This window comes from Andrena cerasifolii, chromosome 10 (assembly GCF_050908995.1).
Source record: "Andrena cerasifolii isolate SP2316 chromosome 10, iyAndCera1_principal, whole genome shotgun sequence".
Classification (NCBI taxonomy): domain Eukaryota; kingdom Metazoa; phylum Arthropoda; class Insecta; order Hymenoptera; family Andrenidae; genus Andrena; species Andrena cerasifolii.
In genome coordinates this window covers 8,069,514-8,171,652 of record NC_135127.1, presented here as the reverse complement: position 1 = coordinate 8,171,652, position 102,139 = coordinate 8,069,514, and the positions used below count along the sequence as shown (strand labels likewise).

At 48.4% G+C, this 102,139-nt stretch overlaps 6 protein-coding genes across 8 annotated transcripts; 1 reads left to right on the top strand and 5 right to left on the bottom strand.

Annotated features, from left to right (window-relative positions):
• Positions 1-6,044: 6,044 nt before the first annotated feature.
• Positions 6,045-8,982, bottom strand: LOC143373882 (uncharacterized). The gene is made up of 2 exons (XM_076821502.1): positions 8,625-8,982; positions 6,045-7,765 (listed from the first exon to the last, which is right to left on the bottom strand). Exons 1-2 carry the CDS (start codon positions 8,634-8,636, stop codon positions 6,416-6,418), a joined length of 1,362 nt encoding a protein of 453 aa, XP_076677617.1. The 5' UTR covers positions 8,637-8,982; the 3' UTR covers positions 6,045-6,415.
• A 2,127-nt stretch (positions 8,983-11,109) lies between these two features.
• Htra2 (HTRA2-related serine protease) lies at positions 11,110-13,084 on the bottom strand. The gene is made up of 7 exons (XM_076821270.1): positions 12,670-13,084; positions 12,454-12,577; positions 12,270-12,356; positions 11,999-12,193; positions 11,779-11,929; positions 11,543-11,711; positions 11,110-11,458 (listed from the first exon to the last, which is right to left on the bottom strand). The coding sequence occupies exons 1-7, from the start codon at positions 13,059-13,061 to the stop codon at positions 11,296-11,298; spliced, it is 1,281 nt and encodes a 426-aa protein (XP_076677385.1). The 5' UTR covers positions 13,062-13,084; the 3' UTR covers positions 11,110-11,295.
• Positions 13,085-13,472: 388 nt separating this feature from the next.
• LOC143373747 (rRNA N(6)-adenosine-methyltransferase ZCCHC4) lies at positions 13,473-15,618 on the bottom strand. Its single transcript, XM_076821267.1, has 4 exons — positions 15,396-15,618; positions 14,753-15,306; positions 13,969-14,668; positions 13,473-13,902 (listed from the first exon to the last, which is right to left on the bottom strand). The coding sequence occupies exons 1-4, from the start codon at positions 15,442-15,444 to the stop codon at positions 13,547-13,549; spliced, it is 1,659 nt and encodes a 552-aa protein (XP_076677382.1). The 5' UTR covers positions 15,445-15,618; the 3' UTR covers positions 13,473-13,546.
• Positions 15,619-16,219: 601 nt separating this feature from the next.
• Positions 16,220-23,814, bottom strand: Sp3 (phosphatidylinositide phosphatase spermathreecae). Of its 3 annotated transcripts, none has more exons than XM_076821024.1 (13): positions 23,552-23,814; positions 22,755-22,939; positions 22,437-22,694; positions 22,213-22,367; positions 21,970-22,142; positions 21,717-21,909; positions 21,313-21,640; positions 21,121-21,191; positions 20,617-20,841; positions 20,058-20,279; positions 19,672-19,985; positions 19,393-19,602; positions 16,220-19,314 (listed from the first exon to the last, which is right to left on the bottom strand). In XM_076821024.1, the coding sequence occupies exons 1-13, from the start codon at positions 23,646-23,648 to the stop codon at positions 18,329-18,331; spliced, it is 3,417 nt and encodes a 1,138-aa protein (XP_076677139.1). In that variant the 5' UTR covers positions 23,649-23,814; the 3' UTR covers positions 16,220-18,328. The 3 variants fall into 3 exon arrangements, with proteins under 3 accessions (XP_076677139.1, XP_076677138.1, XP_076677140.1); XM_076821023.1 differs by having other exon boundaries at positions 22,755-23,131; positions 23,552-23,804; XM_076821025.1 differs by lacking the exon at positions 20,617-20,841 and having other exon boundaries at positions 22,755-23,131; positions 23,552-23,791.
• A 240-nt stretch (positions 23,815-24,054) lies between these two features.
• On the bottom strand, positions 24,055-25,664 carry Ublcp1 (Ubiquitin-like domain-containing C-terminal domain phosphatase 1). The gene is made up of 2 exons (XM_076821299.1): positions 25,416-25,664; positions 24,055-25,263 (listed from the first exon to the last, which is right to left on the bottom strand). Exons 1-2 carry the CDS (start codon positions 25,573-25,575, stop codon positions 24,434-24,436), a joined length of 990 nt encoding a protein of 329 aa, XP_076677414.1. The 5' UTR covers positions 25,576-25,664; the 3' UTR covers positions 24,055-24,433.
• Positions 25,665-31,183: 5,519 nt separating this feature from the next.
• LOC143373675 (uncharacterized) lies at positions 31,184-96,464 on the top strand. The gene is made up of 4 exons (XM_076821134.1): positions 31,184-31,944; positions 67,411-67,541; positions 89,833-89,890; positions 92,181-96,464. Exons 1-4 carry the CDS (start codon positions 31,884-31,886, stop codon positions 92,315-92,317), a joined length of 387 nt encoding a protein of 128 aa, XP_076677249.1. The 5' UTR covers positions 31,184-31,883; the 3' UTR covers positions 92,318-96,464.
• Positions 96,465-102,139: the final 5,675 nt, after the last annotated feature.

The following is a 102,139-nucleotide window of genomic DNA, read 5'->3' as shown; positions in this document are numbered from 1 at the left end:
CTGAAATTTACGAGCGCCGCGGCGACGCAAGACGCGGACCGGTAACGAGTTCATCAATTCCATCGGCGTTACTCACGCCGCGCAACAAGTCGCCGACGAGGATTCTTCCCCCGCGGTCTAAACGGCCACGTGGGCGGCTCGCGTTCCCTTTTGACATTGCCACTAAACGCACGCGCTCGTTCGCGTTAAATGACCGTCGTTCAGTCGCGGATCTAAAGGTGGGATTTCCTAGCCGCGATTGGCTGCAGCGGACAATCGGTTCATTCCTCCGGAAGGGATCTAGCCGCCAACGTGCTGAATCTCAAGAAATAAGAATTTTCTTTATATATTTCTTGTAAACTAATAATGTGACTTCATAAAAAAGGGAACATATGATGGCGGCTATTTCCAAACTGTGTGTCAACGCGTGTCGAAGTTAGTATGTTTTTTGTGTGTAAAATTTTAAATCGGGTTTATTAAATTCCTGTGATATCAAAGGAACATTTTTTGGGGAATCGAAATGAGTAGTATCGTTTCTGGTAAGCAATAGCAAATAATTTGTAACGCACAGTTTTTTCCATAAGCAACCCATTGAAAAAATATCTGCAGTTATCGGCTTTTTAGTCTTAAGACTCCCAGTCGAAAAGCATCGCTGTGGTGATTATTTGGTATCTAAGCAATCCTACCGAAAAGAAACCATCGATTTTAGTCGTTCAATAGTTCCGTACCTACTTCAGAACAGGTAGAATCAGAGCCCGCTGTTCCGACTTCCTTCCCCGCGGAGCTTTAAAGAAACTCAGCTCGGGATCGACCCCATCCCTCCCTTTCTCCTTCGTCGAGACTTCGTTTCAGGAGCGGCGATCTCAATTAACCCAACTTTCCAAAGTAATTGTCCTCCCAGCTATCCTAAGCGGCTTTTGAAATGACGAGCTTGCAAAGGTCGTCCCCGATGTCTTTACTACCCCGCCGTCGCGTAAAACATCCCTCCAGAAATGATCCTCTGGCTGCGTGCCTGTTAGCGATACTTTTTCCTCCTCCCCTATCCTCTCGCTTCCTCGTTTTCTTCTCGATGCCCGCGTTACTGCAGCTGAACACGCGTGCGGGTGTTGCGTCTACATTGCCGCGCAAGAGTCTCGGGACCTTATCCCAAATCGCGTATGTCCCTTCAGCAACACAAGGTTCTTCTATCCGTCCTCCTTTCCATAATTCCGGAGAACCTCATCGAAAAAGGAGAAAGCGATGCACCCGTTGAAAGATCGAGTAAACTCTCCTTCCCAAAATAAGTGTCTCGAGACTTTTGTCCGCGGCGGTACGGCGTAAAGATGCGGTTGCATCGGTGCGCGCTCTGTCCACGAAATAATCGGTTGCTCGTGGCAGTGTCGTAAAGAAAGTTCGCGTTGCGCGAATTGCGGGCAGGCCTCGTAAAGCCCGACGTAAATAACAGGTCGTGACGTAAGGCCGAGTGCGTGGTTAGGTATCTCGAAGAGAAGGAAAGGAAAAAGGAACCGAGGGAATTGCGCCCGCCGGGACGGGAATAGCTGGCGCGTGTCTTTAATGTAATTGGATGGCGTTATTTTCGATCTCGCGACGATGGGGACCGCGGTTTTATCGTGGTTACCAAGGTCGGCTCTTAGACTCGGCATCGATACAGCGTGGGCCGTGATTGGAGAAGAAACGGGGGGTCCAACTCGAGGGATTGCTCTTTGGAAGTGATTTTAATTTTATTCTTCAAAACTCGAGTTACGACTGAGAAGGATTTAGCGAAGTTTCAGCTGAAAATAGATCGCGTCTATCGCTCGCCCTTCTGCCCACTTATCCGCGATCCTCTGCCCTTTTGTGAATCACGGATCGATGGTCCCCGCCCATGGACGCACTAACTGTACACCGGTCGTAAATAATTCCTATGACACATTATCCGAGAAAGGTTCGTTGGTCAGAAGGCTTCGCTACGCGACGTTCGTGTCAAGCTTCCCGCCTCCGGACCCTCCTCCGTTACGCCGGTGCATAGGTAGATGGCAAAATCCCAAGAAAGTACACTGAAAAGATAAATGGAGATGTAGGCAGCACAAATTTCACAGGTAAAGAGACTTGCGTGGACCGCAGCATCTCTGGCGCTGTAATTAACTGCGGATGAAGACTCATTGCACTTGGCATTCAGGTCTATAGTATAAATCCTAGAGTTCGTAGGATTCCGAGATTCTAATTTATCTCGCCCATAGTTCGTCGCCTTTCATCGACTTGGAAGCATACGTATGATCATCTACGATCACTCGTCGATACTTCCATGTCCCCCCCGAGTTGGCTTTAAAAGCGACCGTCCGATTCTGCGAGATCAGCGAACGCGAATGTTCGTCGGAAGGGTCCAAGGAGCAGTGCTCCTTTTACGGAGCCACGAATTTTTCTTGCCGCTTCCCTTGTCCTGTGCCGTCGCAACTTCGATTTCAATTCGAGGGACCGGCTATTGAATACAAATCGATCAGAAGTTGGATCCTTGGGTCCGCGACGAGAAACCGTCTGATTTACGGGCGAGACTCGCGTCGAATAAATAGCTTTCCCCGATTTGGCCCCTCTGTTTCGAATACTACGTCATAAATTTCGCGTGTGCTCAACGATGCCAGAGGCATCCTCTGGTTTATTCGCAATTGGCTCTGCAACGAATCGATCATCGATCGTTGCTTTTAAAAGTCCGCGAGCAAAGTTTCGTGGAAGATGTTCGACTCAGGTTTTCCACTCTTTATCCACGTTTAAATACCCAATCGAACTTTGTAAATGGAAAGGAGGAGAAGCTCGAGGAGTTTCGAAAAGCCGTTTCACCGTACACCCGGTCGATCGGATCGTTCTTCGATTTTAAAGCCCTCGATCGCTTCTCGAAAATCGAGCCCGATCGTCCTCGAATGCCTCCCGTATATCGCGCTGGGCAATTATAAAGGGGCGATAAATGATATACGCTAATTAACCGCGGGGAGGGAAGAGCGAGGCGTGTAGCCTCGATAAACAGCGTGAATCCACGGCTGTGCGGGTCGAGCGCGATCGTGAATCACGATTGTTCCCCGAGCTGTGTAGTACAACGGGAGAACTAACCTCCGATCGAAGATTACAGGGCTAACTAACGATTCCATTTGCTGATTGGCCGTTGCACCAGCTACTCTGGGGTACTTTTATCGACTCCTCGCCTCCCACGAGAGGCCTAACCACGAACACTTGCCGATAAACCGCAAGGTTGCCGGTCCTTCTCGCGCCAATCAATTAAGATCAATCGCCAGGATCGTGGATCGGTCTTTTTCTCTTTGACGCGCTGCTAGGGGCTGGTTCCTGTCTCGAGATCCCTTTGAAAGCTTCTTCCTTCTTTTTTCCCTTGCCTCGTCTCGAGGATCCGCGATGAAGAGCTTCTCCGGCGATGAGGAAGATCGAAGGGAGTCAGGGAAACACTTTGTGGTAGATCTTTCGTCTCACCCCGAGGGAAACTTGGGAAAGGTTGCCGCCATTGGTTAAGGCTTTCAAGCTTTAATTATCTACAATTAAATTATCTATGATTTTTAGCTACTTCGTTGACGTGTCATTGGAGAATTTTATGGCGACAGAGATTACCAATTTAGAAAGGGACAAGCTGGAAACGGTCGCTTAACAGGTGTAGACACCTATCGAGGTCGACTTCTTCTCCTTTAATAGAGCGTTCAGGCGAATCAGTGATTCAAGACGCAAGGTCAGGTTCAGGATTACAAATGCGTAACGAATCCATATCGAAAACACTCGCAGATGTAGAACTTGGGTCCTTGAACGGCCTTGAGTCTGGGGCCGTTAAACTCGATTTAAAAGAACCTACCAGCATTCTGGGACAAAGAGTACATACATGATACTTTCTCGCCTGCCATCCATTAAGAGCGCCAAGGATCGTTGCAAAACTCTCGGCAGATCTGGCACGCCCGCGGGGACCGTAAAAATAAGAAGCGCGCGACTCGCCAAAGTGCAGACCCGAGTCGCGGATTTTTCCCGAGATAGTGAAAGTCTGGCAGCGTCACCGAAATCGTTATTACGCTTCCCGTTATCGAGCATGAGCTATCGGCCCCCGTCACTCGCGGCCGTGTAACGTACGCCACCCCTTTATCAGAAGAGCGCTGGAACGTTTCGATTATCGCGCGCGCGGATCGCGTCGTTCCTCCTCGCCTTCGTCTTTCTCGCCGTATCACTCGCAGCCCCGTAAAGTAACAGTAACCAGTCGCGGCAGAACAGCCAGCCAACGAGGAGGATATAGCGACCTTCCCAATGTCACTCTCAAAACACGATCCTGAATCGTCGATTAGCCAGTCGTAACCCAATTATACAGATTTTTAATCGATTCCGCGCTACAAAGGGACTTAAGACGCACGAAACGACACCGGTGTAAAAACCAGTCACGCGCCAATTAGCTTGCACACCACGGCGAGTCGTCGAATCTGAAGGCAATCTTACGCGGATGGCTACAAGGAGGACGGTGAAAAAAGCAGCCCCGTTTACAAGGCGGAATCCACGGGCAAAAAGCGCTATCGGCCTGTCGAGCGATCGCCCGGCCCGCGACAAAGCCAGTCACGCGAGGGCTTTCCAGTTTTATCGATCGACACGGTTCCGGTTTCTTTGCGGGCCGAATGGAAAAACGGGCCGAGCCGGCGCGATAATGAAGGAACCGCGGGAGACTTTCTGTGACGCGGCCGACCGTTTCAGCGGCCCTTCCACGGGTCGTTTGTTACGTACACCCACGCGGACCAGCGTAGAAGGAAGACCGTGGAACGGGTTTGAAGGGAATGGGCGTGCTTTACGCGCTTCCAGCCGCGGCCGCGAGTTTCGACGGGTATTAAGAGATACCGCGATATTTCTCGACTTCTAATCTCGCGAGTCATGGAGGATCGGGTTCCTTGACCCTGCTCGGGACGCCGTGCACTTGACGGTGGAAGGTGATCCGGATTCTTCGCTCCTTTTTCTCGCTCCACGCCTCGCCTTGGGGCCTGTCGCTTTCAGGAAATTCCCTCCGAGTGGGCTCCAGCATGGCCTCGTTCTTTGGGAAACAGCTCGAGATACAGATATTCCGATAGGATCTAAGTTCCCAGGTGTACTCGTTGCATTTAGACGTCCATGAGTTTCTAACTCCCTATCCCTATTAATATCGCCTTGTCTAGTCAGCTTAGGTATCCCTCAGCTCCCCGTTGCAATCCTCGCCCAATGCGCGCCAGCCACTCTGCCTCATCCTCGGGATACGTCGAACACGTCCGTCAGAGCAAAGGCCCACTCCAGGGAAGGATCCCTAAAGTGTGTAATCCCCAGCATCGCTGAGTGCGCTGAGTGGGGAGGCTTGGACGCGAGTTCAAAAGTAATCCGCAGAGTTCATCGCGGATCAGCTAAAATGGCGAAGATGTTCCCGGGCTTTGGGTAAAGCCGAGGCTAATCTGGCGTCTCATTGGACACGCGATCCCCGCGCGGTACTTTAATGCCGTAATATATTCCGGATAATAGCGAACCGGATGGCGTTCAAGGTCAAGGGTTCCGGCGCATTTCCCACGAGTGCAGCCGTGACAAACGCTCCGCGGACCGTTCGATTCCTCGATGGGAGATTCTTCCTGCTTTGATACGACCTCCCATGGGAATAAGTAAGACATGATACTGCCAGGTGGATACGATAAGCCCGCCAGTTCTGGTCGAGGCGCGTTGCAGTTTCCTAATTTTTCCGACTACGCCGCTGCTTTTCATCAGGCCGTTGAAAGGAAATTCTCATCTTCCACCTTGATGGACGAGCTGGCTCCCATGATAATTTCGATTAACGTCTAATTAGTGGCTCGATTGGGAGAATCAAAGGAACCCGAGGTAGTTAGGGGACTGTTAATAGCTTGGATCGTGGAAACGACTGAGGATAGTTTGGAAAGGAAATTAAAGGTTCCCTTGTTTAAAGAAGAGGACTTTCTTCAACCGGGAAATCACTGGCCATTTCATCAAAGACATTCCTTACCTTCCGCGCTCACCGTCGTTTAATTGCACTGGAGTCAGTCCAGGTTGATCAGGAAAGGACAAGGGGCAAAGAACAAAGAGCTTTCGCACACGCAAGTGGTTTTTTTATTCTCGAGTGAACCATGAAGAATAATTTAAACGCAAGCACGATCGTGAAGCGATTACCGATGCCGAAATGAAGGAGGGATGAAGTGTAAGAAATGACGCGCGTGAAGAGGAGGCGAGCTATCGCGCGAACGAATCTATCCTCGATCAATCATCCGCCGACACTCTCGCCAGCCGTCCGCGAATGCAGGCGACCGATCGTCCCATCGATTACTCCGCGAAGAAGAGCGCGCTCCTGCTCCTGGATCAGTCAGAGGTACGTGGAACCGATCTTGGCTGCTCGTGAGCCTTCTCGTTTCCCAAATAACGTGTCCGTGCCGATTGCCTTTTCGTCCACACCGAGCTAAAGGACCTCAGTTTAACCAAGTGTATAGGTCGGTTCATGGAGGACCGTGGGCAGCTGCGTCAGCGGCGGAATGTAGTCCAGATACGTTCGCACAGCGTTCACCGTTGAGTCCCCATGGATCTGACTAACCCCGTGGCTACTGACGGACGTAGTAGCTGCGCCGAGGCTCGCGGATTCCGGGGTGATCGGTAGCAGCGGAACAGCCCCCTTGGCCAGTAAAGGCGTCAAAACTGGAACGGTCTTCTCGATGGCGGTTGGCAGGCTCTCCTTGGCGATGAGGCTGGGAACGGCGACAGCTTCCTTGAGGATCTTCGAGGGGTGGATTTGGCTGATACCGTGGCTGGAAATCGAAGTGGTCACCGCAGCGGTACTAAGCGGTGCAACTGGGACGACTGGAAGAGCGTCCTTAGCGATGATAGTGGGAGCTACTGGAAGGGACAGGGCGGGTTGGACGATGGTGAGGGGTTTGGGGTCGATCTTGACCGCGTCTTTCAGCTTTGCACCCTCTATGCCGAGCTGCTTGTGCAGCTCGATGCGATTCTCGTGGTAGGAAGGCACGAGGTTGCTCAGTAAGGTAGGAACAGGGTAGACCGAAGGCAGAGTGACGAGGGGCTTAACCTTGGCGAGGTCCAGGTCGATGCGCGCGTTACCGTGAACTTGAACTTGGCTCTGGTGCGAGGTCGCCAGAGGGATCTGGCCTGGGAGGATCAAGAGAGGCTGCGCGATATTCAGCAGGGTTTTGGCTGGCTCCAGATGAACGCTCTTGTGAATTTGCACCTGGCTCTGGTGGGACGTGGAGATCGGTGCCAGTTTCTCAAGTAGAACCGCGTCGAGTGCCACGCTCTTCTCCTTCTGCTCGGTCTGGGCGGGACCCTCGCTGGACAGCGGGACGCTGCGTTTTCTGCGGCTAGATTTCCCTGCCTCCTCTGTTTTCGCTAGCTCGGCGGTTTTTGCTAGCTCGTCCGTTTTCGCCAGCTCCTCGGTTTTCGCCGGCTCCTCCGTTCCCGCTGGCTCGTCCGCTTTCGCGTTCCTGGCGACGAGGATGTGAGCGGTCTCTAAGTTGAGGTTGTCGTCGGAGGGCAGATCCGTGGCGGCCACGCGGAAGCCGTGCTCGTCCGCCACGTAGTAGACGGATTGGAGGATCCCGTTGGCGTCCACGTAGCTGTAAGAGCCCCGTGTGACCCCATCGGCATCCCTGATCTCTTCCTTGGCCGACGTGCCACCGGCGTAACTGTACGCGTGCACCCCTGTCTTCGTGTCCTGGAACTGATGGTAGACCGGAAACGGGCTCGACAGGTACGCGTACGGCAATAGCTGCAGCGGCGTGCCGGAGACCACGCTCAGAGTTGCGATTAACGGAATCTGCAAAGGCAATATTAAGTTTCTCTGCGGCCAATGGGGCCTCCGCGTAAAGAAGCATTAGACGGGCAGGCATCTCTAGGCATGGCAAGTCGGAAGGATTTATGTCCCGCAATATAATAGTGAGATAGAATACTGTAATTCAAATATCGAAGTCCCAGTCTGTACGAACTTTAATTCCCATCTCGAATGTGTGCCCCGATAAAACGCCAGCCTCGAAGTGAATCGGTAGAGGAGACTGCTCGCAACGATCGTTCCCAGAAGGATCGTCGACGAAACGACGGGAAAGCACGCGCTCGTGACTTTAGAATCCTCTCAAGGCACGGTTCAGTCCTCGACAAGGCCACGTAGCCGATGAATCGTTGGAGTTTTACGCCCGCTGTCGACGCCACCGGCTATTCTCCTTTCGTCTTCTCGCCACGTGAGAGAGGGTTGGTTTATACTTGCATGAGCCCGAGGATTCAGCTCTCTTTTACGGTCCAATAAGAGGCGAACGAGTGGCCAGTGAAAATACACAGGGGGCCATCGGAAACGAAAAACGCGACTCCCGAGCTCCCCTTTGTTCTGCCGTGTCGTTTTCGACCGCGTAACCTGTCGCTGGTCATTTGAATTTCAACAACGCCGCGGGCCCCGCTTCAAATCTCTTCACTGAGAGCCTGACTTTCGGAACGTCTCCGCGTCCTTAGGAAAACTCGCACGAACAAGTCGACTCGCGAATCGCGAAAGGTAATAAGGGTTCGCGTACCCTGAGACTAGCTTCTACGAACAATTTGACGTATAATTTTGCCAGAGATGGACTACCGATCGACATCCTGATAGAGATGCCTCTCGGTTCCTTGCCTATGAGAGTAAAGGAACTTACCAGCGCCTGCATCGTGCGGTACGTGTTGTGTTCCTAGTGAACCTCCTTGCTCGACGAAGGACTGTTCTGCCAGTGCACCTTGCTTCCGATCTGGTTTTGACTTATATACAAGTCGGAGGGGACGAGCGAGATGGCGACGGTGTCTTCGAACCAGGAACCAGAGGAACCGCCGAAGGACAGGCGGATCCGTTCACCGAATACTCGGGGGAGACGGGATCCCTCGATCCGGGATCGAACCGTCGTCCTTGCCACGCCCTCCGCGGCGTCTGCTTCTTCTTCTTCTTCTCCGACCACCACTTCGTTCGCCCGGTTCGCTTTTTCCTCAACGCTGCGTGATCCCCGGCGCAGGACTAGATCCGCGTAATGAGACGCGCCACGAACCGGGAAAAGTAGCTGGGCGGCTTAGCCGGCGGATGACCAGGCGTTTAGAGTGGTTCGTAAAGAACGCAGTGCTATTTTCAGTTTCTGATAGGAACACAGCGATTCAGATGCATTTATACCGGGTAGACTGAACTGGAAAACTTGTACTCTCCTGGCTACTGAGATCTCTGGTGGATTATTCATTCGTCCTCGGCTCCTCCCAGCTGAAAGTCTTTACTGCGTACTGTAGTCCCTACTCTCCTGCTTATTACACTCTTCGTGCGAGCATCTAGATACCGTAGACGTACTCGGTCGCACAGCAAGAAGCTTTTCTTGTTGCGGGCTCATAACTACCGTGATCCTGGGGCGCGGTAATTGCTGTCGTGAAATTATTAACGTCATTAACGGCGGCAGCGCGGCTCCTTTATTCCCCTTAAATCGCTGTCAGGCGATCAATGGGAGGGCGGCGGGGCGTCGCGGCAGCCCCTTTCTTTCCGCGGAGGATCGATAGATCCCCGATACAATGGGGAGCCGTGATTGCGTTTCGCGCTACCTGCACGCCTCGTCCTTGATCGAAGCCGCGAACGCATCGGCGGCGTCTTGTACGAGTGAAATTGTTCGCCTGCCGGGGCTTTTTTCCCTCCTTTTTTTTTCCCCGCGGACCGCAGACATCCAGGAATCCACCCTTGCCGCCAATAAAATCATCCGGACTCCCCGTCCTTGGCGGCGCCGGTCGCGATGACCCGGACGTAGCCCGCGCATGCGAGGAGCCGGGCGATACCCGCGCAAAAATGATTAAACAAAAGTGATTGTGCTGCGTGTCGCGTGCGAGCCGACTGGCTTTAATCGCGCTGCCTTCCAGGAGGAATTATTTGTCATTGTCCGTCCCGACACGAAGGGACGGGCGTGATTATGGTAGAACCGAGTAACTCGGAGTTTTCTTAAAAATTCCGCGGACGGCAACACCTGAGCCCCGACCTTTATACACTTCGTGGCTAATGTTAGTCTTCCACGATTAAATTCAGATCCATCAAAGTCCTGACCCTCCGGCGTTCTCCACTGGGATTCGTGGCCAGTCCCTTTCTAGCGGATCTATTAAAAGACAGACCACGTTCTCTTCCACCGACCGATCTAGTCCCTTAAGGAGATTCCGGGCCGCTGGTCATCGGCCGGTGGACAGCGAGCGTGCAAGTATACGTGTAGGCGACCGAGCGATCCTGGGCTATCTCCTCTGTTCGTAGATATACCGTGTCCCGATCACCTTGATGCCCATTTCTTCTCCAGCTACCGAGGAAGCACTCGTGGGAAGCACCGGAGCTCGCCCGTGGGCGCGAATGCGCGCCAAAAGCGTGGATAATCGGAGAACGGGCCCCCAGTTCCTGCCTGGGACCGAGGATAGAGGGAACAAGGGGCCTGCGGTAGGCGGAAAAACGTGGAACAATGTGCAGGCGGTAATCGCGGGGCCGTGTACCGCGGAGGAGTATAGAGGGGGACCAAGGTTACCACTGCGTGTGTCATCTTCGCGATCTATCCTCGGTGCCAGCTTCTATGCGACGCCCATCCATTACCCTCTTATCACATGAGCCCTCCGAAAGTTAATTACGATTTATCGTCGCCACGTGCAAACACGCTCTGTTCCAAGCCCGAGGGGACCGTCGGGTTTGCCTCGTATCACGGATCCTCGGGGTGAAACGACGCGCAGCACATTACGTCCCGCCTGGACGGCCTTATAGAATTCCAACAAGAAGCGCGCGTCTGCCGACAGTAAAATGGTTTTCGTAAAAACGCCCGCAGCCCCGCGCGGACCACACCCACGACTCCTGAGATCCGGCCACGTATTTGCGGAGGTCGCCTTACGTCGTAAACAACATAAATATTATGCAGCCGAGCCGGTGGACCACACCCGGCGTGCACACGCACGCTCCCGTCCTCCTGTACCCTCCGCCGTAACGAGAGTCTCCTGATATCCGAACGACAACGCGAGAAAAGAAGTTAAAGGAACATAAAGCCAGAGGATAAATCCCACGATCGAAATAAATACCGCCAGGTATCGTTGATTTATTATTCCAAAATCATTGCCACCGTATCGGAGCCCGTCGTTGTCCGGGAATAATGTAAACATACGTTACGATATCGAGGTACTTTATTCTAGAGTGAAAAATACTGGTGGTTCTATGTAACAAAGAATATTTCTACTAGCGAGCGATGGTTTATAGAAATAACGCCTGAGGAGATTCTGTTGGAAAATGGTATATTTGAAGGGAACAAGAGCTGGGTGTTCGACCTTGGCCTCGATGTATGTACTATGGATTTAGAGGTCCTCCGGCTCGACCCTCAAGTGCAGCACGCCCATTTTTCTTATGACGGTCAACCGTAATGCTTTGGACGACTCCACTGCCTTGTAAATATTACTGGCGCTCATCACTGGCTCGTCGTTGACGTGCGTTATAATGTCACCGGTCTGTATACCGCCGCTGCAATGTTTCGAAGGCAACGTTAGTTTTGTTCGCTTGTCAATTAATCGGAAACGGTAGGACGGTACGGTTTTCGGGACGTACATGTCGGCCGGCGACCCAGCGATTACTTTGCAGATGAGGACACCGTTCCTGATGTTCTGCGGGATCCCTTCGAGCCTCTGTTGAAGTTCGAAGAGCAGAGTCGGCGTGAGGGTGAGCATGGTAACTCCCATGTATCGATGCGTAGGAGTTTGCACCGCGTTTTGAGCGCCTAATACAAAATCCTTTTATTCCGGGGCTCTTAATCTCGTGTACCACCGCTAATCGCGATACGTTACCTTTACCGTTTCTCCGCAGTTCCGCTTTCTTCAAGAAGTCTTTAGCATAATCTATGGGTATCGCGAAAGAAATGCCAGCGGTCACTTTCATTGCGTTTATACCAATCGCCTCTCCGTTCAAATTAACTAACGGGCCACCCGAGTTTCCGAACTGAGGAATGATAGTACTTAATAGGGTTGAGTTTCATTGAAATCGTTACACAAAATTAATAACACTAACGGTAATCGCAGCGTCCGTTTGAATGTAACCCATTTGCTTATTAAACAGACCAAGCTCTTCGCTTTGCCTATTGACACTGCTTATAACTCCACACGTTATCGTGTTGCTTAAAGCTAACGGAGACCCGATAGCCACCACGAACTCCCCTGGCCGAAGGTTCGATGAACTGCCGAGCTTCATTACAGGCAAATTGGTCTAAGTAAAACGTTTACGTTAGTGTAGCTCTGAAGCTCTAAAAATTCACGTATTACCATGTTCGGCGTATATAAACCTTGCTAATTCGCACAGTGGCCAGATCACTGTGTAGATCCACATCTTCCACGATCCCAGTATATGTATTTCCATCGTGAAGACGTACCTGTGAAATAGACTGTATGAAAACTTCTGAAAGAACATTCCCAGCATTATTTTACATACTACGAACAGACACAAGCGCATAGTAACATAGCAGTCACCTTGACGGTTGTATTTGGCTTGTTAATTACAACATGGGCGTTCGTTAATATGAGGCCATCCGACTGAACAATGAAACCAGACCCGTTGCTAGCTGTCATAGGTTTACCTGTATAATAATCGAATCTATTTCATGATTAATAGTTGCTTGAAACGATAATTCTATTAGCAATCACGCCGTCGTAATTACATTCCTCGCGTATACCATTTCCACTTACCTTTTATTGTCCTTAATCTCAATGTACACAACGGAGGGAGCAGATATCTCCACTACGTCAGCTATGAAATTATATTTATCTCTGTTGTGATTAACATCTAGGGGAGGCAATGATCTCGCATGCACGGTGGGCATAAAATTGGTCAAACTGCGTAATCGATTCTGGAAATCATCTTTCCATTTATACAAAATGTAACCCACCCCAGAGAAGAGGATGGTGTAGGTTAGGACATCTCTGATAGCTTGATTAAAAGTTTTAGGCTTTTGTTGTTGCGAAGAAGAGTATTTGAATTGCGAGAACCGATCCGCGCAGTTGAAAAGTAGCAATTGTTTATACTGGAATTGATTTCTTTTTAAAATGCACCAGGGCAGACGGGTCAAGGGAGCCGCCATTTTCTTTAGCTCACCTTAGAGGTCAGTTCAGTAGCAAGCTGGAATTCGTATTACGCGCGCGAACGTTGTGCTCGTTCACTTAAAGTTCGTAAAAGTTGGGAAAAAGTGTGTTTTAAAGTGAAAATTGTGTTAGAAATAGTGACTAAGGCCTCCCTGCTCCTCCTGAAGCACAAGCTCAGATTTTTTCGAAGGGTGACGTGTATTTAGAAGCGAAATTGGGTGAGTCTCATATTCAGCTCTCAAAGGGAGACGGTTCGAATGGCCGTTACAAAAAGTATGCAAACGAGAAAAGTGTTGAAACCGAAAGAACTTAATAAATACTTTATTATTCATTACTTATATAGTCATTATCATTAATCAGGCTGCATCAAACTCAAAGACTTCAACTTTCTTTATTAAAATACACATTCGTAACGTCGATAAAAATTTTTATTTACACCGCTTGGAAATTTGATTTACAACGTCGTTTTTCTCGAACATACAAGTTACGTACTTTGTTTCTTCACTTTTTTCTTCGAATTCGCGACTCCTTTTGACCGAGCATGTAACTTTGTATGTTTATGCACTTTCGAAAGTTTTGTTTTCTTCAAAGTCTTTACTTTCACTTCGGACAGCGGCTTTGACTTCTTCCCTTTCTTCCCCAACTTCTTTACCGGTTTCTTTGCATTTGGAGTTACTGGTACCTTCTTTTCTTCTTTGTCTGCATTATGCAAATCATTCAGTTTCCTTTTTTTAATGCCCTGCGTTGTTTCCTTTCCGTTAAGAATTTTACGTTTCGTAACTTTTTTCGATGTATTTACGTGATTCCTCTGATTAGCATCGCATTCCTTCTCAACGTGTCCTATAAGAAACGAAACTTGTTACGCACATTAGTCAATTATAATTGCCTTAAATTTAAACTACGTACCAAATTCGTTGCACTTGAAGCATTTCCCACTAATTTTCGGCTTCTGCCCACACACATGCTTTTCTGCAACGCATCTTTTACAAGTTTCGCAGTGCTTCCAATAAGGTTTTACGCACCGTTCGCAAACCTTACAGTGCCTGTACCTCAGACCATTTATAGACGCGCAGGTGTGGCATTTCTTGCAATGTCTATTCTCTTTGGACACCCACTTTTTACATCTCTTGCAGTACTTGTAACCATCGGATTCAGGAAGTTGCAATAAATGCAATGGCACGTTCGTAAAAATCCTAATAGGTGATGGCAGCTTATTAGCCGCTGGTTCTGTTACAAATAACGAATGGTTATCGTAAGATACTTTGTAATCGCTCATGCTCAAGTCCTTCAAGCCCCCAGATATACCCGGTGGATTGCTCTTTTGTTTCATTATGGATCCCATGAAGTGTGGAAATATGAACATAATTTTCAAGCGATCCTTTTCGTCGTCTATACTATTCCACTTCTTATGGAGGTCTGAAATCCTTTTTATGGTCCAAGACATTGGTTCCACCCGACTACCGAAAGGTGGATCACATATCAAGTATGTGTCTTTTCCTTTGTTTTGCGTAAGGAAGTCTTTGAACACGTGCGTACCACCTTCGTTGAAGAAGTGGTTGTTTAATAGATTATACCAACAATAACTTAGCGGTCCGAAAAAGTTATGCTGTAACATAGTAATGGATGAAATAAAATTGCATTAGTATTAAATCATAGAAGGATTGTATCTTCTGTCTTTGAAGGGACTTACAAATCTTCCATCAAAGTCTAATAAAAGGGAAGATATCTTGTCCTCGTATTGGTCCAAAAGATGTTCGTGTATTTTCGGTGTACCGATGCAAAGAACTTGCTTTGCACCAAGTTCTACAAGCATATTTGTTATATCTTCCGTTGATTTCTTCGTAAAGAAGTATTGAGCCTCCTGCTTGGTGTTTTCTAAGGCTTTCAGAATTTCTGTTGGATGCTTCATCTCGTAGTCAGTCAGACCTTCCTTTATATCATGATCCTTGTGTTTGTTTGCCATATTTTCTTCAGTATTCTGTATCAGCTTTTCACAAGTGTGGCAGTAACACCTATTCTTCGGTGGTAAGGCCATTATCTCGGTAAACCGCACGTACAACGGTATATGATGATAACGAGAGGCGAACTTCTTCCTTTCTTGCTCCCATTTAGCTGCTTGTTGCTTCGTTAATTTGTCCCCCTCTTTCAAGTGAAACTTGCACAGCTTTCTTTCACGGCAAGCCGAGCATACATAAAACTTCTGCGACTTGCCATTTTCGTGCGTCCCGAATAATAAAGATGGACCTACGTAAAGATAACATTATCGCAGCCATTCAATTTTACATCTTCACAATTCAATATAAAAAATTTGCATCCGATGAATTTTAAATTACCATGTGGGCATTGTGGGTGTTTGGATGGATCAGACCAGAAGCATTCCATCTGTGTTACCTTATAAAAAAATCTAACGATTTATAGATTAATTACATCTGTATTTAATACAAATAAGGGATAAGGAGTTTTTATTAATATTTTTTATTTCTTTGCATTCGTAAAACTTGTCATGTGGGTATACGTTCGTCCATATCAAAACAAAACCACGTGATCAATCGATAGGTGCACGGTCGGTCGATAGTGAATGCGATTCGAGAATCGCAAGCAACAATCGAAACTATTTTGAACACGCTTCCGCGTCCAGCAGTTGAACGAACCATTTGGTACAGTGTCCGTAGTCGGAGTGTTAAGTGCTGGTTTTTAGTGAATTAATTGCAACAATTGGATCAATTACGTGCTGGAATGGGCTGAATAGGGAGAAGACATGTCTCTGCTTCGGTGTATGTATAAGACTTTTAAGAAAAATCTCTTTTTACATGGAATATTACTTCTGACAAAATAAGCACGAACACCTTCGCCGGTTCAATTTTCGAATCGCAATAAATATTGGATTTTAAGGGGAAAATCGTATTACCTTGCACGATAGTGACACAATTTACGGTTATTAACGCTTTGTCGTTGAAATTATAATATATACGGGACTAAATTGAAAATTATCAAATAAATTTTTTTACTTCTGTAGATTGCAAGTAATAATTTTGAGCAGCTTAAAAACCACTTCTTTTTCCAAATTTGTAGAACAGAAATATCTCCGCGAGTCAGTATTTGGTATATTAGTCTTCTTAATTATGAAATTTCATTTTGGGGGAGAGAAATAAATGAATTATCGGAGTTCATTGCATTTTATTGTAATTCTTTTTCTACAAGTGCTATGTTGCTTGCTGTATCACATGTACATATTCATATATATATATGTTTCCGAAAATGTAATTGCTAATATACATATGTAAATGAATATATATATACATATACATATATATAAGGCAAGTTAAGCCTCTACAGGCTATAAACATTTTCGTGCGTTGTTTGTCAAGATTGTTTGTAATGTTCTATCGTAAAAATACAGAGATAATAAATGTTACAATGCCTCGACTGCTGAATTTTAATTGGACCATACATTGCCTTGATACGAAAAAGGGAACAAAAATATAGATTCCATTTCTTTCTATGTTTCATAATACTGCATCAATAAATAATTACTTCACGAGTCGCTAAACTTATATTAAAAGTACTCTGATCTATGTGGAATGGATGATAAAAGAAGAAAGACGGTCACAAAATCTAGGTAACGAATTCTGCTAAATAAAATGAGTCACATGAAAAACAGTCCTGTGTCTTTGTGTCCTCGCTTTAAAGCATTCCTAAATGTTCTACAGAATAGACACTTTCCTTGCCATTCTAGGCTGTGTTCATTCCGCTAGATTATATCACAGACTATCATTTGCAATTGGAAAAACATTCACTAGAAAATTCTTAACTTGCAATACCTCTACTACGTGTTAGTGCAACTATGAAATGTATACAGAATATCACGATTAAATTAAAATATTCATATACGTATATATACAGGAGGTCAGCCATCTAAAGTCATAACTCAGATTGTTTGGTTTACATTGTCATGAATAGAGTATTAAACAACAAGATGTACTGTTTCATGATCTAGATATACAGATTGCATATGTAAATTTTTCCTAGATTCGGTTGACTTGAATGTACATAATACTGCGGCTATGCAAGTATGTATAAATACTGTGATTGTATTTTTGATCCTCTCAATCTTTTGTATGGTTCAATTGAAACGCTATACGGAAAACAATGCGGCATGTTACGAACAAAGCATTTGCTTTCCTTGTATATCCAAAATAAGTCTCAAACTTGTTTCTGTCTATCGTAATTTTTTATTCCTAAACACTCAGCTACTAGTATTTTGCTCTCCGATCTCTAGACTCGCTTTAATTCGATTATCGACACTAGCTTGCATATCGTGCAGACCTTTGGAGAGAATATCTACTTTTCACGTCCCGTTTTGCCACCGTACCTTCGGTTTCGCCAGCGATTTTAACGTTATTTGCTAGACTACAGTTAAATAACATTTTTTTTGTATTTACATAATTGACTACAAAGCTTCACTGAACTTGCTGCACAAATAAATTTTCGATGTACGGACATTTGTGTGTGTGTACAAGTGTTGAAATGTACATATGAGTCTACGAACTTACGAACGGAAAGTACAACCTATAGAATAAATAAATAAAGCACAGAACGCTAGGAAAATTTAATTATGCAGCAAAGCGTTGTAAATGGCTTCAGTTGAAGCTGGGATTAATTTTCATCGTATAAGCACACCGTTCCGGTGGATACACAATTCAAGTTTCTAACATCCAAATGCAATGCAAGGATTCGCTTCATAAAATCGTTACAAACGCTATCACGTTGAAAATTTTGTATAAATATGCCAAAAGCATTCTGCGGGCAGATAGTCGTTCGGTGTAGGAGCCAAGAGCGCACCGGCTCTCTGTTAATGTAGAGTAATAGAAAATTTGCAAGACAGACGCGACAACGGACTCGTAGATTAAATATTGACCACATTGTACTTTGGGAAGATAACGTTCAGGTGAAAGTGTAGAAAGTGTCTTATCGATTAGCGATCCACTCTCGTTCAAATCTTCAGCAAGATCGCAGTAATACGAATAAAAAAAGAACATCGGATGCATTAAACGTGTGCACTGTGATTACAAATCGACACGATCCCCATCTTATAACGCCATATTTCTAGAAAATACCAATGGTAACAAGAAAACTCCATTTATCAATTCCTATGCGGAAAGTGTCTCCCAGTTGCTCGCCTACTAACGCGTACGCTTCTAAATTGTGAATTACAATCACGCCACTAGACACTCATATTCTTATCTACTGTGTATCATCGAAAGACTTACAAAGCGATCAGTTTCGATCGGCAAGAGCCCCACCTCTCTTGCAGTTTCTGGCGCTGTTCCATGTGGTGGTCCGATAGGTTCCTCAGCATTCCCACTTGTCCCGGCTTCAGCTTCCTGGGATCCAAGTTCGCCCCCAGGGTCTGAACCCCTTTGGCGAATTTCGAGAAAGGCGACAATATGTCCTTAGCCGTGGACGCGACCGGGCTAGCAACGTTAGCGATGTTAGCCTGTATTGATTTCAAAGCGGACTCGCTCTGGGAAGATGTGATGTTCAACGTTAAGTCTTGCTCGGACGTGCACCTCTTCTTATCCTGCAACCTGTTGTCCGTTAGCAGGCTGTTGGTATTCATGTCGTCGAGTATCAGCCTGTTGTCCACTTCTCCAGCTGAGTGGCTGATATTCTTGGAGAGATTCAACGACGAGGGTGGAAGCATTCTTTCCTTGTCGTCGGCCGTACCCTCTGTCGCGCTCTGTATCGTTATTTCGGGGTTGGTCGCTGTGGTCATTTGGGGGGAAGCACTCAGGGTGCTTGTGCCAGATCCAGCGTCTGGAACAAGCAGACCTTCTGCATTGGAATTCGGCTCGAGCAGATTGTTAGGTCGCATCGATAAATTCTGATTCTCGTTGTTCTCGTCGTTATCAACTACGTCAACGTTTTTTACGCCCATTATGATGCCGATGGATGGAGTGTAAGCTTCCATCAGGTTCTTATCGTGACTATAATTCACTGGTTTCTCTAACGGGACAGGCGGGGTCTGGGCATTCTCGTTCTCACTACTGCTACTGCTGCTACTGCTACGACGTGTTCCTTGTACATTGCCAGAAATATCTCTACCTCCAACAGTAAAAGTAGGTTTCGCGGGCGCCTCAGATTTTCTGCCTATACTCTTAGCCAAGTCGATTGGTTTTCTCGCGCTAAAGCTATGGCTCAACTTGTTCAGCTTGCTGAACTGCTCTGACATGTTGTTTAAAGCTTTCGTTCCTGGAATCAGAGGTAGTTTCGCAAGTTACCCTCCCTCTGAAACTGTAGACATATCACAGTGCATCTAGGGATATGTACCTGCACTTTTAAGGGCTAGCAACTGTGTCTCTGAGAGATTTCTAGTGAGCTCGGGGAAAGAGGAGATGTCTAGCAGGCCCGTAGATCCTTTAACGTTAACTAACTTACTCTTTCGTCTATCTAATGTCACATTCATCGCTATAGGGATCTTTGGCTGATCCGCGATTTCCATTGCTACGGAAATAGCCTCGCAGATCGCTCTTAAAGACTCTGCAATATAGATTAGCACATTACTTAAATTAGAAAACAGAAGATTCGAGCGCGAGCCAATCAGCTTACCTATACTTTCTTCCTCAGTTTTTATAACAACAGCCATGTTATTGAAGAAACGCAAGTTTGTGCTACGAAACATGTGGAAGTAGCCGTATTCGTTGGCCACTTTGTAATTTATTCTAATACAGTAGAAATGCTTATTTTTAAAAAAAGAGACTGCACTTTCTGGCTGCCCGAACTCGATCAGTACAATATCGTCCAGGGGTACTCTTTGGTAATTTGTAACTTTGTCGATCTGGTCATCATAGTCAGCTACGTAATAACTGTCGCGCGTTAATATAAAAACAGTGTCCATCTCGGTCTCCGTAGGGTCTCCAGTTCTGTTGAAAGAGAATCAGGTATATCATACTCTAAAATATGATAGACAAAGGATACAAACGTATGTAACATACACGGGATCGGCATCTATAAGGCCCCAACTGCCTAAAATAACTTCTGGGTCAGGTATAAGTAGCTTCTTGCAATCTTCTATCAGCAGCTTCACGTGAATCGCTGTCGCAGCATTGTCCTCCTCTTCTGTACGCTCTTGAAACACTTCCTCATTCACTGAATTCCCTAACATCATATCAATCGTAGCCTGTCTATAGACATCCTTGAAGCGATTTAAATAATATCTGAAAAAATACGGACCTTCCCAAATACTTGCATGAAAGGAACAAGAAATTAAAACGATGTCAAGGTGTTTATATCGCAGAAGACAAAAGGTCGCTTCCTTTCTCTGGGATTAGGAGCGAACTTAGAGTGAAGCGTTTGTCGTGCATTAGAATCTCTGTCGTGCAGCACAAACAATCAGTCGAATTTATTACAACATCGTGGTGGGAGGGGTTACACTTCGATTCTATTTTATACCGTTATCTCGCTCGGCGAACCGTTAACATTTGGGTGTCAGAGCGACAGTTTTATTCGTGCGTCAAATAGTTGAAAAGCTTGAGCGCAAATCCAAGAACGAACCTTGCTAAATCATACATAACACTGGCATAAAGAAACTCGGGGTGCGTAGCGAGTTGAAGCTCTACGTATGACGGTTTCGCGGGTATTAGCTCGTGACAGCAATTGTCAAGGATGTCTAAATAGTGCGACCAATCGATATTCAGTTGATTAACGTCGATGGGGTTCCCTAGCAAGATATCTATCGCCGCCTGACGTTTGTCGTCCATAAAGTGTTGCTGATAATATCTATAGGAAAATGAAAGGATAGTGTCAAGGACCTATGCACCAGTATTCCAACGATGATCGTAGATTGTAATCGTGATCGATGCTAATGATGGTAAGAGCAGCGTGTAACGGTTTATTCGTTCGTCAAACTTTACAACTACTAAAAAGGATATATATACTCGCGGGGTTGGTTCGACCAATGAGCAATAATGAAGCGACGTGTGGTATATGGAGCGTGTGAATGAAAGTGACGTTCTAGCGCAATGCGGGGCATGTATCGTAATTGCTGTCCAATTGTACCTGTTCGCAGAATTCATGCCATCTTTCATTAAACCAGTAAACTTTCTTTCCCCCGTTCTCGTATAATCACCCTACAAGCAATAAGAAACCACGTGTCATAGGGGTTCATGGGGTAGCAGCGGAGTCCCGCGTACGATTGGGGTCTCCGGTTGCAGCGAAGCCGCGAATGAAATTCGCCACCAAGTTACGAACCTTCAGAGCGTTCGTGCCAGCGTACTGTTTGCTGATAATGTCGCCGTTATTCGCCCAAAGCAACTGAAACGTTTGCTTGATATTGGTCGGCAGCGCTCCCTCTGGCGGTATTAGTCCTAGCTTTGAGAACTGCATCTCCATCACGGTCTTACCCACAGCGGTTTGCACCACGTTCGTTCTATCTAAACAATCTATGCAATTCACCCGGAACACTCCCTTCTGCATGCAAATTGTGCCCTGCTTGTCGCGCCAGCAATAGCCCATGTCCGTCAGTACCGTAGCTAATGCATTCACCAGGATAGACACATTCTCAAAATGCATTCCTCGACTGTGTTAGGCATAAAGATAGAGTTAGCCGGCAATTGGAAACGGTTGCTTAGCTCCGTTCCTGGGTAGATGCTTACCAGTACTCGTGGAAATCAAACGCCGTGTACGTTATGTCCGGGTTATTGTAATTGATCAAGTGATTACTATAGGCTTCCCAAATAATCCTCTCCTTCCCGGTCTGTTCGACGAGATTCACTATACAAACTGGACCATAATGTCCGAGCTCCTCTGTAAAATGTTTCTCGAACGCAACCTGCGTTTCAGCCTCATCTGAAGTGACAATTGGTTTTATAATCAAGTCATATGAAACAATCATTTTTAGCTGATTACCTTTGTCAATACGCGGCGGGGGTTTGTATTTGTAGCCTGGTTGGGACCAGTAGACAGGCACGCTACCTCGTACTTGTACAAAAGATACCTGGTGGTCGTGGTACCAAACTAATTGTTCCGTTTCTACATAGTTTGCGCATTTCCCATCGTCGTCCACTCCGCGTCGCTTATACCTTTGGCAAAGAATACATTTTTGCAACGAAAGAATACGTGAGAGAGTATAGGTAAAGAAGGCATCGTTACCGCGTTCCTGCGCGAAATCTACTCCTTCTCGATATAATAGCTAAGTTAAAGGTTTCGTGTCTGGGCTGATCGTCGAAGCCCACTTCTACCTTGCATTTTTCTATTTGCACATATCCCTGGATAACTGGTAGTATCCAACAATTCGCCTTATCAGTCTGAAGAAATGAAACATTTTCATAAACGCGCTCGTCTCGTGAGCACATTAAATTTATAAAGACTCTAACTTTCAAATTCATTATATCCTGCAGCATGTGCTTATTCCAAAAGAATCTGTCGTCCACTCTTTGCCAAAGGGGTCTGCCCTGTTCATTGTGCTGCGACTCTGTGACACAGAGCCGTTGTAGACTATTGGTAATGTCCCCAGTTTGACAGAAATAGAAGGAGTCTGTTTCCGTAAAGATTTTGATCAATTCCTCCAGGATCCTCTTTTCAAATCTTTCTTTGTCTTTGACGATGCTTCGTTTAGACACTGTAGACTTCACCTGCAAATAATTTACCATCGTTATGGCATTTCATCGCTACGTCGAACCTATGTAATTCACCTGGGACGTGGCGAGCGCAGCTGCTTGTTGCGTGGTATTTTTTATGGTATTTGTAGCACTCTTGATGGTTCCCCATGTTTTGGCAAAGGCTGCTTTTTGTGGCACTTCGAACAAGCTTGCCTGGCTTTTTTTCTTTGGCAAATTTTGATGCTTCTTGCATGGCAGAAGTCCAATATCACTATTTTCTGTGCCAAGGTGCAAAAATGCGATGGATTTAATCTTGTATATGACATGACCTCCGTGCAATTCTCCAGCGGATGAAACTTCCTTGATTAACATTAAGCGAGGCTCTAACACGGCCGGCTGGTCTATCTTTCCAACTATCCCATAAAATATTCCCAGACATTCTAAATCGTTCGCAGAGGCCCACTCCCAATCTACAAAGCAATGCATGGTTAACAAATGCGCCACAAAAACATTGGCAAGTCAGATGAAAGCTTAAACCCTACAGTCTCCTCCTTAACTATCGCTATTAGTTAACGTATACCTTCCACGCATTTACATAATTCATGAACTATAGGTATTGCAAAACAATACGTATGCTACTGCCTTTTAAGGCATTCCCTCGGTTGCACGTTTTCAGTAAGAATAATTAAATTATCAACCGATACAAAATGAATCTCCTTGCTGTCAGGTATTCCCATAAAACTTGGACCATAGAGCAAGGGAGCGTGAAAAGTATCTTGGCAATGTTCTTGCGAGAATAAAAAGAGATTGTAAGTGAAAACGTCGAACAGCGAATTGCAACGTGTTAATGCACGTATATGCACTCCTGTCAGATGCGAGCGCCTACCCACCCGATTTCGCAGAAAATTCGCCCGTGTACTTGTCGCACCAAAGGCTGTACCCCTCTTTCACGAAAATAAAGTGCGTGTCAGTGCGGAACAGTTCCATTCTTCTGACTTTTTCGCGGCACGATGATTTCCAGGCAGCATGTGTAACGTCAGCTCTCCCAACGAAAGTCCGCCTACGACGGACACTTCGCCATCTTGCTACTATATTAAAGTAACAATAAGCCCATTGCACCAACTATACACATTTTCGATCAGAGCATCAAAAAGTAGATGGCGATCAAATAGGGAACGACATATTTCGGCGCCTTATCATTTGCCATTTGAATCGATAAGAGTACAGAGAATCTTCGTAACTCTTTAGACTTCGTTACGCTCCTGAAATTTCTAGTTGGAACGCTGGTTTCTCGGATTATTCGAGCACGCCCTACTTGCTCCGACCTATTTCTTTGAACGTTGTACACGGTATAGTACGACTAGGGGGAGGAATAGAAGTGGTACACGTTCGATTCTTTTAAATACAAAGGCTTTATTCAGATAATCCTCGATTACATGTTTTGTACATGATTCGCATAACGCATAAGTACATAATAAATACAAAGAGGCGTGTGAAAATATGCAGATTTACGAGGCATAGCTTGAAATTTTTAAGCACTGTTAATAACGATTAGTATCATCATGTACCGAAATCCATGGAAGAATATCTAAAGGATGTTCTCTTTTTACATGCTCTTCTTTATACAGGATTTAGACGTGGATAAGTTATACAAATACGTGTAGAACGTTTTTTTATCTCGTAACACCGTAATGGTGCGTTCTAAGTTCCTTGTCTCTCGAATAGTGGGAAAGTCGATAAAATTTAACAATTATTTAACATTCCGAGAAGCTTTATTCGTCGTTGTTCGCCTCGCCCCTTCTCTCCTGTTTAGACTTCTTAGCTTTGTATTCCTCCCACTTCCTGTGATTAAGGGTCTGAAAATCATCAACTTTGGCTATTAATCTTAAATACTCGGATAACTTTAACAGCTCCCTGTCCTTACTCCTGGTGATGTGCGCATGCCTGAAAGGTTTTATTCTCAATCCTGACTGCGGGTTCATGATGAAATTCCTCCTGATATCATCGAACATTATCGTGTTCTTCGCAGAGAACTGTTTATACTTCCCCCAAATGATACCAAGTGGCTTTACACCGACCAAGCCATACTTTGGTGTATGAACAGAGATCATAGCTAGGGAATCAAGATGAAATGCTATCTTGTAATGTGGGTGGGTGGAAACACCGAGCAGTTTCATCTTCTCGTTGATCCACCTCATACTGGTTGCTGACCAAATAACTATGTCATACTCTTTGTAAGCCTGCATCAGAAACTCGTGCAAATAGGGCCGCATTAATTCCACCCCGGTCTCCGCTGTCGATCTATGATCAAACAGGGTGTAATCTATATCCAGAACCAGAAGCTTCTTCCCCTCTCTAAGTGGGTTCAATTCCACGATGATGTAATGATCGATTCTCTTCTGGATCTTAGAGAGATACACCTCCGCGTTCTCAATCTCCACCTCCTCCTCCTCGATATCCAAGTCGTTTACCACGTCGGGCATGTCCTTGGGCGCGTGACTTACTTCGGCGATGTCCTCCTCGCGAGAGCCCATCAGCATCAGCTTGAACCCTGGTCTCAGGCCCAGCTTTCCTATCAGGTCCTCATTTTGAGCTGCTTTGCCTGGTGAAGAGAGAGACTCTATAGACACTTGATCGAACATTTAATGAACGCAATGGCTCAGGAGTGGGAAGGGAGGCGTTCGAGCGTGTTGCTTGGAGATTGATCTTGAAATTGATGAGAGAGAAAGACAGAGAACCAATTCAAAACATAACCTTTGAATTTGAGATTCAACAGCTTCTGACGTTCCGGTAGAACACCGGTTTCCTTGTGTATGCGCTCTTTCAGGGACAGGACCGTGTCCTCCTGCTGTATGTCCGGGATCTCGTACTCCTTTCCGCTCCATTTTACGATAATCTTCACTTCACCCTCCATTCTACCGAAAATAACGACGCGAAAACTAACGATGCGTACGAAATCATTGACCGTACACACATATAACGTACGTGTCGGAATACTACGCCATTGTACTCGAATGCTAGTGCCACACATACGCCAGCGAAGGTCTTCCGTCGATACTGCAGTACGATGTCGGGCTTTCATTCAGGTGGCGTTGTAAGGTCTAAAATCGTCTGTATGATAACCAGGAAGGTGCTGCCCTCGATACCCCGCTAGAGATCATTCAATATCAACCCCTTCTTTAATTACATCGTCATCAAAAACGAGTATCACACTTGAATTATTTCCTACTTACTTTCAAGGATGATCCTCGAGTATATACTCAAACTTCTTGGCTTCTTTCTGGGCAGGATATTTATGAATTTTTGTTGAAAAAACTGTTGGTCATTTTGGATTAAGCTCTTTATGGATATAATGAGGAATCTTTAAACTTGCAGAAAATATTTTTTTTATGTCGAAAATATTTTTTATGCAGAAAATATTTTTTTTATTAATTACTGTGGAATCTTGTCCCCCTCTTCGACGATGTAACTCTTGTTGGCGGGATGTGTAGCATCTATCACAGTCATCGTCGAAGAAGTTAACACGATTCCACAATAATTAAGAAATAATAAAAAAGATCAACATAAAAAAAATATTTTAAAGAAAAGTTTAAAGATGCCTCATATCCCAAAAGAGTTTAATGCAATATTAACAATAGTTTTTTAAAAAAAAAATCATAAATTTCGAGGGCTGTTACACGAGAAGCCCCCCTTAAGATTTCTTCTCAAGTAAGAAGAAAAAGATAATACTGGAACGTGTTGAAACCTAATTGTTGTTTCGCTGTTGTAGCGTTTCAAATATCACTGATATAGCTAATGTCCGGTAGCTAATTAGGTGCCGTCCGGCGTTAATGGAACTCCTCCTATTCTTTGGTTCTATTTCATGAAAACTCCTCCCCCGATTTTCTCCAAAATCTTCACACTAGACACGCTTCGAAAAAATGTGCCGCGTGGGGACTCGATTAAACAAGCGCGCTGAAACGGGCGTCATAAACTTCTTCAAGTCCCTCACCAAGGTTTCGTAGCTTCGTTTTTACAGCTCCTGAGAAATAAAACCTAGATAGCCGCGCAACCACCGTTCGTTAAAACAATTTCGCTCCCCTCAGGAGGAAAGAAACTCTTATTTTCCACAGCCGAGCTCCTCTCGGTTCCCATTCCCAGCGTCTTTCGACAGAAAAAAACCCGGCTATCCTGCGGAGAAGCGAGAACGCACGAGCGTTAGGAGCCTCTTTTTTAAAAGACAGCGAGGAAACAAATTCGCGAGGGGGGTTTCCACGTCTGCGGGCATAAAAATGCAAATGTCGGGCGCGGAGCGCCTCTTGAAGCCTGCCGGAATACCGTGGGAACGGGGCGCAGATCGCGCGGGGCAATTTCTCTTTTTCCAAAAACGTGGGGGCGAGGGGAAAAAAGAGACAGCGATGGTACCGGTAACGACCGGGGAGGGCACGGTGGAAATTTTGGCAAGGCTCGTTGCTTTCGCGCGAAAAGGGTGGCAGGAGCTGGCTGGGGGGTGAGAGAAAAAAACGCAAGCCCCGTGCGCTCGATCGCGCCTGTTCCGTTTACGAGCCGCGCGGGTCATCAGTCTTGCCGAATGAAAAACGCGGCCCGCGAGTCCTCGAGCTTTTGGCAGCGCGAGACCGACGCGTAACGATACCCGCCCCGTTTAAGGACGGTCGGGACGCACAAGCGGAAGCTTGCGCCCGTAAATGAGCGTGCACGCTGCAGTTGCGGCATCGTAATTAAATTCTTGCACCACCTCTTTCATCCTTTTTCCACTCCGCAACCCCTTCGTTCCCGCGGTTAGCGCCCACAGCTGCAAACCGTTCAGCAGCGCACGTGGGGGTTGCGCGTGACCATTAATCCCTCCGTGGATCAACGATCAGTTTTCGCGCGTTTGGTAATTTGTCTCCTAAACGCCTCGAAGTTCGCCGAAGCTCCTCCGGAATTGAATCCTCTCGAAAGATTCCGCAGCTTTTCGGCGGTAAGGTTAGCCGGTTCCTGAAGTTCCACCTCGGGGATCTTCCGCTCGGGCAATCAACGATTTGTTGATCTTCTGCCTCGCGTGTGACACAGTTTCGCCGATACGCTGGTTCGTAGCCGTTTAACAGTGTGTTCACTCGCGGACGCGGGAGTTTAAGTGTCACTGAATAAGGGGGTTAATATCAATTATTAAAGCTAAGACCAGAGGGGCTGCCTTTATTACCGCGGCGCTGTTACGAGCCACCGGAGCAGCCACGACGATGAATTACCGCCCGTGCAGCTCGCAAACCGGCCACTTCGATAAAGTGGACTCGACTTTAATATCCGAACGTCTCCACCCCCGTCGTTATTAAGCGGATATACGTATCCATTGCGAGGGATTGTATTTTTTCTCCTCCCGCGGCCATCGGAGCCGCGATTTATCGCCGGCAATAGAAAAAAAAAAACAAAGGGAAAATGGGAACGTGACGGGGCGTTACGTTCCTCGGGATGATCGTCTCCTTTTTCTCGTTTGAGAAATTGTCGCGGATGGTAAATAAATGGGATAATCGCCCGGGGGGTGATTTCATTCCGAGCAGTTAACGGTACACGCGACTGGGGAAGTGAATTTTTTCGCGATAACGGACCGTCGGGTTCCGGATCCCAGGCAGCAGGGAGATTTATTATATTATACGTCCACGGAATCAAGTAGAATCTCGCGAGTACAAATTGCAGCGTTACGCTTCTGATTACCCAATTCGATGCTGCATATTCAGCATAAATTTTCGTCGCGCGGAATTCCTCTCTGACGGGAAGTGTATATACATATAATACCTGTCTCTTCCACGGGACACTCGACTACCCTCTTTAACGCCACGATCGTCACCCCCTCGCGTAGACGCTTAGCCCTCGCCCGTTTCACTAAACAAGTCCACCGAAGTAACGCAAAAAGTATCTAAATCTAACTACCCCGGGAACTTGTCTCTGTAAGAAGTCCAGCTTAAAATCTAATTCCTCCTTAAGCCTAGGTCCTGCCTTAAGCCAACGAGAAACTTTAAAATGTTTATGTATTATGGATATCCGAGTGAGCTCGCGGCAACACAACAAAACCTTAATGTCTGCACGCAAAACCCGCGGGGAAGTTAGTCGTCGAGGGGTTAATCAGGAGGGCGGAGTTGCTCGCAACCCCGAGCCATCTGAAAGAACCTCTCACCCTCCCCTTCTCCGCCACCCCACGGACTTTTCTCCCGTCTCGAAGGGAAGGGGTCAGCGCGGCCTTCCTCTCGGCCTTTTTTTCCCCTCCCCACGCGATCCAATTCCGCCCTTTTAATTGGAAGCAGATACAAGCCCTGGCGTCAGGTCCATGTGGGTCAGAACGGCGAGGGAAATAAAGGGGAGAATAGAGTTGGCGATAAGTTCACTGGCAGAAAGGGACACCAGGGCTGTTGCCGTTTGTTGCAGCGCTCCGAGGCATTCCTTCGCGGAATTCTATACAGATGGGGGCACAAAGTGGCATCGAACGTCCCATTCGCAATTTTCCTCGATGTTTCCCCGTATCTGTTCCGCGCAGCTTTTCGGACAGGTAACGAGCGAAGTCACGGTCCGCAGCGAGGCAACCGTGACGGAGAGCGCGTACCCTCCTCGCGAGAACCCAGGTGGAGTGGAGTTGCGCGGGGCCCGTCGAAATCAGCGTACCACTGGCTGTTTCGCGTTGCGAGTGTAACGACCCAGGCTGACGCGTCGAACGTTGCAATCTTTGGCCGTGTTCACCTGCAGGATATCTCGTGAATCTCGTGATTGATGCACGGACGTCGGACAATGTGGCCCGCATATAATGCATAGGCGCGGGCACTGTATGTATGTATGTCGGCCCGATAACTGCCGCGTGAATGCATACTGCAATAACGTTGATGCGACTGGATATGTAAACGCCGGGGTATCTACGGGAACGCGCGGCAGGGAAATTAAACGCGTTCCTGGCTTCGGCCAGGAAACATGGGCCAGTCCATATGATTTACCCCTTCGATTGTCGGCGAATACCATTCGTTCCCGTGCTGCGTACGCACATCGTTGACCTCCGTTATCGAAACCATTTCGGATCGCAATCTGGGCAATCGTGTACATAGTTAGATTGGGAAACTGTTTTCGAAACGAAGGATCTGATTTTCTGAAACGACACAGACTGCTGTGTACGTTGAATTATGTAGGAGAGTTGTGGTTGTGAAATTTTTCGGCGGTAATCTTTTATTTATTTAGAACGTTTGATTTTGAGGGTGTAGGGATTGCAGGGGGCTTTGGAATTGTTATGAATGTTAGATGTTGGTGAGAAAGGGTTTCCGATTGTAATTGTGGAGTCTACTGTTTCGTACAACTGTTTTAACGTTGATCTAAAAACTCGACGCTTTATCGATTCCCGCAATCATAGTCATTTAATCAAAGTTTACACACCGGCAGGTGAATACCGTGGCGCTTTCGTTCCACATGGAATAAAACGATAACCAGGGAACTCCGACCGGGGAGCCGATAAAATGATAATTAAGCAACTTTGTCGGATAAAATATTGCAGACCCAACGCTGAATATTGCACGATTACCTGGCCCGTGCGCTGTATTGTCAAAGGTTAGCATAAAACCGCGCGATAATTACCCTCGGGCTTGTATCGAGAGAAGTTTACACGCTTTATATAATTTCCTCGGAACGAACAGCGATTTGAACCAGGGACCCGGAACGGAACAGAAACGAAAACGATAAACGAAAAGAACGAAATATTTTTCCGGAACAGAAACAGAAACGAAACGAAATTCTTAACCCTGTTGCAGGAGTGAAAACGATATAACCGAAATAAAAATTCCGACTAATAACGTTCTGTACACTTCAGGTTAAAAAATTTAAATTCAGCGCGCTCCTTATTTTCACCATGTTCGGTGTCGGTAAAAAAGTCGCCGGTGAAAAAAGGGGTCTGAACCCTGATAGGGCTGGCTGCGGTGCTGGAAGAAGCGTCGAGAGTCTTGCCCTCGTGGGCACGGCTTGCAACCGAAAGCATCAAAACTCTAAATTTGTTTCATAAGACATAATATATATATTATTCTATAATACATAACTATAACGTATAATATTTTATAATATAAATACTAAAGGCAATAAAATTGTTAAAATAAGTTTACACGAGTTTTTTTTATAAATGAAATAACCGGTTCGGAACAAAATTTGTTTTTCGTTCTGATGGAAACGAAATATTTTTCAGCAGGAACGATAATAATCGAAACGAAATTATTATTATCGAAGCTGAACCGAAACGAAGCGTAAAAACATTTCGTTTCAGATCCCTGGTTTCAACTGTACAATACTATAATATACACTTCATTATTTATAATCCACAGCTTCGACTGAACAATCCATCAACCCCTATTTAGGGGGGTTCGCCTAAAATCTCCACTACAATTTCTATCTTACCATTACAATCGTAATATTAGAAACTGTATCACCGCCCTTCCACTATTCATCAGAACTCTTGAAGCACCCTTTTTAAGTGCCTCCACCACCCAGACCAAGACACTACCCTCTGGATTTGCTTGTTTTTCAGGCGGAAACCGGAAGCAACGGGGTAGCGGGAGAGGGTCCACGGCCGAAGGGAATTCGGAGATTCTGAGCTTATGCAGGCGCACACACGGCCGTAAATCGGGGGGGTCCGCGCACAGGTGCGGGAGCTGGGGGGCGCGCGCGACGACTTGGAGGGGCGCGTCGCCACTGCTGCAGCGTAACGTGGAAACTCAGTCCGATCGCGGCGCCGCACCAGACGTACGCGTTAGAACGCGCCTTTACGTGGGCCTGCAATCAAACGTCCCCGCGACCGATTTCGTTCAATCGCCCGCCCCCCGGAGCAGTGCCATCGAAGTCTCTGAAACGGTCTCGTCGTACCACCAGACCATCCGGCAACCGTGCACGAGGAAAACAATCGGGCGGAAGGAACGAGACGGAATTCGACAAGGGAAAGGCAAAAAGATCGGAAGAGTTGCCGGTGATCTCGCGATCGTTGGTGACCTTGGACGGGCAGAGGAGAGGATCCTGCTCGAAGCGTAGAGCCGATCGAGGATTAGGGGTTGAAAGAAGGAGAGAGGACCAGTGGACCGAAGCAAGTGCCTTTTCCTTTTCTGTATTCCGTTTCGCGGGGCTTGGCTGGTCCCGCCCCTCTGGGCGGCTCCTGCCCGGAAGGACCCTCGCTCCAAGGACCCCGAATTGACGGTGTTCCCATCGCAATACCAGCTCGGTGCTACCGGCGCCAGGATGTTTTCGTCCCCGAGAGCTTTCCCGCCGATTCTCTTCGTGGCGCTCCTCGTCTGCATCGGTGAGTGAACGAACCGCTTTCTTGGGGAAACCGGGGAGTCCGCGGCGCGGGGAACCAGCGTGTTTACTTAGCTTTTCTTCGAGGAGTACTGCACTATTTCTACCGCGGTGTGGGCTGTTGTAGGCAACGGTATAAATAGACGCTGTTTATGGAATGTTGAGGTCACGCGTAACTTTGGAAATGAGAAATATCCGAGGTAGAAAGCCTACGATATAGCTGTTCCTGTTCTTCCTCGACTTCTCGAACCTTCCAGATTTCGCGGCTCTCACTCCATTCATTTAATTAACTCCCAATTCAATCTCATTGAAATACGCGTGCTTACTTATCCCGCGGCTTCGGCTCCCTCGAAAGATTCTATGCACGTCTGAATGATCTATCAAGCCGCCCAGAGGCTGCAGGGATTCCCACAGATTCGACTTTCAGACGTCGAGTAGTCCTTAATCGAGTACCTCCAAGCGCCCAATTAGCGCGATTCATTGTCCGCGGGACGTCGTTTCGCGCGACGCCGCGAATTTCCATGGAAAAGTAACGTTCGATAGCCAGCAGCCTCTGGAGATTGGTTTACGGGCCATTCGGAGTCACTGCGTCTCGTATGAAACTGTAGGAGATTCTTCGAAACCCTGAATCTCTACGAAACTACAATAGATAAGCCTGAAACCTTTCGTTCAACTCGATTTTTTCAATATAGAATGGGAATAGGAAGAATTAGTCGCGAGAAAATGAAACAAGACCAAGTTAGTCGTTAAGTCAAAGCATCCTCGACGCGACAATCGAAGCAATCCTTCCTCGCATTATAGTCGAACAACCCCCGCGAAAAGGGGGGTGGAAACGTCGCAAAACGCGTCGACGAGTCAGAGCGTCGCTTGTTGATAAATAGCATTACTTCCGCGCTGAAGTTTACAATCTAATTGAATTAGTCTCGAAGCTCGGAGGCGGGGGAGGCTGTAACCGAATTTTCGGCTGTCCCACATAGCGAAAGAGGGATCGAAACGGGACGGGGGGAGTATAGGGAACGAAAGGATTTACACGGACGACCGAGCTTTCTGTCAGGGAAACACCGACGTCCCCGTGGATTATGAGAAACGTTCCAGAGGGGCGGAAAAAAAAAGGAGAAGGTCGAACAATCGCTTTACGAGCCGGGGGACGCAACGCGATCTCATAAAATGAAATTTAACGATCCCTTCGCCCCGTGTTAGGCGTGTCGCGAAAGTATTTACGATTTTCATTTCGACTTTAGTGCGGGGGAATGGTATTAAACGAGCGCCCTTGCTTGTCGAGTTCCCAGCTATGGAAACGAGGGTATCTTTTTACCGCTGGTGAACGCGATAGGGCGCGCGATTAGGGATATTGCCTGGCAGACGCTGGCGTTTAGAGGAACTCGGAATCATTGGACTTCGCGAACCTCCCTCCGTGTATAAGAAAGTGAAATTCTATGCAATGAAGTCCCCGAGGGCTGAAGCTACTGAATTCGAAATGGGAGCCTAGAAGAATGCGCGGTGGATGCTGCTACTTGGTTCTAAATAATTCAATCGCGTTTCTTAATATTAAGGGACGCAAAAACGAAATGACCTCAGAGGATACTTTTCGTTCTGGCTTATTGGCTTCTCGAAGGCATTTAGTGCCTTCGTCAATACGTTCCTCTCTTGCCCATCAATCCAAGATATCCAGGTGACCTGTTTCTATCACACTCCTTCCCTCCGTCCACGCTCTTGATTTTACAAAGATCAATCAGTCTGCTACCCAGCTTGTTGTGGGCCGAGGAAACATTAATTACAGGATCCATCAGATGGACTCAACGCTCGCAAAGTGAATAGTAGAATTTCATCGATTCATCGTTATTGAGGATTGAAATTCCTCCCCTCGTTTCGTGGGTTCTGTAAAGTAGCCAGCGAACAATGGATCGAGCGATTCATCGCTGTCTGCTTTGTTGTATCGTCTTAAATGGCCCGTCTTGCGTCAGCTAGTTCTGGTACCGATGATGGTGGAACGCTTCGTGTAGCCAGGATTGCGGCTCCAAGGGGTTGCGGTGCAGTTTAAGGGCGCGATTTTCAGGACTAAGCTGTAAGCGTCGTAATTTGCAAAGCGGGATTAGAGGGGACTCGATCGTTTAAGACTTACAGGGACGTTCGGCAACCTGGAAATTCAGAAAATGAAGACACTTGGTGCGAAGGAAAGTGATTTATCCGTAACGCAACCCTACTTTTTGTTGACGCCATAATGCAATTTTTGGCGGTGAAATCACCGCTTGAAATAAATTCAGAATTTTGTTTTCCGTGGAATATCTCCTGAATGGCGAGAGATATCGAAAAGAAGTTTAAAGAGAAAATACACCGTTTTCTTATATCTACAAACCGCGTAAAACTAATTTTCGAAAAATTCATATTTTTCAAAGTACCCCCACCACCAACCCTTAAAATGAAGTTTTTGTATTTTGTAAATATATGCTGAAATACCTCTGGATATCCTCTTTTCATACATATAAATAATTTATGCGTTGTATTTTCTTTGCATACAAATAAAACCTCTATTACCGAATTTGTAGTCCATTTTAGCAGTTTCCATTAATAAAATGGTTTCTGAAAGCCATATTTAAATTATTAGTTATGTAAAGTTTAGACAGCTTTGGTAGGGTTGCGTACTTTCATAATTTTCTGAATTTCCGGGTTGCCGAATGTCCCTTGTTACCAATAAAACACTGGTCAGTGCGAGCTCGAATCGCGACAGAGGACACGAAGCACCTTAACGATTCTTTTCATCCCGTTACCAGTGTTAATCGCGATCCCACCTTCTGTAGCGTTCAACGAATATCGCTGGGATCAAGAGTACCTTTAATTTCCGCGAAATATTCTCCGGTAGTAAAGGTTTAATCGCGCCAGATTCTATAATCGAGCTTTCTTTTCGATCGTCCCACATCATCTCGCACGAAATAAACAAAGAATTGCGGACAAGGTATCTGGAAGGTAGTAGAGAATGCAAAAGAAGCGCACGTATCGTGTCTTTCCTTGGAGCTTGAACAGCCACTTTACCAAATGGGCGATTTCCTGTATCTTCCTCTCTCTCCCCCCATCACACTCTCCACCCCGTTGCTTCGCTCCCCGCGATTCACCCAGCGCCGTAGCAACCCTGAAACCCCGGAAGATCTTTGTTCCGAAGTTTCAGTCGACGTCCTCAAGCTTCCTGGGCACTTGTATGCACACGGGTCACGGGTGGAAACTCTTGCTATGCATCCCTCGAGCTCATTCACGCTGAAACACATTTCTGGAAGCAGTGCTCTCTTCAACGCACCTGCGATTCCTCGAGCCCTTCACCGAAATCGCCTGCCCGATCCCCTTTCGCGACCTTTCAACTGCCCTTCGCGTTCACGTTCGACTCAAAGGGGTTTCGGGCGCAGACCACACACGCCCGCGCCGTAACCGATTCTCGATTGCTATTCTCAGCGGATCGGCGGAAAAGCCACTCGATTTTCTGCAAAGAAATACACCGAGAGACGTTGAAAGAGGCGCACGTGTGCATGGCGCGCTCGAGATTCGATAGCTCGGGAGGGGAACATTTCTGGTCGCGAATATCGATACTTCGGTTAGAGGTTCCGATGATTTCCTTTTCTCCGGTGCGTTTCTACCGTGGCTCCGCAGTGACTCTGTGTTATTGTTTCTGAAGTGCGAAAGGTTTTTAAGAGTCACGTGGACGTAGAAGCCATTGCAAGAATTTTAACCAGCCCACATTCTGCGGGAAGCTTCATCCCACCATTGTGGGGGATGCGTTAGGAATTCATAGGAGTGAAAGTGTTCTTTATATCTAAGATCCTCGTGGACTGACCCTCCTCCATTTGCAACCAGACAATCACGTAATGCAGGCTTTAGAACAGCCTCCCTCTTCCCCTAACTGTTTCCTTTCATATCGAAACGCATCTAAATTCTAACCTCCATGACGCGCGTCTACACTTTGAGATGCCTCCATAGGGGTTGCTAAAGTGATACGACGTGATAAATAAAAAAAACTGCGAGCCTCCCACCCCTTATCACTTTATTACCGCGATCGTCTGCGACATTGGTAGGCAAAGCCTCGACTCTGGAAATCTGCTTGCCAGCCACCGACACACCGGCATAATACGTGTGCTTATCGAGTGCCCCAACCCTCCGTCCACCCCATCTTCGAGGTATCGACGACGCAGATATCCTTTGTGAGACGACTGTCCCGTGGAACGGGGTGGCTCCTTTGAATCGCTGCTAGGAAACGCGCCTCTGGTTTCTTTTATTGTTCGAGCGTTCTTTAAGTTCGAGCTCGGATACGTTTCGATTAAAAGGGGCTCGTTGGCTGAGAGAACCCTTTGTCTCAAGGTACGAGACGCCCAAGTTTCAAGGATTATTAATACGCGTAACGTAACCGCGCTCGAATTAAACGTCTCCTCGATCTCGCGCTCCGCCTTCGAGGAGGGTTACAGCACGCAGGATATATAATATTTTCAAGCCCGCGTCGCGGCGTCAATACGGCCAGGGGGTAGGAAAAATATACACACGGTCGGCCCCAGGCGGCTCGATATCATCCCTTTCCTGGCGCGCGTTCGACGCGGTTAATTTCGATGAAAGGTCGAGCCAGGGTGCCAGGAAGGGTCTGAAAAAAGCTTCGTCGGGGATCGTTTTTCAGACTCCCGCTGGTCATAATAAAATCATCGTCTCTCGGCGCTGACCCCGATCCCCTCATTGTAAATTTAGATGGACGGTAGCGTGGCTGCCGATCCTCTAAATAAGCAGCGCGTTGTGTAACCGATTCTGCGATTCTTGAAGATTCCCAAGTCATTTATCACTTTCCACGAGCTCTATCCAGCATTCCTGCTGTGGTCGCATAATCCTAGAGCAGGATTCAATTAATGGATTCGTTAAGTAATATCCTCCCTTGCCAGTCAGCCAAGAAGTTTTCTTCCAAGCTTTCCACCGATGCTACCCCGAAATGCCAACGAAATAATGGCCACATTCGGTGGATTATCGACGTGCCGCGGGGTCGTGCTATTAGTTCACGAGCAACTAGAGTCGAACAATGCGACGACGAGCCGAGGGGAAACCACGAAACGCAGGAAACACACCAGCCGAACGTTCGGACAGTATCCGAGCGCGTGCATACGCGGCCAATTCGACGTCCAGTTAGATTATGCAGCCGTTTGCTCGCCCTATCGACGGTACACGATACACAGAGCAGGCCGACGGGTAGATAGGGACCGGCCATAAATTATAATTTCGCGAACTCGATGATTAAGGGCTGCCGTTCGACGATCGAACCCCGTCGAGTCTACGGAACGATTGCGCGCAAAGATTGGGCGAATCTGGTTTCCGCTACGTCATAAAAGGGCAATGTCGAGCCACCTACTACATAAACTTTCGATACTCGAATATACTTGGAATAGTATCAGTAATTCTTCTCGCCAGGGATCGGAGAATCCTTTGAGACACGCAAATAGCCCCAGAAATTGTTGCACCGAGTGCATCGCATACTGCAGAAAGTTGCCGTCAGATAAGGCTGCCGAAAGGCTGGAATTTGGCACGGCGGAGTTGGGTAGCTCCGCGGTTATCCAGCTTCCTTCACGCAACAAACTCCCCGGAAGTTTTACGCGTTTGTATCGCTGCGGTCTCCAGCCCTTGCCCTTCCCGCGGAATTCTTTCCGCAACAGAGGATCCCGTCGACGCTGAAAACTTGCCCGAGGAACCCGACGGTTCCATTATTTAGCAGAATCGAGGGCGATCGTAAGGATTCGTCGATCCTTTTGTCCTCCGGCCATGTTCCTGGCTAGTTCGACTTTTAAAGCGGCTTCTGAGGCGTCGTTTACTCGTCTGTTTCGAAGAATAAACCAGTTGACCCGTTCGTCGATCGAATCGCGTCGTTGTCTCGACGTTACGACTACTAGATCCTGACTTTTAGGGCGTGTTAGTATTCCAGGACGGGCTGGTGGCGGAGTTTGATTCTAACGCCGGGTCTCATCGCGACCATTCGCATTTTACGAGCCACTTGGGGTCTCCTAAGTTTGAATCGCTTGCTTGCACCGTGGAGGCTGTTGAATTTCAAAGACTAGAGGCATCGTGTTTCGGTGGTATCGTTGATGCGTTTCTCGATGGGTCGTAGGGAAAGATAGGCGCTGGGGGTAATGGGGTGTCGAGTATCTTCTTGGAGAGTAAAATAGAAGGGTTGAAGGTGCAGGTGCTTAGTTATTCTATTTGAGAGATTATTAACAGTATATAGCGATTCTATATCAGAAGATTCTAGATCGGTAAGTAGAACGTGCCAGTGCATGGTCAAACGCGATCAGTCGAGCGACGCAGCATCTGGTCAGATCTAATCAGTAGAAAGTGAGGGCACTCGGTCAGGCGCGACCAGTAGAGGTGGTCGATGCTTGGTCAGACGTAGTCACTGGAACGCCCGGCTAATACTTAACGAAACATTTTCCTGCAAACCACCGAGGAATACACCTTTCCTCTATCAATTAACGAATATTCAGAGCCTTCCTTAAAATCATCCTTCCATCATAGAAAGTTTGCCTCGAAATTCTCCAATTAAACTTCGCTTAAAACGCAGACCTGGTGCTCCTCCGATGGTTAAACAATCCATCAGGTCTGTCTACCTCTCGCAGCGTCTCCAAAAAACGAAGAACCTTTTCCTCGAAAGAACAGTCGTTTCCCAAGTACTCCAGAAAGAGAGGAAAAGGAGACGTCGATCACCTTTTGTAGAAGCGTGCTCCCCCTAAAATTGCAGTAATTTTTTCCCGCATTTCGAGGCGGCTTTTGTGCGCCGTTCAGCCCGAAGGGAACATTCGTATGCAAAATCGGCTCGCCGCCGCGCCAGGGTCCTTTCTCATGGAGCGCAAAGAGTCGCGGGAAATTGAGCTGGTTACAAATACTCTCTGTCGCCCTCGCGCGAATACCGCCCACGGAAAAGTACACTCGGATCGACGATCCCCGCCAGAGTGATTGAAAATATTGTCCGCTGGCAACACAGACTGCCTCGACACGCAACGAGCATCTGCCGGCAGACGGATCTCGGCGCTTCCGTGACGGCGTACAGGGATACATGGAAATATAGCTGCCTCTAGGCAACCCTCGAGAAGATCCTCTGATCTCGTTCGCCGAGCTCGAGGAAACAGGGTAAATTTCCCGTAATTGGACAGCGTCGTGCATCAACGAATCGGCTGCGCGAGGATATCCCCGCAGACTGGGCTCCGCTCCGACGAAAATTGCCAGAACTTCTCAGACCGCTCCACGGAGGAACATCCAGCACGCGGGATGATCTTAGGCTGGCACGGGAGCTTTGGAGAAGTCAAGGGTGCCCACTCGAAAGCAACGGTCTGTAAACTTTTCGGCGGTGTGCACCATCGACGTGCACGTGTGCGTTAGGTACACCTTTACCATTCAGTCGCTTAGAAATAGGCGGCAGCTATGGTCCCGAAGCTATTCCGAGGATAATTGGATAAATTAATACGTGGATCGTGTAAAGGTGGCGCGAGTAGACGTATTCAACGGGTCGTTGGCGAATTAAGCAGATTCGGAGGACGGACTGGGCGAGCTCCCCTTTAGCTTTCAGCTAGGCCGAAAACGGTGGTCCCGGGGTTGGCGGCTATTTTCGACCTGTTTGTTACGCAAACGGGGTGAATGCCGTCCCATAAATGTAACGTTCACGTGTGCTTGATAAGCGAACCATTCAGCGACGTCACGGGTGCTCCCCTTTTCGGCCGGTCGAGGGGCGGAGCGGCTTTTCCGTGGTGCACAGCATTATTTGTCGGGTTTAGGGAGGGCACCGCTTATTCAGGAGGGAAGAATGTTTGCTCGCGCTGTTTCTCCACGGGCCTCGCGCTTGTCGCGGTTAGGTTCTTTCATAGGGGGCAACGTAGCGGCAACCAGCTAACGCTCGAGAACGTATCGACAGCCGCGGCTTAAAAACTTTGGCCTGGCGTCCTGGAAAGGGCGCCATCCCCCACGGACGAAAAAGTTCGATCACGCTTGGGAACGCCTGCGACCCAGTTCCAAGGGCGACGCCAGATTCGTCCTGTGCGTTCCGCCGTGCCGTCGGCCGATATCTCCACGCAAATGGGGGCAATACGTTTCACTTCGACTTCGATTCGTCAGGCTTTATGCGTATAGAATCGGGCCGGCGGCAGCTTCTGGTGCTGCGCTCGCCTGCTAAAGTGGAATTGTAATTGGAATTGTTTTGGGGACCCGTCCGTTGCAGCGTATAAATTCGGTGTAGGCAGTCTTGGTGGATTTAGGGGTTACGGATGCAGATTCTCTGGATCTAGTACCTGTGTCGAGGCATTTCTTAGGTTTGGTGATCGTAGATCGAGATCTTGTAGGTCTACCCTCTCTCAACGGAGATTACAGACAGCTCTTCGCTTGGTCACGCTCTGTTCCCTTAGTCTTTTACTGAGGTCCTTAAGATTTATTGAGGCATTCAGAGCAAATCCGGACTAACCCACATTGACAAAAAATTCATTTTTCCTATTTCATATTATTAGTACAACCTATATTGGAATACATTATGGCTACTAACTCAATTTCGCAAAAAAAAGTTGGGTTGGTCCGTTTTTGCTCTCAATGCCTAAATTAAACAAGCAGTTAGTAATATATCTAACCGAATCCTGCTCCGTTTGACCGATTAATCATCATCACACTGTATCAGGGCTTCTACAGCGTCACTTACAGTGAAGTGCTTTATTACACGGTAGTAGCGAATAATCCCGCGCAAAGTGGGGTACTCGCAAGTAGCTGTACATCAGGTTCACCTCCGCTAAATGAGTAAAGGCTTTTAATCCCTTGTGCAGGGGACCGCGAGGGGGTGAGGTTGGTGTAAGGACTCTGATACCACTAAAGACGTAGAACGTAGATGGTGTGCTTCACGGAACGCCTACATCCTTTCCAATGCTCGATTTCGTGAATCCATACGAACTTTTGTGACGGAGACCGTCCGATGATAAATTTGTTTGCGATCCACCGACGCGCCCCCCGCGACAAATTATTCCGTGACCGTGGCTCGAGAGCAGAATCCCGTCGGTCTACGTTTCTTGGACCGTTGACTAAGATTTTTATCAAATTGATTCGAACCGACTGCAGCCAACTTGCCAAATAAATAAATCCAGACGTATCCAGTAGACACAGAAGCATCGAACCACCCGCGAATCATCTTTCCTCCCTGGCACGGATGCAAAACTCGCCCTCCGAGCAACTTTGATTATCAATCAGTCGTCAGGGCGATTCCGACGTCTTCCTACTCGAATTAATTTACCCGCCGTTCACCCTTATCGTCTATCAGGAATGGCGCGAAGACGGAGACAGAGGAAGTGTGACAGGGATGGAGGAAAATGGAAAATCAGGGGCGCGGACTGATCCCTACGTCACGGCCGCTCGGCGCTGACCCATTAGCTTAAAGTAATTTCCGTTTAATTTTCGAGCTTACGAGTGTGGAGAGCCCACCCTCGGCCCGCCTCTTTCCCTTTCGTCCGAGGGCGTTTAACGAGCCTTTAACGCCGAGCAGGCTGGCTGATAATGTCCGTGTAATGAGCCATATTTCGCGACAGTCTTCGTATCGCGACGCGCAATTAAACGGCGGGGTGAATTACAGCTGGCTATCGATCGTTTCATATGTTACAGCGTATTCGATAATTGGTTGTCGGCCGGCTTTCCATGCGTTTCGCCGGACAATGGAGCGTCGAGAATTATTTGTTGGGGGACAGCGGTGTGACGCGCTCCGATAACGAGTCGAGGAAGTTTTCGGTTTGCCTCGCTGGCCGGCCAGAGTGGTTTAAATGATGCATCCCCGCGGGACGCCGTAATTTAATGTTGCTGGGTAATTAATGGATCTTTGATGTACAGTTGCGAGCCACCGTCGTGACGTTAATTCGACGTTAGATTATTCGTTGGATCTAGTGGGACGGGATGATGCACAAGCGATGCTTTCTCTCGAGCTACTTTTTCACCATATTAATATACAGTAGGAGTCGCGTGAGTGTTTCAACCCTGAAAGGGATGCACGCGGCGGCGAGTCACAAGTAGAATAGCACCGCGCTTAGTCAGACTCCCCAAGCCGAACGCCTTGCGACTTGGTGTCGTGTCGTTAGTAAAGTGTAATGGGTCAAACGTCATTAGTAGAACCGTGCGGGTGTTTGAACAGACGCAATAAGTAGAACGTGCCGGTACTTGGCCAGTCTCACTCGGTATAAGTGTATTTGGAACGAGTAGAATCGCGTGGTATGTGGTCAGACGTTTCCAAAGAACCCACAAAGCAGTCCTCTACGTTCAGCATCTCTTATAAAACTTTAACTCCGTCACAATCTGCGTTCATTGCATAAAATGAACGCTAAAGGGGTTATACGCGAATTTCCTTAACGCGACGAAAGGAGAATCGAGATGGTATCGCGCTGACGCGTCTTTAGTCGCCGATCGATCATCGAGAAATCATTACGGGCATCAAGCGGCGATCCACACGTCGGAATAACGTTATTAACCCAGAAAGGGCGTCGGTGAATTTATTCCGAAAATATCCTCCTTACGTGAGGTCGTGCCCATAAAAGTTTCGAGGCTGCAACGAGCCGGCTCGACGATAAATTGATCGCGTCGGAGGAGCACGTAACCGAACACTGCGAACCGATGGAAAACGAGCGTCTGAAGAGTAGCTGGCGGGGAAGAAAATAGAGAATCTCCGTTTCGACCCACCCTTGTCGCAGGGCCCGGCTAGCTCACCCCTGCGTCGAAAACTTGATAAAACTTACGACGAAATTTACTGATACTCGCCCGGAGCCGCGGAACCTCGCAGCGTAATCTTTTTCCTGTGTCCCGCGCCGTTTCGCAGCCACCATTCCTCCACGACGTCGGACGACAGGGTTTCTTAGGTAGACGCGAGGGTGAATCGCGAAATAATGGGGCGCGTTATTCGTCACTGGAGACACGCGAAATTTCCTCCTATTTTTCGGCGCTGAATCCCCAGCTGCCCAGTCAGACGCTGTTTCGTTGGCAGGTAAGCAAATTGCAAATAGTTGCTGGTTGGGCGGAACTCCGGGATTCTTGTCGATTAGTTATTTAGGCGCTGCGTCCACGTCAGGACGCCTATCGGTTTCCTGGAGAATTTCGTAGTCTGCTGGGAGGTCTTCCTGGGGGTTAAATGGAGGCTCAATTTGCGGATGAATAAAGTGAATGCAGTCTTGGTGAAATTTAGACGGCGGATATAACCGGTTCAGAGTCGTTTAAGCGGTGTCGGGATCATTAAAATAACTCGGTCGAAATTGGATAACGAATCCGGTAATACCCGTGAACCCCGAAGATTACCTTGTAAAACTTATACGAAGTTAATCTTCCTTTCTTCCCCTTCGGCGCGGGGATCCCCGGTTAAAGCTGCGCCGAAACCATAAGCTACATCAGTTCTCATCAAGCTTGGGACGAGTTCCAGCAGGTTATTTCCTACACTCGACCACCGTCTGCTCCTTTCTTCCTTCGTCCTTTGCCAGAGCCAAGTACCTATAACGTATCGCATCGCTCAAGGTATCGCCTTAAGGCTATCATTCTCTTGGTTTTATAGGGCTAGGCAGGATGGTCCCAGAAATGGACCCTCAGCCTAGCTATCTCTGTTCACCACTCGATAGTTCGCACCCATCGCTACCAGGTAGAATAATAGAGCCCGCCTTAATTCGCTGAAAACACGATAGGCAGGCCAATAATCCACTTCATTTCGCGGCTCGGGAGACCAATCTCCCACTCCTTGGAACTCAATTTCCTACTTCCTCCTTTCCCACCCTGCATTCCTCGCCGACGTCTAACTCCTTCCTCCGCCCTCCCCCGCCCCGGATTAAAAATCCTCGCAGATTTATCGCGAGCGGCTGTGCATTTGTCAAGATGATTTACGAGCGACGTCAGCCACAAACGTCAACAGCCGCGACGGCTAGTAAAGAATTCAGAATTCCTTTTCGCCCCTCGAAGCCTCGAACCCGTCGATCGTATATTTCTCGAAGCTGTTGGTCGACTATGCATCATCGATACCCAACAGCGCGCGGGAAATAAAGTCACGCTAGGCGTCTATTTTCGAGCGAAAATCCCTCTATGCTAGAAATTTCCTTTGTGGCTGTCCTCGCGTGCAGGGCTCGTTCAAAGGAGGGAAAAAATGGCTCCACGAGGCGTTAATCGACGATTTTCGATTGCGCTCCGAGGGAAGGTGAAATTGGAGTCCCGATAGACACGTTTCTGCCGTATTCGGGGATGATCGAGGCACCGAAGACAGCGGGGCGAACGTACCCCGTTCCGGAGCACATTTTCCACCGCGGGCCTTCGAATCTAGGTCGCCCGTCGCTTGACGTCATTACTGTCCGTTGTCGATGTATATTATATTAGCGTTTCGTTTTTATTGGGATTCGCGAGATGGATGGGGCCTTGGGTGGAAAAAGAACGCGCGGTTTCGGCGCCTCTGACCCGAGCCCACCGCGCTAATGAATTATTGAATTCGTGTCCGCGATGTCGCTGAAGTGGCCGCGTGTTATATTAACGCCGCTTCTCTTCTGAATAGCCGCGGCAGCTTAGCATCGGTGGATTGATTTTTAGAGACCTTTCTGTGATTCTCATCGCGGTGTCTGGTCCCGTTTTGCGAACCCTCTCTCGGCGGCCGGGCCCTGGAACGTTCCTCTCTGTTTGGTTTTGAAAAGAAGGCGGTCACCGTCGGCCGTCCAGTCATAACGATCCCCGTGCACCACGCGGAGCAGAACGAAGGGTGATTTCCAGTTGGTTTGCGTGGGTGAGCTTACAAGCTCACATCATTAGAGTCTTTGTGCCGCGGCACGAGAGGACTCTTTCAGTTCGTTTCACAGCCTCTCAAACCGGCAGAATAATTTTTCACTCTTCCCTCGTTGCTTACGTTTCGCCGTTGGTATCGCGCCGTGACCCGTGGAAAATCGTTACGGGGAAGGGCTCCCATTTATGGCAAGACTTCCTTTTGTTCCAGTCGCACCATCTCCAAGGGAGAAACATCAAGTATTCAAAAGTTCATTGATATACTGGTTACGAACGAATGGGGGGGGGGGGCTACTTGCGGAGCTGGATAACAGAGCGTTTCAACGAATTCTACAGTTGCAACTTGAGAAAGTTCGGAGAGTTCGTGAATGAGTACATTCTGGGGGAATATCCCAAGTGGTGTAGAAGCGTATGTGGTCAGACATCCTCGGTACAATACGACCACCTCTGGTCTGATAACTTACCACTCAAATAACGAATAACAGGGTCAAAGCTAGCTAGATATTGGCAGGAGAATGTGACCATATGTCGCTGGGTCCATCTGCAGTAGAATGGGTTCGCGCTTGGTCAGACACTGTTCAATAGACCGGCACAGTTCTTCACAGTTGGAGTCGCGGTAAACTTAATTCGTCCTTTATCAGATTACAATGGAACGTCGTGTAATCGGAAACATATGGCCAGCCACACAATACAGAAACAAATCGTGCCTTCTATCCACAAAAAATTAACACCGTACCTTTTTTGCCTCTAACGAAGAAAGCACAGTATTTCTTCTTGACCTGCTTCTCTCTAACTATGTTTCGACTGGAACCTAAATATCCCGACATCCAACGAGGATCATGTATCATTCTCACCCTCAAGGAGCGTCCATCGGCGTCTGGTGCACGGTGTCGCAGCCGTTGGAGCGAAAGTTCGTGGATGTTCGTTCGGTAACGAGGCGTCGTTCGCCGTTGATGGTAGTTTTCAATGAGCCAGCTCGGTCTTCCTTCGGTGACGACAACAGCCGCCCGGATAATGCACCGTTGAAGCTATTTGCCAGGCGGGCCGAGGTCGGCTGAATTATTCGAGGCTCTTCTTCATCGCATCAGCGCACGGTGGCGAATTAAATGCGACGGCGGCGCATTATGCGCGACTCGTTGCTTTCTCTGTGACTTCTGCTGCTGAAAGTACAAAGCAGCGGCCAGGGGGTGGCGTTCTGACGCTGCTGTCTCGGGGATATTCCGTATCTCGGCCGCCCTCCGCAGCGATAAACTGTTCTCGATACGGCCTCTGATGTAGGAATATTTCTGTCGAGGCTCTTGGAATTAATCTTAAGCAAAGTGGCACGTGTCGGTCTTAGAAGACTTCTTCTTATTATATTACAGTTAATTTACTAGTGGCACAAATCGGTTAAAGTATCCCAGAAAGATTATTTTACGGAATATTTTACGGTCGCACCTGTTTCGTCATTTCGCTTCCGACTGGCTCTCTGAATCTATATTTCCTGACATAGTTGAACATCTGCCAGCGCCTGAATTTATCTCAATGCCGCCCATATCTTCGGCTGATTACGTCTTCTGTGTTAGAGAAGAATCGATTTCCCTTCGCCCAAGGAAAAACGCTAAACACACACGAGCCGGAGTATTTTCACGCTTGCTCCCCTTGTAACTAACGCGGCTACACAAAAACCGTGACGCTCGGAGTTACATGACAGGACTATTTCAGCCATTCTACACTCTCATCCATATGGAGGATGGTTTCCAAGGGTCCCGTTTGACGGACGGGCGCTCGGCGCTCCAAACCAACGGTTAAATCGTTCTTTTCCACTGGTCCCGCCGCGGTAACGTACTTTTTCGTCCCGTTTCCGCCCGTCTGTCCGATAGTTACGATTTACCCGGGTCCCTGGCAAAGGAATCTGCAATTCAAAAGCCGGACCTCAGAGTTAGACGCGAATGGGAGGCTTCATTAACGATTCCGCGGCCTTTCACCGCCGTTCCCGGCTGGTTGTTTTGTCAGGACGGAAATTAAACGGCCGAGCTGCCCTTTAATCCTCCCCCTCCGGCGCCGACAATTTGGATTTCCTTCCGCGGACGGTATCAGAGCCCCAGCGAACCCTGTCTTCGATCCCGTGGAGAAAAGTTTTCTGGAAACCGATCCGTTCCCCCCTGGGAAAAAGTAACTCGCTTTCTCTCCCCCATCTCCTAACCCAGACCTCCTCTCTTCCCTTTGATTCGTTGTCGACGTAATATCGTGTCCTGTGTCACAAAGGGGAGGTTTTCGTAGATGAGAGGGTAAGTTGATTTCGAACCAGGCCACTGGCAAGTCCACGAATTTATTTTGAAATAATTGGGGCACATTCTACTCGACTGAGTTATGGACAGTGGATGTATCCTCCCTTCAAATCCTCTGCTTCGAGACGGATTCATCTCGCGAAGATGCGCGAGTCCGCGGCGAACGAAATCTCGAAGCGCATAGTTTATCGTCGCTGTTTATTCGCACGCTGGAATCACGCGCAAAAGTGGCTTTCCAATGGGGAAAGTTGGATAGCTGGTTGGGGGCGGGGGACGAATCCGATTAATCGGCGCCGCGCAGTTTCTGGCATCGAAAACAATGGGAACTTTGATAACCAATATAACTCCGCTCTGGCGAATAAGATTCCGCCTTTCAGCGGAGCGGGGCGAAAAACTGGCCTGCGCCAGATTCGAACTTCCCCAGCCGTGAAACGAGTGTAACTTAAGGAGACTAGGCAGTCAGAAACTCGATTTTTTTTGTCGTATTTTTCGAAAGTACCACCCTTCCCGAGTAAAATGCCGTTTGGTTTATGTTAAAATTCGCAAAATTAAGGATTTTACAGCCGAAAAGGTCGAGCGCGTCATAAACTAATTCCTCTTTCGAAAATTTAAACGCGTTTTCCAGAAAAAAACACCTATATATCAGGCAACTGTAGCGCTGCCATACATACGTATATATTATTCAAATAATTATTTTTTTACTGTTTATAGTATTAACAAACATTACCCAAAAGTACTAGTCACAATTTGCATTCATCTGCTTGTAATTAATTCGCAAAAAATACTTGATTTTCGAGCGATCTGACTGCCTAGTCCCCTTAATGGGCTACGGTGGAGAAAGTTCGCGGTCGTCGCGAAGCTCTCTGACGATTACTCGCCGCGAACTCGAAGGTGGTAAAAAAGAATTCCACGATCCCGAAAGGGTGAAAAGTCTTGGCTCTGGAACAGGGCGGACTTTGCCTCGAACGCGCGATCAAGGAACTTCGGCTTTCGAGTTAAACCGCGCTCGATTTGAGAATCAGATTCCTCGAGGAACTTCGGCCCCCGTCGCTTGAAATTTTATTCACCATGGGTCCTGGCGTTTAATTGTCTTTCTTGGTGCCTTCTAATGGGAATCAGTGAAATTTCTCCCCAGTCACGAGTGCGACATGAACTCCCAGTTGTTCGTAGTCTTTCCTGGAATACCACCGAACAATCGGCCGTTAGAGGAGACCTTAGCTGTCTTCCCCGGTGAATATTAAGAGCCGCAGTGCGTAGGTCTTCACGTTTTCATGCCGCGGAAAAGGGTCGGCTATCACGTATTCCATTCCTTAGAACGTGGCAGCAGCCAAAATGCCCCGAGGCCTTCTCCTCGTCCGGCCTCTTCCGAGCTCTGGTGACGTCTACTTTTCCTCATCCCGGTCTCCTTTCGTCGGCGCTCAGGCTTACGAAGAGTCTGCTTTCCCTTTGTCGTCGCGCGCCCTTTTTTCTCCCTCTCCACGCTCCTTCAGACAGACCTGGGCTGTTAATTAACCTTCCTCCTCGATCCCCAGGTATTGTCGCGGACGTGTCCGCGTCTACGAGTCCCCCCCGTAAAAAAGTAATCAGCTGGGGGCTAAGCCCCGATCGTGATCGAGCGCGTTTGCCGCGATACGCCTCGAAGTTGCAATTGAAAAGCCGCGTGGATGCTCTTCGCACGCGACCAGCCCTTTCAGACGGGACACTTTCGCGAGGATTGATTACTTGGGGCCCAATTTGCTGGGTAGGTAGACACTGGAACGTGTGTGTTCACTGTTGGCCTTCGAGGGGTGGACTTTATTCGAACGTGATCGGGCGGGGATAACGGAATGAGATAGTCTGTTGGCAGACCGTTGTGCAGTAGAATAGGCTCGTGCACGTTCAGACAATTGATAGGATATGGCAGTTCAGGGTCAGGTTGGGGTAGAGTTGAATAGATGAGCAGTTGGTCAGGCGTTCGGGTGGTAGAATCTGTTTAGCGCTGGGCATGGTTACAGTGGAGGGGTGTATTTAAGGCCGTGTATTTAATCGAACCATTTACAGCAGAATGTGACTATTTGTCAGATACACCTGCCACAATGTGGAGTGGTAACCAGATTCGTGCATGTTAGAAAGGGTTTGCAATTAATCAGACAATTGACCGTAGAGGGCTACTGTTTGACTCCAGTAGAACAGGTCAGCGCTTAGTCAGGCATCGGCTCCATGGCTTCGCTTTAGAATTTCGCGTCGTATCTTCTTAGGATGCAGGTGGACGGGGCATCGCGTATCAGACGAAGGACGTCTCGGGTGGAAAAGACACCCTCTCGAGGTAAGCTGGAGCCCTCGTACGAGCAACGTCACCCCGGAAGGTTAAGTAGAACGGGGAAAGGGGGTTGAACAGGGGGGAGGGCGAGGGTGAGAGGCGGCGACACGGATCTTAACGCCCTCTAACCTCTGTCTCAGCTCGTTGCTCCATTTTTCAAAGGGGTTTACACACTTTTCCCTCGAGCGTTTGAGCACGTAATACACGGTGCTCGAGTGCCGGTAGTTTGCTTAACAATGCAACCTCCCACGCCGCCCCCGCACCCGTCGTCCGTTCAGCCTTTCGCGGAGCGGTGGGAAAGCCTCGAGACCGGATCTCGAGGAATACTAGTCTTTTTTCGAAGACGCGGAAACGTCCAGTGTTTGGGGATCTTGGGGTGAAATAGGTGTTTCTTTAAATTCTCAGGGGAGGGCAGAATTCAATTGGGACAAAGGGGATGGATTCTCTGATCAAGGAAGATACGATTTCGAACACTTGCGAGCGAAGGATATCTTTATCAGGAGCTAGGGATTCTGCTCGCTTTGTTTCTTCCATTTCATTCATTCCTTAAGGACTAAAGGGAAGTAGAATATTCTTGCAGTGTTTACAAACTTTAATGAACAGGGAAGAGCCATTCATCCTGCAATTCTACGCCCCGTAATCACGTTAATTAATTGAACGTCGGGTACTTCCTTCCGTCTTTCCACCCTCGATTCGTTTTCATATCCCCCAATGAAAAACCTCATTTCCTGAATGCGATGCAATAAACTCGCCCGGCCAGAAGGAGCCATCCAGGGGACGCAGGCCAGAGATCACAGGCTCAGAAGCACTTAACGTGGACGACAGGCAAAGGAGCATCCTCTGCCAAATTACTAATGCGTGCCTCCGCTGTCCTCCGCCTCGTAATTACCAGGACGAAATCCTCAGGGTCGTTTCGTGGTCCCGTGACACCGGTCGCGAGGCTTTCGCGCGCTGAGCCGTCGAGCAGCGTCGTCCAGACGGTCCCCGCTGTTGTTTTTTGTTCCGCAGCGACCGCCGAAATAGCCGAGGGGAGACAGGAGAGCCGCGGGGGGTTGGCACGCGGTGGAAAAACGGGATTCTGGATTAGCTGGCCGAGAGAGGAGAAGGAAACGAGGGGGTGTGGAAAGGTTGGCCGCCGGAATTGGGCTTTTGAAGAGTCTTGCGAACAGCTAGTTTTCCTCTTGACACTCCCTGAAATATTAGGGTGCGAGCACGTCCGATTCAGATTAGCGACGGGCCTGCTGTCTGACTTCTGCGTTTTCTGAATTTAAAGCTGCGAACCTCGCGATACTCCCCAGGGGACAGGTACTTCCCTCACCTCGTACCGCCTGATTCCTTTTTATTTCTCCCTTTTCTTCTTTGCAAATCTTCTCACTGAGGACCTCTCTGGTTGGCTGTCTGCTTATTTCCTTTTTGTTACTTTGCTGATCAAAAGAGAGGGGATTTTCTAAGATGCTCTAATGTGATTTCTGTTTTATTTAAATCACTCCGAGCTGCGTGAAATAATTCTGTAAAAGTTTAATCGGAGCTGCCCAAATGATCTTCATTACACATTGATAACAATCTCTTTAATGAAATCCCACACGAAATAAATGCAGACTGGTGCTCGTGTGGCCGGAAACGTGTTCCGCATGCATACCTGCAAAGGGAACTTTGTAGCGTTTACTGGGAATAGTAGGGGAACCTAATTAAGTGGTCTCAGGGCCATCGTGGCCAGACAAAATCAAATTAGGACGAACTTATCGAACTCCCCCTCCGCTGGAATCAGTTTACAGGTTCTTAAAGTCTCTCTTACCTTCCCGACCATCTCCCATTGTTTCATTTCAAACGTTCCTTAAACTTCGCAATCAAATTTCCGCGCAATTCCAAGTACCCTGGGGATTATTTGTAATTTTTCATCCCTGCCTCGGGAAGTTTGAAAAGCAGCGAGGTGAAAGATGGTCCCGGGGAAAGACCATGGTCCTTTCTTCTCCCTTTACTCATTTGTAAGTGGTATCTGCTCGGTGCAAGGGAGCAAGCTAGTGGCGCAGACACAGCCAAGTAGATAGAGTAGAATAGTAGTCAGACATTGGTCGCAGATCCAACGACTGTAACCAATGGTCCCGGAGTTGGCAACCGGTAACATATCGTCGCGAAGGATCCCCGCTCGGATTACCACGGATCTGACTCCTTCTACATCTCCTGAATTCCAATTGCCGCCAGCGTTCTACAGTCCCTCCCTTTGTCGATGCTACTCTTCGATCGGTCAACCCTGTCGCCTGAAAAGAATGAATTTACTCGGGATTTCTGACAAACTTTTCCACCGTGTCTTTCGATTTACGACCGAGCGATTCTCGGCAGAGGAAAGGTTCTACAGGGAAAACGGATGGAAACGAAGAACGAGCTCTTTTCGTAAAACTCATCGACGTCATCTGGCGCTGGATCAACTAATTCCTCAAGAAACTGCCACGCGCTCGTGATTTCCAAGAAACTTTTTTATCCTCCCGTGTGATTTACGATCCGAACTAATTTCTCGCCGGAGTGACTTCCGAATGGGGTGCTGGGTAACAACGAAGATGAAACGTGTTCGCGGATTGCCCAATTTTAAATAGGTACGCGGGACTCGTGGGGGCGTAAACTTTCGTCACTGATAAGTATCTTCTAGACTCCAGTCGTCCAACTCCGTTGAAATAACAACTACGGGGCTCAGGCAAGGGGTAGTTGAAAGTGTAAGATCCTCAAGAACGATTATACGTTATCTTGCAGCGGACAGATAAGCGGCTCGTGAATCGTCTGTAGCGGTCGAGCAGCTTGCTGTAGATGTTTCTGAAATATTAAGACGCGAACTGGTCCAACATAGATTAGGATAATCCTTGCAGTTGCCGTTGTTTCTGGGGTTTAAAGGGTCCGTTTGTTCGCTGAGAGCGACGCGCAAAGCCCCGCGACACGGAGCACGTTCAAGTGTTTCGTCGCAGGGAGCAGCTTACTCTTTCGCTTTCGCAGACCATGCAGGAAAATATCCTGGTGTATTCTGGTCTCGAACGCTCACTTACACGCAGTTGCTTGCCTGCGTACGAAGGGTCCCCTTGAATCAACCCTCTTGATAGTCCATAACCTTGTGTCTCTACCAGGGGAGCTTCGAATACCAGGAAATCAACCCTCAAGTAAACGTGAATAGAGTTAACGCGGCGCAAGATCTTCGAGATGTGATCTCGGTGGGAAAACAAGAGAACTTGCTTACTGGAGACTCTATCTCGAACATTCAAACTTCTACTTTCCCCCACGAAACTTGCAATCTACAAAGGAGGAATTTTCAATTATTCCACCACGAGTGTCCAAGTCCTGTAATGGAATATTCATCGTGACGATTCATCCGCGAAGCCTCCGCGAAGATAAGAAATAAGTGATTTATTGCAAATAAATAAAAATATTAATATTAATATTTATATTTTTATTATAAATTTATTATACAATTATATATTCTTTTTATTATAAAAATATAAATATTAATATTAATATTTTTCTTATACAATATTTTCTCGCCAAAAGGAGAAATAAAAACTTATCAACTGAACAACTACTATTTATTCTGCGAAAATATATATATTTCAATTAGTGTTCTTTTTTAATGTTGACTCGAAGGAATAATTTTATAAACAGTTCTTTCTAATTTACTCCAAGTTGGTAAAGATGTAGTGCAAGCTTCTCAAATGTATTTACTCATCGTTCCCCAATGCTGGAATCGGAATTGTTGGAATTCGCCAGCGACAGACCCTTAAAACACCGTCATCGGGGGTGGACGCACACGCAGCCAGCGTAGGCGTGACGACTGTCAGGCTTTCAGCGTTGTTTCCTGCTATCGTCAACAATGAGGCGTGCTCGGGAGGGTGTTGGTCGTCCGTGAATGCCCCGGCTACTCCACCTGCCGAGTAACTTCTCTGCCCGAGACAGCCAGATACACCGCCACTTGTTTGGCACGGGACAATAAGGCCAAGAATGTCAATGGCTTCTTTCATTGTGCGCCAGCGATATACTGCTCGCAGCGACACTTTTGTCGCAGGCTGGTTTCTGTCGAAACTTTCGGATGTTCTTTGGGCGGTACGTGTGCTCCACGAGTTGTCTCTATACTCTGCTGCGCCCTGCAGTTTCGACGGCTGGGGATGCTGCAGCTTGTAGGGCAGATCAGGGAGTACATAGAGATGAAGTTTCTCTGAGTCCTAGGCTTCGCGTTGTTGTCTCTTCGCTCGATACGAAATCAGCAACTTCGGGGACAGACACTGCCGAATTGCTGCGATACACTGGGAGCGACTGTCAAAATCATCAGCAATCGATTACACCCGGTTGCCCGATTCCCCTAGCAAGAACGTTGCAATCGACGTTCCTGCTTCGCCGATCCTGTTACCAGCACCTTCGACAGTGTATCAAGAGCCAACCTTCTGAAACTTCAGAAACAGAAACTCGGCTACGTGTTGGATATCAAACGTCTGGGATCGATGTACAGCCCCCTCACTGCAGTCGCCTGTGAAATGGATCACTGCCGAGGGATTCCTACGGTATTCGTCTGTGGAAACTGGAGCTGGCTCTCGCTTAAAGAAAAACATGGGTCCTGCGCTTTGATGGACCTTTTACCTCGTTCTGTTGAGAAACATTTAAAGAACAGTCAATAGTAATCAAACTACTACTTAAAACAACTACACGGAAACCCTTCTGGGAGCAATCCGCAGAAGAATCTTCTCGCGAGGCTCGAGCCCAAGTCGCTTCTACGTTACTCGTAGAAAACAAGCGTTCCAGAAGCTCGAAGGTAAACAGTAAACTACAGAACAGAGTGGTCATTGAATTTGTATCCCGTAGCCAGATGTCCCCCAGACGCTTCCACGGAATTGGCCATTTACAGACGCCGCGGAATGAGCCAGGAATTAAATTGGCCACGTTAGTGACTTTCGAAAACGGCAATAAGAGATCTGGCGATGGTGCTCGGTTCCTCCATTAATCTTTCTCGAGGGCCCTCGAAGAAGTACCGTGTCTCGTTACGCCGCGATATTGCAGCGTTTTGGCTGCCTCAGCAAAGGCCCTTTGACCGATGACGTTTACCTCGCCGGTCGGCTAATTACACCGGCACGTTTCTGCCACGAGCAAGGCGTTCAGCGATTACGAACGTCGAGCAAAGCTCCCTGCAATTCCTAACCGATCTATCAAGGCCGTATTCTAGGCGGCGTTATTCTTCGAGGGGGACGTGACCAGCTTTCGCGCTAGCTCTCCATCAAGAAGCCGATGCTGAGGAAACGACGAGCGTGGCTCGAAGGGTCCGATTAATTACGCGGCTCTGCGAAATCGATCGTCGCTTTGATCCTAGATTAATCAGGGCGTCGATGACACGATAAGCTTCTGCTACATTGTCATCCACTTAGTCAGCTCCCGTCACTTAAACCCTCATTTTGCTGGAGCAGCCCACAATGCTTTTACGAGTTTAATTAACTGCAATCTACACCTAACCGAGCCCCCGACTGATCAGTAGCATCGATAACAGAGCAGACGGGAAGTGAAATCGTGTGTGATCCGACCCAGACCCACGTGAACCACTTTGCTTGCGGGTGATGCAATCAATTACAGGTCCCCGCGATAACGGGCGAAACAGAAGTTCCGTGGCAACCATCGATCTCTTCGCAGCTGTTTATCCTAGCACTTTACGGATTGCCTGCTCGCTCTGCTGCTGCACTGTCGCGAGCCAGCGCGGATCAGATACGAGCTTCGGAAGAGGGAGCAGAAACGGACGGTCTGACAACTTCTCCAGTCATTTTTCATTAACCCAGCCAAGCAAGCTCCGCGAGCCTTTGCCCGTGCGCGTGGCACAGATTTCCACTCGGCGGAGTTCGGTACAGACATCCCGAAAACTTACCAGCATAACATGCTTAAATCACAGTGGCTGCCAGCGACAGTTCTCTCAGCGAATACCAGAAGAGATGTGTCGCCTCCACTGAGCTGCTGGTCCCCTTTGCTACGCCGGCTTCCCGAATTTTTCATGAATCCGTCCCGACGGCGAGCGCTGCGTACACCGAGGCCGTGTTTTCGGCTGTTCGAACCCTCCAGCGTTTATCGAAACGTGTGAGAACGCTTCAGGCATCCCCTGTCTTTTCACAGCTCCGACTTCACGAGTCAAACGATCCTTTTCACGTTTCAAGCCTCAGACACCTTAAACCCTCTTCTGTCACACGAACCCTCGGCATCGCAAACTAACTTTCCGTTATTCGTAACTGCATCTGTCAGTCTATCCTCAATCGAGTTCCAATGAATCTGCAGTCTATTTCTCATCAATTTCGCCCTCGTTGCACATCCCATCGAAATTCGATGAACTACCCTCTTCTTTCTACTTAATTGTTCGGTAAAGACGTACAAGCTTCCGGAATACAAAATAGAGCTTGTAGCTCGTTCGAAACATGAAGGAAGTGTCCAAATCTCGCCCGAGCGATGTTTAATCGAAAATCGTCCGTGAATAATATATGTCCCGAAAGCCTGGCTGATTGATCCTGAGCGTCTCCACCGCGATATCGATCACGCTGACTGACACACTTGGAGGAAAGATTAATTGTGCCGGTCTCGCAGGGCTTCGAGCACGGCTTAACGAGAGTCAAACTTTGCGCGGAGGTTTTGCGCGTAGTCGCCGCGGAGGGAGGAAAGAAGGCAGGCGTTCGAGGAGTGTGGGTGGGCGAGGGGTTGCAGAGAGGTTTTGAGAGGCCTGCGGCGAGTAGAGATTAAATCGTAGCACAGTAAAGAACTAATCTGTCCGTCTCTCTGGCCCCTGCTCGCCACCCCTTGCTCCTCCGCCCCTCTCCTGGGGACGAGGTCTTGTCCTCTACGCCCTCCATCCATTTTCACCCCTTTCTACGAGGCCTCCACTGTTTTCCCTCTCCCCTCGCCCCGCGTTTCACCCTCAAACCAGTTGGACGATGGAAATGGAAGCGGCGAGGGTGGTCACCCCCGAGCCACCCTCTGCACGCACTGGTCCACACGAGAACGATGCGACAGAGAATGGAGATCGGCGTGGATAAAGAAAGAAAGGGTATGCCAGGAGTCGCTGGTACCTCGTGTTGGAGCCTCCGCTGTGTATGAATCTACCATTCAATTTCAAGTGGTCTCTGTTTCCTTTCCTCTTCCTGCAGGCTCGAGTACCTTTCACGTTTGCAGTCGTATCACTGGTTATGCTTCTCGAGGCTCGTGAGTAGTTAAAGTTAGGTTCGCAGTGTAACCTTCTTGGAGTTCAAAGTTTCATGTTTGAAGCAGGAGCGAACAGAGTAATATTTCTCTGTGTGTATCTAAATCCCTCTGAAAATACCGAGAATCTCGCACGAGCGCCGATTCGAAGTCAGCGAGAAATTAAATCCAACGAGTCAGGCCAATTTCATGCGGTCCAGCTGCAGGAAGTCGACCGGTTCGCCAGCGTTCGAGCTGGTTGACGCGGAAAGCGGCATGAAGCGGATCGCAAATGAAGGGAACAGAAGGGACGCCAGTTTGTGGCGTGATTTCACGGATAGTTGGTGGCTGAACGAGCAGCGCGCCCCGCGAAACGCATCGCTGGGAGGCGCGTGTCCACCGCGAAGATATGCCTGCCATTCCCAGACGTTGCCCAGCGGAAATCGAGCGTCCCGCGATCCTAATCTGTTCCTCCTATCGAATTAGTTCCTATTAAGCAAGACCATTAAGAACACTGGTACCGGACGCATTATCCAGAAACGATCGTGGACGTACAAGTACTATAACCATAAAATCTGAAGTTCATCTGTGTTTGATCTTTCGGCGATAGTAGCTTGAAGAAAGGTGTGCCAGTGAGAGGTTGCACTATAATTCTTAAAGCAAATTCATTGGATGTGAAATCCCGTAATTTCCCGAATAAATGTATAATATGTTTAAAAAGGGGTCCCCTTCCTTAGCAAAAACATCAGGTTGATCCGTCTAAAAATAGGGATTTCATCATCAGCTTCCACACTCAACATCCACCCCACGTCCCCCGGCAGCATCCCTAATTTAAGAGTCCATCAAGGAAGTTATCCTGTAATAACGTTGAAACAGTCTGAAAGTCGCTGTATCAGCAGCACTTTAAAACTAGCCCCGTCTCTTTAATTGCTGCGAAATAAACAGACTCCCTGAGCCAAAGTACGAACCACCATCGCCGCCGCTTCCAACCGAGACGTTCCTACTTGCAGTCATTAAACATGAAACTCCGTTCGTAGCTTTCAGACACAAACGAACGATTTAATCAACGTTTGAATCGTTTGAAGATCCACGCTAGGTCGGGCTCCGCGGGACCTTGAATGGGCAAGTCGCGGCGGAAGGGGAGTAAGTCGACCAGAGGTCGGCCGCGTCGATCAAGTGGCCGTGACGCAGGGGTGGCTGAAAGTCAAGGTGTCCCAACAGGCGTGCAGAGTCGACGGGCGCGTGAAAACGGTGTCAAGAGTCGTCCGTGGCTCGACCTACCCCGCGATTATTCCTTCTTCATTTTCTTCCCGACCCGCCCAACCCTTACAGATCCTCCCGTTCGGCGCGTACCGCTCGCTGCACGCGCTTTTCCCTCAGATACGCCGATGAGATACGCTCGAGTGCGAATCCCTCGTTCCGCGGTCTTCCCGGCGGGGTAATAAAACCAGATAGATAATTAGCTGGCTAAGCACTAGAGCACTCGTGGCTGGAGGATCCTCGAAGTAGAATGCCGCTCGTAGGTGAAGAAACGAGGATGAGCAAGGGGTTGAAGTGGGGAACAGGGCGGGCTGGGCACCGTGGAAGAACAAGAAGTCTGCCCACGGCAGGTCCGTGACTAATCTGGATCTAGGGGCAGCGCGAATGCGGCCAGTTGCCACTCGAATATCTGCCGGGCTTCTTTTAGGGGGTTGCTGCCTCCCAACCACCGCTAAGTGGCCCCTGTTCGACTCCACCCAGTCGACGCGGCGCGGCCGTTGCTGAGCACGTTTCAACGGTCGTTATTAATATCCTATCGCGACTTTCGGCTCGTCGGGGCAAGGGTAACGCGCCTCGTTCGTTGGCTTGGCGAAACGGTTCGGAGTCACGTTCGATTCACTTCTATTGGAAGGTGCGAGGGTGGTTCTGATTAGCGAAAGGAATTCGGTGATTCTTCTTTTCATTGGGCATGCCTGGACTCGCTGGATACTTAGAATAGAGCGGAGGAAATATAAACGGCTGCTGGTGTGTTGGCCGCGGAGAATTCCACGTGAGCAGAGACGACGGGATGCCTGGTGCAGCGGTGCATTGCACGCGCACGCGAGCGCATCCCCTGCATAGTGGTCATTGCGGTGCAGCGATGCTATGCGACTGCATACGCGCGCGTGTGCATGCCCGTGTGCACGGGGCTGCGCTCGTCGAGAACGATGGAATCTAAGAATGGAATTTCCACGGTGATTCACCCAGACTTGAGATTCCGGCAACTGGCTATTGGGGGATTGGTACCGATGGAATTTTTCTGGTCGCCTACCGATCTTGGCCAGGAGCAACTGCAACCGCGACAGAGCGGATATACTTTGGGAATGCTATCCCTCGTCCTCCCAGAGGGATGACGGGGCTTCAGGTTTTTTCCTGCACGTGAAATACAGCCGCTCGTCGCCCAGCTGCAACAGCTGATCCCTTTTACGTCTCGATCGTAAAGCTTCGCCTTTCCACGGGAAAGGGGCGCCGCACAGCCAGCGAGAAAATCCTGTCGCGTAAAACACGAGCGCCGCGGACTTTTACGTCCTTGTACCTGCCCTATTTCGCTAAGCTAGTGGAAATTCCGGGAGAACGCGTCCGCTTCGTATCTCACGGGAACAACGAACGGAAACGCCGCCTAGATGGCTGATCATTCTGCATAGCGGGGGCACAGCTTCGCTCTCCGCGTGGACCCTGTGATCTTCGATACTTGAATCTGCGAAGATTCAACTCGCAGACTTTGCGAAACACTTCCACCCACGGCAGACCTTAATGATTGCCACGCAAGAGTAATCATTAAATCCTTGTGACAAGCCACCTCGTCATCCACAGTCGACGCGTTCGCTCGCGCAACCTCGCTCTCTCGTCAAGACTCATCCTCCACCTCGTCACGCTCCTTCGGTATGAATTATAATTGGATCGCTGCGTGCCAGGGCGACTCAGAATCGAAGGCAGAAGGGCCAAGGGGGAGGCATCGAGTTCCTCCCAGTTTCTCACCCCCTCTAGGCCCGATTAAGTCGGTAGAAATCCCGTGGAAGCGTGTTCACCCGGACGGAACAACTTTTCAAGTCCTCCCGGACGGGCCAGCCGAACAAAAACATCGTTAGGGCGTCGCGAGTCGCTGGCGCGGGCGTAGGGGGTGCGGAGGGCGAGCGGGCGCGAGGGTGGAGGCTTTGGCCGAGCCGAAGAGCAGGATTTCGAAGCGGAGGGTCGAGGCCTCCGGTTGGGTTGGGCAAACTGACCCAGATAGGTGAATAGTGAATGCACCCTCTGCGCACTGGGGACGCTTGCAGCCTCCAGTCCGCGGAAAATACTCCCTCCATCCCTTCCCTGGCGGCTGCTGCCCTCCCCGAAGGGGGGTGGACAATGCGATTTCGAAATATGAATCACCAGAGGAGGCTGGTAACGGATGCACGCGTAAGCACGTCAGTCGTGTTTACAACCGTTTGGAGAGCGACGGAAAGGGGGTAGGCTTTCCAGGGGGGGTTGGGGGTTGGAGAAGAATGGCCACGGGAGGGACTGACCGGAAGTGGTTCGAGTAAGTTGGCACCGGTGGGAAAAAATGGGATGGGAAAGTTGCGACGACACTTTTCGCTCGTTAACCCTCTGGGACGCTGCATCCCTCTTTTTTTACCATTTTCTTCTCCTGCATTTTTGCTTCGGAAGAAGAGGGGGCTGGGAGACGGTGGAGGGTTTGTCGGAGGTCGATTCGTTGGAATTGTAAGGAAATTTAGCGAGGGAGTTTGGCGCTGGGATTTTGGGGGATTAAACTCTGCCATTCTCGATTTCCTTCTCATTTTATTTTATTTTTTTCGCGGAACTGATTCTGGTACAGTTTCGGAGATTGTACATTCGCGAGTTTCGCGGAGTTTGGACAGCGTTTACATGATAATTCGACGCGATAGGGGACGGATATAAATATTTAGGGCTCCTTGTAGCCCCGTTTCAAGTGAATCGAGTTTGAAGCTTGAAACGATATGCGATAACGATAAACGATGTCATCGACGACTGTATCGGGATCCGCGGCACAGATTTCCAGATCTTCTACTTTGGGTGGAGCCTCTTTTCTGAATACGACAGACGCAAGGCGGAGAAGGATTCCCGTTTGATCTGACGGCGGCTGTGATCGAGCCGCCTAGAGGATACGTGAGTCGAAACTCGGAGCTTCCTGTAATCAAATCTCGTAGTTGCCTCGCGAACTGCCAACGTTCGAGGGTAAATTCTCGTGGAACGCGGGGGAGCCTGAAATGTCAGCGGGAAGGATGACGAGGGATGAAACACACAGGCTTCGCGATGAAAATCCAAACTGCAACGTCGACCTGTGAACCGTAACCGCGCGTCTTAAGAGGGCGAGGAGATATTTCACGATGCAATGATTCGGCGATATTTCCTGGGGGAGGTTTCCCCCGGTTACGTAACTCCCAGTCCATAGTCGAATATTTACAGTGGCGTGCCCTCGATGGGATGGACACCATTTTTCCAATGCAGATACAACCCTGTGTCTTGTGGGAAATGGAGTGCACGAGGGGTAGTTTGTCTCCCCCGTTTCTAGCGAATGCTTACAAAGAAGTTTCATTAAGAAGGGAATGGAATTTTCTTAGTTACCAGGGGAATTAAGGGTGTGAAAGGGATTTTGGAGCTGGATTATTATTCAGCTGATAAATTATCATTATCAAGCTGTTCAATCTTTTTCTTTACGAATGAGAAAGCTTCATAGCGCTCGTCCTTCTGACGAAAGAGAGGGACAATTCAGATCCCTCCACTTTTGCAGAAATATATCTTCAAATTTTCTGCTGTCGAACCAGAACATTTCGATGTTCGCGGTTCACGGAATAGGAATTCGCCAAATTCTCTGGTCTTGAAGGGGCAGCCCTTAAATTCCTCTGCTGTCGAAGAAGTGCACCTCTGAAGTTTCTGCCGGAGAAGGATATTTGGAAGTTTCCTATTCCCAAAGGGGCAGACCTTCGAGTCTTGCCACGAGACAACCCCCAAATTCTCTGCACCCCGAGGAAGGAAAATTTCAAACTTCTCCATCGAACAAATCCCCATTTAATGAAAAGCTACACTCGGACCAATGAAATTTCCCTGCGCAAGCGGTGACTGGTGGTCCAAAGACATTTCACAGGGTCTCGGGCGACTCTTTCAGCTTCTGCCTCGTTAATTAATTAGCTTTCCGAATCGCGAGCCAACCACAGACCACTTCCACCGTTCGTTCTGTCTTAGCGACGGGCGCTCGATTATATTTATCTTCCTTAATTTACAAACGTAATTTACCGCTGGTTCATGCCGACCGCATTATCAACACTCCTTCGGCTCCCTTCGCGCTGGTTGAGTGTCAACAGTCGAGCTCGATAAATTAAAGGAGCCGAGCACTGAAAGGATTAACTCCCTTTCTTAGGCTTCAGCCTCGACAAACCATAAATTTCATTATTTTCCCTCCGCAAATGCTACTCAAACTTGAAGGAAAAACGGTCGAGAAAATTATTTTCCAGTGGGTGCTTCGTGGATATTCTTTGGGTCCAAAAGCATTACGGAACTCGAGTACCTTGGGAATTATTTTCCAGCTTCGCTTGGTGCAGATCTTTGCTGTTAACTATGAATTTTTTCAAATGATATATGACAAAACAGGGGTTCTTGGGGAATCTAAAGATTCGTCTCCTCGAAAGTAGACCATTTTCTAACTTCCCGGTGGCCCCGAGTAAACCACTCCCCAATGCTGTTGCGAATCCCCAAAGCGAGAGAAACATCGTTTGCAGCCTCGTGCTCCTGATTCTAATGAAGCTGAGCCGACGATGCTTCTTCATTAAACCAGCAGCTCGACACGTCGTCGCCTCGAATTCCCTCGCGTGGCAAACTCCAAAGAATTTCGAGACCTACGAATTCCGACCGCGATATCCGAGCACCCCCTGGAATCTCGCCTGGAAAACCACCAGTCGGGAGACCTGAAGCTTCTTCGTCAGGATTCAACACAGTGAAATCTCCTCTTCCGGTTCGTGTGATCGGTAATAGGTCCACCGAAACAGGCCAGACGGAATAAATCGCCTGACAAATAGCGCCTTCAAGCTTTCCTCGGTCATTGCGATCATTGATCACTTCTTGAGTGCCTGAATTACGCTTAAGTAGAACTAGCCTGCAAATTGCGCACTGTATTCCCTGATTAGCGACGAGGACTCGAAATTAGATAGATGCTGGGCTTTCAGAAAACGAGAAAGGATACAATTCTACTCTTGCAAGCTGCTCAATCTTTGAAAATAAATTTCCAACTTTGTTCCGAAGTGTTCAGAAAAGTTCATACGCCTTCTCACAAGTCGACGATCCCTAGTCCTCGCAATTTCTACTGGTATGCTCGAATCGGTGTTTTCGCGTCTGCCCAGTCAGCCTGTTTATTACTTTTTCTCGCGCTGCAACCTCGTATAATGACGCGTCCTCGTCAGGAGCAACGCGTATCTCGCAACTATCGGCAAGTTTTCCACGGTACTGCCAAGAATCCTCCCGGCTCAGCTTCGTCCCGCCTGCCAGCCACCGTGCAAGTTTAAATTGTTTTCGAAACAACCGCGACAGCTCGCGAACTCCCGCTGATCGACGCGTGGCTGAGATTCGTGGGGTTGCCGGGGGGAAACTGGAGCAGGGGGTGAATAATTCCACTTAATGGGTGTGCTCGGTTCAGCACTTTCGCTGTTTTCACGAGCCAGGGGGACGTTTTGTCCCGAATTAATGAAACAGTCACTCGCCAAGCTTCCCCTCTCCATTTCAAATAGATTAATCATGATTAATCGTGACTGTTGGCGTGGAAAGAAGGTACCAGGGGATTGTCAGTGGCTAATTTCAGGGATAATTGAATTTTAGACCGTGAAGGCGAATATTCTAGTAGTCGAAGCGAGCACACCTCGGCCACTCTTCCCAGAGGCCGAGGAAGTTTAAATTGTTATCGAAACACCCTCGACCCGGCCAGCCTCGATCGCGGTGTCCAGGATCGATAGGTAAACGTTTGCCAGCCGATAACGAGCCGCGGATTTCGGGGGCTGTTTGAGTTAATCAATTTTTCCCGCCGGTTTAACGTCCGCGCTTCGGCCTCCGTGAAAATCGATTGCTCGCGGGACGGCTGGTAATTCCGGGGGAATTATTCTCGAAAGGGGGGATCGATTGTTCGATTGTGCGCGATCTCGCCTCCAATCGACCGGCGGAAGCGTTTAATTTTCCGTGAAAATCGGGCCTCCGAGCGATTTAATCGCGGCACAAACGGGGCAGATAAAAATCCTGGCTTCGGGACTGTGCTTCTCTCGAAAAATAGTTTAAAATACTAGCCTGTCCTTTCAAATATCAAAGTATCTAGCTGTTGAATAATTCCTGAAACTATTGAATCCTATTATTTTATAAAATAGGTACCTTCGGTGTTCATTCACGTTTTCAGAATTAATTTCCACCAAACGAACTTGAACCTGTGACACGTGCTATGATCATATTCACTTTCCATAATCGAATAATAGAGAAATTGTAATGGAACCGTGAAGATCACGGGGGAAGAATTTACTGCAAGAATCTTTGCACGTTGGCCGAAGTTATCGGTTAAAATGTGCGAAAAAAAAAACGAACGCGAGGTAAATCACGCGACGGCGGTGGAGGCGACAAGATATACTGGTGCGTCCGCTGGAAATTTACAAGCAATATTTCCACGCCGTGCGAAAACGAGAAACGGGGAAATGTTTGCCGTGCCTTCTGCCCGCCGTGGAAAACTTGTTACGCTCCTTTTTTTTTTACCCGATACACCTATCCGGCTGGTCGTGAAATATTTTCGAATTCCGCGACGTCGAAGGATGGCCGGTCGATTATTAAAGCGGTTCCGAAATTGCCAGTTTACGGCTGGAAGATGATTTACGATCGCCCCGCTGCCTCAGTTTCCTCGCTGCTTGGTAAAAACTCTCTGCTTGGCATTTCGAGTGGAAAACGAAGTTCGGCGCAAGAAAAATATTGCCGTTTCATTGAAATCTTGTATCCACATTCGTGAAATAGCATTCTTTTTCTAAACGTATTCCGCAGTCGAATGCACCATAGAAACTTCATGCTATTTTACGATTCTGTGGTAGGTATTATCCATTCGCCATGTATATGCTGTTTCACTTCCCCTGTGGCTCGATTTCGAAACTTCTTTACTCTCTCAGGACACACCGACACTTTGTTTCGACCCTACTTGCGCTAACGTCTGTTAGCGTTTGTGTACATCAGCCACGAACTACGTGTCCCCACTCCGCGTTCCTTCGTGCCGACCTTTCCACGCGAATCACGCGATGGCAAAGTTCTTAGAGGTTTCAGTCACACATGGTCGCTTCAATGAGCAAGTGCTATTACGTGTTGATAACGTGTTTGTGCGTAGTAATACACCCAGTGTTTCCGTAGTTATTCACTACACCACGTTCTACCACACACTTGCCCACCTTGGAAGATACGCGTAAGTAGTATCGGTCAGTTACTAGTCAGCCGCGAGAATTGGCAGCATTGACGCACGCGTTGGGAATGAATAGCAAATGCTAGATCGCCCCTAATCGCCAATGCAACTCCATCAAAGTATTCAACTAGCGAGACTCGTAACTTTGCCCACAGTGATCAATACTTGATTCGAACTAGTGGTGCCAGACAATGACCAGTCAGACCTCCCTCGACATTCTCGGCGGCTGCTGTATTTCAGCTGCGGTGCATTAGTGGTCGCAACCACTTTGCACCTATCTCTAGACAGAATTACTACTCTGCCCCTATGCCCGTCTATTTTTCTAAATTTTCAAGCTCCTCCGTAAACCATCCCGCGCGATAGACTCTAAACACATTGCGCGCAGCTTGGCGCGGTATCCGAAACTCGTTAAGCATCACTTTCGCCGTCGCGAGTCGCTGGAGCGCGACAAAAAGGAATCTCTTCTAAAAGATCTATCGGAGGCGGGCTACCCGAATCTCCCTAGCGAGAGATTCTCCGAAGGAAACCGGGGATATGGTTCCACGTGAATTTATCGTTCGGTCGAAAGGGGGCAGGGTGAAAAGAGAGAAGCTGAGATACATCCCGACGGAGGTTTCGGAGGGCAGTCTATATCGAATTGCGAGTAGCCGCGGATGATTCGCGGGAAATTGGAAAAGTTACCCTTTATCGAGTCGGTCTCGATGCACCGGCTACCGCCGGACAAAAATATTTTATTGGAAATTGGAACACACTGCCGGGGCACCGAGGAATCCTCGTTTCAAAGAGCCTCCCTTCTGTCTTCCTTTCAAAGCCATTCAGCTTTCGATCTCTCGCTGCTGGCATCAGCCTTTGCGAATCGATCCTCGCTGAAAGCCAGCTGAATAGCATTAACGGTTCGAACGTAACCCGAGCATGCACGGGACGCTCTAATTCGGTGACTTTAATTCCGAGCGCCGCCCCCGAGCTCGCGAAAATTAACACGCTAATTGTCAAGGGACCGGGTGCGATCTTACGAGTTACATGGTCAGGGACCACTGTGACGCCTAGCGTATTAAGTTCGCCAAACTTCGGCCATTATCTTCTTGAATCCTGGGCATTGTGCTCAGCGACCCTGCCTCTCTGTCACATTACATCCACGTGTGAACGGAAATTATTAATATCCGTCTGTGCAGTGGAATCCTGCTGTAGCTGACACAGTCGATGGTCAAAAGAAGGTTTAGAGCTTTAATTTTCACGCGTCTGCATAACCAGCTTAGTACTAAGCTTCAAATAAATAAAATTTAATTATTTCCGTTACCGTTCACAATTCCCACTTCCTTTTGACCACTGGCCTAACTTGAAATACTTGGATTTTTCGAGCGATATTCGTGCCTGTGTAGTTCTGTTTGAAAATCATCGAAAATCGGCTGCAAAAGCAACGAAAGAGTTGCATCGAGCGAGCCTCGCGTCAAGCCGCGAGCGTCCACCGAGTGGCACTCGTGGATCGATTAATTCGAGAGCCGGTGGGACGTGAAAATTGATACGACCCATAAAACCGTTAATCGTCGCTCGTAAATTCGCGTGCGAGTCCCGAAGTTCGGCCAAGAAACCGCGGCCACGACACTTTTCGCTGGTATATCTCTCGCGGGCTGGCTGGAAACTCTCTTTCTGGACTCGTTTCGAAGCGACTTCGAAGGAAACTCGCCCGAATCCAGGAATATCGAGGCCGAAGCGATACCAAGTTTCGCGAGGGGGGAATTATTTTGCTGGCTCGCTACGTGTTTCCTCGGGGAACTTGCTATCTGGCGTTCAAATTGATTCTAAAGGATCGTAGACATTGATTTCCACGCCAATTAACATTCCTCGCGATCATCCACGTCGGTCTCAACTAGATTCAATTCCCCGCCAAGTATTTCTATTTTCCCTGAGCCAGCTTCCAGTCTTTTCAATCTAGACTCCCCGAGCACAGCTCCCGAATCGCTGGAATTCCATTTCCCCAGTCGCCACTTGGAAGTCCGAAGGATTTCGAAAAAGTCTCCTGAAAAATTTCGGATGGTCGGGACTTTGCGGGAGCGGTGTTTAACGCGTTCCGGGGCAATCGGTCGCAGCTGCTTTGAACGGAGCTTGACTTCCCTGTAAGTGTCCTTTTCGCCTGGGTATTCCGAAGTTCAAAGGTGTTCGAAAGGCTGATTGAAGAGTTGCCGGGCCCTTCAGCTTCAAAGCGACACGCGTCTCTAATTTCTCCTTTCGCAAGCAATTTTCCCGTGACGCTGCTTGCTAGCCTGGATTCGAGGCTGAAGGGTCTAACGCATACATATGCAAGGTTTACCGAGGCGTGTCGCGTTTCATACACCATTTCCTTCGTTAATTTATTTGTTGGTAAATCACGGAGCGTCTACTTATCGAAGAAAGAGAGTTTCGATATTAAAACTTTTCGAGGGACGTCTGCGGCCGAGACAAACGGGGAACAGATCTGTTTTATTGTAACTTATGCTCGAAATATAATGTGTGCTAGACACTTGCACGGCCATTTGACATGCCCATATTTGTTTGACGGTGTTGCAGGGGTCGCACATGGCATCAGATGCTACAAATGCGGTCAGTACAACGAGGGAGTAGGCAGCATCACGCCGTGCATCAATTACACCGCCCACATGCATCTGAAGGAGTGTCCTGCCTCGGTCGAATGGTGCATCGTAAGTCGATTTCTCATATGTTCTCGGACGTAGACAGGAGCGTCTTGTCGAAAGCGGATTACAAGGGTACGCGAAGTTACGCTACGTCGAGGGCCCTTGAACGAACAGGAACTCTGGCGGTTTCAATATTTTAAGTTAACAGCCTGCATTTTCTTAACGTCTTAATTGTTACCATAATTCTAAAGAATTTCCATGCAACCAGATTTATAAAATCACAGAGTACCGAAGTTTTTGTCCGGTTATGTACGATCGAAATCTTCTTTCCCATCGAGCCGCGAAACTTCGCTACCAAACTTGCGCGAAATCATATATCTCGGTATGTATAACCTGGAGCACGAGGGGAACAGCAACGAGGCTCGGGTCTCGTACATCTCAGGCGACTTCCGGCTGGAAGCTTGGTGAACTGGAAGGGCGGGAAATCGTGATTTCGAACGGCGAAAAAAGGGGGGCACGCGCGACGTCCCGGCGCCGACGATCATTTGACACCCTTCCAAGCTACGCTGTAACAAATGACGTTATTTACCCTTTCGACCGTACCGAATTTAGCGAGCAGATTGGCCGCGACGCCTTCTGCAAGCTTGCACGTACCATCGCCAATGCTTTCCGCCTTCTCCTTCTTCTGCGGTCGTAAAAAAGCCTTTAGACGTCGCCACGCGATCTTTAACATCCCTTTGGCACTGAAAGCCAAGCATCCAGTATCTTACCACTGCTTTTCCATCGAAAACAGCAAGTTTCACCATTGTCTGGCTAACTTTGCCCAGCTAAAAGGTTCTCGACTTCTCTGGCCCCTTTGACCAGAAAAAGTCGCCAGAATTTCCCTACACACGCGAGCATCACCCGCAAGCCTCCATTCTCCGCGTTTTTATTGCATCTTCATCTCGCTCCCTGGTGCGGAGTCACGAACCCCTTCCACAAACCTTCCCCCAACCATCCTGGTGCAATATCCTGATACGACTCGTCCGATGCAGCCACGGGAATTCATAGAGGACCCATATACACTCGAGTCCCTTTATTGGATCCAGAAAGCAAAACAGAGCCATGTATCATGACTTTCATCAGTGTAAAAGGCGCCCCCTTCGATCGAGGATGTCTTTGGGGTTTGCGAATGGGACTTTCTTCGCGTGATTTGTGCCGCAAGGATTTCTGGCCGGCAATTCGGTTGGCAGAGAAAGTATCAGCAATTATTGTAGCCTCCGCTCTAGGAGTTTCATTAATTCGACATTAAATTCCACGCGCCCCGCAACTGCAAATCAGAAGTTCGTTCGAAAATGCAAAAGGCGGGGCCAGAATCGCGAGCATCGTTTCTGCCCCCCTTTTCTACTCCGGCCAAGTAATCCCCGTTATTAAATCTTTTGATCCTCCCCGCGGTCTCCGGGTGGAAGAAACGACATTACCCGCTCCAGGGCTCCGGAGTGCAGATTCGAAAGAAAGGAAGCCTCGGTAGGATGCTCGACATTGATAACTCCAAGTTCCTACGGTTTCGCGACAGTAATAGATTTTCGCTGGTGATCGATCAAAGGGATCCTCAGCAACGGTATCAAGTGTTTTAAACCTCAGGCTTCTAAGATTAAATTAGCGTACCGTTCGTAAGCAACTTCTCTATTGCTTACCGAAGGAAGTACCTGAAATAATGAACTAGGAATACTCTCAGCTTAGAGTTAAGAGCACAGCCAGGCTATCCCTCAACGTATTTAAATATTCCCCGATGTCTTACCGAATCCTCGCGTTCCTTATCCACGTAATCCACGCTTAAATCTAAGGATTACAATTGAAACTGGCTGTTCCCGTACCTCTGACTGCAAAAATGCCAACAGAACGAGCTTCCCCTGGCAATGATAATTCCACGCGGAACGAATCTCGGAATTCATAGAGCGTCTGGTGGATTCGGTGCAGAGTGGAGCGTGGAATCAAGGGGAAATTGAGCCGCGCGACTGTTGGCGTGCTGGAGACTGGCCCTTGGATAAAAATGGCGTGGATTCTCATTTCTCGCGACGAACGTAGACGATGGAATGATTTGACGCGGAGTAAATGGCGAAGGGTGGCTGTTTCTGCGCGCCGGTTATCGCAAAGTGGTATCGCAAGGGGGAAGAGAAGTCCCAGCTCTATTTCTGACACTTTTACCACAATGGAAATCTCTCTTTGGAAGTTGCGACCGCGAAATAGAAATTTCTCCGAGCGCGGGCGCCAGGTACGAGCACGGGAACGTAATTATTTCAGGTCGCGGGAATGAAAGTGGTGGCGGATTTGTACTCGAGCCCGAATCTGCCTGGAAGAAAATAGGAAGGAGGCTGGTAGGAACTTTCGATGAAGTTCCCCTCCCTCTGCGGCTGCAGTGCTGCCCGGGGAATGAAAATTGCGATTGTTCCCGCCGCCGTATAATCGTCGTTGTTTCGAAGTTCCGCGTCCCGAGATCTCGCGTTTTTATCGCCAGAAAGTATCTCTCCAGCGCCGCAACGTACCTACAATTACGTTTTGTATTAATTTTTGTACCATTAACGCGACGCAGAAGGCGTTTCCCAGCTGCTCCTTGGGAAAGTGGGACGCGCGGGGGTCGCGATTATTTAATTGTAAATAACGTGGAAACTTTTATCCCCTCCCCCCCAGCTCTGGCCTGGTAAAAGGTGTCTGGAGAAATTATAAAAGGTATTAATACGATTTTACCACGGTAAGAGGGCAATTTTCTTCTCCGCCACGCGGAAAGCACTCGGGAGACTCCTTTTCAAAGGGCAAAGAGGAAAAATGTAACGCCAGTTTGAACTCTCGTTTCCTTTCTCTTCGGGCTGCGATATGCAGTCCCGAGAAATTGCGGAATGCTTCTTTGGGACTGAGAATCACTTAGGCAAGAATGCAATTTTCATTCTATTACACTAGACTAGAAACTCAGATTTTCTTGCTGGAGGGACGCGTGCGAACTGGAACGTAATGATTTAACAGCTTGGTATATCAGGATCAAAAATACTTTACAAGCGGGGGGTTAGTTGACTAATTTTTAACACATCCAATTTTTATAAATGGACCATTGGTATTTAATAATGGAATACTAAGTAATTATAGAGCAAACTGTGCGTTGATTCGCGATATTAAAGCATGCGAAACAAGTGAACAAAATACCAATGGTCCATTTATAGAAATCAGAGTAGAGTAGCCAATCGAATTGAAGATATATATAGTGTGATGCTGGTGGAATCAGTAGGCGCTTCGATGTAATCAAAATAACGATTAAGCCTGCCTCGGTATATCTACTCTTCCTTTTGTCGAGCTAACTGGGTTGCCGTTCATTCGCGAAGCTTATCCCTGGCTGGCTTTTCCCGATTCTCTTCCTGTCCATCGGCGCTTTCCGTGTCGCGGCGAGGGACGAAAGCTCGTTCGGTAAACCGAAGTGGAGTAATAGAAAGCTCCCGGCACCGAGAAATAGACCAGATATCGAAATCAGCCTTTCCTCTTCACGCTATCGCTCACGGTTGCAGACAGAGCGTTCTAATCTCGTTTAACATTCCCAGGCGAGGTGTCGATGGTCAACGAGCTGTCTGTCTCCGCTCGAATTTATCTCCCAACTTCGTTCACCGCTTGTCATCGATGATAGCGGTCGGCTGTCCACGTTGCTAATAAACGATGCTGCAGCAAATATATCTGAACGTGGAGAAACTCTCGATAGAAATTTCTGCTTCTCCTTACACTCGCGATAATTCCACTCTGATCTCTCCAAACATTTCTAGCCTTCTTCTCAGAAACACTCAATTACGCTTGACACTGTCATCGCGAACTTGTCATCGCTGCTCATCGTCCCCTCATCAAATTCTCATCAGTCCTCGTCAGATTCCTTCAGCGACTTTCTGCTATCGATTTCGCCCACCCTCCAGCAGAGACAAGGGGCAGCCGCTGGAGGGAGTTGCTGCCACCTAATCAATAGGTAATCGAATCGCGTAATCTGTTTATCGTGTTCCTCCACGTGTCGCGCGCGACTATAGCAGGGACTACAGCGGGACTCGGCGCTCGATCGTGGCCGGCCTCAAAGGAGGAACGATCGTCATCAATTAAAGGGTGATCGGGCGTGTATCCCGCACCGTGCCCTCTGGATCTGCGCGATTCCGCGGCCAATTCCCATCCCGCTGCCTCGAGCGTGGCCGCATTCATCGCTGGCGACTGCATTATTACGAGCCCGCTCGCTTAGCTCTGCCTACTAAATGCGTCGTGTATCCCGGCGTGCCCTTCAAATTACTGCCAACTGCACGCGTTAGCCAGGTATTAATTAACATTTTGCCCTGATAACGTCGAGCTGTCGTGCACGCGCTTAGGGAAGGTCCCGCGGGGTCCACGGTGTCGTTGCTTCGGTCTAACCGGGGGAATTAGTCAGCGACGAGCGTAATTGCCACGGTGTCGTCTCCTTCGACGCTTCCTAGAAGTTGGCCACAGATAGTGCCTCGGTTTAGTCTCTAGCTAGGGTTGATTTCAAGAAGTTATTCAGGGACTCGTTAAGTTCTCGGTAGATCACACCGATGTCGTTTCATGGAGATAAGTTTCCTCGACAGGTCTATAGTTCAGAATTCTCTAGCAAGATCCACGTCGATTAAGAAGCTGCAGAATCGAATTCCAAGATCGCTGGAACAGTATTAGCCGTTCTCCTAGCTAGCGTGCTCCAACCAATGCTTCCTGATCGATCTCTCGATCTCGATTTCCGCGTAGAAACCTCATCTCCCGCGACCAACGGCGGCCCATAAATATTTCAGATGGTCAGGCCGAATTGAATCGCGGGGAATCAGGGGGGAGAGCTTGAATCTGACGCGGTGGGAATGTTTCGAGGAGCATCTTCTTCATTCTTCTCTGTGGACTATGGGCGTGCTTCGTGGAATTATTCAGCGAAGAGGGAAGAGAGCTGGTTGTCTAGATTTCATAAATTTTGGAATTCGATGTTGGAAGAAGATTGCGGGTGAAGCCAGTTTTGTACATCGTTCTTTTTTTTTTTGTTAATTTAATGATGGAGGGATTCTGGCCCCCATGTGACGTATGCCTGTTCTCGCTGCTGATCCAGCGACTCGTCCCGCATCTGCATAGAGATTGGACGACGTGATATGTCGCCTAGCCCCAGCCCCGGCGCTTAATATTCTTTCGAGCCCCGAATTTCGCGGACGGAATGGGGGGACCGCCGATAACGTAGCTTCGATCGAACGAGGTCTTTATTGGCGTCTATCAGCCAGCTCCGAGTCTACTCCGGCATTCGAACGCCTAAGGAACCTCCGGAATCCCTGGAATGAATTATGCTGGCCCCTGGATCCCGGAATTCAGCCGTTCCATCTCTCTTTGGCGGTTCGTTTGCGCAAGCATCGATCCTCGACAAATCTTGCGAATATCAATATCGCGATCGTAAAGACTACTGGAGCACTCCTGGAGATCTTGCGTTCCCCGAGGAGCGGGCTAAATAATCTGGGAGACGGATACTTCCTTCTGAATATCAACCTTCGAAGCGTTGACGAAGAGAGCGTCAGGAATCACTTCCCCAAGCATGAATTGTTTTCCATCCCCTCGCCCAGCGGTTGTTATCAGCAAGCAATCAGAGCGGCGATTTGAATGAAATTTTCGTGGAAACGAAGGGGATCGTGGCAGCAAGTCTACGTGCTGCCGTTCCAAGTGGGCCCTCGAGAATCTCCTCGGCGGAGGCTGTTCGAGATTACATCTCGTCCCGATGGTAACGAGGGTCAGGAATAATAAATCGTCGGGCGATCAGGGGACGTGGCGTGCATGCCTGACGAGCCGTCCGTCGACTTCTTCTCGAAAAGAAATGGGATCGCGTTTCCTCTGACGATCTTCGAAGTCCTAGCCGTCACGCGATCCTCGGCATCGTCCCGGAGCCTGGAAACTATCTTTGCGATACACGATCCACTATTTCAAGGTGCAAGGGAGCCTCTCGGTGTCCTGGTTAGAATTGGGTTGAACCAGAAAGTAGCGAAGAAGTGCCTCGAGTCCTGATTGGAATTGGCTCGGCTGCCCAACATACTCTTTGTGGATTACATCTTTATGGACTTTGTGGAAGCTATTGTTCGTTAAAAGAAGAACGGAGACGAGCACCTTCGGACAGACGAAGTAAACGAAGAGAAGCACAGCTGGCGAACAAGCGCTGCAATTTTTGCTGCCTTCGGACCACGGCCAGCCGATAAACGGCGAGCGGGCTTGAATCGGGCTTTAATCGACCGCCTCTGGTAAACAAGGGCCACTCGCGAAAATCCAGCGAAAGAGCAGGAAAATGACTTGGTCCGCGGTGAATGTATTTTAATACGCTTGTTAAAGCCCCCCGGGCTCGAAATGTTTTACCGCGTTGAAATAATTACCCCTTTCAGCGGGGATTCTTTGCACCCTGGTTCGTTAAACTCGATTCAATCGACGACTCTTTGTGCAGACTATTCACCGTGGACGCGATAACGGCAATAACGTTATAGAAACGAAGATTCCCTGCCTGGTCTCGCCCTGATTCCCTCCGTTCCTGCGATTTCACTCGCGAATTCCGATGGAGTTTCTCGCGGGGGAGCTTCCGAGGTCGTCAAATATTTAAACGAGTTGCTGGATTCCTTAAAATACTCCACGCAGTCACGGAACGCTATTCAGAATCTTACCAAGAGTCGCCTTGAAGATTTCCTCGAAGATTCCATGAAGAATCACGTAACGTTATCGAGTATCAGAATTATTCCCCTTCGTTCGCTTCACACTTTCTCCTCCCTTTGTCGCTAATTATTATCGAGCGCGATTAATTACGCCAGGCGTTAGAATCGTTTCATGTACCAGCACCCTCTTTTTGCGCGGCGGTATCGATTGCGAAATAAGGCGAAGGAGAACGGAAACGGGCGATCTGTTCACGGAGCCAATAAACCTTCGCTGGCTGTTTTAATCCGCGATCGCGGGGGGAACTTGTAGACGGCGCAATTCCTGATTCGATTACCATTTTGATGCAGCTGATTCGATCACTGATCCGATTTGCCCGCACGAACGGCTTCGATGCTCCTCTCGGAAGGAAAGTTTCTTCTGCCGTTAAAGAGATGGAAATTACCGTTCTGGTAAATGATTGATGAGAAGGGAGGAGATAGGAGATATCTTTACCAACGAGGAAAGAGGTGCTTTCAAAATTCGGGGAAAGAAGGAAGGGGTATATTCAAAAGATTCATTAGGGAAAGTAAGGAGCTATGAAACAAGCTATAACCCGTTGCATGTATCTCATTTTATTGACAAGAATTTCCCCTGGAATGCACGTGAAATAGAAATTTTGTTGGGGACGAAGTTGCTGTCTCGAAGAAATTTTTTTAGGACACTCGTAAACTCCTCGGCCCTCTGGTTGCGCTGGTGTAAGAGTTAGTATGGTCGACGCTGACGCATAGTGGCTCATAACTTGAGCCATCTGTTTCTGGGGGTGCGCAGTCGCTTTATATTTATGGGGGTGGGGAAGGTACAAATGCTGCGGAAGATGGGGCAACGTGTACGACGCTATCATTCCCAGCAACAGAATAATAAATGTTATACCACCCGTGTTATTTCCTCTTCTGCCAAAGAACCTGGCTGCTCCTCTTGACGTTATCGATCATTTTCGCTCGATAGAACGAATTCCCGAAGAATCTCGATGAAGTTTCTAAAGTCACGCAAATATAATCATCAATACAGTACATCTACGTGTCCTTTCTCTGGCAACTTTCTATTTTCGCTCGAGCAGACGTCGACTTTTCCGACGGAAACGCGATCGAAGCTGATTGATCGTTACTTTAGCTGTTCCTCAACTGCCCCATAAAATATCTGCAGCGTGAACTCGCGTGTCGCGAATGCTCGTTGCTTTTCATCTGGTCTAGCGACGGGGAGCGACACGATACATCACGTAACCGTGGATCGATACCGACGTTCTCGACGGTAACGATGAAAAGCGTCACACGTCAGTCGCCTCCTATCCAGTTCGTCACGAAAGGAACGTGGAATCGCGGGGGAATCTGGCGTTACGGTAACGAGAAGCTCGATGAAACACTGGAGGACGTAGCGGAAATACAAAAATCAACGGTCGCCGGCAACTGCGTTCGACATTTTTCGATACTTCGATTCCCTGGTCGTCCATTAACGACGGAAACGAAGAGTAGGCCGACGCGGAGAAAAATGGAATAAAATGGTGTTTAAGCGTGGGAAAGAGGAGAGCGATACGCGTGGCCTGCTACGTGACATAAATGAAATCGATTAGTCATAAAGATGTGACCGCTGCGAGCCTACGATATTAAGCTGGAAATGAAACAGCCGGCTCGACCTCCTTCCCGTGCGCCTGCAATCCCCAGAAATGTAACGAAAAAGAGGACACACGGCTGTTTATAGAAGAGGCCAGCAGACAACACAGACCGCGTTTAATCAACGTGTTCGATTGGTTTCTTGGATGGTGCCACCGCAGCCCGCCTATCGAGCCCTAAATCAAACCAGCTTGTTTCGCTGCTATTTCCAAGAGGGAACCGCGACAGAAATTGGGCTGACTTATGGCGGTGCCGCGGAAAAATAGCAAAGAAAGCACGGGCCGAACTTCCGCCGGGAGGACACGCGTCCCGGGGAGAAAAACTCTGCACGTGCCTCGGGAGCAAATAGAATAAGCAAAGTATGAGGAAGGATGCATATCTAAGTACGAAGCGTGCTCTCGTTCGAGGGGAAACGTGTAGTTCTCTTTATCTTATGGGACTTTGTGCTATTTTTAAGGAAATACATCGCTCGGTTAGCGTCCCATACAGAATCATCTCCCTCCACGACGTTTTTAATATTCATCGGGCACGTGAAATGCTTCCCAGAGGGAATTTTATATTTCGTGCGAACTTGTGCGATAATTTATTTCTTAATTATCGCGTACATTTTCCTCGCAGGCTATAATTTCCCACGTTTCATAAGGAGCCCCATTCATCAGGGCGTTTTTATTCTACTCCCCCACGTTTGGCCTCGTTCCTCGGTCAATTGAACTCGATAAGTTTCATGAATCAAACTATAACATCTCAAGCTGTTCAACCTGGGCGGGATATATCGTGCTTTAATTTTTCTCTGAAATCGAAGGGCGATCGAGGGGCTTGCCTTTGGTCGAGGCTGTTTCCGTCGAAGCTGCTGGTACTGTTGAAAGTTCGTTGTCTATAGTCTGCTTTAAATCTGACTTTTTCGGAACCTCAAAGGAAACGCGACTTCGCGATCTCGTTTCGATCCTCATTGCCCGTATCGACGCTGCTTCACCTCTGTTTTGCGCATGCTGCTTCTGAATATTCATCACGCAGTGAAATATTTAACGTCCAGTGGAATTCCACGTTCCCCAGGATCTTCGACTGCCTCCTCCTCATCCCTGTACTATCCCCAGGGAACGCGGGGATGATTCAACAACGAGTGTAAAGAACTCGGCTCCCGCTACGCTTTCCACCACATTCTTCCTTCAATATTTGAAAATATGACCGTCCAGAACGCGATGCAATCGCTCGTACTCGAGCAACCTAACTGTTTTGCCTGGCACTCCTACTGCTCTCTATTAAATTATACATCGAATGACCTTCTGCTTCCTGCGAGATGTCTGCATCAGAACCGACCAAAGTTTCCAAGAAACTGAAACTGAAGGGATCAGAAAAATGGAATAAATAATCCGTGGACAATGAAATCTGAAAATTAATTAGCTTCGCTTTAATCAAATTTTAATAATCCGCGATAGAGTGGAATGAAACTGAACTTCTTTGCTTTCCGCGATCATCTCCGTCGATGGATCAATCTTACGTAAACCTTGGTAATTGCAGTAATAGCTGGGGGTGGAAGTTTGCACAGGCTCGGCGAGTGCGGGGGATGACAAAGAGCACGCGAACGCGTGGTTCCGCGCGATATTTCATCCCCGCGGAATAAAACGCGGCCCGTGAACCCGCTCCGTATGGACATACTGAAAGGCGCGCGTACAATGCTTTTTTTTATCGTCGCCGTGCTTCGATACGCTTTCATACGCGGCAGGACTTTGTGGAATCGTCGATACAAGCCCCACAATTCACCCACCCCTTTCATTCAGCCACTGTGCACTCTCCTGATTACGCGGCGTTCAAAAGGAGAGGGTGGAAAAAAAAAGGAAACGCCCACGACGGGGCCCCGATAATCCCGTTAATCGAAAAATCAGCGCGGTAACAGGACAGCGGCGGAATTTTATTAGCGGGAAGCTCTTCTGGTTCGTATTATTACAAATACCGCGCTTCCTTTGCGCGGTATTGTAATTTGCATTCCCCGTGGATCGTTGGCTTTGATAAAAACCAGTGGCACGCGCTCCGATGCAGCCGTCGCTCTCTTCCTCTGCTCCTTCTCAGCGGGCGTTTAGAATGGAGGATCAGTTTGGGGGCGCGTTGGAAGATTTCGCGCGTGCAACTTTTCTTGATAAGGAAAGGAGCCGTGTGACTTGGAAAACATCTCAGACTTTTTGTCGATCTGCTTCATAGGATATTCTACGTAGGGTTCGAAATGACGGGCTTAAGACACATCAGTTCCGTGCCGTGGGTCTCGATGGTCCGTTTGTTTCAGCGCGAGTGACTGACACGGATAAGTGTGAACTGCTTTCGTACAAAACAGGGAAGCAATTTTTTCCCCACTCACGCTCACCCCACACGCGTGCGTAGAATTTTAGAGGATTCGATGACGAAGGCAGTCTTTAAGAGAAGACTGCCAATTTCCTGTCTTTATTTACCCAGCCCTGAAGGGTCGATACTTGGATGATCGTGAAGACCGTCCGGCGGAAGGAGCGCACGCCGAAACGGAGATGCAGGTGGCCAAGCGTAAAAAGAGAGCTTAGAGGCTGCTACGGGCAGTTTACGGGGGGAATGAGAAAAGGAGGGCGAGAGGGATAGGTAAGCTCCTTGCGGTTTCACCGACGGGAGCGTGGGTCGAAGCCACGCTCGAAATGCCAGGCCCGAAAGCCCTCGCCATGGCTTTTACGGCGGAGCCTCTTGGCCTTTCCCTTCCGTTCCCTTCTGTTCCCGCCGATTTCACCCCGCTGCTGCTCCAAAGAGTGTTTGCAGTCACGCGTCACTTGCCACGGATGCATTATTTAAGCGACTACACCGCGAAGCGATGAATTTTTCAATTTTATCACCGACTGCTTTCTGGATGGCAGCAGCACCGCGGAAAACATCTTGAATAATCTCAGCAGAGGTTATTATACGGATTTTTTAAAAGAAAGTTCATAAGATTTCCCAGGTGTCGGATGAACTTGACAGGGAGGGTGCGATGGAACAGCTATGGATATTGTTAAACGACAAACAATGGCGTCAGGGAACGCGATGTCATACAGGGCCCATAACGATATTTGGATCGATGGCGCGGTCGTTAATCATCGCGACGCGGGATGGGTGAGGAGAGAAAAAACGAAACGCGAGAAAGTTGGTCGGTGACAGTCGTGAAAGGCGACCGAATAAAAGGGGCGAAAGGAGCGGGGAATGGGCGAGAGAAATAGGAGGGGTGAAGAAAGGCAGGCTCGCGGAATCAAAGCGGCGCGATTTCCCGGCCCGCGAGTCTTTCCACGTTCCATTTCCCGTGTTTTAATGCATAAAACATTTCTGTCCCGGCGATACCGCGTCGCACAGTCGATCCGTTTGAGAACATGGGAACAGGGGAAACATCGTTTTCGCCTGGAGAACAACGTTCCCTCGCTCTTCCCTCCGCTTACCTGGAAACACTTCTCTGGTCGCGTTGCCACCTTTGTCCGCACGCGTCACAGTCTTCCGGATTTGGAAAGCAGTCACGGAAAATATTGAGTCCCAGTAGAAGGAAGCTTTGATAAGGCTTCTCTTACGTCCATCGTCCACCTTAACGTCCACACTATTTGCAAGCTCCCTTAATTCTGGAAGCTCAAACATCCTATGGAGGGTGAAACATATTCCAATTGATATTACACGCGGGGGATTTAGGTTGCCCCTTTCGAGTGTCCGGAACAGGTTTGCAGGTTCACTTTTCATTCTTTCTGGAAAGAAAGCAAGGGACGATCGCCTGGTATTTTCTGAAACAGAGTTATCTTTACGATGCCCCATACATTTTCCCCTCCGCGGACGGGAAAGTCCAATATGGGAGACGCTGGAGGGAGGCAATTTCTTCGTCTCGTATATCCTCCGAGGTTGCGGCGTGGGACTGCCGGTGAGATCTCCTCGGTATCGTATTTCGTTGTTTCCACGCGGAAAAAACCGGCGCGGTAGGACTGAAACAAGGGTGGGCGGGAGTGAAATGGATACGCCTGGGAATTAGTACGTCCACGAAGGGGTTAATGGCTGTTTCGACTATATTCGCCACTCGACAGGCTGCTTTTTCCGACGAGAGCTGCCTTTCATTCCTGCCGGATGCTCGACTGCCAGCGTTCGCGTCAATTATTTCCCCAGAGAGCTGGAAAAAAGGTTTGGAGGAAAGTTTCAGTGAAACCCGTGCGGGTTTCCGCGTCACTTCGCCATCGCACGCGGCAACTTCTCTCCGAGTTCGATAAACTGACGTTCTGCGGCACAGAAGGCACCGTGGATAGTCGATTATTTGTACCTTAACAGCTGTTGGAGAATTCTCGGAGAGCCATCGAGTGCTCGATTCTCTTCCCCTTTTCTGTTATTCTACGGTCCCCGCGCAACTGATCGTGTTACGGTTCTCAAGGCGGCGCGATTGATTCTTCTGCTAATGGGTGTCGGGGAATGTCAGGAACCGAGGTAAATCTCTGAGCAAGCTTTGCGTAGGGATTTGGGGGTCGTCCCGGTTTTATCGAATCATCATTTTTTACTCCAAAATATCGTGGCTTCCATCGCGTCAAATATATCCCGCGAACTGACACGAATTCGATTACCAGAGTGACTTCGGTCCAAATGAGAAGCCTGGTGAATGTTTCAGCAACACTTTGCAGGGGTTTGCGCTGCTGTCTGATCAATCATCGCCTGTGATTGATTCCTTTCGCGATGCGGCTCACCTCGATTGGAAGAATTGAGTCTGTAGCAAAGAGCTTCTTCTTTCGAGGTTGAATTAGGACCCCGACGAAATAACAGACCTTGCACAAAATTCCTCGATAAGCTCCCTTTCCCATACAAAACATCCACAGAAAAAATAACCACACTCTCCCCTAGAATACCCCTAATCACTTCAGCCATCAACACTTTACTTTACCCCAACTTTCCAAAGACACCCCCACACACCTACAAAACACATTACATCCCCGAGTCTCAAGCTTCCCAAGCCTCATATCGCCCACAGTCTCGTCTATCCCAGTGTTCCCCAATTTTCTCTGGAAGCTCGTGCCCTAGTGGGCTCGACAGACAGCGTCCATCTGGTTCGAGTAACTACTCGACACAGAAACCCACTGGCACCCAGTTAGCAGTCAGTGGATCCACTGGTTACACGTCTCCTTTGTGTGTCTGTCATCATCTGTGCGCTGTCTTTCCGCCGGTCGCGCAGAAAGGAGAAATTACTTTTATGTCGCGGCGGAATTCCATCCAGCAGCTGGCTGCTGGCCGCGATGGTGCTTGAAATTTTAAATGCCTTTGTCCCTTGTCTCCAACCCGCCCTCTTTCTACCCCCTTTTCCCCACCGTTCGCCGGTAGTGCGACGAAAATTGCGGCCCCGTTGACGTTTTCCTCCCGCGCGCCGCACTTACCCGTCGGTATCAAAATGGAAACGACGAGCGGCCTTCTAAAGCGATCCAGATGCATCTGGGATTCTCGGGTGGACCGAGATCCAGGGTAACTGGGAAATCGTTGGATCTTCAGCAAACAGGGGGATGAAAGGTTGGACCGTGGTCGTTTGATTGCTCTTTTTGCTGGACTCTTCGCTTGGCCAGGCGGAGATCGACCGAGGATTATTTTACAGGGCGATCAGCGAGGAGTCGATTACTAGGACGTAAGATTTTTAGTCCATCCAGGGGTGTATACATTGTAGCATTCTCGGTATTGTTCAGCGTCTCGCTTTTTAATTTAATCGTAACGAGGCGGAGGGCTTCCCTTCACGCCATTTTCCTTTGCTGGCAGTATTCAGCGGGCGCCGAGTTGCGCGACATTTTTCCACCGTAATCGCGCTCGTTTCGCTTTGAAGCGGCATCACTCGCGGCCCCCCTCCGTTATTGTTCGTTTCGGTTTGCCCGTTCACAAAAGACGGCTCCGCGGACGCTGTAATTGACACGAGCGAAGAGGCGGGGAAACATCCAGGGGCTGGGAGAAATGTTTTTTTTTTACTTTTTATAGGGAAATTCGTTGAACCAGAGGAATGCTGGCGCATAGGTTTCTTCCGCGTGCCGTTTCCGGGGCAATCTGTTTTCCGAGCAGTCTTGTTCCCCAGCTGGGAGGAAAGTTTGGAAAGGTGTGGAATAAACCGAAACACCGTCCCCGCATAGTTTACCCAAGTTAAATAGCATTCTTGCACGGCGCAGCGGGCGCGTGGCGCGGGGAATTGCTGAAAAATTGAAATTTCCCGTCGCGGGGACAGTTTCGGGGCGCAAAGCGAAAAACTCCCCGAGGAAATCGACTGGGAAATGCCGTCGTCGTCCCGAGTTTGATCCCAGCTTGGACGCGGACCGGCGGGGAGGAGAAAAACATTATTGCCTCGGACAGAAGTGTCATAAAAGTGGTTTTTACGAAACCTCCTAACGAGATCGCGATGGTCAGCGTTCGAGAGGCCATCGTTGATCGATAACACCGCTAGCTTTAACCTCGTGGAACGTGTCTCGCCGTCACATTCTTTCAACACGTTTAAACCGCGACGAAAGCTCTTCGCTCAGGAAACATCGAATTTTTCGACGAATAGAAAAATTCTTAAATTCAAGAATTAAAACTGTACAACCCTCCGCGTTTCCAATATCAACTACCACCCTTTAAGCTTCCAGAGATACTTCTTTCGCAAGGAATCTTTGCCAATATGGAGGCCCAATCATTCACGGTTCGCTTAGCCAACGGATCCTCGATGCTTATTATCGTGCCGAATCCCTTCGCTTTTCCCCGCGACAAGAGGGTTGTTCGGCTGCGTGTCGCGGCGTACCGAGGATTTCCTCTCGAGGAAGCACGCGGTTTAGCTAGCGAATGGGAATCCTCGCCGTTCCACAATGCCAGCCACTTGCACGTCGATGCATTCGCCGTTTGAACGGCACTCGACGGGGCGAGTGGGGGTGAAGGGTGGCGCGCCCCCTGCTCGCAGAGGACGCTCCGCAGTTGGAAAATTTTGATTGCTCGAACAACTCGCGCGAAATTCGTCGGCAATCATTTTCACTGCCATTGGAAATGGAAATTCACCGGGAGAGGAAGCGCCGTGGAGGAAAGTATTTCGAAACTTTGATTCTGGTTTGGAACGCAGCTCTAGTTTATTGTATTCCGAAGATAACATTTTGGCACACATTATATGTGTGTTTGAAGTATGAGGTACCGAGCTGGATTTATATTGCGAATCTTGGGAGTTCGTCGAGTAATTGTCGCAGTATTCACGCCCATCAGGGGCTTTGAATTATTAATGGTTCATTGGTGTTGTCTATGGTCCCATTTCGGGTGAAATTTGTCCATCTCCGTGGGCCAATCGGACACAGAGTAGCCACTGAGCGATGTCCAATCGATACATCGGTGTTACAACTATCGACAGGCTGTTACTGCTGCCTGACACTGTCAATCATTAACCACTGCGCGGCTGCCTGACTATTGAGGCGCCTTACTACTGCCAGTGAGTGACGGACTGGTACAGCGCGATGGATCCACAATTGTATCTGGATCATCTGCATCTCGAGGGTCTGATTGATGGTCCTGAAACGAAGAATGGTTGTACTTTCGTTGTGCAATGAGTTGAATTAAAATAACGAAGGCACGAATGCAAAAATAGAAAGGAAAGAAGAAGCTCAGTTCGTATTTCTTCAAAAGATTCTTTCATCCCACGTAGAATAGCCAAGGGCTCTACATTAGAAGACTTCTGCTCTGTTGGTCACAATTAACAAAATTCGAACCTCTTCCCTTCGTCACATGCTCATCGTGCTGCTCAGAAGAAAAGGAAGCAAATATTCGCTGCAGTCGAATTACAAGAGTCCCTCGACATATCCATGGCTACACGACCAACCGATCCTCCTCTAGAATTTATCCGCTCGCAATTCACCGTGGAACAGCCCAAGCACTGCGCAATTACCCTCGCGAAAATAAATTTCTCAGCAGGTGTTGCCATTCCGCTAATTGTTCGGTCGCGAGGCCTGGCTGGCGTTTCCCTCCTTTCCTCCTCTCGTCACATATTTAAACGTGGACCAGAGACACGGACCGGAAAGATATCGAGGATTAAACCGTCCCAGACAGCGAAGTACCAGCGGTTTACTATCAATGTCCCCGTACAGTGCGCCCCAGTTGCGATTTCAGTTCACTTATACTGTGATTGCGCGCTACCAATTCTAGCGGACCAACTTCTAGTTGAAATTCATCCGCGGATATTAAAAAACTTATTAATTGGACATCTAAAAATTTGATATCTAAATAGAAATTCTTCTGCAATATAATATATAACCCGTGGAAACTGGAAGCTATCGGCCACGCTGAAAATTTCCGAGCGAACCATATGCCGGCCCTCCCGAAAGCATCAAGCTCCGCGAACGCGTTATCGAATCAAACACCGACGTTAATGTCACCCACGCGGCGATCATATTTCCACGAAAATGCTCGCGTTAAAGAGGCCCCGATCACTTGGCACGCCCGCTGAACACAGAATTTCCATTAGGTGCGCCTTTCAGGGATCTCCCGAAGGTTACGACCGTCGCGATAACGCAGTCGATAAACCCCTTCGCCAGCACGACCCTTAATGCCTTCGTTAGCGGAGATAAAAATCCACCCCTTCCGTTCTTTCGCCACGGGCGGGCAGCCGAAATTGGGCCTCACCCTCCGGTCCGCCATTACACGATCAACCGGCCGGGGTTATGGGGGTCGTAATCACGACGATAATGGCGGTAACGACGGTGGTGAACTGCTTTCGTTCGTGCCTACATCGATGGAGGTCGTGGGTGATAGAAAAGCCGCGGCTCTTAAAAATAATCGAGGCTCTCAGGTGCGAGTGTCTCGTAATGAAAATAGGCGGCATTGTTTACCTCGAACCGCGAAGATAGTGTTGCGGAAATGATTGTTTCGTGTCTGCCGATGCTTAGACCGTCTTCCCAGCGATCAATGATACGTGAACTTCGCTGTTGTTGCCAGCAGAAACTCCTGCCAGCGATTCACGATGTTTCAACCCAGTTGTCTCTGAAGGCTCGCCCTTTAAAGACGCCCCCCGTGATAGGCAGCCCCCAATTTCCGGCTCCGAGCGGGTGGCTCGCCTTTCGAGCGTCTGAAAAGCACTTAAGACACTGCGAATAACGCCAACGGCGACGATAAGGGGCCTCGATAGGTGCCAGCTTCCCTCTCCGGCATCGATACTCGCATCTCGAATTCTGCTCGGGCCTCCAACTACGCCCAGAGTCGGGAGCCTCCGTTCTTCCACCCTCCTTCGCCTTTTTTACGATTCACCGTAAGAAATCGGATTGATTTCCTTGGTACTAGAAGCTGTTGTAACTCCATTGATCGAAATTTTCTTGCGATCTCACTGTTGCCTCCGCTTCGCTTCGACCAAAGCTGAGCGTTAAGCAGATTAAGCCCCGATGAAGAGGATAGGACAGATCTCGCCGGGCAACTACGGCGACTCTGTTTGTCGCCGAGAAATATAATCGCGAGCTTCGTCCGAGTCGAGAGAATCCACCCTGCTCCCCCGAGAAAGGGTTGCCTTTCAAAGGGGCTTGATACCCCTCCCGCGTAACTTTCGATTAACTCGATCCTCGCTAACTTCCACGGGATCCTTGACTCGCGAGCTCCACCCGACGCCTTTAAAAATCGATGCAAATTGATCGCCCGCCCTGGTCCCTCTCTCCACCGGCCCGATGGAGAAATTGGATTACTATTTGCGTATTCGACGAGATTGAATATTCCGATTCTCGCGACGGACCCGCGGCAGAGTGGAAGATTTCGCTCCTCTGCAAGTGGCGAAGAAGTTATCAGGCAGCCCTCCGACGGGAAATTGGTGAAATTCTGGCCTCGCGGACGTCCAGTTATTCACTGATTCAGATCTGCAGAGGACCTAACGAGCGCATTGTCGCGGCTTCTAGTTCCCCCGCATTTTTCTGCTCAGTCTAGTTTAGCAACGAAGTATTTCAATCCGCGCTTCCATGGAAAGTTAGAAATTGCTCGATTGTGAACGATACCTTCAGGCTGTTCCACCCGATGTCGTTATTTTCTTTCATCTGCTGGCGTTGAGCGTTTCGCATTCGTCTCCCTGCGTCGTTGAGGGTGGTCGCGTAGAATCGCGGGGCTGGTTGATTAAATTACTCGCGCGTCTGGCTGATAGAAGCAACAATGCTGCGCGCGAAATGGGCTATGAGGGTAATTGGGTCACGAAACTGGAAGGATCCTACTCTGGACCCGCAACCTTATCATCCCCAGCGATGCGTGATTCATCTTTCGAGGACACTTCACCCTCTTGCCGGCGCTCTGTGTATTTAGAATAATATTTGCCCGCTGAGCGCCCTTCCGAGCGATGTATCGAGCAGACGGCGCAGTATCAAAGAGGGGAATGTACACGGGAGTGCAAACGATGGGTCCTACGTCGAACAGGGCTGTTTGAGGAGGAACCCGGGGGACGAAAGCGAGATAACGAAACGAGGGGACTGTGATTGAGGGATGAAAGAAAGGGAGAGCGAAGGGGGAGGAAACGAGGACAAGAGGGAAGGACCTGTGCGATGCCGGAGTTGAGACAAGGTAGCGAAGGTAGTTTACAAAATAGAACTGCGATAAATAACAAATAGAGGGAAGAAGGGCGAAACAAAGGGTTGAAAAATCAAGTTTCGAGCGCGAGCGTCGAATTGAAACGGCGCACGTGGAAAATCCGCGCGGCGTAGGACGTAGTCGCTCGCCTCAGCGAAAAGGAGAACAATGGAGGCGGGTGAAATTTGAATTTATATTGGACCCACGACGGTTGGTGATTCTCGCCTCGCGCTACTTAATTCCGCGATATTCTCGCCCGGCGTTTACGTATACATTAAATGCATATTCATGCAGGCAACATTTGTCGAAAAAATATGATGGCTGGAAGGCGAAACGAAACTGGAGGCTCGCGATTATAACGAATACGGTGCGGGCTGGCATCGAGGGGGGTTTTAGTGAAATTTTTTATCTTTTAATCAACGAAATAGAAGCTTCCTCGATGGTTTCAGGAATGATTAATAAAGACGGTTTTTTATTGTACTAATACTGTACAGTGATTATATATTGAGAGTGTCATTTGTATAACATAAATCCACCTGCGAGGAATACATCACTCATGAGTGACAGAATGAGGTCGCTTTACCAAAGTGCTTAGCACGCTCGCCAATAAATCTGAGGGGCTTTGGATGCATCGACTCCCAATGGATCTTCAAAAAGTCCCAACTCTCTGCATGTTTCATAACACTCTACATTTCCAACAATACAACGATTAATTGCAACAAATATTTGCAGCGCGGAATGAAAAATGTTTGGAATTCGCATCCCGAATTATTCCTCGAATTTCCCCCGTACTTCACCGAACGATAACTCTCGTTCGTTTTAACATCTGTTACCAGAAAAACCGAATTTCCACCGACCGAGAGAAAAGAACGCCTTCTCATTCGGGATAAACGAAAACAATCGCATTTAGTACTGAGATCAGAGTTTCGCAGCGCCCGTTAGGAAACTCGTGAAAATAGTCGGAGGGAAATAAGATCCCGGTTAAATTGAATAGAATTACCCGCGCGGGGGGGTGGCGTCTCGCCGAAGCTCGCCCGAAATCTCGCTGGCAAGAGCAAAGGGATTCCAATAAGATCGGCTGGAAAGGGGGATCCGGATTTATTCGGACCGTCGCGATAGCCCGTGGCCCCAAAGTTACATGCTCGGGGCTCGACAAACACGAGCAATATCAATTTCCCTGTTCCCAGAGGAAATATTGAGGTTCCCCGTTTCCGCGATGCGCACTTTGGCGGCGATGGGCTCGCCTCATCCTTTGCTTCCGATCGAAGCGTCGCTCCGGTATCGGGCCGCGGCGATTGTCGATCGGGACGATGAATTCCTTAATCGTAGTCCGCCACCAGCTGAATTTCCAACGGGGGAAACAATGGAGCGGCGCTGCCCGAATTTACATCGAAATCGACTCCTCGAGGCCGCTTAATTCCACGCCGAAGTCTTTCGAACCTCCATTCCCCAGCGTTCATTTGTCTTCGTTACTCGCGCATTATGGCAACCTCGGTCCCGACTACTTTTCACGCGTACCGCGAGCTTCCCCTGTCTACGATCGACTGTGGCATTCGGTGGTCCTGGATGCTGTCAACACAGTGCGCTACTCCTCTGCTGTTGAGTAATACTCCTATTCCTCGAATTACCTTATCAGCCGAGTTCCTCGAAGGATGTGTCTATGTCTTCCAAGCAACCGTCATCTTCCAACGATACAAAATCCTAAACTTTGCAAGTACCTTGATCGATCTACGGATCCAGAGGAAACCGACGGCTGGGGGATCCTTGAATCCGCGGATGAGACGAGTCCGGGTTAGAAGAGGCCTGCAGCAGACACAGGAAGAGTTTAATATGTCCGGGAGGAGCGAAGGAGAGTCGGAGGGTTTAATATGTACGACGTCCTCGGGGCGTTATAATCGTCGGGTATCGATCACCGGCCGCCTATGACGCAGTCTGCTTCGAGGGACTTCGAATTCGTCCAATCAGAGAGGCTGCAGGACTACCGAGTGATGACCTCGTCCTTCCTAATCACCGTTCGACTTGGAACACCAGACAGGGCCGGGGGTGGGCCGGTTTCTAATGTTCCGACCGGTGGGATCGATCCGCGATTATCGGCAGAAACGTCGAACTTGGCGAAAAAGTGTGGAAAAAATTGGGCCGAGCTCTTTTAATCGAGCAGCAGTCAGGATCGCCACTCCTGGAGGGAGGACTGTTTGATGTGGGAGGACGGTTTGATCGGTTCCCGATCGACTTGCCCCGAATCGCTCGAATTTTTGCAGGACTCGCCCTGGGTTTGACGAACCTAGAGCTGGATGCTTGCTTTATGGGCACTGCTTTCGATTGGGCGTTCCTTGGGGATGCTTTAGGAAATCTCGTGGAGTTTCTGCGGAGTTTGAGAGTGTTTTATAATAAGTGGGAGTGGTTGGATGAACCGATCGTTTGTTCTCTACCATCCCTCGAATCCCATCGAAAAACAGTGTTTGCCTTTGAATATTGTTTAATCGCGGCGGCTCGAGCGAGGGAAATTAATCGAGTGTTGCGCAAACACGTGTCCGTATGATTCGCGACGGTACCACGGAGCGTAATAATGCAAAACAAATACGTCGTCAGCTGCTTGATTCGCGTGTGCCGGTGGTCGCCGATGTTTCCCTAAAACCTTCCCCAGTGGAAACACACTCGCAATTCCTGCGATCTGTTTTTCCAACTTTCTACACATTTTAATCGCTGCACGCGCCGGCAGGTTAAACATGAATGGTAATATTCCCTCGCAAAACGAGACGGTTTCTCGGAATGCAGTTTTAAATATCTGTCGATCGTCACGACAAACTCGCGTTATCGCGCTGAATACATAGGTAAACTAGCTATCTATGCTCCCTCTAAATAATGAATAACAAGTACGCAAACGGTTAGTCATCACGACTGATACGTTTGCAAAACTACAGAACTCGGTTTGTTGCTTTCGAATGAAATGAAAGATTACACAGGCGGCGTGAGCCTGTCGGCGCCGAATTCTTCGTTGACAGATTTAACGCGACATTCTGCACGCGTGCTTAGCCTGCTTGCCGGCTGAAAAGCATTAACTATCGACTACCGGCGCTATAAATAAAACGGCCCCCGGCAGTTAATCGCGGTCGCGAAAACTCGCGAGTTTAACGCCGACTGGGAATGCGGGTTAATTGTTCGATGCTGGTTTAAATAACGTGCCCCCGAGGCGATTTATCGAAACGTTGCGGGAATGTGCGCGCACCCCTGTCACTTGCAAGCGTGTCCGTTCGGTAGATTTTTAACGCGATACACTGTTCCTATTCCGCATATCCAAGTGACGACGATCGATTTAATAACAGTCTCTTCGCGTCCCTTTTTCCCTTCCCTTCTCGTCTTGCCCCTTTCGCGCGACAAGGATCTCTTATTAGGTGGCTTTTAGCGACTTCCATGCAATAGGTAACGAGTCGATGGTAGGATAACAGCCTGCGATATTATCTTGAATGAAGGAAGTGCGAATGAGACTCGAAATGACCATGGAATGTCTCTCGTGAGGACTAACGCGAGCTCTCTGTTTGTTTCAGAAATACGTGAGCGAGGGATCGACAGTGCGGGATTGCGTGCCCAACTGCGTGGAGAAGGGTGAGTGAATGCTTCGACTTTGTTTTCAACCGCAGAGCTGCATCGTCGAGCGGAAAGAAATTCGAAGCTCGGTCCCTTTGTCGGAACGTCTGCCCCTACCGAGATAATTTATTTCGCGTCGGGTTAATGAATGGAAGTGGCTCCGCACAGAGGCGTATACGAGCAGATATGGAAATGCTCGTTAATATGACCGAACAAACAAATTCTCGACGCGGAGCGCTCTTCTCTAAAGCAATTAATCTCTCGTTAAAACTTGCTCTTTCGAAACGTATCCTCGCGAGGGGAGATAACTCACCTCGGCTGGCGAGCCACCGAAAAACGCCGTAATTCCCTTCTGCGTTATTATTCCGCGCGCCCGACGACGCAATGCAATTCCTCTCCCAGATCGAGCATCGAAACAACACCCACCTTACTAATCCATCCGCACGCATTAGCTAGAACATAGAATAGAGACCTGAAACTGTAAGAGCAACTTAAACCCTCAAGGATTCCCTGCAAGAAATCTATCGAAATCTCTGCTTCGGTTGCTCGCGGATCTCCTCTTGAAAGCACTGCCGACGATTGTCCCGAGTATCCGCGTATCGACGCCGCGGAAAAAGTGGAGGAAGGAGAATCGAATTCTCGTCGAGTTTCTTTTGAGAATGGCAAGTTCGGCGCGGCGGCTTCCCTCTGGAATCGAGGATCCAGCTTCAAAGACATCGATTCGTTCGCGTGCAACGCTTTGAAATCCGCGTTGCACGCGCGAGTACGTCGAATCGCGAACGCGCGGTTTACCGCGCTGGAATTCCTCCACGAACTATCTGCATCCCGTATAAATTGGAGCAGTCGCTCCACCCTCGGCTCGAAACGACACGCGATTCTTCGCCCACGGATCTTTCACCTGGCTTACGTGTCGTTCTATCCTCTCGATCAGCCTTCTTCCACCGACTCTCGTACGCTCGTCCTTCAGTGATCGAAAGATTCTGTTTTGGTGGACAATTTGGTGGACCTCTTCGTCTTTCCTTTGGCGATTTTTGGATTCGATTTTGCCTCCAATTTTCTTGGCCTGCTTTCTGGTTACTTGGAGTCCTGTCGGAGCCTCCAAGAACAATAGCAATTAAAAAGATGTTCCAACCCAGGGGCATCGAATAGCTAGAAAATTCATTAGAGCCCTGAAATTCCCCCCATTAAAATCGAGTGTCGTTAAAGCTGTCCCGCCCGCTCGGCTGACCGACGGTAATCGAGGGAGAAAGAAGTGAGAAAGAAGTTCCTCTCGGAATTCCTCTCCAGGGAGAGATTCGCGGAAAATGTCGTGGAAAAACTGACGAGGAGCTGGGCGTCACGACGCCAGACGTGCGTAATGCGATTAAGGTGGGGGAATCCCGTCGCCTCCCTTTCGAACTGGCAATCCGGCGAAACTTTTGTAATCCCCTCGACGCATAATGGACTGTGCACGTTGCAATTCAGCGCGTTAAATTTCTCTTCGAATCCCGCTTCCGTGGGTTCTCCTGTTTACGCCACTTCGTAATCTTCGATCCTCTTGTTCGCTTATTTTCGCACAGCTGCGCGTTTCGAGCGAGTTTCATTTAACTGTCATACGTCCCATCAAGTGGGATGAATTAAGAAGACAGGGTGAATTGGAGAATACTCAGAGATATGCTGTAGTGGTTTTCAAAGAAGAAAATCTCTCTCTCCCTGATTTTGGTTCGCTTCTCAGTGTTTGCATACGGGCTAATGGGTTTGCCACGTAAATTAACTTCTTTAATGACGTGGTCCTTTGAAAGTTGCCTGGAATCTTCTGGAATATTTCAGTCCATAAGTGGGGGAAGGTTCGAGGACCGGCGGAGTGGAAGTTTCTCTTCGAAAGTCTAGTAGTTTCAAGGCTACGACTCTTGCGAAGGAAACGGCTCAATCTCCACAAGCCACCCATTCAGAATCCCCCAAAATCCTGAAGCAACCGAAGCTACAAAAATATCGAATGAAACCTTCAAGATGTTCAGTAGTGCAACCCAGGATATAGTCAGCCGCGCCCGTCCTCTCGCTTCAAACACCATTCAGAGAAACCTAGCGCTAACTCTATCACAATCCTGGACTCCATTCATTCAACAAAGCTTAACCTGAACAAACTCCCAAGCCATTAGTCTTCCACTTTCTCCTTAGAGAAAGCCATAATTGCACGAAGCATGGGCCATCCAGAAGTCGTTGAAATTCGCCTGCACGCCTCCTCCATCAAGATCACGCACTCCCTTGCACGGAAGGTCTTTGACCATGGTACCCACCATCCTGAACTGATGATCGGCGGCTGTTTCAGAGGCCTGGAGCACGAGGACGTACTGCTGCCAGCAGGACGGCTGCAATGCTGGGCCTTCGTTGACGTCCAGCAGTACCCTCGTCATCCTCGCTGTCTCGATGGCGGTTCTCATCGTCGGACGGAGCCTTCGTGGCTAATACGTCGCTAGAGGCGACGAAGAACCCGCGAACGGGAGCACCGGGATCCACCTGACGCTTGAACAAGGTCGGGGAACGTTGCACCATAGAATAACGACGTTCGCGCCTGTTCGACACGGCTCCCTTGCTAACTGGACGCTGACGAGTCGATAGTTGTCGCTGATGGATCGTAGAGAATCCATGGAGTTCGCTCGTCATCACCTTTCATCGCACGTATCCCGTAATCCGGTCGATATCCTCGCCCATCTCGCTGAGAATTCCTGATGGACTTTGCGGATACTCGTTAGCCACCAACTTTTCTTCTTTATCAAAGTCCATCACGAAGATGAACAGGGAGGTTTACGGTATTCTGTTTACTCCACTTTCGTTCCATCGATTTCTTTCCTGTATTCTGTTGTTTTTTTCATTGATTCTCACGATCGGTTTCTTCCTTTCTTTGAAGACGCTTCTTCCCATCGTTACGGTTTTTAATATCCACGCCGTTTATCGAGGGGATAATTTTTCATGGGGCCCTTTCTATCCCTGCGCTCATATCAGATCGAGCCCTTTTATCATTGAATTTCTGCTGGTCAGCTCTCTGTCCCGCGATCACACTCGCCCCTCCTCGAATTCAATTTGTCCTGGGGAGCTTTCGCCACGCTCCCTTATTTGTCGATTTCGCCCTTTCTTGTATCGTTTCCCGTCAACATCGCTCGCGAAATTCCAATATTAAAAAAAAAACGCAATCACGATGGGAAGATACAAAAGACACATTCTCGTGTCGCGTGCCAAACGCAGTCGAATAAAATTCCTTGACGTTTATGAGTTGCGGGGTGTTTATACGATTCCCACTGATCTTTACAAGTTTCTTTCCGCGCTCGCGCCCCCAGCTTTCTATGGATATTAGTTCCTCCCCTGTGAATCTTTTCGCTCGTCTAGATATGTCACTGTTTATTGCGTTTCTTTTCACTTGCGAGTTACAAGCTCTTCATAAGGACGAGTGTTTGTCTCCTTTTTTATTTGCTCCTCAACGAGGATTCTTATTTCATCCCGGCTTTTGTTCCTCGATATACCTTCTGCTCCTCCTCCTTCAACGGAAGCTTCTGTTCCACTTACTTCCTCCATCTCCCCCTTCTTTCTCGATAGAATTTCAGTCCCACCCCATCGACTATCTGTTCTCCTTAAACGGACATTGATTTCCTCACTGCCACGTGAATCCTCCCATCCCCCAGATAAATCTTTGTTTCTCTCCGTTTAAAAGACCAATGTTTCCCTCTGTAGTTTCACGCAGAACCCCCAATTCAGTTTGCTCATCGCCCAGTTCCATTCTTTCATTCCCGAGCTCGCTCATCCCCGAGCCGACCGTGCTCGGCTACCATCGCGTTTCAGAGCCGAGGAGAAAAGCTATTTATCGTTCATCGGAGTCGGAAGTCGGAGGATAATAGCCAAGGAAAAAAGGACCCGAAAGGGGGATCGCGACAACCTGTCGACCCAGAATGGTCCCGGGAGCAAGAACGCCCGACGTGGAAACAATCGGACCACAATCGTTATCAACGAACCGCGATAACAGGCGGGAACGGGGTTCCCGATGCCTCCTCGGTCGTTCGTGGTCGTGCATCGACGTCACTTTTTTTTAGATCGTAAGTGATTCGCTCACGGACGAGAGGGAAGGAGGAATGGGGGATAGAGTAAGGAGAGGGCAAGGGTGGAGGGGGTTAGCGGCGAGGAGGGATGAGAGGGATACAAGGTGAGGAGGTGGGGGAGGGTGGGGAATAAACGAGAAGAGAACAAAGGAACCGTGTGGATATGTAACCTACATACAGATAACAGTTTAAAAGAGGAACAGTGAGGATAATAATAATGATATCGTTATTATTATTATTATTACTATATTGCTACTATTACTACTATTACCATTACTACTTACCATTACTATTATGAACTACCGGAAGCATCACACACTACATTACATTACAGTAGCGTGTAAAACGACGATAGGCGGCAATCGTGGCGGGGAGAGTTTGTCGATTATTACATTATTGTAACCGCTTTGAAGTAGCCTTATACATACTTGTAATTGGATGAGAGACACACACACAGACACACAGGTCACACGGAGACAGCGCGGACACAGGAGCACATTCATAAACCGCGTATAAAAGAGGAGAGATTGGGCGTCTATTGGTTGGCGTGAGGGGACTGCGCACTGCCCCGTTTCCACGAATTTCCTTCAATTATCGAAATCCTAATTCGATTCAATTGTCCCCGGTGCAATCGAACTTTCCTTTCATCGAGCGTACCGATCCCGATATTCCCGGCGGCGCGATACGAGCTTGTCGGACACTATCGATTGGCGTTGTTTGTTTCGAAACTTTGCCGCTTGCATGCTTTCCATTTCGGTGTAGAGGACGGCTTGTAAGAGTCAATTACAGCGACTGGTAATTTGCGTGTGTCAATTATCGTGAGTAGAGGTTCGTATGTGTCCTGTTAATTGTAAGAAACTCTTTGTACGCGTCTGTTTGCTCGGTTGCAGGAACGGATTCCGTTCGTTGCGATTCGTTTTCTTCTTTCTTTCTAATCGGCGGAATGGTGTGTGGTTTTGTTCTGTTTTTGTAGACGAATGGGATCGTTCAAGTATTATCTGTGAAGTAAAGTTTGGTAGACTGCCATCGTCGGAATTTAGGCGATACGATTGATCTTCGAGCGAAACGCGCGCGCCGTTCTCTTCTCAGGCTAACCATCATCCGATCGATCGGGCGCGATATTCCTAAACAGTAGCGAGAAAACGATTCATCCTAGCCGATAAGCCGAGCGATCACGAGTAGGATACACTACCTAATCACAGAAAAAGAAATGAAGGTAGCGACAGAACTCTAGCGATTATTACCTGTTCTTGAGATTAGGCGAAGATGATTTATCTGAAGTTAGCTCGAGTAATACCGTAACACACTTATAATTAATATCTATTTCCCGTCTCTGGACGTCAACTGATTAACGTCGTTGTTATTGTTGGGAGACGTTTCGAGGTAGACGGTTACCCGGGTTGCCCTGATTTTCCAAAGTACCAAACGAATAATCCATTCTCGCCCTGGCCTTTGCCGTGACGTGGCTGGCTGAGCAGAAGTACAATCGAAAATACGATTCATTCGAGATGAATGGGACGTCACCGACGGATGATTAATCGTCGGGGAGACTAAATGCGTCTGGGATAAAGGAATTGGGGGACGATTCGTCGCGTGATAGTACCTACGGCGGAGATTTTATCGCGTGGTAATACATATACGAAGAATTTCAACTTTGACAGTGGTTAGAGTCGAAATTCGGTCAGACAGTGGTACCACCAATGAAAGTCTCCTCGTATAAAGGTATCCACGGCAAAAATTCCATCACATGGTGGCCTCTGCGGTAGAAATTCCACGCTTAGCCAGCCGCGTTAAACGGGGCCCATCCAAAAAGTGAAACTCCCCACGAATCATCTCTTCTAATCGCACTCCCGTTCGATGCGATAAGACTCGAGTCACGATCATCGCAGATCGACTCGTCAAGCTTCGCTACCACTTTATCCATGTATTTTTATAACGCAAAGCGACAACCAAGGCCGCGCCGATTCCACTCGCGCCACGATCTTCGATAACCGCGGCTCGAGTTATCTCCATTCCCAAGATCGATCATTTCAATCCTCTATTCCTGTCACGAATCAAAAGAACGCCCACGCGGTAAGGATCTACGAGCATGGATGGAACTTTGGCGCAATTCTACCTCGACTCGTCCCGCGTCGAAACTATACACCACAAGCGAAAAAGAAGAAACGAGGAGAATCAGAGGATCATTGAAAGCGAATACCGACGTCCCAACAGGACTTACGCGTGAATAAAAAGAGAACACTTTTGGACGATACCACGACATAATAATAGGCGAGATTTCCTTAGCAAGTAAGGTTTTACTATATTGCCGAGGGACACTCGATAATAAAATCCCGACATCGTTCCAATGCTCCTGTCAAGCTTTCGCCGCGAAACACCACGAAACTTACGCGGGAAAAATTATAGGGAGAGACTCTATATATATATAAATATATAAATATAGCCGGCGTTTTAACCAGCGTACATTTTACATTCGCTTCGAGCACTATATTTCGATAGGTATTAAAGGTTCAAAGTCTAAACGATATTGCCTTTTTTTCTTCCTGCACTGATCTCGTGAGCCAACGACAGCAATAGAGACGGACAAGGGGGTGTGGTGGCGAGAAAGGGAGAATGAACGAGCGAGAGAATACAAGGGGAGGTGAATTTTGGCGGGGAGACTCCTGCTTTTCGTCGAGAACTCATCAAGGTCATTAGGTAGGAATCGGGTAAAGTGATTTTTAGTTCGTCGAGGGGTGGGTTTCTTCTCATTCAATCCTTTCGTCGCGACTTCGCGAAGGTACCTTTTATGCGTTCAAGTTCTTCTGCGTTGAAATTATTATTTGAATTATCTGTGGAGAGAGGGAAGGATGATGGACGATTCTTCGGCGGAGGGTGTCGGTTAAATGAAATGGAACGATTCGAGTGACCGGGGGCGGGGTTGATGGTATCGCGGGATGATTAATTATTGCCCAGTCAATTAACTGTATGAACGGTTAATATAATCGACTGACGATCGTTGGAAGATTGATCGAACGCGATGCGCCGTGGTATACTGTTTTTAGTTCCGATGTTTATGTTCCCGTAGCTGTGCTCCATTTTATTTCTTTATTAAAAATGAATTTTCGCGACGAAAGGATTGAAGTGGCAAAGAAACTCGCGTTCACGTTCACGAATCGACGGATAGAACCACCGAGACATATTTTAGTGAGCTGAACTCTCGTGTTCCCGTATTCTCGTAAATTCGTTGCTCTTAACGCTCGTTAGGGAGAGAGAAAGAGAGGAGGAGCGTGTGTGCGTACGTGAAAGAGAGGGGACTGCACTCGGGCTGAATGAAAACGAATGAAAGGGCGGAGTGAATGGCGCCGCGTGAAATGGAGTAAAATGAGAGAGAAACGGAGGGAAAAATCGGGGAGAATTCTCGAACGAGCGTGGGTCAAAGGAAGAGGGAGAGAAAGGCGAGGAAACAGGGACGCGCGTGGGTGTAAAGCGATGCTGGAAACTTCGACACCGTCGAGGCGTCGAGCTATCGTTTCGAGGGGGACCTTTCTGTCCTCTTCAAGTTTTTATCCTCGACGTACGAGTGCCTGTCGATTTTATCCCATCCCTTCTGACTTCCCGCGATGCTTTGAATGCCGAGGATTGCCGTGATCCCTGCTTTGGCTCATTCGAGTTCGATAGGAAAGGAAATGAGACACGGAGGGAAATCGGAGGAAGGAAAACAGAAGACTTTTGTATTCAGAGTTGTAGAGTTTCTTCAGTGGAACTCTTCGCTGGAACAGATGCTGTTTAAAGCAGCCACTAGTTAAAATCATATTGGCAGCTCGTCAGAACTTTCCTGGTAGAAATCGATGCGCAATCGACGGTGACGAAGTGTGTTACGTGGGTGTTACATAGTACAAGAGATGGGGCAGAGGAAGGGGATGCGTGGGATTGTGAGAAAGGGTACAGTTGAATAAAAAGGGAGAGAGATATATATATACATATACATACTGTTATACATAAATTTATCGTATCACGCCAGGATCGCACCGAAAACAAGAAAATGAGAAAAAAATTAAGGACACGCATTAAATAATATAGGATTAACAATTAATCGACGATTATTAAGCTGAGAGGACCGAGCGAATAAAAATATATATATATTACGATTATATATATATATTAAATATACATATGTGTATATTATACTATATTGAATTACATTATAATATATTATATTATACTATACTATATTATTTAGTCACGTAAGCAGAATCATATATGTATGACGAGTTGTACATTTATATTAGACACACACAGACGCAATAATAAAGATCGTAATACGAATTCTCGACATAGCGGCGAGCTTCAAAATGGAAAACGAGTAATTTAGGAACTATTCACGGCTGTTTGAAATTTTTATTGGCTGTCAATTTAATCGTCAAATTGACCAACAGAGAAATTAAAGCTTGAATAGCGTCATCAAATAAGAGGAAAAAGGGACTAATCTGTTTGAACGTGTTTGAAATGTTGACAGCGCCGCGAAACGTGCGGTTGGCACCGTGCATAAAAAAGATGGAATTTCGCGCTCTTGTTTTTTCCATTTGGTGGCATTTTTATTCAAACCGGGCAATTGGGGGGCGTGGACTTTCGCCGTTGTTCCTTCTGGTGCTCCCTGAAAAAGGACACGCGAATTTGGGATCCCCAGCTTTTGCGGCGAAACTGTCCTGAAAAATTAGTATTCACCGCCACTTTTCACTTGCCCGTAAAATGGGACAAAAAGAAACGGCCGCGGCGCGCTTGGAGCGTCTAGAAACAAAAATAGAGAGAAAAGAACGCGTAACTGTTGCAAAATGCTTGCCTACGACTATTAACGTAAAGGAATGCTTGAACTTCAAAGATACCAAGTGCGATTCGTGATTAAAACTCAATTGCTACTTGAAAATCGCGTGGAGCCGAGAGCTGGCGCCCTCCCGATGCGTTCTGATTTTCGGGAACAATGCCGTCCACTGAATGACTCGACCGGTTTCCCATTAACCGACTAAATTTCAATTATCCCATCATTGAATCCCAGCACGCGCGGCGCATCCGGATCATGACGCTCGAGCGATCGTCAAACCGTCGCCTAATTATGCAGACGCTCACTGTATTCAAGCAACCGATGATCCCCCGTTCCGAATTAGCGGATTCATCAATTAGCGAGTCGCCGCGAGTGGCGATACGTTCCTGCGTCACGTCCACGCCACGATTATTTACGGTCGGCGTTGAATTGCTTTTTTCCGGCACCGCGCAGCGTCGCGACGCTGATTGATCGCGCCTACACCAAACGAATTTGGTAGTAATCTGCGTTGCCCCTCGAGTGCGCGCCTCTTCTACCCTCATTTGCCATTTTGATGGAGGTATAATGAATTCATTGGGTCATTACAGAGATTTCTATTGTATTCCGCAGTATTTGGAGTATCGACACGATTTATATATAATTTCAAATGCGCTATGTTAGCGATAAAGTTGTTTGGCGACGGAGTTTTGTCTCGAAGCGATTTAGGAATTGGCACGTTTGGCGAAGGAGTTACTCTGCGCGGGAACCAGCTGTGTTACGTTATTTATTTTAGAATTTGTACGCTCTGTTGTCACAAACGATCTCACAGAGCGTACCGATTCTTTAATAAGTGCCGTCGACAATGGACGACGACTGTGGGATGGAGGACCACTGGGCTGCCGAGAGTGGAGGTTTGGGAATTGTCATGTAAAGGAGTGTTAATAAAGAAACTTGTGGAAGATAAAAAAGAAGTGGAGAAGAATGTACTGACCCCATCGATGTACTGGATAAATTACTTACCTTCAAATCCTCAGGCTTGTAGGATTAGATCCATGCGTCGTAAATCGTGGAGCAGCAGTCGTGTAAGAGCAGATCGATAATTCCCTTCAAACTTTCAAAAGAAACTAAAAGTCGTAAAGAGGTCTGGATAGCTTGAAGTTTCTACAGAAGCATTCCTCGCGCCGAAGTCGCGCTGCAAGTATCGAAAAATAGTTAAGCAAGACAACTTGCAGTCTCCTGTGGTCAATTAGCCACGCCACGCATATATCTCAATTAACCGCGACTGTCTTAACGAAGATTAATTAGCAACAAGATCAGACGAAGAACTCCCTCCCCGTAACAACGGAGATTACAGCCCCTCTTATCCTTGAAGAGCGTTCCAGGCGGATCGACTCGGAACCTCTTGAAGGAAACGACTCCCTCGCGGAGTCCTCCTAGTTCCTCGGTTCTTCGTGGAATTTTAATCACTTAACAGTTAACTTCCTTCTTTCCCTCTGTTTTCGTATTCCTCAGGAAGCTCCTTTGATCGTTTCCTAACGACAGGCGATTGAGAAACTTTGGTAGGTACTTTAGAAGAGGTTCTCCGCGTTTCTCATTTACTTGTTATCGCTTCCAGTTTCCAACATTTTAGCGTCCACTGCTATGAAGTTTATATGATCAGAGTGGCAATTAAAATTGATATTTTCTCACCGATTTTTGAGGATTTCGATTAAAGAACGCGTGCGATTGGAAATGCCGCGCTTCTCCTGGTATTCGGACTAAAGTGATTCGCGTAATGAAGAAACAGATTCTTGAACATAGTACGTTCACCTTGGAATTCGCTCGCGACCGGGCTCGCCTGTTCCTGGCCGCGAACCAGGAATTCCAGAGGGTCCATTCGGATGCTGTCGTGGCTCGTCCCAGTAATTATCCGCGGACAATGTATCCGTCGGCTGGAATTCACTTCCGAGCCGAGATTACCAGGCTATTATTTTGATTTCTCCACCCCCTGGCGCGAAATTGAGCGTCGCCTTTGCCGTGTCCATGTATAGCTCCTCTTTCCGCTCCAACACGTTTATAAGCTCGATTCCAGCGATTCCCTTGGTCCAGTTCAACTAAGGGCAATTTGCTCGCTGAGAACTTATTCCTTATGCCTTAGCAGAATAATAGAGTCTCTTCATCTCGAGAGGAAATTTAATATTCTAGGCACCCCTCTTCATTCTCCATTAGAATCCCATTCCTTTTCAGTCTTGAGAAACCCTGGAACTCGAGGCAACTGATTCCTAACAACTGCCCTCCCCTGCAATTCATGTTAAACGACTCCGAAGTCACAGGGTTCCACGCAGAAGGCTCTGCAATCTTGATAGCCAATCGTGTAGATCGATATCGGTAACTATTGAGTCGTAGCGTCCAATTTGGGAGACCCGAATATCGCGGAAGCCACGAAGCTGGAGTCACGAGGCTCGATCCACGTTAACGAACGTCGATGCGTTATTAAAACATACCGAACGAGGGATCCCACCCCCTTAATCCGGCCACCATTATCGAGGGCAAAGGGGGACGGTCATAAACGTCAATGGAATTGTTCCACCGGAGAAGTGGCTTTTCGCGCGAGATTGAAGCGACTGGCAACCGGTGCAACGGTTAAATCCGCATTGAAACTCGGTCGTTACAAGCGCGGCCATTACCGTAAACACGTGGCTACCAAATTGATTTTAAATCACCGCGGTCGCGCCCCCAACCCCCGGCCGTCGTCGTTGTCGAATACGACGTTAGATTAGCTCGTTTCGACGCTCGTTTTTCACCACGAAAGTGGGGCGCTAGTGGTACGGCGCGGGGCTTTAAGTAGTCGGATATAATGGCCTTTGAATAAAATTAGCAGGGGTTGGAAAATGATCTCCCTCTCTATCACACAATACTATATTCTTTATCTTTGAATTAGGGTACTCGAAGGACTCTCGGATCGTAGAATTTCATAAGTATCAAACTCCGGAATTCGAGGTCCCTCGGTTTTACTTGCGCAATTCAATTTGGAGGCACCAAGGTCGTAAGGGGATTCAAAGACAGATAGGGGAATTCTTGGCGGGTGGAAGGTAGCGGTTCCTTGATTGCACATGCAGGAAAGAATCCTTACGATTTCCTTATCCCCGTTCTCGGGCCGGCAGCCCTTTATTCCCGTCGACGTTTGTTTCACCCGATGCATAAAAGCAGCCGGAGTGCAGGCTTCCCCTCGAGCTGCCATGAAAAATTGCGCTGTCTCGGGGAGGATTTTCGGGCTGGGGCTTATCTCTCCTTGGAAATCGCGACGACCTCGTTTTCTTTGTTGCTCCCATCACGCTTGATTAACTCGCTTTATCTCGTTTCCGCGAGCGAAAACCTGCCCCGGCGAACCCCCTTCGGTTCCTCGCGCCGAAATTGCCGCGTCCTCTGTTCTACTTTCGT

What these genes read in the sequence shown, in the direction of transcription:
- Htra2 (XM_076821270.1), bottom strand. Translation starts at nt 13,061, where the DNA reads ATGGCGGCTCCCTTGACCCGTCTGCCCTGGTGCATTTTAAAAAGAAAT. An exon ending in CCACTGTGCGAATTAGCAAG is followed by an intron (nt 12,194 to 12,269) that starts GTTTATATACGC and finishes CGTTTTACTTAG; the next exon opens with ACCAATTTGCCTGTAATGAA. An exon ending in GCTGGGTCGCCGGCCGACAT is followed by an intron (nt 11,459 to 11,542) that starts GTACGTCCCGAA and finishes GAAACATTGCAG; the next exon opens with CGGCGGTATACAGACCGGTG.
- LOC143373747 (XM_076821267.1), bottom strand. Translation starts at nt 15,444, where the DNA reads ATGGAATGCTTCTGGTCTGATCCATCCAAACACCCACAATGCCCACAT. An exon ending in ACACCCACAATGCCCACATG is followed by an intron (nt 15,307 to 15,395) that starts GTAATTTAAAAT and finishes ATCTTTACGTAG; the next exon opens with GTCCATCTTTATTATTCGGG. An exon ending in CTTCAAGTGCAACGAATTTG is followed by an intron (nt 13,903 to 13,968) that starts GTACGTAGTTTA and finishes CGTTTCTTATAG; the next exon opens with GACACGTTGAGAAGGAATGC.
- Sp3 (XM_076821023.1), bottom strand. Translation starts at nt 23,648, where the DNA reads ATGGAACTGTTCCGCACTGACACGCACTTTATTTTCGTGAAAGAGGGG. An exon ending in CTGCGCTCGCCACGTCCCAG is followed by an intron (nt 22,695 to 22,754) that starts GTGAATTACATA and finishes AATTATTTGCAG; the next exon opens with GTGAAGTCTACAGTGTCTAA. An exon ending in AGGATATAATGAATTTGAAA is followed by an intron (nt 22,368 to 22,436) that starts GTTAGAGTCTTT and finishes TCATTTCTTCAG; the next exon opens with ACTGATAAGGCGAATTGTTG.
- Ublcp1 (XM_076821299.1), bottom strand. Translation starts at nt 25,575, where the DNA reads ATGGAGGGTGAAGTGAAGATTATCGTAAAATGGAGCGGAAAGGAGTAC. An exon ending in GTTGAATCTCAAATTCAAAG is followed by an intron (nt 25,264 to 25,415) that starts GTTATGTTTTGA and finishes TCTCTTCACCAG; the next exon opens with GCAAAGCAGCTCAAAATGAG.
- LOC143373675 (XM_076821134.1), top strand. Translation starts at nt 31,884, where the DNA reads ATGTTTTCGTCCCCGAGAGCTTTCCCGCCGATTCTCTTCGTGGCGCTC. An exon ending in GGCGCTCCTCGTCTGCATCG is followed by an intron (nt 31,945 to 67,410) that starts GTGAGTGAACGA and finishes ACGGTGTTGCAG; the next exon opens with GGGTCGCACATGGCATCAGA. An exon ending in CCTCGGTCGAATGGTGCATC is followed by an intron (nt 67,542 to 89,832) that starts GTAAGTCGATTT and finishes TGTTTGTTTCAG; the next exon opens with AAATACGTGAGCGAGGGATC.